We start from the raw sequence: 144179 nt of genomic DNA, 5'->3' as shown, positions 1-144179 counted from the left end.
ATCTTGACGCTTTCTCTGTAGCCTTTTCTCTCTCCTGTGATGCCAAGCCCAGTGTAGGCCTGGCAGAGCAACTGTCCCACGAAGCACCCAGAGAAGTACCTTGCCCTCCAGCCTTGCTTCTGGCACTCCTTGACCCTGCCACTCTCCTCCATATACTCGTCTCCTCTTGGTGCTTTTAGCTCCAACACAATAATATTCTTTTTCGCTCTTTCTCCACCCTTTCTACCTGAATTGGATAAAGAATTAATCAAATGCATGGATGGACCCAGTTGTGTTTTCTGGGCATCAGAAGAAGAACATTTTTTCTTTGCGTGCTAACTTTTAAATGTCCTTTTTGCGGTCCCCCTCTGCAGAATTGACCTTCTAAGCTTTTTACCTGTAGATTTGTTAAAAAGGTTTTAAAATAAATTCTTCTACTTTAATTATATATAATACATATTGTTAAATTTTGCATTTTAACGCCTTGCCTGGTTAAAATCACACTGCACTGTCCTGTGGTACAAATTGTTAGTAAAGGAAAGTACAACCTGGCACCATTTGGGCTTTGTTTGATTTTTGGATGTACAGTAACAGCAGCTGTTTCTGCAAGATTTTGTTGATTAGTTTAGTTCACTTTGGAATAGTTTAAACATTTTTCAAAAACGGGAAATTAAAACAAGTACCTTTAGAATGGGTTTCTTTAAAATACTGGCATATGAAAGTGGAACAAAGACACTGAATGTGATATGAAACGTGCAAGTTAACCATAAAACAACTCAGTGCTTTATACCGAACATTCCAATATCAAGCATTTGAGTAAAGATATTTTCTTTTGTGTGCCTCATATAGATTTATGACATTTGCATTAAAAAGACGATTACACATATTAAGTGCAGTTACCCTTACGTGCCGGGACACATCCTCACACACAGTATGCCCATAGTCTGTGCTGTTTGACCACTTTTTACTGCAAAGTGGTTTGGGCCTGAAATTAAAATGTTGATGGCTGGGTGACATTTTGGTTATTGCTGTCTGCGTTGCCACCGCGAGGAAAGCAGCGGACCAGTTTAAGGGCCAGTTTGGCCTGGCTATAAGCTAGAGATGAAGATTATACAGCATGGTGCAAGAAGTACTGCTCGGCATAATGGGGTTTATAGGCCTGTGGCAGAGTTTGCTTTACGCCCTGCCGGAGGAGGTGTTGACAGGAGCGAGAGACAGAAAGGCACGAGAGACATGTCTTATTATTCAGCCTCACCACGTAGTGCGAATGAGTTGCGGTGGTCATGTTTGAAGATGTGATGATGAGATTAGGGTGCATGTGGAGAGACGATGAGGAAAAGGATGCAGGTAAGAGCAGCGTATAACACCTACAATTGGATCTGTCTTCAGGAGCTTTGTGGTCGAGGTCCACTTGGCCTGGGTGTGGGAGGATCAATGTCTCCATTGAGCCCTAATGGATGCGGTTGCCAGATAGGGCTGTTAGTGATAAGGGAGGAGTATTAGCTTTAGTGTTGCAGATACAGGCTTGGTTAACTTTGTGTTTAAAGGAGCTTCTTGTTTTTCTGTGGGTGAAAGCCAAGTGTTTCAGGGTCTACACTGCCATAAGCGCCGGAGCATTCAACCCTTGCTTGCTTGTCACGACAGCCAGAATGTTCAATTTGGTATCAAACGGGTTAGGATCTCTGCAGCCTGTGGCGTGCTGTTTCGCCATCAGATACGGATCAGGGCTCTGTTAGGGCCTCGGAGGCTGCGAAGAGTTCAGTCTTGAGACAGCATGTGAGAAGGGAGCGGCAGGAGGAGAAAGGCAGGAGGCCTGTTCCCTACACCACCGGCATATCTGCCCCAGTTCCTCTCACCACGCCATTCCAGCGCAGTAAGGCGATGGCAGAGGTTTCACCCCGGCACAGCAACTACCGCCGAGGCCAAAGGACCTAAACATAACCCAGGGCAAAGAGAGCCCCTGCACATCTCTCAACCAATATGCCAGCACAGCATAACACAGAGCAATACAAGGCAGAGCACAGAAGGCGTGAGCAACCTCATCCACAGGGCAGAGGCAGAAATACTAGATGGCAAGCTTTTTGTCTTCATATGAGGCACATTAATCCTCACAGTGGCTCCCATCTTTATTCATTTATCGGCCTGTGGTGTCCACTCAATCAGTCAGTTAAAGTCTGGCCTGATAGAGCGAGCCCCGCACACCCACCACAGCGAGGGAGAGAGGGAGAGAGAGGGGAGGGGAGGGAAGGTTATACTCCATACCATATAGCCTGAGCAGACACTGCAGTACAGAGATACAAACAGGGTGGGATGGGGAGGAAGAGGAGGAAATGTGAGGGGGCTCTTTTAAATAATGAGGCAAGGAGGGAGGAGAAAGGGAGAGAGGGGGGGAGGTGAGACAACTGGAGGTGAAAAGAGAGCAGCCTTATATCAAGAGTGAGCGAGATTGAGAGGTTCAAAGTGAAGGAGGGGAGAGAACAGTCAATATCAAGAGCGAGCGTTAGGGAGAGATCCGGGACGACGACAACACCTCCACAGACTACTGAGGTATGTATGTGGGAGGGAGGAGGGAGAGGAGGGAGAGGAGGACAGGGAGTAGGGAGGGAAGGAGGGACGTGTTGGTGGAGAGTGTGTGAGAGTTAGAGAGAGGGAGGGATATCCACTGCACTGTTGTGTGACTGGAAATTTAATAGAGAGAGAGAGAGCGAGAGGGAGGGAGGCAGGAAGGCAGCAGGGGAGGAGGGAGGGTGGGGTGGAGAGAAGGGCGAAGGAGCGACGCAATGCAAAAAGCACTGAGCGAGAGCCGTTGTTGTTGGAATTACAGAGGACTGGGACAGAGCGTGGATGCTGCTAGACCCTCACTGCAGAGCGTGGGGCTGTTTGTGTGTGGGGGGGTGGGGAAGTGGGGGGTGGGGGTCAAGTGAGCGAGAACATATTGTGCATAAAGTGGAAGAGAGCAGCCAAGGCCACGTAGAGTGTGCACTGTGCAATGTTTAATAAGAGAGAGGAACAGGTTGGCCACCCTGTTGCTGCATCCAGACTAAATATGCAGGGGTCAGTCATAACCCTGATCCCCATCTAAATCATGCCTGTATGTGTGTATATGTGTGTGTGTGTGCGATAGCCGGGAGCAGTGCTGGAAGGAAGACACGTGTGTGAGGAGTGTGTGCATGAAAACACGTGCCTGTGATGAAGTGCTGGCGTTGAGGTGCAAGAATGTGAGAAGAGTGATCCACTGAGTCTCGATATAGAACATTATCAATCCAGCACTAATCACCCGTCTGAATCCCCCCACAGCACTCACACACTCATCCCCTCTTCCCTCTTACCCTCTGTTATCTGATGGACACACGCTCAACCACCCACCCGCCCTCTCGCGCACATCTCCCCGCTAATATCTTGCTGAAGTGATTGACAACTCAACCCCGAGCAGACCTCCAACCTTAACCTGACCTTAAACCTCACCTCACTCCCCCATTTAATAACCTATCCCCGGAGAGGCTTTGCCCAAACTGTCATCACCTGAAACCAATCACATTAGTGCTCACATTCTTTAAAAAGGAAAGTTAATTTCTGGGAAATAAACACGCTCAACCCCCCGCGCCCAACACAATACCCCTCCTTTCCTCCATCTTAGGATGCCAATCAATATACCCGCACGCATACTGTATATGCCACACGTACGACGGGATCCACAATGGCAGCAGGACTCAAATCCAACGAGGTAGCGCTGTACAGGTGGGGCTCAGCACTGCGTGTGCGTGAGTGTTGCCAAGGGAACCGACCAAGCAGCAGTGTTCCTTGTAACAAGCAGTAAACAGCACCATCACCGTCATTTTATAGAGATTATGCGAGCATATGGACACGTGCGTGACTGTCTCTGGGATCAAATGTAAGAAAACACCGCAGCTGAATAGTGAAATGCAACGAAAGTGTGGGTTCCTGTGACTAATTATAATCATAACACATAGGAAGGTGATAATTACTGTTACATTGGATGCATTTATTTATTATGTAATCCCATTTTTGCGTTATTAATAGGTTGTTTAATGCTACGAGCGCGTTTGCAACTGACTGTTTAGGTTTTATGTGCAACGCAGACTAACGCAAATCACTCATTTAACATTTTTTTTGCTTCAAAAGTAAGAATTTAAAATAACAATATATTTATTTATTTATTTATTTTTTTATTTTATTTTATTTATTTTTTAAAAGAAAAACTGTCCCGGCAGTGTAGCCCATCCCCTCTGAATCGACCAGTGGTTCCATCCACCTGAAGATGTCTGAGACAATTCTCATTACCAGCGGTAGAAGCGCAGCACTTGGAAAGGGTGAATCAATCAGAGAGGGAGAGAGAAAAAGAGAGAAAGGGAGAGAGAGAGAGAAGAAACAGTGAGGGAGACGGAGGAGAGAGAGAGAGAGGAGAGCGAGAGGAGGGAGAGAAGACAGCGTCGGCGGCTCTGCAGTGGAATACGCTGTTATTTGGGAAGGTGAGAGCTCTCGGAGTACCGACACGCGCGCTTTGAGCGAAGATGTGTTTCAGGACTTGATGGTAGCATAATAAAATAAAGGTAAGTGTCTCGATGACATTCAGAGTCCGGGTGCAGTTTCGTGACATTCTGGTGTTTGTCTGGTGTGTCCGCTTGTGTGTGTGTGCGCGCGAGAGAGAGTCTGGCGGACAGTTAAGTGCATTTCACGCGCTACAAACTACTAATATGTTGGAAATCCGCGTGTATCATGACCGGATGTGATTTGGGAACTGTCCTCGTTTGGAATCCGAGAGAGGCCTCTAAAGGTGGCTGATATCCAGGAATTACGCGTGACAACAAGACAGACGTGTGTCACAGGGAATCGATTCAATTCTATTGATTTGCATGATTGGATTTGGTCCGTATGCGCAGTTCAAACTTTGCACCAGCTCCTTGGGATGTGTTTCTTGTTTCTGTTTGTGTTCTGTGTGCTTTTTCAGCACAAGTTAATCTAACCTTGGCGATAAGAGGAGCATCCACTGTAGCACAAGCTGTTGACAGGGCTTAATATATGATCCGTTTAACGCGCAGCTTTCACTCAAATATACTCAATTAAACCCCCCCTAATCGGACCAGTTTACAATGTTAATGTGTGTGTGTTGGGCTTCAGTTACCCTCGCTGGCCCCTGTTGATGACCCCAGATTTGGAGGAAAATGCGCAGGCACCTTGCGGCTTACGCGCGGTGGGTTAAGCTCTGAGTCAGAGCCTGGGGCCCCTCCGGCTGAGAACAAGGAGCAGATAGATTAGGACTGATGAATGAAGATCTACTGCCTCTATCTGCAACACAATGATATGGTTATGAGGGGATTTAAATGCTAATGTGCAGTGTTTGAGAGAAATCCGAACCGACTGGGACTAGCGGGAGGAGATTGCTGGCAATGTGTGTGCTGTGGACCAGCTGGATGATCTCCTGAGTTTTATGACAGACAGAATAGGTTATTAATGGGGTGTAGGAAGGTGAACTGGGGCACTGGGGCAGGATTAGACAAGAAAAAGGTTGGAAGGATCTGCGTGTGTCTGTAGTTATGTGTGGGAAGGGGAAGGGGGTGTTGATGCACCGAGAAGCCCCTCCAACAGTGTACGTTTTAGCAGATTTGCATGCCTGGAAGGAAGAAAATGAAGCCGAATTTCAGGGAGGTTCAGAAGAAGTAGGTGTGTTTTTTTAACTGGAAGATGGCTTGTGTCAGTATGGATTTCCTCCCATCCTCTCATACTGCTAAAGCAGGACTGTTTGCTGCTTGCATTTTACACCCCACAATTCAAAGCTCTTTACAGTACCTATAAATTTCTACACCATTGTAGCTAAAACAGTCGAGCAAATGACCACGACATATACCATTTATGGGCCCTCATTCCACTGCACATCCTTTCTATTGGATCCAAAATAAGCCTAGAGACGTAAAACTTTAAGAGGATGGTAAGTTTTTATGTTGCTCATAAAAGCATGTATTTCATCCAATCATATTGGTTTATGGTCAATAGTGAGGTAGCGAGGCTTCTTTCTTAGCTGATCGTGAACTGTATTTACAACAGCACCAGTAACTGCAAGGTTCGGGCTTCATGAAAAGCTTGTCACATGATATCGCATTTAAAGCCAAGGTGCTCCAGCTCGGGGCAGCGCTTCAAAATATCAAGGCATCTCACTGCCGCAAAAGCCAGGCCGGAATGTCACCGGAATTTGTTCATCTTGAACTTTGCTGCTACCCTCCTCCCACCAACCCCACAAACCGAAGCGTTACCTCACTTACTGAAAGACAGCCACATATGAGAATGTGACCACTCAAACAAGACAGCAGTCTATTTAGCTTCTGTGATGTGGTTTTTATGGATGGGGGGACGTGATTTCTTGTGATCCTCATTATTGGGATTTTAATTTTAAATAAAATCAAGAAGACCCTGTACTGAATGAGTAAAGACCTTGAAATAGGGGGAATCTAATGCACAACTTACAGTAGGTCAGATCTCTATGAAGTCCTGAAGGTGCAAAGTCATGACACCTCTTGACCTAATATGCATGTTATTAAAATTGAACAATGTCACGATTCACAAGGAAAGGTTAACACAGATTAGTTAAATGGGATGCAGGTGGAATGTTTTATTCATCTGATTTCCTCTTCATGGACTCTGTTCATGTAACGGGAACATTTAGACACTGGTAGCTCCAAGGTCTAAATTGTCGGCAACCAAAAGGAAGGACATTTGGCAGATTTTCTTTTTAATTCTAAAATGTGCGAAAGGTGGAAAAATAAATAAAATAAAATATAGCAGTCAACACTTTCCTGAAGGATTTTCTGAACCTCTTCTACAGTCTGACCACTTAAAAAAAGAAATAGCATGTGGGTCATCTTGCAAATTTCAACTGTCACCTGATAAATTTAACACACAGACACACACATCCCACTGACTCCTTCCTGTGTCACAAATTAAGCACCGGCTGAGCAATTTCAGTCATTTGAGGAATCAGGCCAAGCTGCTCTTTAATTTCCTAGGCACACCACTTATGCATGGCCGATGAGCTTGATGAAAACAAGCAAGCAGGTTAACAGGGACATGGTAAATTACACCTGCACACCTGGCCTAGAGGGAAGGTGTGACTTTGAGATAATGCTCAGCCCCCCACTGCTCTAACGTTGTCGGAATAGTGGACCCATTGCGGATTATTTCCAGAGGAGATATAGAAAAGTCGAAGCAAATCCTTCAAAAACAAACACCCTAGGTGGCAAAGGGCATGAGAGGAGTCCAGCATATAAATGACTGCCCCCTAAAATGTTGTCCCAATGATTTGTGCATCTCCCAAATGAAGCCAGGGTGCTTTTAATCTGGTTAAAGTGTAGTTTGCCTTTCTTTGTCCCCTTACTGTAAAAGGACAATGGACTGCATTAATTCGCTGCTACATTAGAATGCAAAGGGAGTAACTGTTGCCCTAAATATGGTGTCTGCCTGAGTTTGTGCATACCTGTGTGTTTATGCACACGCACTCATTTCTGTGACAAAGAGCCAGAGCCAGATAGAGATTATAGATGACACTTAAACTGTTCTAATCAGGGCAAGCTGGCCGCTGATCTCTTCATAGAGCGGCGGTGTCACTGATTGATGGCTGCAAGACTTGCTGATGTACACGGGTTGAAGGGTGAAGGGAGAGTCGCCGATCAGCCAAGAGAGGCAGAGAATTGCGGGAGGAACCTCCGGCGTTCAGCTCAAAATGCAGCACGACGAGGGACCCATCTGAGACGCTGGGATCGTATCGCACACAGTCGCCACGTGCTCACGCCACGCCAGAACCTGGATATCCGAGATTCTGTTTTTGTGCATGATGTGGCACAATTTGAATCCCCGCAACCAGGGGGCAGGGAGTGCATGAGCACTGACCCGTGCAGAGCAGAAATGCTAAGCTCCCTATGATGGCGCGGTGGGTATAATTAGCCATGATTGGTTTGATTGAGTCTTCTGTCCAGGCCTGGGTGTTGGCCCTTTGGGGAACATGATGATTGTCCAGACATTAATTATTGAATAATAGTTGGAAGATTGGCAATGGTTAATGACACAAAATGAAAGCTATAATCCATTGAATTGACATAATTAGAAATGGTGAGATTTCCCCTGAGGAGTATATTCTCATCATGACCTAAAGTGAAGAGCGACGCCTGAAAAAATGAACTAAGGCGATTCCTTCCCCCTCCTACCTCATGAGTTCATGAAGGCACATTGGGAGAGCTGCCTGGAGGTGCTCGAAAATCCGATCATCTCCTAGTAAAGATGGCTGAAAGCGGCTGTTTCTTCCTCGTGTCACCGTGAGTGGCAGTCAGGATGCAGTTTCGGTTTGTGCTGTCTGAAATGAGCTCGCCAGAGAGAGCGGTCAGCTCTGAGTGTCTGATATTGAGTTTGGCAAATAGAAGAGATATTATCTTCTCCTGGTTAGATTAAGTATTAGTAAATGTGATTGGGTAATGAAGGCGGTCAAGCCTCAATGACCACCCTGCTTTACAGCTACTGCCGGCTTGGCTGCATCTATGCACAGAGTCTTGAGGGAGTTTGTTTCGGGTCAGTGGTGGCATAAGAGTTCAATACAGCATTGCAGAGTCGGGCTGAGGCCTTTCCTCCTCTGTCTGCCTCACTGGCTGGCTGTGCCGGCCGGAGGCACAACAGTTGTGGCATACTGATGCTGATGATGATGACAGTATAAATATTGATGATGGAGATGGCAAGAAACAGAAGCATGAAATTATAATCCTGATGACCAAAGTGTGATGCTAAATGTTTTTTCTCTCTCTCTCGCTCTTTTTTTTCTTCCTCCCGCTGTTGTTTTTACATGTGATTCAAGCCTGACACAGACAGGTTTGGTTTCCACGGCGCTCTGAGAGATCACAATGAGATGCCTGGAGAGAAGCGTGGGCATGCTGTCGCACAAGATGACACGTAATCCAAACGTCCTTTTTGTAGCTGGTTGGAGGTTGTCGTATTTTCAGGGGCAGCAATGGGGGCTGTGCTGATGTCACTGTGAGATGGCGGCTCCTGAGGTGGGGGTGGGCGATAAGACATGCCAGCAGCCGTCCCTGGAGGCCGTTAAGGGCCCCAGAGGAGGCAGTTAGCAAAGCTACGCGCCATCGCTGTGATAAATCGCAGATTCTGCTGTATGGTTAGGACGATTACTCTCGGTGCCATCACATGAACCTGTGCACGTCTTCACTGTTTGTTTTCCAAGTCCCCGGACTCCCCGCGATATATGTAGAGTGTTGACTCAGTTGTACTGGTTTATTTATATATTGTGCCCCTCTTGCATATTTCTCTTGTGGTAGCTTTCAGATTGGGTGGTGCAGTGGCGAGGTGTTCAGGCTCAAATTTCTCTATCAAACTCAAAACAGTTGATATGGTAAGGCACTTCCCATACTAAAGCCTCAGTGAGGCTTAGTTTGAACTTTTCTGTTAGAATAGAGACTTAAAGAGTTAGAACATCCCAGACCAATCTATCTAGATTGCTTTGGTGTGAGCTGCTATGTACTTTTGGAGATATTATGTCTGCCCTCTCATGAATACCAAAAAACTAGACCTTACTTGCCTTGTGGTGCTCAAAGTGCAAAAGTGGGGTGGTTGAGAAACGTGAAGAATCTTAGTTTTCCCGATGAGGCACAGAAACAACTTGTTGAACTTGATATAGTTATCTTTAAAGTGACCAAAGACCAAAATAACCAAGAGTTCTATCTAAAGAAATATACCGAAGGCGACCTAACTGATAGGAATAAACCAAAATACATAAACTTACCTGCCCAGCATGGGGAAAACATGTCAAAAGAAACAGCATCCCACCACTACAAACTCCTTCAGTCTATCAAGCAAACCGCATAGCAAAAGCTACAGGTGGAAACACGTGTGGCAGGTTGGAATAGGAGGAAGATGAATAAATCTCTGCCCACGATGGCACCAGACTGTCCTCAGCCTGGAGCCAATCATCTGCAAGCCGAAAGATGGCACATCAATCATGTCCAAGTACCTGCACATTTCAGTTATCATATATCGACACACTAAACCACCCGAACCAAACATCCCACAAGGAGAAGGAAAAACAGATCTGTTACACTCATGACAAAATACCATTGAAGTCGTAAAATTCTCTTTCCAGAAGTCATGATACATTTATCAAAAAAATACTAATTTTTTAAAAATCCACAAACCTTGCTGTGATCAGTTTCACCTTAGGAGCTATTTTCTTTCTACTGTCTACATCGGCCAATCCAGAAAACATCCAGTTAGCTAATATGATGAATACCCATGCTGCAGTCATGGGTATTCACCTGTCTTTGCAGGTAGATGAAGACCAAAAATTAGACTGTGCCAAATACTAAATCATTTGGATATCCATTTGTTGAGTATTTACTTCTGAATTTTCAGATTTGGTTATTTTTTTATAAAATGTTGACTGTATACTCAGAGCTTGTGTGACTGACCTCCCTCACACTCCCAGTAGTGAGCATCACACTTCAGATGACCTCACTGCTGCTAACTTAGCGACTTTGCTGGGAGATTAAGCGACTTTTCACACCCCTGTAGAGGATTTCTTTTAAAGGCATTGCAAAAAAAAAAAAAACTCTGGTCAGCATCACGACGACTTCTCCTGGCACAGGAACAGAGGTCTCCCTCTCTCTGCTGTGTTCACTGGATGAGTAGAGCTTCTAAGAGTGACAGAGCAGTGGTGCATAGTGCGAGAGAAAAAAAAAGTAAAAAAAATAGTTACTAAATGAAACTGCTCACATCAAAGTTTGTGGGCTTTTAGAGTACCCGGGTCATGAATTCTGGCATTGCTGTTGAGTTTGGATTTTTGAGTACCACAAGGCGAGTGCCGTTTAGTTCTAATACATCCAAGAGAAGGCAGGCATCTGAACAGCTGATAGCTTTAAAAGCAGGGCACTCATACTAGATTAATTTAGATGGATGAACAACACTACAGTCTAGAGGACGGGCATGTATCTTTGATTTTGGAGTGAACTGTTCCTTTAATGGTTGTATTTTTCCTCTCAGCTGTGGGTTTGCAGTGACCTGACCGATCAAACAAATCCGAAGATAAAATAGTTGTTGTTTTTTTCAGTTATCACGCAGTTATTTCTCCTCTTAGAGGCGTAGTCATTTAGAGTTTTTGTTTGGCCAAAATCAGATTCGATCCAGGGACTGTTCCACGGTTCCACACTGCAGGGTTTAGCGAACTCACACCCCGCTTTGGGAGCTGCAGAGCAGGGCCGCGGACGCCCCGAGCCCCCGCCGATGTGACGGAGAGACGCAAGATGGTGAGTGGTTACTATGGCAGGTTACTATGGCAACCTCAGGTCTCTGTGAGAGCTTCCATTTCGCACAGCGTGGGAGAGAGTAAGAGAGAGGGAGAGAGGGGGGAATGAGACAGAGAGGGAGAGAGATGGGCTGGAGAGAAGAACCTGCAGAGGAAGAAGGGTGGAGAAATCAGCAGAGGAGGTGAGGTGTGGAAATAAACATGCCTTAGGTGTAGAGAGAGGAAAGCGGGGCGAGGAGACGAGCACAAAGGAGGTAGAGAGAGAGAAGAGGAGTGTGAAGGGGGGAAAGTGATGGAGAGGTGTAAGTGATGGGGTGAGACTGAGGTGTGAGAGGAGCCGATCGGAGGGCAGCGAAGACGATCACGTGGCGCTTTAGAGCAGATCTGCACTGCATCCACACGCAGGCCGGAACATTTCAACGCTGTTTTGTAATCTTTCTGGTGCTGCACACTATTTATCGCGCCTTCTATCTCCATTTCTTCTCCCTCACCTCTCTGATTCAGTTGGCACGGCGCTCAGCGGCGAGAGACATTGTGTCAGTCTTGGTGACTAGTCTCCATGGAGACGTCCATCAGTCAGTCCGTGTCAGTGTTTTGTGGGCAAAGCCTTATCGTGTTTGTCAGTGTGAGTGTTTATCTGTCTGTGTATTAGTCAGTGTGTCACTCATAGAGAAGGCTGGGGCGAGGCCTGAATGGATGGGGGCCGAGAGCGTGTTGCTTATCACTCACTCATGAACGCACACGGCGTCGGTTTGTTTGGGAAAAAGACGAAGGTTTATGCGTAAAACCGCGAGGATTCGCCAGAGACATTCACACAGATGCACACAAAATAAAAGTGTACCCACCTCTGCTCCACATGTTGCACGACACTTAGTAAATACTTATTCTCCCTTTTTCCACCCGTGTTGTCCGAGTTAAACGCTGAGCCTTGTTCCAGTGTAAAATCTGGCATCATATGTTGCAGAGAACTCCTTTGGTTAAATAATTCACTTTGTTCTGTATGTTGTTAATGTGCAAAACACCAGCAATATGACAGCATCATCATTTTATAACTAATCTAATTTATTTTTCTTTATAGTGAGCAGACAGTTATGTGGTGTGTTGCAGTCATGTAACAGAAAATGTTTTTCGAATAGAACATGTGCAGTCATAGCATTCTCCTTTGCTTTAAAGAATAGCACTTCACTTGCACAGGCAGTTAATATCTTAATCGTTTTTATTTTAAACTGTTGCTGTTCTCATTATTTCTCAGGCATTTGCTCATTTTTACTCTACACTATGTAGCTGGAAGAGAGTCCACAACTCCATTTGTGAAATCATGTATTGATGACCTTCACTTTGACCTTGAGTAGTAAAGGAAGACTTGTAATGACATTACTTGTTCTAATTAGAAACAAACGTTTTTCTGATTAAAGGTGCTCAGTCGGAGCGGCTAGCTTGGAGTGTGTGTGTGTGTGTAAATGATGTAAGTGTGTGGGGGACTCGACTTATTGTTACATATAAAAAAACGCTCTTGTTAACTTCAAAGTGGGGCTGTTGCACAGCATTGTTGAATCGCAGTGACTCCTCACTCCAATTAGAGATGCAGCGAGCTTTGTCCTGATACATGGATGTGCATCAAACCAGGCTCCAGCCATTACATTTATACACAGCAAACAGTCCACACTCTGGGGCTTTGCCACTACCTAAATAGTGCAAACCATTAAGCTCCCTTAGCAGTGGAAATGCTGAAGTGTATTTTGTCCTTTAGCATATGGTTCTCAAAGTGCAGCCCTTGCTATCATAATTTTTTCATAAGAATGAAAAAAATAAATAAATAGAGGTCTTTGGCACAAATTCACCCACTTCCAAGATGCACTGAGGAGAGAATAAAGTCAGAAGAGAGAAAAACTCCAGCAACACTCACTTGACGGACATATTTTGGCTTGTGGCTTTTTGTCGGGGTCAAAATGGAAACATATCAACTTTTTAAATAAAATAAGTATAGGTACCAAAAATACAAAACTGTGTGCTCACTTGGTGTTGACGTCCAAAGACATTATGGAGCAAAATTTAAACATCATTCCACCCATGTTTCTTCTTGGACACTCCCCTTTGTCTGTGATTGGCCTGAAATCACTTGACCATATCAGCCCATCCTTGTAGATGTTTAACTTTCATATATCTTTGTGAATGTAGATGACTGTTTTTTTTTCCGACTTTGTACCCGTCCTATGTAAAATGTTGTCTATAACATCTTAAATAAGATTGGTTTTGATGATGTGCTCTGATAAGACAAAAAGTCAAATATGTTGGTCGAGTAATTGAAGTCTAGCTGGAGTTTTGACCTCTTAAGGCCTCTGCACACAGGCCTAGATACTGGTCGGTGATCACCTGGCAACCACAAGTCGCTAGGGAAAAATGTATAACAGCTGACTGGATGGCGACTGGTCGCTGTCAGTAGATGAAATAGATTTCAAAGAGAGTGCAGAACCAAAAACCTCCATGTGATGGCTTTGGTAGCCAGCAAGTCACTGTGGTTTGTATCAAAGATGCCAACTTATCTGCAAACGCTTGCCAACTACTCACCAGGCAGTAGTGAAAGGGCAACGCAAACGGGAAAGTGAAAAATGTCAAAGTAAAACTTGTGACTTACTGCTGCAACCAGTACATTTTAAAAAGTCCCATTTTCGCTTTGAAGGCAAACCAGCTTTATTTCTGATTTGCATTCCACTTTCCACAGTTTCACCACCATTTAACTGCTAATTCTCCAGAGGACTGGTAATGAACTAATCATTTGATTCAGGTGTGTTGACCCAGGGTGAGATCTAAAACCTGCAGGACGCCAGCACTCGAGGCCTGGAGTTGCCTACCCCTGCACTAGACTTTAGGCCTGCATGACCGAATCTTTAGCTACTCATTTCACCTACCAGCAACTTCCAACAACCACTGACTAACCAGTTTTCCCTGCAAACAGTGGTTGCCTCGGGGTTGTAAAGTAATCTCTACGCCTACTAGGACTGAGGCCTAAGATAACAATGCAATCATGTTATCACATAGTTCATGTCATACCATGATATTGCAGCCCAGCAGGAAACTAACAGAGTATGTCTGTAATTTCAGTTCCCCTGTTTTAGTCATCGAAGCAGGTTAAATCTTCCTAACATTGACAGATACTGTCAATATTAAAAAACAGCCACCTTGGATATGGTTGAAAAACTCTAAACCAGTATGAAAATGATTATTAACAACATAAAGCACTGTGCTGAGCAGACATGGTACACACTCTAACTGAAAGTGTTTTCACTGATGTGTCCATTTTCCCCATGCAGTCCTCAATCATACGCAGGCTCTAAACTGGCTATTTGAGAACCACTGCTTTAACATGCCCAGGGGAAACTGTATTTGAAATGACCACAAAAAACAAAAAAAAACAACACCCAAAACAAAACAAATTAATTAATTAACACCACTTTACCAGTATCACAGAAATAAGTTGCCTTCTGTGTAGTTTTAATAAGCAAAACAGTAGTGTGTGACCTTTTCTGTCATTGATGGGAATGGCAGCTGAGAACCATTTCCAAATTATCCCATCTATCGGAATTGAACGCCTCCAAGCTTATTACCCGCTATTATCAATTCTGGCATGTTTTTGTCGTTATACAACAATGACGTCAAACTAATAGTCGAGCTTTTACACACCTGAGTCATATACAGGCCTGGTTTTTTTTTCCTACACTGTGTTCAGACTCTAAATAATAAGCAGCTGCACTGATACTGGAAATCTGTGAAGGCAATATATTTTTCTAAAAGAAAATGATCAAGGATCAAACCTATCAGCAGAACTGTTATAGCTAATATCCCCAAAGATCTATATATATTTTAATCTACACATTCTGTTCAACAGAAGACTTTTACATATATAATGCCTGCAAGCATGTCCAGCTCCATTGTTTTTAAAGACTTCACTACTGTACTAAGAGTACTTTTGCATGATTCACAGTTCAGAATGATCATTATTTATCCTACATCCTCTCCCTTTAATTTGTCCTTCTTCTGATTGGCTGTGCCTCATAAACATCAGGTGGATGGGGGTTGTGTGCTCACAACCAGATGTGTGCCTGATGTGACTATTTTAGGGACCTTTGGCTCAATGAAATTAAAAACATCAACTAGCAGAAAAAAATGGTTTCAAACGAAATGTTTGGAGCAGTCTGAAATTTCAGCACCAACTGTTACTTATACATACGCTCACCTCATTATTTGCAAATTTGACCATGTTCATATGCAGAAAAAGGTCGATTTTTAGGGATAAAGGAGTGTTAACAGTTAAATATTAAGAGCGACAAAATTCTAACTCATCTGTAAAACTGCCAAACAAAAAATATCCCAAATATTAGAGTTTTATAGGAGTACTTATACTTGCCAAGCCTCATGCGGAAAGACATTATGCACATTAGTTTGACGCGACTTCAGTGTGATGTGAAAAATATATAAATGATATAATTTTCATGAGCAGTAATGCAGTACTAAATGTAGACTCCTATGAAACATAGATAAACTTGATGCCTTCAGGTTCTTGTTAAAACCTCAAAAAATGTCAGATATTACAATTTATTGCCAAACTGCAGCGTCTGTATTTAGTCCAAACTAAGAATCATAATGATAAAAGCATAATGTGACTGTGACAGCCAACTGCTGCACGTCACTATTATCACAAGTGATTGCAGAACACCCACTTTAATGCAATAAATTGAGAAGTGTCAATGAAGAAAAACAAATAGTCATCTCCATTTGTATCCAGATAAAAATATTTTTGTTCCCTAACAGATGCATCCTGTTACATAAACCAGCAAAGCAAATAGAGGGCTGCGAAAAATCAGTGGATTATTTTAGAAAATGACAATAATACAGAGCAAGAATTACACATGGTAATCTAAGTTATGACAGGCAGATTACACCCCTGTAACAACTGTAACAAACCAGCATCAATTCATCTTTAGCTGAACATGTAATTATGGAGGAGTGAAAGATAACTGCGCTAGCAACTCCGTGTGTAAGAGGATAGTGTTGTCACGATACTAGAATTTCAAACCCAATTTCAAAACCATTTTCAGTACCAAAAACAACAAAATATAAAATATGAAAAAGAGGCAAAATTTCAAACACTCAAACTGACGTCAGATGCTGCTCACATGGAGTTGTCAAGGTAGGCTGCCACTGTTTCTTTCTAGTTGTTGGTTGACTTCTCTCAGCATCTATCTGGGACTTTAGGAGGGAAGTTACACCTTTTAGACTCAAATAATTATGTTATCCTGTTAAATTAACATAATCTATGGGCTGGACTGATAATGTTTGCTTCCTGGCTCCCACATTAACATTATGGTTTTGTTATTAGCTGTAGCTGCTAACTGCTGCCTTAATGATAACGAATTATAACAGATGGCTAATGTTGCTCCTGCCAGCTTAACACTTATGAGTTTAACATTGTTGAAACTGGAGCTATGCTGACCTCTCACGTTGTCTCAAAAAGTGTCGGTCAGTGTGGTGACTGCTGCTCATGTGTTCAGCTGCTAGTGAGGGGAGGGGCTGTGTGCCTGCCTGTTGGTATTGATACTGTTGCAAATGAGCATCGAATCCAATAGTAATTTGTATCAATTGTATCCATTTATTTGACAATCCTATATTCAGTTGTCCATAAAGTGTATTTCCTTACATCTCAATGGTACCTCCACCTAAAATGGGATACAAACACATTTCTGTTAAAAAAAAAAATCACTGAATTGTTTCCTGTTATCCATTTTAAACTCTTAACCTCCACCTGGTCACCAGTGACCCCAGAGTTTGTGATGGTGACACGGTTAGGTTTACATCTACCCCTTTATTTCAGTTTTTAAAAATCTGTTTAGCATATTCAGTCATGTAGATGTAAAAAAAAAACTGTAAAAAATCTGTGTTAGAAATCTGATTTAAAAGGTAGAATTGTATAGTTTCTGAATCTTTTTTTGTTTAGCATGTGGCTAAAATGCAACTCTAACCCTCCCTTACTTTAGGGGTGGACAATTAATTTGCCCAAGGGGTCACATAAAAACTGGGACTGTTGTGGAAGGCTGCACCAATAAGATGGACTCAGTTCTGGTCAATAATAATTTTATATCTGTATAAAGTTGTTGGTGTGGACCTCCATAATGGTCACAGTTTCTCATGAGGCTTCTTGCAAAAATTAATTGTCCACCTTTGCCCTACATGGTTCACTGGTTATCCATCTGATGCCTGAGAGAAATAACGTGTTTTGCTCAGTTGTTTTATAGATTGTGGTCACAGTTTTATTCTGTATTGTCTGTCTTTACAAAACACTTATAATTATATTTATTCACATGTCCCAATTATAATACAGCATACACCTTCACACATATACATATTTAAAAAGAAATTTCCGATATAGTATGCTGGGACCAAATATGTTCACATGATGCATATAAAGACGTGAACCAGTATCAATTTGTGCATCATGGAAACATGTCTGCTTCAGTTGGAAATATTCCACCTCTATCGCACACAGACCTCATACTCATCCAAACACACCCATCCAATTTGGTGGTCAGTTCATGCTGACAAATTTCCAAACACTCTGTCAGATCTTTCAGTGCCTCCACCAGCTGACTGCTGGACTATAGTGCAAGCAACAAAAAGCAAAACTTCCCTTTGTGTTTGTTTGAACCTAACTTTTAATTGTAAATGACATAGTACCTTTTACTTTTTGAGGATTACTTTTTTTCATTGACTTCAATCCAGGGCATGCAGATGCAATGATTAATGTTTGTTTCAGCAAAATGGCACATTATTGTTTTTTGGATTGAGCTGATGATGGCAGTAACTCATGTATAAATAAAAATACAAAAAACAATATTTATTATAAGTGCCAGTATTCTGTTTATTATATTTGTTAAGAGTGAGCAACGGATACAGTGTTCCAGATGTACTACAACTTTGTTTCTTTTAAAGAAACCAGTTCAACTTTGCTCATGCACATTGTACACTGACCAAAAAAATATGATGATACACGCACTGAACACGGCATAGTCTGACCCCATCACAGAAATGTCACACACATAAACAGCCACATGGAGTCAGAGTTGACATGCTATAGTGTGACCTCCTGCAAGAAATTCTACACTGAGCTAAAAAAACTACAAAAAAAGGAAAGCGAGGGCAGCGTGAAACCCAGAAATGCTGAACCAAGTCCTCCTCTCCAAAACAGCTGGGAGCAACTAACGCTCAGCTCAGAAACACTGGGAAAAGGTTTTAGTGTAACCCCCCCACCTACCCCTCCAAAGGAAAAAAAAAAGTGCAGTTTGCATTGCTCTGTAAATCGCTGAGAGACATTTTGATTAGCTGCTGGCTTTGGCTTCTCCCCTCAGCGCGCAGGAATTCAGTGTATCAACACACTTAACAACCTTAAATACGGATTAATTGTTCACAAAATCGGCGTCCCGACTAGGCAGAGCCACAGAACGGACAGTAATAAGTGGATTTCATTTGAAGTAGGGAGGTGGCGTAGTGAATGTGACGATGTTAACATTAAAAAGACTTTTATCCCAGCATGTAATGACAAGTGGTATGAAGCCCCCAGTTAGAGATTTGAACATGTGGGGTAGGTAATGTAATGTCTGTTAATGGGAGTGCTTTAGCAGGGTGGTGAACACAGTGACTTTTAATCTGGAGCTCTATGCCCCCTCTGAAGGGGAGGAGGTCCCCGCTCTTGTAGGAGCAATTCTGAATAGATCAGGGCTCCTCTCTGCATTCAGCATCCTAATGAGAGTAACACCGTGTCTTTGGACATTTTGAGTAGGAGGGCGAGGTAGGAGACGGATGTGGTGCAGAGGGGGCTGCAGTATATCCTATTTGACAAGGATGAGTGGTGATTAAAATGTGGAACGCTGAATGCTCCAGTTTAAGAATAACCTAATCAGGCTTTTATGCTCTTTTCTAAAAATAAGCGCTTATTGTAATAATACTCCGATAACCAAACGGAATCATTTATTGCAGCAAACTACACCAAATTGCGAGAGCGTAACATCATCTCAGACTGCATGTCCTGTCATGAGATCACATTAAGGAGTTTATTGAATAGGGAGAAAATGGGTTTGGGGGGGTGGGGGGATTATTATTGTCTAATTAATAGTTTATCACACCACCATAAGCTCTATTGACCTTCTGTAGGTTACGCCAAAGAGCACAAAATTACAGTTTAGCTCAAGTGGAAACAAGACATTATAAGACATAAAAAGTGAATTCACTACCATTGATATTATAAAAATGTCATATTTATTACAACTCCTATCCTGATGCAGTCAGGCTCTGAAAAGCCTCTTCAGTGGCATCATTGTCACATCTTAAAAAAATACAGCCTACTTAGCTTTGAGAGTCTTATTCATTTGTGTGTGTGCGTCTTTAAAATTAGTCCTTAAATGTAACAACAGGCTGCCTGCAAGGCGTTTATCTTAGATATTGCTAAAGATAAGACAGTAACAGAGTGACTTGAAGCATGACAACTATAAAATATCACTCTACACACCTAAATTTAGACAATAAAAGGCAATCATATTAATTACAGATATGAGCTCTTTCCCTGTAAAGGTTAGGGGTTGTCGAAGAGCAAAGTAGGACTGTAGCTGTTTTATCTATTAATAAATTAAAGTATTACTTTTCAGAGATATATTTAAAACAGTGTACCCTGTTTTGTGTATTTATTGTAGTTTTTATATTTTGTGTGTTCTGTATTATATGAGAATGAAAACTGTATTTTTTTTTAACCCATTGCATGTTAAAAAGCTCAGCTAAGGACAAAGGTTAAATAAATGTAACTCAACTGGAACACAAATAACAGGAGTGAAAATGAAAACGGGTCAAAATTAATACTGCCTTGTGTATTTAGTTAAACCAGAAATCAGTTTTATTATTTGACGATGGAAATTGTTAGAGCCAATCCATAGAAGAATATTTTCGGTACTGTTTGGTTTATTGTGTTACATGTTTGATTTGTATAAGATGTTATGAGGAAAATATATACTGTGTGTTTAATTTGTGTTGGGTAAGATGAGCACTGTATGCCGTACGTGTGGTAGTGGAATAGAATGAGCCAGCACAGCATTGGAAATGTGCGCTGTTGCAGCAAACAGTTTTTTGACTATGACATTGTGATATGATAGCTTTGTTTGTATGTATGAGTCAGAAATAAACCTGGACAGCTCACATTAAGAAGGGGAAGAATTATTTTTTCAAAGCTTGGGACAGAAATTCGCCACTACAGAAATATTAATGAGCTTTTAATCTTTTTGTAATGTAATGTAATTTAATTTTTTTTTATATCTCAAATGATGTGTGAACAAAGTTTTTAAGTAAATATTGATTCTAGCAGAATAGAAACTTGCAGAGAGAGGCAAAGTTTTCTCGACGGAGGAATGGGATGTGGGTTTGGCTAAAGGAGTGCAACATCACATCCGTCTAGCTGACCATACCCCCTTCCGAGAGCGGTCCCGCCGTGTCGCCCCAGCTGATTTAGATGACTTACACAACCACCTTCAAGGACTTCTGGCAGCAGGAATAATAAAAAAAATCAAGGAGTCCTTATGCTTCCCCCATCGTCTTGGCACGAAAGAAAACGGGGCGGTTGCGCATGTGTGTGGACTATCGGACCCTGAATCGCAGAACTGTCCCTGTACTATTCAATACACAGTTCCTCGCATTGACGAGGCGTTGGACTGTTTGTCTGGCAGCAGGTGGTTCTCTGTCTTGGATTTGCGTAGTGGATACTACCAAATTCCCATGGCAGAAGAGGACAAGGAGAAGACTGCTTTCATATGTCCTTTGGGATTCTTTCAATTTGAGAGGATGCCCCAGGGGATAACAGGAGCTCCCGCGACCTTTCAAAGAGTAATGGAGAAAGCAGTGGGAGACATGCACATGATTGAGGTCATAGTGTACCTTGACGATTTGATCGTGTTCGGAAGAACTTTGGAAGAACATGAGCAGAGACTAATCAAAGTTCTTGACAGACTGGAAGAGACTGGCCTAAAATTGTCCATTGACAAATGTCAGTTCTGCAGGCCACAGGTGACATATGTTGGACACATAGTGTCAGAGAAGGGTACCGTGACAGACCCAAGCACGACCCAAATACATTCTCTTACAATCGTACCTGTTTTGGCATTCGCAGACCCAGCCAAGCCCTATGTGTTACACATAGATGCTAGCCTTCAGGGTTTGGGTCCTGCGCTTGCCTTTGCTAGCTGAAAGCTTAGCTCGTCAGAGAAAAACTACCCCGTGCACCAGCCTGAATTTTTGGCAACATACGATTTTGCTCTCCAGTATCAACGTAGAAGGAGCAATATTGATGCTGACATGTTATCACGCAATCCCTTAACAATGGAGAACACTGACTGGAAAACCGTGCCCTTGGACAGTGTCAAAGCTCTGTGTAAGCTCCTGTAGGAAGCTGGCAGGAGGAGGGATATTCAGCTTTGCCGAGTCTTTAGGGGTTTCCTCCGAGGCACTCCCAGAGTGTTTTGTTTTCCCCACTCATCTGGACTATGGGTGTTTGACCCAGATAAACCCAGCAAAGCCGAGCTTATCAAATCACAAGACAATGATTCAGTGATTGCTCCCGTAAAGAAATCCATTAATGGAGAGATTCCCTTTTCTTTCGACAAAGATGCTAATCCAGAAGCCACGTTGCTTCAATGATAGGCCAACAAGTTGGTAATCACTGATGGAGTACTCTACAGAAAAGTACAGAGACAACCTTGGAAGGAAATACAGCAGCTTGTACTACCCCGAGAGGATGTTGCCATGGTGCTTAGATCGCTTCATGATGAGCCAGGTCACCTGAGGGTTGACAAGACTGTGGAGCTCATACGATATCAATTCTTCTGGCCTAGGGTGAGTGGTACATCAGGAATTGTGGAAGATGTGTTGCGCGCAAAGCACCTACACCACGAGCTGCACCATTGAACCAGATCACCAGCAGTGGGCCTCTAGATCTTGTGTGTATCAATGTTCTATCCCTAGAGCCAGACTCCCAGGGATATGCTAACATTCTGGTGGAGACTGATCATTTTACCAGGTAGGCACAGACTTTTCCAGCTAAAGACCAAAAAGCCTTTACGGTAGCCAAGACCCTCTGTAAGCAGTGCATTATGGACTTCCGGCATGAATACATTTGGACCAGGGACGTGATTTCGAGAGTAAGCTGATTCAAGATCTTCTAAGAGTGTAAGGAATCTGAAATCCCGGACAACCCTTTATCATCCCCAAGGAGATCCACAGCCGGAGAGATTTAACCGGACGTTACTTTCCATTGTGGCAACCTTGGATCCCAAGAAGAAATACATGTGTAATCATTCCATCAGTCATGTAGTACACATGTACAATTGCACACAGAATGAAGCAACCGGGTACTCACCCTACTTGCGTATGTTTGGTAGAGAGGCCCTGTTGCCCATGGACATCTGTTTCACATTCAAGGATGAGACACAAAGATGCTTGACGGATCACAGATACATAATTAAACTGAATTGCAACAAGCTTACCGCCTAGCAGCACAGACTGGTGAAATCCAAGACTGCTTTCACAAAGGACATAGCCCAACGTATAGCACCTCCAGTTTTTTCATCATTGGAGACCTCCATGATGTGATGCAGATGGCAGAAAGCAGATAAAACCACAAATCTGTAGTAGACAGTTCAAGAAAGTAATTATTAATCTACACAATAACTCAACTATATAGCTTTTTGAAGAAACAGTAACAATAAGTTAAAAATAGTTTTATTTACCTGCATTGCTCAAGAACAGTTGCCAGCTTTTGGAGTATTACCAGCTCTGATGGAGTTTGTGCTTTTGTTTGTCTAAAGCAACAAAAACAGCCTCTTGATTCTTTAGTAGACGAGAAACCATATCCAGCGTTGAATTCCACTGTGTGGAAACATCCTGTATGATTGGTTCTTTCTGTTGCCCCAGTCTTGTTTGCTCCTGGTGTAGTTCCTCCATATTAGCAGGGCTGTCTGTAATGCATCTAATTTTGCTTGCTTCTATCTTCTACCACTGATAGTGGTCTACAGTCCAGAGCAATCCATTTTGTGAGAGAATTTGTAAGTTTGTCCAATGTTGACTTACTAATTTTGGTCCTGAAGCCAGTTATTTGGGCTGCCGAACTGGCACTGCTAGTGCTAACAGTTCCCACAGTTTCTGTGCTCGCTGCAACATGTTTTGCATTTAGATGGTGACGTAAGGTTGAAGTGCTTCGATGGTATGCCAACTCCTTTTTTGCACAGTTTGCACAAAATCACACTTTTATCAAGGCTTCTGTTGGGTAGTCTTTTGAAATTAAACTTGCCTCTGGTCAGTCCTAGCAATACGCTTTGTTCTGATTCTTTGTAGCTCTGATGGGTGCATCGGTAAAATCGGTATACCAGGAAGTCGTGCATTGACAAAAGTTCCCCTTTGCTTGGAATGCAAAGTGTGATTAAATGTGTTATTTTTTTAACGCACTATTTTTAATTGCAATTAACGCATAAATTTGAGAGGTGTATTGGATTTGCTTAAATAACTGTGGTATCATTTGTGTTAATAAGGGTGTGTTTTGTACATTATTTATCCTGCCCTTAGGTTCACTAAACTAAACTAAACTAAACTTTTTGTGCTAAAGAGTTGTCTAGGGTTGCTTCTTTTTTTAATAATAATAATAATAATGGATTGCATTTATATAGCGCTTTTCGAGAACCTCAAAGCGCTGTACAACTCCACTATTCATTCACTCTCACATTCACACACTGCCACATTTAAATGCCAAAAATTACTTTTTTCCCTGCACTTTGTTATTTTTACCAACTCATCCAAACCTGAGAAATCAGTGGAACTAAGCAAATTTCAAAAACAGCAAATATACCCCCTCCACACCCTTCGACTACAAATTTCCTAGACCTCTTAGTTTTTTGTTTTTTTTTTATTAATCAAAATCTGACAGTCTAAGTGAAACTAAGCAGAGGACATACATATAGTCAGGTTATATTTTATAGTTTTGGATCTTTCTTTGATTTCTATCTGTTTCTCTTACACAGTTAGCTACTATGATTCTATTTGATGATAATTAAAACATGAAATCCCAAATAAGATAAGCGACCCCTATATACTGCCCACTCCTCATTAAGGGGTTAATTAAACTGGAGTACATTATGATTAGCTAGCAAGCCGAAAAAATGATTTGATTTTGACTGTAAAGCATAAAGAAGTCCTTTGACATTAATTCCGTGTACCTCATAAGGACTGATAAGATTACATATCTCGGGATGCCGATGAATGTACTTCCATGTTTGTCTTTGCAGATGCATATCTCAGCTTCAGCGTGCTTTGGGCTTGTTTCATCTGTGATAATAGGAATTTGCTCTCGAAACCAAATTCTCCACCTTCTCTCCCACTCACAGTCTCCCTTCTCTCCTATTACAACATACCAGCCATTTAATGATATCTGCTATCAAACACGTATTGACTCAATCTAATTCGAATATGTTGCTCCATAAGCCGAAATCATTACATGCAATATCAGAGAGTAAAAACTCAATACAGTATAGAATGGTGGTGTTTTTGCTTGAATGTAGCATAGTGCTGTAATACACCCCTGTCCTTAAGTCCCTGTTGAGGGGATGGGGGATTTATTGACTGGTTTAATTGATTCACCTGTACTAACATCTAACGTCTCTGAATATTTCAATAACCCGGGGGCCTCCTTCCCCTGGGAGCCAGACATGAATCAGGTATAACAGAGACAACACAAAGGGCGTTAGTATGCTATTAGTCACACTCCTTACAGTGTGTGTTTGTGTGTGTGTGTGTGGGCAAGTGACGTCAGGGCTTCATTCACCAGCAAGGCCAGTGCTCGTCCGGCTTTCTTTCATTGCCAGAGGGTGGGAGGGTAAACACAGTGGATGAGGCCGACAGAAGGAAGGAAGTGGGAGAGCATGGGGCTTCCTCTCTCCCATCCAGCACAATGTAACACAGCAGCATCACCCCCTCAGCGCCCCCACCATTTAAAAACTATTCACAAGTACCTTCTGTCATAGCCCCATATTCCCATACCCAACCCCCCTGCTCCATCATTAAAAAGAGAAAGCCCTGTGCGTGACTCGGCTACTTCTGCGGAATAAAACTCTCTCTCTTAGCCCCGCTCCCCCTTCTTTTTTTTTGTTTTCCATTAAATCAGTGCTCCTGTGTCCTGATGCAGAATTCCCCCTTTCATTTTTTTAAAAGCCCCCTGGTCTTTCATCCCAAAGTCAATTTTGCCTGGCAGTTAGTCAAATGCTTTAAATGTGTATAAGTGCCTGTGAAGAGGGTAAGCTTTAAGTGTGATAGACTACCCTGGGACCAAAGCGGGGCTGGGAGTGAAGGAAAAATGAGGCTAGATGAACATGAACAGACTGGGCTAAAAATTAATGCTGGTTGGTAGCAGACTGTGGAAGGTCTGGATGGGATTATAATGGGCTGATTATGGTGAAACTGTCTCTGTGGCGGGATTACCATTTGACATTATGGCTGGCTGCTGAAACAAGTGAAATGTGTTTCCCCGCATTCAGATTTTTAATATTGCAACTCTTTTTTTGTTGTCGTTTTACTTTGGCGGTACGGTTTATATTTAGATTGACCTCTGTATACTCGGATGCTTTTCTGCACGAGTTGCTTTCCTCGGTCGGGATAAACGAGACAATGCAGGCTGAGTGAGAAGTGCCTGCTAAGTGAAAATTTAGTGGTTGTTTTATGTTAACCAGCAGACACTGGGGGTAATCATATTAGCGCTGATTTATCACATCCTAAATTTGTCTGCTTCTTATGAGCTGTGCAGCACAGAGATCACACTTGCGATAGACCAGCACGGCCTCGACCCGCCTAGGCCTGAAGAAACGATCGTCTAGGAAAGTGAAGACCTCGCTCCAGCCTCCTATTTGATTGTATTGCGATCTGTCATATTCCCTTCTAATAAGACGCAGTGAGATGAGACTGATTTGGTTTGGCGCTGTGTGTTCAAATGCAGTTCACTGGAGGGGCCGGCCTCTTTTGGATATCTGAGTCACTTTAAGAAATTATGATTGAGCTGATCTGGTATTTAGACATTTGTCTCCTGGTCAAATCACATTTATATGATGAGAAAACTGCCACGTCTCTCTGGTAGACAGCTGGATGCTGCATGCACTCACTTGTGAAAGACTGGATTTTGACTACTTTACACGCTAATTCACACATTTTTTATTCAAACAGCTTCAATAAGTGACTTTATATTAATTACAGACAGTAATTTGAAAGCAGTAACTGATTAATCTGCACAGTATGTATTATTTATTGAAAGACAGTTTCATTTAGCTCCTTTTGTTAGTCAGCAGAACCTGGCAGTTGCATTTTAAGACCTCCGAACCTTCCAAATAGTCATAGGCAGCTTGTATTAAATGTTTAGAAATAACAAGAAAGACACTGTGGCATAAGAAGCAGACAGCCCCACAGACTGGAAGGATTTACTGACTCTGCAGCAACAGCTATCTAAACTTTGATGACTACAGTATTGCAGTTTTCCAACATCAGAGTCGCCAACTCTGAACCAATCTGTCAAAAAAAGAAAGCCAAGCTAATATCAACCCTCCATATAATACTAGTTGGTGAGGCAATTCAGTTTAATTCAGTGCAATTGTATTTATGTAGCATCTCCAATAAGGAGCAAGAAAACACCTTCACACACGCCCCTTCTGGTTCTCTACGTATATATGACCCTGACCGGTTCTACTAGCTGTTCGTTCTCATTTTCGTGGCCTATCCACCCTCCCCTTTTCTATTCATTCACTTCTCTTTAGCAAATGGGGGCCTGCCTGGCCCGTGAGCCGCTGCTAGTCCCCTCTGAGGCCTTCCCCAAACCGCAGCCTCAATTCACATTCAAGCCATGCCATTATCTACTAGAAATGCTTTCAAACCTAAAACGAGGATGCAGTCCCAGCTAGTGAAATGTCAGTTTTATCCCTAAACAATATTAAACAAACACGAAAAGCAAACAAGATAAAAAAACAACAACCATCAAACATCCCCGTATGAGGAAGCACTTGGGGACAGTGGGAAGAAAAACCTCCTTTTTAACAGGAAAAAACCTCCATTAAGTTTATAGTATAAGATGGTGCCTTCATTGTGAAGCCTGGCGTGTGGCATTTTGGGCGGTGCCAAGCTAGCGGCTAACCCTAATTAGCATATGTAGCTTGAAAGGTACCTCACAAAGACACAGAAACCTTGTAATTAATGCAAATATGATATGATAGTATGGTTAGCACTGTTGCCTCACAGCATGAATGGCCTGAGACTTCACCATATGGCCGGGTCCTTTCTGTGAGGCGTTTGCATGTTCTCTCCGGGTGCTCTGGCTTCCTCAGTCCAAAGACATGCAGTTAGTGGGATTAGGTTAATTTATGGTTCAAAATTGCGCCTAAATGTGAATGGAAGTGTGAACGGTTGTCTGTCTGTCTGTGTAGCCCTGTGATAGACTGGCGATCCATCCAGGGTGTACCCCGCCTCTCAGATAAGAGGAAGAGAATGGATGAAAAAAATAAGACTTGAAAACATTCACACATTTTGGATAGACTGTTGCACAGCAAGCTGGATAATTTGTCAAATAGCAAAACAGCACTGACACCACGAATGCAGTGAGATAGTCGAGATTAGTGACAGAAATTAGCTAAATTCAAGCCTAGCAGACAGGTAGTAGCTGAAGCCCTTAATTAAACATACCTTAAAGCCTTAATACATTAAAAAATGATAAACCTACAGATAACAAGACATGGGAAATTGGAAATAGTGAACACAAATATTTTTTGGTACTACGCTCGCAACATGTTTGTTTCTGCTGTAAACAAACATGCTGAGAACATTTTAACATGAGAATCTGTGAGGACTGAGTCGCTTTTGGAGCCATTGTCAGCTTCTGCTTTGTCTTCATTTTTTAATCTCAAAGGTTGCAGCTTTGGAAACCTAGGAAACAAGCTGAAAAAATGCAATGTGTCGGAGTGCTATTTTGGAATAATAACTTCCACAACTTATTATACTTTAAAGAAAGGATGCGTGAGTTTAAAGAATATTTTAAACCAGATCTTAAGAACATCAAGTTCCAAGAAATATCTTAGTGATTCCCAAACTGTAATCCAGGCCACTGTACTGTTTAAGGTGTCAGCAGTGATGGCCTGCTTTATGATAAACCAATTTAATTATATTTGTTCCTAAATCTTAGCTCATTGTAATTTAAATATGTATTTATTACATTGCAAAAGTATTTAGTCTTGGGTGTTAAACAAAACACTGTTATCAGTCACATTCTCTTTGAAGCTGTATTGTCATGGGAGAAAAGAAGAAACCCAGTGAGTTGACCAGCATGTCTTAAAAACGGAGCTCAAAAGACTCTTCGAAAAGATGAGGGCGAGAGGGGATGATCCTCTGTTGCACAAAGACTTTGCTTTCCCCCCAGAGACTTCGCCCCCTAGCGATGCCTCGGGGTGCCAAGACTCGTGTCCTTTTGTGAGGGGACATCCACTCTGCCCTGTTGGCAGAAACTAAAAGTTAGAGGAGAAAGAAGGAGTAAATGAGACAAGAGGTGCATTTGGATGTCTACTCTTGCCCTCCTCATCACCCCAGATCACTAACTCAGAGCCAGTTGTTAGCAATTAGACTACAAGCATTTTTCCTGTTTGCAGACAGTCTTGTGTGCTGCAAAATCTACAAATTTTTACTGAAATCATTGTGTTCTGTTGTAGGTTACGAGGGGGGATATTGATGTAATTCAGATAGAAGAAGCCAATTTTTCTTACAGTTGTGTTTTTCTCAGGGTGATAAAGCCTCTGAACTGAGTTACAGGAGAGCCCTGGACACAAAATAACGACAAAAACGAAACTGCTTTCTGGGGAATCCGGTCAATGAATTCAGTTCGGATTAAAAGATTCAGGCAGTGTAGCTGATCAATATGTGCATTGATTAGAAAAGCTTTGTCATATTCATCATCTCAGACATCTTAGACGGCTAACTGAATTTTAATAAAAGGTAAATTGATTAGATTGATTCATTAAATTGACTGAATCGGCGGCAGCCATGAAGCATACCGTCCCTGAAATGATAACAGCATTGCAGGTTTAAGGTAAATAAATTTGCTCTCTGCAGCTTGGAATAAAATCAGATTCAGGTTATTATTTAAAATTTCTTCCTTGCCTCAGAAATTGGGGTGTGTGAGAGCAGATTTTCCACTGTCTTAAAGCCTCACAGGCACAACCCCGTTTGGCAAGATGTCACAGCGATCAGGAAAGGTCATAGCTCTATTCCCACAGCACACAACCAACATGATGAGCTTTCCTCTTTTCTTTTTTTTTCCTCGTGGCTGCATGAGCTGCCATCTTGGTGTGTGCCGAGTCATTATTGATGGGCCTCCATGCTGATGTGCAGACAGGGTTCTGCAGAGAAGGAGTGTGCTCCTGTCTGTCCGACTTGCTGCTTGTTCGACTGTCAGCGCATCTTTCTGGTTGTCTTTCATCCTGTCTCTTTCTTCTTATATCACTTAGAGCAACAGTCCATTATTGGTCAGTATACACTACTAAAGATCACACGTTTCTCGTGGTGAAAAAAGGGGAACGCTTCACTCCCTTTTCTGCTTCTTTCCTCGAGGATTCGATCTGATGGGGGAAAGAACCAGACGGAGATGAAGTGGAGAGTAAAATTATTCAAACTCAATTACCCAAAATTTAGAAGCTGTCACAAGTCTTTATGAAATAAGGTTCACAGGATACATGATTGCAGCGAGGATCAAAAGCATCAAGATGGGGGTCTTTTGACCTTTTCAACTCTACAGAGCCTCTAGCAAGTCGGGCATTAAAAATTCATAGTGGGCAAGCATAGAGTGTGCAGATGCACACAACTTTACTTTAAATTACTGAGAAATGAAATGTGGGATATCCTTTAAGTGTAGAATGGTGTCAGGGTTTATTTGATAGAATCAAAGTTTTGTGCGAACAGAATATACCAATAAAATCAAATATATCAGCTCTTTGTAGCTCGGGGGGAATTTAAAGAGAATACTGAAGGAATACCTGTGATGTATTATGACCCAAAAAAGTGAAATTATTTTACCTGACGTTCCAGTGATCCACTTCCATCCATTTCAATATTATGTGAAAATTGAAAATTAAACTGTTAGCTTCTGTCAAATACTCCCTTCATAATAACTGAAAAGCTAAAAAACTGAAACAGAAACTAAAACTTGGCATTTTTTAAATAATAAAAACTAGACTGAAATGGGCAAAACCATTCTGGAAGCTGAACTGGAATTTAAAGGAGTGAAAAACTAAATAAAAAGAAAAACCATACTGAAAACACAGAGCTATAACTTATGATCATTTTTTTAAACGTCCACCAGAACTATTTGGCAGTTTTGCTAGATTTCTTTCTCCCTTTGCCCGCGTGGGTTTCCTCTGGATTCTCCAGCTTCCTCCCACAGTCTAAAGACATGCATGTTAGATTAATTGGTGATTCAGACTTGGTCCGAGGATATAAATGTGAGCGTGAATGATCGTCTGTCTCTCTGCGTTAGCCCTGTGATGGACACGCATAATGTCCAGGGTGTGCCCGATGTCAGTTAGGATAGGCTCCAGCTGACTGTGACCTCAGCTGGATAAGCAGTTAAGGAAATGGATGGATGGTTAAAGTCCCTAAAACTAGGGTTCAAATCTTAAAACTGCATTAACTGACTGTGCTGAGCAGATGATTTACAGTGGGCATGTTAAAGTATTTTTTAATGTAAGCTGCCCTTTGTGGACAAATAACAAGCTATCAGAGGAGTGACAGCAAACCTAAATAAAGTAAATCTAAAATGTCTCTGAGCTCAGGGGGAGTGGGGAGCTGCATGATAGATTTCTGCAGGTTCTTCATTATGAACAAATAGATTCAAGTTGTCATGTGATCAGCAATGATTTAAAACATGTTAATTGTAGTAGCTTTATTTAGTATTATTCCAAGAACATTTAAAAAATCTTATAAGAAGAAACAAAAAAAGATCTGTGTAACTACAGTAATGTGTGCATGTGAGAAGCTGCTTGGGAAAACAGGCTGTATGTGCCTTAGAAATTCAAAAAAGTTGTTTTCTTTGCGTATGAATGCGATTTATGCACCTGTTAATGTGCCACTACGTCATCGCTCTCAGGGAAAAACGGCCCTGACCTTTGCTCTTGTGATTTGTGGTTGCTTGACATTTGTGGCGACTCGCTGGACGAAGGAAACTGTATCGACATCAGTGCGGCATCGCTGCTACAAACGGTAACCGCGGCCTGCCGTTACCCTACCTCGTGGTTTGCGCAGCGTTGATGTCATTTGCGCTCACGCTTGGTCCATGCCATTTGTATACGTGTGTATAGGGTGCTAATGAGGGAGGACGGGGAGGTGGAGCGGGGTGGATGTGGAATCGGTGGGATACAGCTGGACGGAGTGGGAGACTGTGGTGAATAGGTAACCATGGTAACTCTGTTGGCTAAGATTTGAATGCAGCGAGAGGAATGAGAGAGCAAAAGGAGTGGGGGAGTGGGGGGAGGAAGCTGCAGTGTGTTTGTGTTTGGAAAGAGAAAGAGTGGGGGTTAAGGGTTAATATGCATCATTGTAGCAGGTTAATCTTTCATCAAACTGTGGGGTCAGTGCAGCGTTTACCCCCGCCACTGGACACTACAGTGTGCCACACAGGGGGGAAGAGGGGGGAGAGGGGTGGAGGTCCAGGAAATATGTAGTAGTAGGGTAGAGGAGGAGAAGGAGAGGGTGGAGGGGAGGTGTGAGGCAGCTGGGAAGGGAGGGGGGATGAATGTGAAAGAGTTTGCAAAGAGGAAGAGAGTGTTCCCACTTTTAGAGAATGAGATGGGAGATAGGAGGAAGAAGATATCAGGGGAGATAGAGAGAGGAAGAGGAGAGTGAAGATAAGGAGGGAGGGTTACAGTTAGAGACTATTGTAACATGTGGAAAGTGACAGCAGTGAGGCAGAATACAATCAACCAGCCTCTAACCAGCTGTCAGCTTCAAGCAGCCTCATTCTCCTCGATGGACCCAACATCTGAGCTAGCATCTTAACCTCAGCCCCAGTCACCCACGACTCTCCCCCTCGCGCTCTTTCTTTCTCCCCCCCTTTTTGCACCTTTCCACCCTGCTCTGATGCCGTCTACCTGAAATAGCTCTGGCACTTAAATCTCGCCAAAAGGAGAGGGGAAAAAAAAGGTAGCTGGAAATTAAAATACGTAGAAAGGTGAGAGCTGGTCCAGAAATAGCACTGCGAGTTCCTCTTCATCCATCGGCTGATGACGAGCAGCTGCAGACGAGTGGGACTGTTGCTTTCGCTGCCACCGCTGGTGCCCTGTTCTTTCTGACCAGAGACACCGCCGCCACTGCTGCTGATATGATTTGTCATCGTGTCCTTGTGTGTGTTTTAATGTCATTGAACTTGAGCACACGCATTATTGATCAATCTTGGCCCAGCCAGTCCAAGCCTGCCTCTCCTCCCACTCCCCTGGCACTCAGGAGAAACCTCCCGCTCTGTCCCTCCATCTCTTCCTCTACATCCCCACCTGTTTCAAATTCATCCCTCTGTATTGTCTTTTGCCTCCATCTCTCCTTCACTCTGTTTTATATGCGTCTCTGTGTTGTCATTCCCCTCCCTCCATCTCTGTCTGCTTTATATTCATCTCTCTATTGAGCCTTCCTCCCTTCTCTCCTCTCTCTCTCCCTTTCTCCCTCTCTTGGTGAGTGAGAGATGATTAATATTAATGTCTCTTCTTTTCTTCCTCCCTATTTTCCCTCTTCCACTTTTTTATCTTCTCTTTTTTTTAACAACTCATCTCTTTTCTGCTCTTCCCACTATTTATACCTCTCTCTGGGTCTTTATCCCTCATCATCCCTTTCACTCACCCTTCCCTCCATCTGTCTCCGTCTCGATCTCTTTCTTCCTTTCTGTCTCTCTTTCTCCGGCCCTCTCTCTGCAGCTGTTCAGTATTCATCTATTACTGTAGTGTTGATAATTCCCTTCTCTGCCTGCAGCCATACAGTCATCTATCAGATTAATAATCCTCCTCTCCTTCTCATTCTCTGCTCCCCCCAACATCTCCTTTCTTACTGTGCCAAGTGAGGATGCTCAGCGTGTCAAATGAGTTTGCGTGTCAAAGTCCCATCATTACAACTATCATCATTAATATCTAAGATTGCTGGATGCCCTTATTTAAGGTTATTCAGGTTCTAAACAGCTTGCAGGGAGGGATACAGAGGCGCTCTGCATCTCTGACTTGAACGGCTGCATTTTAGTCCCACCTCTGTGTCTGTGCTACTGCAACAAAACAAAAAAAAGCGCTTACTGATTTCAGTTTGTTTTCAAGGTCTGGATAACTTTAATTAAAGGTGGTAAGTGTTCATGTTCAAACATCAATATATCATTGTCGTATTATTTGTTATACCTTGGAATAATTAGTGCTAACAAATGAGACCACAGCAGAGATGACTGGAAGGCTCTATCTCACACTAGTGGTGTTATTAATGCTTCTCAGAATTAAGACCAAATGTCCCAGAAACCCCACCGCTCCCTAGATCTTGTTTTTCATTCTTTCTGACGTCTACCTTTGCAAAATGTTGTGCTTTTTGTCTCTTTTGCTCCTACAAATCACACATTTCCTGTAAAACCCAACATTGTTATTCACTCTGTAGACAGCAGAAATATTGCAGTTGATGCAGAGAATGGTGTATTGTGTATGTTCCACAGCGTTTTAATAATTAGAAATTGTAGTTAATATCACAGCTTTGAGATTTTAAGTGGAAATTCTTCAATCTGACTAACCATGCATACATTCTTGCATATGTAATTCCTTTCTGATATGGAAACTATTTTGTTTACTTATTTGTTCCTTATGTTGGAAGTAGTGATATAACTGCAGGTTTAATTGGGTTTAATTTAGATGGATTTTAAATAACTTACTTTTAATAATTCAGGTAATTCCCTGAACAGTCAAAAAAGTCTACAAACCAAAGACTGTATATAAAAGATGGATGGAGATGAACATTTTAGAAAACATGCACCTGTTTTAACTAAAAAAAGAAAGAAATTGAGGCATCTGAACATGACTTTACAAACCATTTGTTAATGTCGCTGTGTTTATCTTTGACCTACCAAACTGACAATTTTCCTACCCACTGAAACTACCATTTCTGAAGCAATGTAAAAGCCATAATATACTTCTAAATATACTATCATGTAGTTTATGTTTTGTCCTGTAAATTGTTTAAGGGTCTTTTTCCACTCAACCCAAACTGGTCAGTGCATATGGGTGTCCTTCTCTGACCCACATACTGCTAGAGATTTCATCCTGTTAAAAGGGAGTTCTTCTTCACCACCGTTGCCACGTCTTTGAGGTTTTCTTTCTTTTTCCTTAAATAAAAATGATTTTGGTTCAACTACTCCTTTTCAGATGTCTAAATACAGGTGAGCTTAGTTTTACACAGTGAAGAGTTCTGACCCATCTCGAGCTGACAACATGTGTGCAGAATTCATATGCATTTCTTCACAAGTGTAACTTTAAGTTGCACAAAATGATCCATGTCATTGTCTTTCAAGGCTTTAATATTTTCAGCGCTGTATTGCATCAAATCAACAAAACTCATTTTCCTGAATTACATTTCAGGCAAGTGACATTTGTCACCCAAACACAGCATTCAACAGTTGTCGTGTTTATTTGGCGACAGATCTTATTCTTTTAAACATGAAACAAGTGTACAAAGATCACTTCTTCTCTGAGTGTTCTTCTAACTAAACTTTTGAGCAGTTGAAATCTGCACAGGAAAACCTCAAAAGCAAAACTGCACCGTTTCCATGCTGTTTCAGTACGATTTTGTGTGACACTGCTTATCTGTTTACAGCGGTTATGCCAATGTTTCAAGAACTAATTTCTTTCTGATTTATTGATTTACAAAATGCAATCCTTTAAAGACCAAAATACCTGATTGTCCCACTTCACATTGTTTGTTTCCGTATCTCCACACCTCCACCTCGTAACATTAATTACAGAATCAGCTTCCATCTGCCCTGTGTGTAAGGATTTGATTTCTGACAAAATGTCTGCTCAGGGATTATGTGGGATTTGATATGAGCAGTGACACAGAAGTTCTAATGCTTCTGAAAGATTTTTTGACAATCCCTCCCATGATAAGCTATATCGTAGCTGCCTACCCATTATTTGTTCCGCTCGTTGTCTATTGGTAAAAACACAAAGTGTAGTCTGTCTACTGTCTTTAATATCTGCTCTCTCTCTTCTTCTCTTTGTCTCTCTCTCTTTTGTTCTTCACAGTAACTCCTGGGTTCTTCTCACTTCACAAAAAGCCTCACTCGAATCCCCCGACAGCACCAGAAAAAAAGGGAATAACATCTGTTTATCTGCATATTTCTATGTTCAAAAAACAAGAGGGAAAAACACAGAGCTCGACAGAGGACACGAAACATCTCAGAGCATGCGGAATTAGAAAGAACAAATTGCCACTGGAGGACCAAAGGGAAAGGAAACCTTTTCTAACAGATCCACCAGTGTGGAGTCACCTCACCTGTACCTTCGGATTAAAGAGCAGGGTCATGTCCCAGTTGCCATGCGCATCGCCACGCTGACCTGCCTTCCCGGCCCCTCCCCCTTCCTCTTTCTATTGGCCCAGCTGCTGCTGCGGCTCCTCCTCCCTGGGCCGGAGTTAGTGGGAGCCGCCTCCACCTGCCCCTCCCTCTGCACCTGCTCCAACCAGGCCAGCCGAGTCATCTGCACCAGGCAAAACCTGGAGGAGGTGCCAGAAAGCATATCAGTCAACACGCGATACCTCAACCTGCAGGAGAACTCAATACAGGTAAATAATGGTGGACGGAGGTCAAATCATTTCAGTCTGCATTGCAGAGCTAAGCATGACTAATGTTTTTATTCACTGAGATGATGATGTTAGTGTTGTGAAGTTTTTTTTCCTTTATATTTGTCACACTTACATTTTTCAGATCATTAAACCAATTTTGAAATTAGACAAAGAGTAAATACAAGACGCATTTTTAAAATTAGGATTTCATTTACTAAGTGAAAAAACTATTCAACCCCAACTGGGCTTATATGAAAAAGCAATTTCTCCCTAAAATTAATAACTGGTTGTGTCCTTTTGGCAGCAAGAACTGCAGTCAAGTGTTTCTTTCATCATTGTAGAAGAATTTTGACTCGCTCTTCTTTGCAGAATTGTTTCATTTCTGCTACATTGGAGAGTTGTAGAGCATGAAAGGCCTGTTTAAGGTCAAGCCAAAGTATCTCAGTCAGATTTAAGTCCAGACTCTGACTAATCCACTCCAAAAACTACATTTTTATTTTGAGCTATTCAGAGATGCTTGTCAGTGTGTTTCGGTGCGTTTTATTGTCCTACATAACACAAGTGAATTTTCGGTAGAGGCTAGAATTCATGGTTCCATCAATTGCAACAAGTTTTTCAGGTCCTGAAGCAGCCAAGCAGCCTCAGACCATCACATTACCATCACCGTGTTTGAATGTTGCTATGACGCTCTTTTCATGTGATGCTGTGTTAGTTTAATCCCAGATGAAACAGGACTCAAACCTTCCAAAAAGTTTAACTTTTGTCTCATTTGTCTGCAGAATGAAGATGAGCCTTTGTGTTCTGTTTGGTCAGCAGTGGTTTTCAGCTTGGAACTCTCCTATCCGGTTGTTCAGTGATGACGCGACGAATCCTACTTCCGGGTCTAAAGTAGTCTGCGTTTAATATGGCTTTTGTGTTGTTAACATGTTTAATGTTATGTATTTTCTTCTATTTGATCTCAAAAAGCTCCTAAAACAGTCAGTGATCCCTGTTGACCTCCCTCGGCTTTTATTACCACTAATTATTTATTTAAGCTCAGTTTTTAAAACCTTAGGATGTAACTACAGCCCAGCCCATGCAGCAGTATATGAATGACTAACTTCGTATTGTGGATGGATTATCTCAGTTGTTCTCCTGGCTGAAGTTTGGTCCTTTTACAGCATCCTGCCATGCGATTACATTTGTTCCTGACCACCGAGAACACTCACGTTAACTTTTATCGAGTGGAAAAAAAGTTAGCTTGTTTATATTATGCTAACATAGCTGTGTCGCTAGCGGTCACATAGCACATCATTATATACCAGCTAGCCAAACTTCAGTAACCCTACAAACGTCACTGCTGTTTAGTTTTCTGTCTTCATTTATGTTGGAAGTGATAACAGAGCTGTACGTTTGAATTTGTTTCCAAAACCCCGCAGTCAGGACATGCTATATTGTATTTAGATAGAAGCTAGCGAGCTAACTCCCTGCTAACTTCTAACTCCGTTAAATGTCATAAATTCCGTTTTCATGGATGCCTGGATGTTAAACTCAATTGTTACACCTGGTAGAGCAGAACACTGATCATTTTATTAAAGATGAAAGACTTTAGACAGTTTTTCAACTCTCTGTAATGCCATAGTGATCGTTTGATATATGGACCTGCAGCGGAGTTTAGACCCAGACACGGCTAGTGACGTCAGACTGAACAATCGGATAGTCTCCTATTGATGTCATTTTTGCCCAGCCTCTTTCTTCTTGTTTAATAAATAACCTTAACTGAGACTAGTAAGGCCTGCATTTCTTTAGATGTTGCTCTGAGTTCTTCTGTCTCCTGAAGTAATTTTAGTAGGTCACTCACTCCTGAGAGGGTTCCCCACTGTTCCAGGTTTTCTCCATTTGTGGATAATGGCTCTCACTCTGGTTCACTGGAGTACCAAGGCCTAAGAAATAGTTTGCAACCCTTTCCAGGCTGATAGATGTCAATGGCTTTGTTTCTCACCTGTCCCTGAGTTTCTTTAGATCGTTGCTTTTTCAGATCTTTTAGCCTGCTTCATTTTGTCGGACAAGTCCTTTTTAAGTGTTTAAGAGCAGGTGTGGAAGTAATCAGGCCTGGATGTGTCTAAGGAAACTGAACTCCAGAAAAATGTGTTAACCTGAGCCAGCTAGGGTTGGGTAGCTTTTCTAGTCAAATGAAATAAATGAAATAATAATTAAAAACCTGCATTTTCTATATTGCTTTTGTCCAATAATAAAATTTGTTTGGTGACCTGAAACAGTAGCAAATATGGAAGGAAAATAAGAAATAAGAAAAGGGGCAAACACGTTTCCACAGCCCTGTACATGTGCACTCAAAAGCAGGCGTGTGAGCTAAACAACAGTTTATAAGTTGTTCCTTTGCAAATATTTTAATTGCTAAGTATGTTATGACGGATGAACAGTAGGATTTAACAATACTGGATATTTAGTAGTTTGTACCAGTGGCTTGTTTGTACTAGTTCCAAATTTCTTGCAAAATTGGAAGATTTCCTCCTTGGTCTGCAAAGCAGGATAGATAAGGATAAATCAGGATAAATCATCACTTTCTTATCAATGAGTTATGACAGAGCAATTGCAACCGCTACACTGGTCGCCCTCTCCCACATAGGGATTTTGAGGTGCCATGGGAATTCTTCTGTGTTTCACATGGTTTTTTAATGGGCCTCCTTCTTTAGCATATATGGGTAGACTAGAACACTTGTAGCTACATGCCTCCCCTTTCACTTCTCAAAAGAATTGCAGTACCTAGAAAAGTACCTGCTCATGGGAGCCACAGCAGATAGATTCAAATTTTTGATCTGGAACAGATTTTACTCCAGATTTTCCAAATTTTACTTGTCCTGGGAGGGCTGTGCCAGGGAATCGAGAAATGGTTGGGATTGGCATAAAAAGAGCACCAGCTTTTAATTCCCTGAGGCTGGGTTTCTGTCTCCGGCCAGTCTGGAACCCAGTATCCTTCAGATGTAAAGGGGAATGTGTTAACCACTACAACAAGGAACTAATATGCTACCTATAGTAGTTATAGTGCTATAAAAAATGACAACAATAAAAAAAGTCTTTCTTTTGTTGTTGTTATGAATCTCAGTTACCAAAAGGTATCATGTATTAGTAATCAGCTGCTTCTCAAAGGACTCTCACATCCCCCAACTGATACTGATTGTTCTGCTTCGGTTGCCTTTGGGTGGCAGCAGAGGAAGCGGTTCACTATCTGTTACAGGTTGTAGATTGAATACAGTTCAGCTCAAGAACAAGGACTACCACGGCAATCTGCAGTCCAAGAACGAGCCATTGGAGTCTACCAGAGTGAGAGAGGAAGGATTCACGCAGCTAAACTATATAGTAGATCTTCACAATAGTGATCCAGTCACCTAGCCATTAAGCTAATGGGGAAACACAAAAGGGGGAGGGCTGGAGCTAGCTGGCTAACAATGACTGGATTTTCCAAACAAGAGTGAAGGGATGTCCAATAACATATACCAATAATAATATACTGCAGATGATGTTGTTCTCTGAGATTAATAAAAAAAAAGATGCTAAAATGATTCACCAAAATATACTAACCGACTCGCCCAAGTAAAGTCTGTGTGTGGGAAACTCTGGAATATGACACAAATATTCACACATAAACTGCTAAAAAGAAAAGCATACAATACATGCAGTTTATTTCTGTAAGCATCATAAGCTGCATCATGATGCATGATGTAATTTCTGAAGGTGCTGACTGTCAGTCATTTTTCCTATAACACTAATTGATTGGAGGTCATGGTTCATTCTCTTTTTTACAATCAATGCACAGAGAAAACACTCATTCTGGCATTTGAAATACGCCACATTTTCAGCATTTCTTTTCAGCAAATAACCTATTGACACTTCTCTACAAACTCATTTATTTCTTTTATTATGAAAGGAGATATTTGCATAGTCAGTGATATAGCACAGTCGCATCTTGTATAGCAGATTGAGGATTTTCACATCATAATGCACACATCTAAAAATCAACACATGCACAGACACCAGCACACTTATGTGTCTTTAACACTTGTGTTTGCATTTTTTGCCCGCTATCAGAGCGAACATTTGCGTTTGCAGTTGTGGATGTTAGGATTAACTTGTTGATACAGGTTCTCTCTTGGAAACTTTATTTCTAAGAAAAGACAAGAAAGTAAGCGGCTATAATGGTAGAAAAATACACTTAAGCCTCTAGTGAACTGAGGGAATATTTTATGAATTGAAAGCAAGGCAGATTTCCATGACACTGAGCTGCCTTTTGTATGCATTACCAATTTATCTCGAGTCCCTAGACAGCATTTGTGGCTTTACAGCTGCAGGGGAAGATCATTTAACCACAGACCATCGATACAAAGCACATGAATCTCTAAATTTATAAACCGAGTGGGTTGATTTTAGTCTTTGCTGCAGCATTTGATGTAGCTGGATCCATCCTCATGTTCCTGACAGTGCCTTGTTCTTTTGTGGTTTTAAATTCATTTCCACAACATTTTATCTCCTCTAATGAAAAGCAACGAGTATCCTAAACGTTGTTAAAATTGTCCAGTGCATCTCTTATAATGTCAAATTGCTCTGTACATTGGACCGAGCAGCCTGATATTCTCTATTCCTCGGAGAAAACATCTTATTAAACTTTATGTGACGTTAACGGAGCAGAAATGGGACATCACGCCACTTGATTTGGTACGTGAGGCTTTAAGAGATGCTGTTAACATGAAAGGGGAGAAAAAAATAAGGAAATAAGAAGAGTATTTGTTGCGTTTTGTTTTTAGCCTACAAAATTTGGATTCGGCTTGTTGTATCCTGCAGCCCCACTTGAAATGATTAAAAATCTAAAAATGTTTTAACACCTGAAGGCATCCTAGATTCTCTGGCTTATTTTTTCCTTCACTGAGTACCCTCAGAGTAAAGCCTTGACAGCTCCCACCCCCTCTTAACATCCTCACCCCTCCCTTTTCGCCCCCTCCCTCCTTTTGCCTATCAACTCCCCTCTTCCTCTCCCCCCGCTCCTGCTCTACATACAGAAGAAGCAATGGCCTGACTCCAGGAGCCTCTGTGTGCCTCACTGAGGGCTTTGGCTGCACATATCTCAAACAGTCAGAGATTTAAGGGGCTTTTAGTCGCGCTCACTAAACTGTGTGTCTTTGACTTCACGCCAAATGAGCTCCAGTTGGACCACACCAATGCTACTGTGCTCTGTCCAGGGCCCGTGGCACCCATAGAGTTCAGATTCATGTCTTCCTGCAGACAAAATCATCTCTTTTTGTTTGTCACACCAAATTTAGTAAAAATGTATTAATTTAATTTCATAGTTCCTTTGTGGTTTGTCGTGACACTTTATGCGAATACTGTAGTCCAACACTGATAATCAGCTTATTAGCAAGGGATTATAATGTGTCAGTAGCAAGCCCCCTGAGTCTCACGGTAACAACGGTGTGAAAAGCACTTTTGTGTCTGCAGCAAGCGCTGAAATGTGGTCAGGGTTAAGACAGGGTTGAGTTTACAGTAAATTTACCACAGCGCTTTCAGATTTAATGAAAAGTCAAGAGTTTAACTGCTTTTTGTCATGTGATATATTGTCGAATGAAGCATGAAACTACTAATTAAAAGTGACCATTTTTTTTTTGCCATTTTTCATCAGTACAAGTTGAGCTGTGCTGTAGTCATAATGTGGGCTACTGATCAAATTCCTAAAACTTTATTTTGGTCACTGGGTGTATTTGACCCCAACTTAAATGGCAAAAACAGTCCTTTTAGAAGCAAGTCTTGCAATTCCATAGCCGTCCAATTGGCAATTATTTTCTAAATGAATGGGAAACAGAGCAATTGTGAAACTACATGTGCAGAATCCATCCATCCACCGTTCCATCAATCCATCTTTTCTACAGCTTAACCAGGTCCGGGTCCTGCGGGCAGCAGTCTAAGCTCCTGGACGCTTCCTAGTTGAGAGTTTGGGGGCATTTCCTAGTGGGAGAAGATCCTGGGGGAAACCCATGGCAAGCTGGGGAGATTATGTCTCTCAGCTGGTTTTGGAACGCCTCAGTATCTTCCTTAAATTGTTGGTGAATAGGGAGAGAAATTTCTTGGCTAATATAGAGTCACTAGTTAAATCAGATCTTTTGAAGCTTAAAAAGTCTGATATTTTTGCCCAGGATAAAGCTTTAAAAGCTTATACTGCCTCCATGCAATGTGACGTACCTCCAACTATCTCCATGGGAGTCCCTGCCTCCTTTTACTGACAATAGTCTGACATGGGAGGGTCGTCAGGTAATGCAGCTCACCTGGGCATTTCAGGCTTTAAAAGCTGGTTCGCTGGGCATGAAGTACATTTGATGTTTGTTGCTTTAGTTTCAATAAACTACCTCTTGTGCAGATTCACTCATTGTCACATACTTTGGGTGAGTCTACTGAATTATGGCTTCACAATGATACCTTTACAAAGACAGCAGGTGCAGCCTCACAGCTTACCCTATCAGGAACCTCTAGTATGTGAACACATTTGGCTCATATGTTCGTTGGTGTTGGCTGTTGATTGAGTTTTTGAGGACGTGGGTGGGACATCCACCATCTTTTCAGTCCAGAATTGTCCTAAAGATTTGTATTCTCAGTGGGTGTTAGCCAAAGTTGTTGACTTAAGCTTTATTGTATCCCTGCTATTTACAACCTCTGATTGTAAATCAGAGCACTCAGTGTAACTCCATTACTCAAATGCATATTGTTTTAAGAGAAAGTCTAACGTGGAGGCCAGGGAAACCCTTAATTTGATCATGTGTTTCTCCATAGTCAGAGGGAGTCAGTCTCAAATGCAGACAGCAGCAGGAATCACTGAGGGTCAGCAGTTATCAGTATTAGGAGAAAAATACATTTTTATTTAAATGTATGGCTTCTTTACTTAAACATACATTTAGCCTGTAAGTCATTCATTAGCAATGTTTTTTGTTTTTGTTTTGCTTTGCTTTGTGTGTTTGTTTTCGCACTGATTTATAACATTACAAAAACTAGACCATCTCCAAATTCCAAAGATTATTTGCTAAGAACAGATTAACATAATTTAATTACATGTTGGAAACAGATTAACACATAAGAATAACAGAATGCAGAATTAAAGAAGACATTTGTCTTTCAGGGAAGAAAATATTCTTTGGCCACTCAGCCGTCGCAATAGGATTTTCTCCGTTTTTGGAACATCCAGCAAAGGGGCCGATTACGCTTTTTATTGTTGTCTGGAAAATATATACTGTTACATACTGTTGGTGGATCCTCATGTTATACGGAGAAAAATTTCAAGTAATGAGGTCAAAATAAGTACTAAGTAATAAGTAATTCCTGTGAGCCCAAAACTCACGATTCAAGCTGCTCTGAATGTTCAGGCTCAGGCAGTTTTTTCTACTCTAGGCTCTGCATGATGTCACTGAGAGTGGATATCACTGATGGATACATACTTACCATCAACCACTCACTTTCCTCATGTGAAATCAAACACATTGTTCCAGTCTTGCCATCCATCCATCCATCCATCCATCCATCCTTTTCAGCTTATCCAATTCAGGATCGTGGGGTGACCAGAGACTATTCAAGCTACAATGGGGGACAGATCACCAATCTGTCACGGGAATTTATCTGTCTATTTAATCTGAAAAATTCTGCATCTCTCCCTCTGACTTGCCAGTGCCATTGCTCCCCATCAGTGCCATTGCTCCCCTGCATTGCTGCTGGCTCTTTTAACCCCTCCACCTTCTCTGATTCTACCTGTAGGCTCAGGGGGAGAGGTTTATTCACTGCTCACCTGATTCTGGGTGTATCATATTTGCAGGAACAAGCCTAGACATCCAACTTTAAATGTATTAATGCAACTATATAAACCAGTCACTTCCGATGTGTAATACAGCCATCTCGGACTCATCCCTCTGACCATGGGAACAGAGGTCCAGCCCACCTGTTTTTGAGAACAAGCAAATCGGAAGAGATTTAGCTTAAAGGGAGAGCGCTAAAATGAGCTTTTAACTTTTAACTATCAGTGCATTCTGACAAAATCCAAGGATAAAAATGTGCAGGTGGGAATGAGCATAACAGTCTGCAAGTAATCTTAGACCTTAAAATAACCACAAGAGAAGAAACCAGAGCTGCTATCACACTTAGTTGCTGCGTGCTTGCGTTTTGTTTTGGTTTTGTTTTTTTCTATTTTGTCTCACTGTGTCCTTTCTGCCATTGTCATGTGTAATATAATGAGACATTTTTGGTTAAATGGCTGTTTGGTATTGTTTGACAATCATTTAAAATCTTCTCTGTATAAGTTAAAATATTTTAAAAGATTAATTTAATAGTTGTAAAATGAAAACACTGACACATTACAGTAATCTTGATTAATGTGCATTGTCCCTAAAAGGAAAAAAACAAACAATAAACAATGTCAGTATTAGTGCTGCATGTCTGCTAAAGGTTTTATATCATTTGGTATTCTTTAATAAATAAAAAAGCAAATTAAACATTTAGGGAAGCTGTTATTGATCTTCATTCTTATTGAGAACTAATGCATGACAGCCAAATTAACATTTTATAAGTGTATTTGGTTTGTTATTATGAGAGGTGTAATCGAGTTTGTTTTAAATAGCTGCTGTAAAACACAGCTTCCTTTTTTTCATTTTGTTCAGATACCTTTCTTTCAGTAAGCTCCATTAATAATCCTACATGTTTTGCAGTAACTTTATCGTTACTTGTCCTTCCAGGTTATCAAGTCGGACACATTCAAGCACTTGAGGCACCTTGAAATCCTCCAGCTGTCCAAGAATCAGATACGTCAGATTGAAGTTGGAGCATTCAATGGCCTGCCCAACCTCAACACGCTGGAGCTTTTTGACAACCGCCTCACGCTGGTGCCATCACATGCCTTTGAGTACCTCAGCAAGCTGCGGGAGCTGTGGCTGCGCAACAACCCCATCGAGACTCTGCCAGGCTATGCCTTCCACCGTGTGCCCTCGCTACGTCGCCTGGACCTGGGTGAGCTCAAGAAGTTGGATTTCATCTCAGACGCAGCTTTTGTTGGCCTCATCAATCTGCGGTACCTAAACTTGGGCATGTGTGGGCTGAAAGACATTCCCAAACTAACAGCTCTTGTGCGCTTGGAAGAGCTGGAGCTGTCAGGAAATAGGCTGGAGATCATCCGTCCCGGCTCCTTCCAAGGCTTGGTCTCTCTTCGCAAGCTGTGGCTAATGCACTCACAGGTTTCCGTCATTGAGCGCAATGCCTTTGATGACCTGAAAAACCTGGAAGAGCTCAACTTATCCCATAATTCCCTCCACTCCTTGCCCCACGATCTCTTCACACCCCTTCACCAGCTAGAGAGGGTACACCTTAACCACAACCCCTGGGTGTGCAACTGCGATGTGCTTTGGCTTAGTTGGTGGTTAAAAGAGACGGTGCCGAGCAACACCACCTGCTGCGCTCGTTGCCATGCTCCACCATTCTTAAAAGGCAAATACATTGGAGAGCTTGACCAAAGCCACTTCACCTGCTATGCGCCCGTCATTGTGGAGCCACCTACAGACCTCAATGTCACCGAGGGTATGGCTGCCGAGCTGAAGTGTCGAACGAGCACATCCACAACATCCGTCAACTGGATCACCCCTAATGGCACTCTCATGACCCACGGCTCCTACCGCGTGCGGATATCGGTCCTGCACGATGGCACGCTCAACTTCACCAATGTAACCCTGCGAGACACGGGCCAGTACACCTGCATGGTGACTAACGCTGCTGGAAATACCACTGCAACCGCTGTCCTCAACGTTACTGCTGCTGATGTTAGTGTCAATTACACCTATTTTACAACAGTTACTGTGGAAACTGTGGATACTGTAGGAGGTAATGATTATGCGTTGGTTGCCATCAATGAGACCTTCATCCGTGTTCCACCTGGCCCCACTCCCTCTGATTTGTGGCCAGACGGTGTTGCTACCACAGACTCCTCTCTGCCTATCAGCTGGTCCTCCTCCTCTCCCCGCGCCACTCGACCCACCTTCACTGAGCCCATCACAGACGCTACCTTAATGGATGATGTGATGAAGACCACCAAGATCATCATTGGCTGCTTCGTAGCCATAACCTTCATGGCAGCCGTGATGCTGGTGGTGTTCTACAAGCTTAGGAAGCAGCACCAGCTGCACAAACATCACGGCCCTGCACGTGCCATCGAGATCATCAATGTGGAGGATGAGCTCGGCGCTGGGGCCAGTGGTCGGGGCAGCGGCATCTCAGGCGGAGCCACCGTGACACAGAGCGGAAGCAGTGGAATTGGGGGTACCCAGAGCCTCAGGCTGCACCACCCAGAGATAGTCAACCTGCCCAACTTGGCTCGATCGGAGCACCTCAACCACTACTACAAAACTCATCACTTCAACAACAACATGATGGGCCTGGGCCTGGGCACAGGATCTGTGGGCCTCAACAACAATAACAACCCCTCACCATGCTCTCAGTCACAGAACATATCCTGTTCCCAGATTCCAACCTCCACTGGTGGGGGAACACCGACAGGTGGCACTCTGCCCTCCCCAGTGCCCCTTCCTCAACTGGGTCTCCACAGTTCTCTGAAAGGCCTGATGGGGAAAGGCCAGAACGAGCCACTACTTTTTAAGAGTGGCTCCAAGGAAAATGTGCAAGAGACTCAAATCTGAGTGAAAGTGAGGGTAGAAGTATGAGGTAAGAGGAAAGGGATGCTGGAGAGTGACAGTGATATAGAAAGTACGCGAATATTTGAACTGACTGTAGCCTATACCGTCCTCGTGGACGGGTTTCAGAAAAAAAAGATGAAATTTCTCGTAGTTGCTGCTTTGTATTGTCAATCTTGGCAGGTAGAAGCAGATAGGCTGACTGAAGGAGACAGTACTGCATCTGATCAGTCCCACGAATAGCATCTGAACATAATTTTACACTAAGTCAGACACCAACAGATGGAACGATCACCACAAAAATCACAATCATGTGCGCAACCCGCTATAGTCTTTGCCAAAGTCCAAGATCAAGCCAACTCTTTTCACCCAGTGGACAGCTATGAACAACAGCCTGTATGTTTTTTACAGATAGCTTCGTATATTTCCAGACACACTCAGTGTATATATTTAGAGGGAGACATAATATTGGCTACTGAACATGTTTTCAGATTAGTGTTTGGCAGAGACTCCGAATAACAAACAATGATTTGGGTGAGCAGTGCTGTCCCAGGTTTCCAGGAAGCACTAAAATACAGAGCAGAGCAGCGATACTGTTCAGAACACAGACTAGTACTTTGCAGGGAGAGAAAACAACAGCAATTGTTTTTTCCGAGTGGTTTCACTTCTCTCTCACTTTCTCACTTTTTTCCCTTTCACACTTTACTGGCTACTGTCTTCTTTGAGGGAGGGAAGCAACAGAGTGGGCTATCATGGGAGGAGAGAAACCCCGTGGCATGAAGGACAAAGAGCGATGTATTAAAAAAAAGGACTAAAGTACATATTATATATACCGTAAATATATTTTCATTCAAAGAAGTAAATTATAAAGAATCTTTATCAAGCTTCTGACTAAAAACTACGACGTCTGAAGAATATATTAAAAAGAAAAACACACACAGTTGTTTTAGTGCCCCCCACCCCACTGCCCTCTCCCCCCCCTCCCCCTTACTACTTCCCTCAACTTGGAACAAAATGGCCACTCTGACTGTGCCGCATAAGGACACGTGGGAGAGTGGGGGAAAAAAAAACAACAAAAAAAAGCAAAACAGACAAAATGTTTGAGTGAATTTATTTTGGTCTTGACTTTTTTGTAGCCACAGAGCGTGTTTTCCCCTCTCCTGTCGCATTCACATAAACAGGGTCACCGGAGAAGGGACGTGTTTATGCTCTACTGCGAAAATACGAAATACGACAACGGCTCTCTATCGTTTGGTACAGCTACAGCCTAGCGGGAGTGTTAATAATAATAATCGGAACGGTAATAATGATAACAAGGTTTAGCTTTATTTGTCATAATGAACGTTTAATGATTAGCACATGAAATGACACAAAATGTTGCACATGCTGATTTAGCATGCTCTACAGACGTCTCCAGATTTGATTTCAGCCTATCATTTGAGATTTATCCAAGAGATTATGTTATCATTATTAGCATTCATGCGACTATTATTATTACTACTTGTGCCTACAAATAACTGAAAAGTACTTTTTTTCATTTGTATATGACGCTGAAGTTGTTTATGACTGATCCTGTTGGACTTCGGCTAATGAACAGCGGCGGGACGGCGTGCCACTACTCCACATGCATCAGCAGGAAATAACTTGGCCCCCTCTAAATGGCTTCCTCAGTCCAGTTCTCACCAACTCCTCCAACTGTCTCAAGCAGTCAGGAACCCTCATGTTTGTCACACGTTAAAGACAGGACACGAACCTTTGACGAAGACTGCATCTTTGCAGAGGATTATCTCGCAACTGTATCTCAGTGTTATCGTGTGTGAGTGGATTTCATGGCAGCAGGGAACTACTAAATGGACGACAGGCATTGCCAAGCATTTCTAAAGGTAAGCGATGCTCGTTCAGTGAAGAGGAAGGAAGTGACGTGCAGTACAGGAAAAAGAGATGGGGGGAACTTTTTTTCTAAAGAAAAAGTACAATTAAATGAAAAAAAATATAGAACCTTATAGATCTCTTTTGAAAAAAAGGAAACAAAACTATTATGATAAGTGTTTTTCATTTTGGGTTTTTATCTAGTTTGATTTTTTTTTTGTTTTATTTTTAAATCAAGTGTTATCTTTATTGTAATATTGTTATTGTTATTATAATTAGCTAATTACACTGGTTATAATTATGAGAGATGTTCTGTTAGCAGAGGTCACTTTTAAAATTAAAAAAAAAAACTGGCACATAAAATGGCAGTGGAAGTCTGTGAAATTTGGTGGCTATATATTTTTTTTCTCCTTTATGTTACAATCAACTTTAATTGTAGTATCACTGTTTGTGTCCCTTTGGCTCTTCTTGAGATGAGACATAGCGAATGTGAAATGGTCAGCACTGGGTCCTTTTATTTTCTGCACAGGGGGACAGGAAAGGCCCTGCTCCGGTTTACAAGCTCAATCACACTCGCTCTGTACTTTTCGTGAATGTCATCACCATCACAGTGCTCAGAGTGCGATTGCGCTATGTCAACACCTCGTTGCCATGACTACACCCTCAGACTAATGCGCCAAACGCCGTCAGCATCGGCTCCTCGTAAGGCAGCCGGTCGCCCTCCCCCTCTCCTGTCCGTCTCGTTCCTTTTGAGGTGCCATATCTCGACGAGCCGGCCAGTGTTCCTTCAGTGGTAGCAAATCAACCTGAGCATTGTGCCCATGTCCTCACATAAAACTCCCTCCACCCTCCAACCCTCAGCATCTTGCCATCAGGTTTCCCTGGCAACTGTTGCTGCTGCGACAGCCCTTATCACAGCGTCTTGATTTGGGTTTCGAATGCTAAACAGACGAGAGCAGAGGGTATAGAACTCCTCTTCTTTTTTTCCATGCCAAGTAATTCACCCCGGTAATGTTCCTCGTTAATGTGTTTGATTTGTTTACACCAGCAACTATACTTCTCACGCCGCTGACTTTCTCTTAGTGAATCATACGATTTACATGCCACTCTCCCCTATGTGTTTAATTTGCATAGGCCACCACACATTTATGCACCCAGCACTTGTGATTAACACTCACACCCTGCATCTCTCATTAACATATTCCTTCCCAAGCACAAGGGATCCATATTCTGCTCACAAGTTATTTACATATTCATCTGCCTCTGTGTGTGCAAATAACAGTGAAATTATCATGTGGGCATGCTGGTGGGTAAGAGTGTGGTGTGTGTGTGTGCGCGCGCCAGGTTTGTGGCTGAAAGCAAGGACTGTTACAAAAGCTATTTCCCCCCTAATTCTTCAAATACTGCGTGCCCTGCCTATCGCCTGTGGTAGCTCGCCACTTTGGAAAGCGCTGCGTAGCCCCTATAGCTCCTGTGAAGTGGCACAAACCAGAGGCCATGTTATTGAGGCTCGGTGTTAGAGAGAGAGCAGCGGTTGAGCTGGAGACACACAGTCACAGTGCTGCAGTGTCTGAGTCACAGAGCACTGAACACACTCCCAACAATCTAATGGAAATGCTGTGTTTACTGTGCAGGAAGGGACCCGCTCATTCACCCATTCGGGGAATAGGTGAAAATCACCAGAATATGTGCGCGTGTGAGTCCAAGCTTGAGTGCGTTTAGTGCATGTGCAGCTCTGGATTATAAAATGCCCGTTGTACTGTTGTGTAAGGCAAGGAAATCAGGACATTTGAAGCGGTACGCTGTTTATGGCAAGAGATGTTACACCATTGTTGATGCAGCGCTGCTCGGTGTGTGCGCTCCTGCACAGGTGCGTGCGTGCTCAGGTGGGCTTTTGCTAGCTCGGTTGTGTAAAGAGGGGAAGAGGGAGGAGGGGCGGTCAGACCTCCATTTTAAATCCCCAGTTTAAACCAGCTCTGTCTGTCTCCCTCTGCTTCAGGCAACTTTTGTGATCCTCTCACTGACACTTAAAGTAAAAATACATTTTTTTATTTATTTTTTGCGTAAGCAGCCCCCCCCCCCTTCTCTGTCTCTCTTTCTCTACATACTAGGAGTGATGAAACGTCTTCTCGATCGAGGCGACCTCCTCTTTCACCAAATCCTCATCGTCTTTTTAGCTCCCCGTCAAGTTCGGGGTCAAGGGTCAAGATGAGCAGCAATTTATGTTTACCTCACACTTTTAGCCAGCTAATGAAGGTTAGCGTTTTGGATTGTGCCATTTATTTTTATTGTTTCGCCCTGGCTCAGGGAAACGCCTGTTGGCGAAGCTTAAGTGATTTTTAATGTGCATTTTCAGTGGCTGTTTTGTGGTTAATCACCTTGACGGTGATGTGACTAGTCATAACAGTAATGCTGCACATGAAGTGATTTTTGGGCAGCTCGCTTGCGGTGGGTGAGGTTTGCGTAGTTGCAGATGGGAGGACACTGGTTCAATCTGCCGCTTGTTGCGACCAGCACTGTATGAAAAAAGGGCCTGTCCCCGAGGGCAGCCCCGCACACATGTTAACCTCAGCACTACAAGCCCCGTGTGAGCACCACGCTGCCTCATTTCTTTTTATCACCCCCCCCCCTTTAAAAATAGCAGAGAAGTGACAGCCGAACTCAATGCATTATTGATACACAGGGTGTCAATGATGCATGTGCAGTCACCAGTGCTAATTTTCTCCACATTGCAGAGGCCAGAAGCATCAAACGGGTTGTAATTTATATGCATCGTTATAGCTATTATTTTTCACACGGTCATCAAGACGGTCCACGGGAGCCAAATGTTGCAGCTTGTCTCCTCACATGATGAGTGCTGCGATTCTAATAAGTGCAGCAGTGTTTTGTGTGCCACTGTGTCACCGAGCCAGCCCCCCCACACCGTTCCACTCCACCATCCCAACAGCAGCAGCCCTGTCTCGCTATGCTGGCTTTATCGCCGTCACACTGGTCTAAGGCCGATTTGATGGCACCAGTTTTCAGATGCCCGGGTCACTGTGTTCAGTCACATTATGAGAGAACTGAGGAACTTTTTTTGTCACTGCGATGCTCTTTTTCCTGCCAGAGCTTGAGATGAGATGTGCAAAGACATTTTTTCTGTGTCATCACTGTGAAAACCCTGCTCTGCAGCCACTTTTCAAACCTGACCGTGCACTTGGGTACTTATACATTTAAGAACCACGTGCACACGCACACACACCAGGGCACGCGTGCCCTCTTGACACTGACTGAAGGAGTGATTTATTGATTGAGGTGCAGCTTTCTTAAACAATTTGCAGCTGAGTGCGGCGAAGGTTAATGCAAACCTCTGAACTGCTGCCATCATGCTTCAGTCCACACGTGTGTGTTTTACATCCTGTGAAGGTGTCCGTAATTTGAGAGCGACTGGGACATTAGCGCATGGCTTATTTCCTTGTTGCCTTGGAAACAATGGCGCCGGGCGCAAGATGTCCATTTTGGCCGTCTTGTGAGCTTTGAGCTGTGTGGAGTCAGAGAGGGCTGTCAGAGTGTGTGGGCCGTGACGTGAGAGTGATGAGTGGTGTTTCATCCCGGATGACTATCTCCTCTGTGTCACTCAGCTGTGGGTCAGAGGGCCGCTGAGCTGCAGCTCAGAGGAAAACTGAGAAAAATCCACAGAGTTGCTGTGAATAGCAAAATGGGACACGCTCACAGCCCATGTAATTGTAAAGTACCGATTAATGGGAATCATAAAGCTGGAGCACTGCTTAACACAGAGCTTCTCATGAATGCTTCATAAAGGAGAATATCAGTGTTGTCGTGTGAAAACCTTCCAACTGCAGTTTGGAACATCAGTGGAGTGATTATATTTTAGTATTTGTTCTTAGACGCTACAGGCCGTTTTGGAAGTGAAACCTTTTCAGAACTCCACAAAGGAGGCCCGTTCTTTCTTAGATCCTGAAAAGCTGACATTTGGGGCTGTGGACGGTTTTCATCTGACAGCGACCATATTGCACTTTCAAATGCAGATTTGTGTTTTGAGAACAATCTGGGATGTTGCGGCTCGTGTTGGGATTTGGAAACTTCTGGAGAGACTTCATGCCCTCGAGCGCTGTGGAAAACTCCCCTCCTGTTTTGTGATGAGCGCCGACTCGGGGACTTGTGTTGTGGCCTGAACAAGCTCGTAACTATTAAAGGATGTGCTGACCTAGCAGCTGTGCTCCTCTCAGCGGACATGCTTACAGTTAAGTTTCCAAACGCATATTCCCTGCTATCCACAGCAGTCTAGCTTCCAGATTTACTGTTTCTGGGAGCCTTGGCTCGGCATCATGTTCGCACTGGTGTGTGTGTGTGTGATGTTTGTTTGAAGCTGGGCAGGGGCCACGGAGTACATTTCAACGCTTTGAAGTGTAAATTCAGGTCTGGTTGGAGCACCTTATGGGGGGCAGGGAGGAGATAGCGACAGCCATATGTATGTAGGCTGGTGGTTTGATAATGGAGTTGTCTAACCGCTTATCTGTCTACTGAGGCAACAGAGCCCCCAGAGGACATGAGGTCAAACCCTCACTGGATGTCAACTCAGTGTCAAGTCAGACGGTGTCTGGTCTCGGAGAGGTGAAACTAGAGTAGAAATCAGCACTGACCCAGTTAAGGCTTCCCCGGCTGAGCTTTGAATCAGACCTGGTTCATCCTCTCAAGTTTAGAAAAAGCTGAAACGGTTGTAAACAGTCATCAATATGAAATAAACTTTTACTGGAGATATTGATTTTTCTTTACCCTTTTTTGTCTCCACCCCCTCATGTCAGCCAGTGAGGCATGCTGCTTCTCTCATTGGTGCTGATTTATTTATCCGATCTGGCCCTTAGTACCCTCATTTCATGTCTGCTCTCATTTCTGCTCGCAGTCTATGTGACACCAACCTTTCAAGTTATATTTTTAACCCTGATGCTCGAGAACGGCTACGAGCGACGTTCGACGGGCTCCGCGGTGGCCTCGATTGTGCTCAAGCTGCGGCGTTTTCTGTGCATCCCGTCATGCCAGTGCCACATTCGCTAGAGCCTGCTTACCACGCAACAGCTTCTGTCGCCTCTGGCTTCCCCACCCTCTGAGCCCAAAGGAAACAGAGTGACGAGGGAGGACAGAGTAGACAGAAATAGAGAAAGCGAAAGGAGAGATAGACTGCAAAGGGACGAGGATGACAGGAGGAATGAAAGCTGACAATGAGAGACATCCTGTCACTCCATATCTGTACAGTTTTTTTACTCTACATGTGCGAGTGTGTTTGCATGCGTGTGCACTAGTGTAAGGCTCCAGCTCAGTGTGCGCTTGTGTAATAGCCGCATGAGTGGCATAAGTATGCATATTTATGCATACGTCCGAGTGGGCTGCGTGCGTGCTTGTGTGCACTCGAGTGCGCACGGTATCCGTGTTTGTGTAATTGTGTGCGGCAGAGATAAAGACATGAAGGAGGAAGGGCCGCTGTGGTGCTTATATGTCACCCAGCGCCAGAGGGGAAATGACTCCTTTCTGTCCCCGACCCAAGGGAGGCAGAGGAGGAGCATGGCTGACTTCTCCTGCTTCTCTGCCTTTTCTCACCCTCTCCTTAAGAAATGTAGCTAAAGCCTCAGTCACAGCCTCTCCCCCCTCTCTCTCCCTCTGAGTCACACACACACACTCGTATGCTTGCTTGCTCACAGGAGTACGTCTTACATTATCCCCCCTTTCTTCCCCTCATGCTTCTCATCCCCTTAACCCTTCTGTTCTCCTCCTCCGCTCTTCTCTATCTACCTCATATTTGGTGTTTCACCCCACCCACCTTCTCCTACTGCCATTTTCCACCCCCCCTGCAGCTAGATGTTGTGATTCTGCATTAACCCCTTAATCCTCCCATACATAAACAAGTACACGTGCAGTCGTGCTCCAGGTTAGCCCCCTGCACCACTCCGATCCTCTCTCAGGAAAATGGAAAACAAACCCACAACAAACCAAGGCTTCTGATATTTCCTTCCCTCTGTTCAATTAAACATGGCCTCCATCTGCTTCTTTGTTTCTCTTCAGCTTTTCTTCTGCAATATTGACTATGGTTGTTCTTGTGATTGTTTTTAAGACTGTGTTTTAACCTGTTATAACCACAGATGTGCATATTAACACTGAAGGAACATGTCACAGGGGTGTGTGCGCGCGCGTGTGTGTGTGAGAGAGAGATGGTGTGTGTGGAGAACGGTGGATTTGTTCTGCTTCAAGGTTCCGTGCCAAATCTTTTTCAGAACATTCGATCTCTGTTCATGTGCCATACTGAGAAATTTATGAAATAAAAATAACGTTTTTTCACAAATTGCAATGTGAGATCGTGTTGCTTATTTATGACTGTAGGTCTATTAACGAAAATCAGTGAGACAGAAAAAAAAAAAGTGGAAGACCATGTGTGCCACATCATTAGAGTAACAAATGTTGTTTCCGCAGGTTATTTTGCCTCGCATATGTGTGAATGAATTCATGTGAATTCTTAATGTGTGTGTTCTTCCATGTCGCTGTTATTTTCCTTCAGTCAGCATCATTTTTTTTCCCTCAGCGTGCTGCAGCAGTGTGTTTCCAAGAGATTGTGTCACTGTGTTAAACCTGATTTGACACTGAGGCTGTGGACCGGCTGGCTGCAGGGTGTGTATTGTGACCCGAGCTGCTGACCTACGCCTGCGCCCTACGTCTGCTTGTATGCCTGTGTGTCTTTGTGTTCACGTGGGTGCATGTCTGCGTGTGTTGTTCTGTGGGATGTTGTTTAGCCTGCGGTGAACACTTAGCTCGTGCTGGCTGGGGGATTGCCAAGAGGTCAGCTTCTGAATAGTACTGACTCAGGGTTACAATTATTGGCTTACAATATTTGTGTGCGTTTATATGTGCGTTTGCGTGTATGGGTGCAGATTATGGGTGTAGGGGTGTGTTAGGTTTAATCCGCTTTACTGTGATACTGATTCTCCTGTCATGTTTGTGAAATAAAGTCTATCATAAACAATTTTAATATCATAATTCTTGTGGCTATCTGCCTGACAGTGGACAAGAAAAGCACCAGGGTCTGGTGCTATCCATCCATCCACAGTGGTGCAATGATGAAGCACCGCAAGAAGGTCCAAACTGGGGACTCAAAACTCCAAAGTACTCTGAGTTTGCATATGTCCCTCCTGCGTGGGTTCTCTCTAGATACTCCAGCTGCGTTCCAAGAATAATAATAATGGATTGCATTTATATAGCGCTTTTTGGGACCCCTCAAAGCGCTTTACAATACCACTATTCATTCACTCTCACATTCATACACTGGTGAAGGCAGCTACAATTGTAGCCACAGCTGCAGTGGGGCAGACTGACAGAGGCGAGGCTGCCATATCGCGCCAACGGCCCCTCTGGCCATCACCAGTAAGTGTCTTGCCCAAGGACACAATGACCGAGACTGTCCGAGCCAGGGCTCGAACCGGCAACCTTCCGATTACAAGACGAACACCCTTGAGCCACGATCGCCCCACGACACCGATGTTAGTTTAATTAGTGATTTTAAACTGGGTGAAGATGTGATTGTATGTGACAGACGGGCATACTGCCTCTTGTCCTATGACTGAAACAGCTTTGCAGCCCTGGACCAGATAATCATTTGAGAAAAACTATGGATGAAAGTTCTGAAAAGATATTTTTCACTAAATATTGCCGCAAATCTGTCGAGATCTGAGCACAATTAATCCGAGAAAACAGATAACATGCATACATGTCTCTTTCCTCAAAAAGAATGTTCAGTGTTCTAGCTGGGGCATTGAACAGTTCTCTAAATGTCCAGGTTTAAAACGTGTTCAATAATGTAATCAGGAATGAAACATAATCAATGATTCTCTGCTGGAGATGGCTAATAGATCAAAGACTTGATGGGTCTTGGGTCTTGCAAATTGCAGTGCTAAAATCGTGCTTGCACAGCAACATGTATATTTTAAAAAAGATGATAATTTTGAGCCAAGCTAGCAGATCTGTTAAGGTGCTTTCGGACAGGATCTAGCACCTGCCTGCGCTCTGATCTGACACTCATTATTTTCAGTGGTTTGCAGCAAGCAACGTGCAGGCAAAGTGCACAGTTGTGGTTAGCATTCGCCAAATTTAAACTAAAATTTGCACGTGCATTGAAGACTGCCTGCATAGCATAGCTGCAAAAATGAAATGTTATGCTGGCACTTTTTGTTTAAGACATTTTACCTTAAACTACGATGTGCACTTCATGGTGTTGCCAAGGGATAAAAAAAACATATTCATATCCATCACTGGGACCATAGAACCTTATAAAAAAACTTCGCAACAAGCCATCAAATAGTTTTTGGAATCAAAGTGGTGCACTGACCAGCAAAATCAAAAGACCAACATTCCTTAGAGTCAGTAAAGTAAATCCATTAACACAGCTTTGAAGGGAAAACCTTTAAATATTGTATCATTCGAACATGCAAGACAGCATCCAGTGTGAAAACTTGACTTGGTGTTTCCCTTGTGGAAAAATCAAGTCTAATAAATTGGCCTAAAATGCCTCATTTATTTTTTAGAAGCAGTCAAGGCCCAATGTATCATTCTTACTTTGTTTGCCTTTATATCTGCAGTGCACAACTTTTGTCTCCCCCTTCTGGCACTGTTGACGTGGGCTTATGACGTACATGAAAATAAAGAGAAATTTCCACAGTTCCAGGACAACAGTCTGTTATTTAGGTAGATGTAATGTAATAGCTGCCAAGCCTCCCCCAAATATTTTAGCGTCTCTAATAAATTTTATATATTAGTATTTGTCCTCGCCACTGATTGCTTTAGATGTTTTTAGACTTTAACTTTACCTCAAAGCAACAGTGCAGAAATACTAAAAATATTCAGCACTGTGTGAATTTGTTCGTCAAGGTGTTTTATATGTAGGTACTGCAATCTGGCTTTACTTGTTTCAGATTACTCCAATTGTTCAAATCTAATACATGAACTTTTTCATTTTCTTTCAAGCAGCTTTGACATGTAAACCAATACGTATTTATTCTTTTTTCAAAGCTGTAATCTAGCATGTAATCTTAGCTTTTCCTTCCCCCCCCTCCAAAATTCTGTAAATTCTGTAATCAGATTATTGTAATCCAGTTACACATTATGTATTACTCCTCCAGCCTTTGTGTGGGTGTGTGCATGAAGGGGGGGGGAAAGGAAATGCAAACAAGCACTGTCCTCTTTTGCATGAAGTCTGTGCACAATCAGTGTTAAATAAAACAGGTTTGAATTGCATGAACATCATGTAACTTGTATTACCATATGAAAAAAAAAAAATGACACGTCCTCTGCATGGGTGGATTAGTTTAAGTGCATGGTGGAAGGATATCAGTAAGGCGAATGCTAGCTCTTTCCAGAGGAGTCATGTGGTGGAACTTCAAAATGCTGATACAACGCCACCTCCTTTCGCATACATGCTATCAAGAGTGCAGTCCACGACCGCGCTGAATAGATTATGCAAAACCACCTAACAATTCTCATTTTCACCTCACTGACACGAGTATCTACATGACTCAAGGGTAGAGCAGCAGTATGTATAAGATTAGAACAGACTGCATGAAATCCAGGGCAATTTATATGTGACAAAACACTGAGGCAAAAGCATGCAACTCAATCACAAGGGTCTATTTCTCTCTCAGCTTTACTTATGTTAAAATAGTTGTGATTGAAGGCAGTGGGGAATAGTGATTTGAGAAAGAGGCGGAGAAGAAAAGGAAGAGGGAGGACCAAATAAGTTTTTGGGGTTTTTTTTGGGGGGGGGGGGTTGCCTCCCCTTCCCTTTTTAAAGGCCAATTCTTGCAGTTGGCTGGAATCTAAGTGATTTCTCCCTCCTGCCTCTTCCCTTCTGGGGCCCGTCGGATGTCACTCTGCTCCTCACTGCCATTTGTCTCTCTTTCTGCTCTGGTGCTTATGCTGCGTTGGCGTCGTCTGCATGGTTACTCTGGGAGGTGAGCTTCGTCTGGAGGTCAAGGCTGGAGTTAGTTCTGGATGTGAAGGTCACAGCCAGAAAGAGGTGTCTCTGTCTTCTTTAATTCATTCTGGTGTGATGAACGGTCCGTGTCACCCTTCCACTGCCCCACACTCGCTCTTCCTTCACATCACCACTGTCCCGCTCTGCAGTGATACAGTTGTAAAGTGTAACCTTGGAGACAGGGGCTAATCATCCATCCCATGGCTGCCCGTTTAATCCTTCTCCCTCCACCTCCCTCTGTAACTCTACTCCCCATCTTTCCCTCCCATGTCCTCTCCACCTTTCCCCTCCTCTTCACTGCAACAGGCTTTTTTGCCATTTCACTGGGTTTACAGTATTTTCTCAATTATCTACTTACCTCTTTACTTCACTGCCATCCCTCCTCACCCCCTGCCACCATCATCCTCCCCTCTCTTTGTTTGTCCTGTGGAAGGACATTTGTTTTCCTGTGGGGGTAGAGGGGAATCGACATCGAGAGATGAGTTATTGATTAGAAAGCAGGTTTCAAGAGAGCGGGAGAGAGATGGAGGGAGAGAGAATGAAGACAGGATGACACGTGCAACCTATGACACATCCTGCATACTGTATCGAGGCGCCGCATCCCGGTGTGACATATGTGCAGTGTGCTGTGTACCCGCTGTAACATGCAGACATGATTAATGGTGACACAAACTGTGTTTGTTGTGTAAAAATTAATGTTTATCAGATTATCAGACACGTGGGTGCCCGTGGGTGGATTCAGCAACCTGGCAGGTATTCGAATACAGATTTTACGTCACTGGAAGTGGTAATTCACTGTTAATCTCAATCCCATTATTGACATTCACTGGGACCTCAAAATTAGCCCTTTTTTGAGCCTCTGTGAACATAATGCTCATTCATTTTGAACTTTATTTATTGCTACTTTGTCAAAATGAAAATCAAGGTTCTCTCACAAATAACAGCTGTGCACCAAAGGTCTTCTCAAGAAGGCTATCCATCCATTTTCTTAACTGCTAATTGAAATCTGGGTCTCCCGGCTGGAACCTATCCCAGCTGTCACCGGACAAGAGGCAGAAAACATCCTGGACAGTTCACCTGTCCATCAGAGCTAACACAGAGAGACAAGAGACAACCATTCGTACTCACATTCACACCTAAGGCCAATTTAGAAGCACCAATTAACTTAACAAGCACGTGTTTTGACTGTGAGGAGGCCAGAGTACTAAAGAACCCACAGAAGGGTCCCAGCTGGCCCGCAAATTAATTCTCAGAACCTTCTTGCTGAAGGATAGAGTTGTAGTATTAAATAGTGTTTTATATTTTTTTACGTTTCTTACAAATGAGGAAGTGTCTGTTTTTGAACGTTAGCTAACCAAGCTAGCTAGCATTTTAGCATTGTCGTCACAAGCGTCCAAGACACTTAGTCTGTAACATACAGATATTAATTTGGCTTTAACAGATCCATGGTAGTAGCATGTTCAACTGCTCCAATGGAGCTGAGGTAGGTAATGAATACATCCAGTTCTGCTAACTGTCATCATGATTTCTGCAAGTTTAATGCGGAGCTGTATGCTCATTTCCAACTTCATATTTTTATCCTTGGACTCTAACCCTCTGGAGTCCATGCATGTGCCGGCATGTCCAAATCACATGACCGATTTAAGATGACAGCAAGATGCAGGCTCACTGAATCTCTGTTTCAACTCATGGACCCTACAGTTATGATGATTTTATCGACAATTTGATGCATACAAGTTTTATACCACAAAAAAGGACTGAAGCCAACAAAATAACCATGCGTACATTGACTATGTTGCACTATGCAGATATTTGCTTTAGACTGATATAGCAAAGCACCATTTGCTAGCAGTGGGGATTTACAATATTTGGTGCTTATTCAGGAGACAGACACACTCTCTACTTTTAAAATGAGGCTGGAAACTTTCCTTTGTGTTAAAAAATATAGTACATATAGTGTTATAGAGTGTTTCACTCACTATGTGTTTACACATCAATCTTTAATCTTAACGTTACTATATTAAACTCTGGCTCTCTTCCACAGCGTGTCTTTGTCCTGTGTTCCTCCCCCTCACACCCAGTCAGTGGCAGCAGATAGCCCCCCATCCCTAAGCCTGGTTCGGCCAGAAGTTTCTTGTTCTCTGTATTCTCATAGGGTCTTTACCTTATATTCGCCTTGAAGGGAATGTTGTAATTTGGCGCTTTATAAATAAAGTTGATTTGAATAATTGCTTCTTTCCCAAAGTGTGTTGTAGGATTAGGGTTAGAGTTATCATATATGATGACAGACCTCAAAGGGTAACTTTGCATGACTCATATTTCAAAATATATATTTTTTTGCAACCTTTACATTTATCAGCTGTTCAAAACATCCTGATTGGCTGAACCATGCAAACAGAAAGTTTGAAGAGTAGGTGGGTGTGGCTGCTGTGCTTATTGATGACCATGTCTGACCAGACATACCCAAATTGTTTTAAAAATGCCTGTACAGAATCCAGCATTTAGAGCAGTCTGGTGCCTGAGCCTGACCATTTGGGTAACGGGAATTACTTGTGCCTTTGTCTTTGTTTACTATGAGTCCCCACCATGGTAACATTGCACATATTGCAGAAAATAAGGAAGAAGGGAACAGGTGACCTTGAAATAATTTGCAGATTTATCTGGTCTTTTTATTTGCCAGACTCATCTGATTCGTACACAAACTGAAGTCTCAGTTTCAGGGGTGGCTCTGTGAGGTTGTAAATGCTGGTTAACCTGAAAATGAGGCTATTTATTTCCATTCTTGAAAGGCAGCACCCAGGCGATACCATTTTCCATCTTACTGTGACACATCCTAAATGGACTGTTAAACCTAGCGTAAGATAATGAAAAGCCTACACACTTTAAGAGCAGGTATGACAAAAGCAGATTGCAGTTAGACAGAGCAGAGAATATGTCATCCCAGGAGAAGGTCAAAAAAATCCCGCAAACAACACAAGATGTAATTTATAACAAGGATTTGCCAAGGGATAATATTTCATGCACAGTTATCCATGAAGAGATGTCTATTTTTTTTCCCGAGAGCAAGCATATGTTCTGTCAGACACCGGTGGAAGCGTCAACGTAACACCAATCCACCAGCCAACATGTGTGACTGAGTGTGCATTAAAAACAGCTCTTTAAGGAGGTGGTGGAGTCTGCTCTGTGGTGTGCAGCGTCTGCAGCATATTGATTTGCGATAGACACTATCAGAGTTCCAGTCTGGGCCCCAACAGTGGGCTCTTGTCCACACATCAGTTTCCATAGAGCTCCTCCAATCCTGACATCCAACAGGATTCCAACAAAAGAGACGAGAGTGTTTCAGCTGGCCGGAGTGCAGGCTTATATTGCAGATAATTATCTCCAATATTCAGCATTCCAGACTAGAGCAGAACAACTGGAAGACAATCTGTACAAACAAACATGATGCAATTATGAATGCATTACCACCCAGCAGACAGGCAATCAACACGCAATGACTTGTCGTGCAAACCTGCAGAATTAAGAGTCCTCTCAGGTTTCTTACACATTGGAGATGATTGACATGCAAACAGCAGTCTCTTGTAGAGAGAAGAGTCAGCCTCGCCTCACCCCTCCCACCCCCAGCCTCAACTTGCTCTTCCTCTTCGCTCTGAGCCTCCTGGTTACATAAAGGTGCCGTGTTTGTTTCCCCAAGGTGAATTGACTGGCTTAATGGTGCACAATGAGACGTGAGTGTGCACTTGTTGTACGTTTTAAAAATCCATGTACTGTGCGGTGTGCAACCTTAGCTGGAGCATGCGGGCACTTCTGTCACCACTCCCTTCCATCCCTTTGCTGCAGCGCTAAGCGATTCAAGTAGTTTGGTAATGATTTGAGGCAAGAAGGCAACGGCTGAGGTGAATGTCTCTCTCTCGCGCTTTCTCTCCCGGTCTCATCAGTGTCTTCAATCCATCGATTAGCCACAGAGGAGTACTGACGGGCAGCAGCCACTGCGGTCCTGCAGGATTGCCTGTGTGTGTCTGTGTGTGTGCGCGTTGGCCAGAGAGTGTGAACAACAGACAGGGATACAGACAGCAGACACGGGGGCAGAGCCTGCAGTCGTGCACACCTACATAACGGAGTGCACAAGCCTTATTTACTCCACTACCTGGCTTATTGAGTCAACCCCCTCAGTGTGCTGCAGCTGCCTGCCTGCCCCCTCGCCTTGGCTGCCTTCGCCACAGCTGCGCGCTAACTCGCTGTACTTTACCAGCATCCTGCAGCTTAACGCAACCGCAAAAGCACACATGTCTGCAGCGTAAGGATTGTTGACCATGCAGGGGCACGCCACCTCTGCTCCTCCACCGGACCTGTTTCTGTATGGACTGGTGGCGGAGGCAGTGGTGCCTAATGAGACAACATTATTTATAGTCTGGTGTGACAGCAGTGGCCTCACCATTAGACTGATAATGAGTCACTGGGATATTGATGGATGCTTGTCTATATTGGTATTCACCAAGGAACCAGTGCCACTTCTCCGGGTTGCCGTGGATACCAACGTTGCCTGCTAAATGACCCAATAATAATAATGATAACAATGACAGCGCTATGTGGAGGTTGAGTTTTAAAACTCTGGGGACAGTGTGGAAGGATAGCGTTACAAAAAATAGAGGATGAGAGGGAGGAGTGCATTTTTGTTTTTGCTATTTTTGTTTGTTTGTTTGTTTTTTGTTGGGGGGGGGGGGGCAATTGATGATCACTGGGGTAACATTCACATTGTTCACACATCTCCAGCCTCATCCCCCTTACCACCTTCTCATCCAAACCCCCCCAACTCCCTGAGTCCCCCCCCCACCACCACCACAACCCATCCCCCCCCTTCCTCTTGCGGCCTCTCTTTCTTCCTTGCTGCAGCGTTGCCATGGCGACCAAGAAATGTGGGAATACCTCTGTCCTTCAGAGAAAGAGAGTAAAAGAGAGTGAAGGAGGAGACTCAGGGTGTGAGGAGGAAGAGAAGGATGGAAGAAAGGAAAGGAAGGGGGGTGGGCAGAAGATCAGTGGCTGAACGCACATTTAAGGCTTGTTTAGCCCTTGAAGGAGCAGCCAAAGTATGAAACACGGTGCTCTTACACACTCGTGTACACACATATACAAATGTGCGTCAGAGTCGGCGCCCTGCAAAAGCATTCAGCTCACTCTGTTGATTCCAAGAAGGAAGTTAGAGAAAAGTGTTTTCAGAGAGTTTGTGTACACTAACACAAAAGCACACCTTCTCCTGCATGTGCTCTGTTCCAAATCATATTTTTTAATCACTTCATAGAAAAGACAGAGGGAGCCACTCTGAAGCCACCGAATAATTTAGGAAGTTGTGTTTTTTCCTCGACTCCAGCATTTTGGGTGCCTCCAACTTGACATTTTTAGAGTGAAAATGAGATATGAAAGGTGGCTCATCCTGATGACCAGTCTCATCGCGTTGCTCATACTCGAGACAAGGTGATTTCTTAGCCCCCGACCCCCACCGAACTCCAGCTCAGGCTTAAAAGACCTCTCATCTCCCACACACCTCAGCACTTTTATTTGTTCATAGGACAGATATGCAGTCATTCCCAACTTTCACGCTTTGAGGTTGCCTACCTGCTGCTCTGACTCGGGGGCATGTGCAGCATCTCCATCCCTCTCCCTGGTGCATCTAGCTTATCTCATTCAGCTTTATGCTATTTCAATTTGTCTCTTCTCTCCTCCTTACAACTTTTTGTTTCTCTCTGTCATTATGTCTGACTTAATGTTAAAGTCGACCTTACAATACCAAGACAAGCAAAATCAACAGATAACATAAAGACAGCAAGTTTTCATGCATCTCAAATGCTACATGGTTTTCACAAATATCTCTGTTTCACCGATTTATATTATATTTAAAGGTCACAGGGGCCAACTCTTGAGCGAGGGACCTGGATAGCTGATCCTGACATTTTGGTGGGATTTGGTCAGAGAAAACGTACAACACTCATAGCATCGGGCCTTTTCAATCAGAAGATAGTCACACCACAAAGCGCAATCTGAGTCACCTATTTTGTGTCTATCAGAGCCATAATTTATGAAATGAACACCACACAGTATTAAAAAAGATTGGGACCTAGCCATGTTGGTGACTGTGGCTCAGGAGGAAGATTGAATCATTTACCAATTGGAAGGTTGGTTTGCTCCTCTGGTTCTCCAGTCTGCATGTTGAAGGACCTTTGGGCAAACACACTGGAGTGTGTAAAAGTGTGTCTGCAAAGGTTATACAAGCTGCTTAGGTACAGAAAAAAGTGCTTATATCAATGTGTGTGATTGGGTGGATGAGTGCAATTAGAGTAGAAAAGCACTATATGAGTATTTAAGTACCAATACTTTTTCATTTACAATGAAAGTAAATGATTATTTACTGAGCTTACAGTTAAAGTGAGCTTTTTTCCCATAGTCCTCTGTACAATCTGACCTTTTTTTGGAGTTTCCCCCTGCGGAACATTTTGGATTCTTACGTGTTTCTTAGACCCAGAGCCTATGTTCATCTTATATATACCAAATTTTGTAAACTAAAACTGTTCCAAACTTTTTTTTCCCAAGTTTTTATCACTAAAGTGGATCATAATTTGCAAAATCAGTTGTATAAAAAACTAAAACAAGTGAGTGAAACCATGAGGTCCTTGATCAGGTGAAAAATATGTTCTTTTTGTTACAGACATTTATACAATTAGATCTTCTTTTGCATCCGCAGGAGGTGCCACCTGCTGGACATTTGAAAGAATGCATGTTTAAGACTTTTTAAGACCATCTTTTATTTACTGTCTATATCTCCAACACACACTGAAACACACAGACACACACAAACACACTCTTGCAGTTGCACACATGTTAATCAGTGACCAGCCAGACTGCTGGGTATTTACCTGCACTCTGCTTTGTGAGGCTATGGTTACTATGACAACCCGTCCAGCCTGAAATAGTCTCACTGCCATTCACTTTTCATTGCGCAGCATGTTTCCATCACTTTGTTTACCCCAAATTCTTCCCGGTTGTCCACCCATGCATGTTACTGTCGCATTAGAAAAGCTGGCGAAGTGGCCTCTGTGTTCCCGTTCCTCTCCTTTCTTCCACCCCCACTCTGCTGCCTCTCCTGTCGTCCCCTTCTCCCACATCGTTCTCACCTTCCTGCCAACCTGCTGCAAAGATCCTCCTCAAATTCATTTTATTGGCAGCTAGCATTTCCATGGAAACATCTCGAAACCATGGCAACTATTTGAACGGAGCCAAACGCTTTCAAAACTGCTGCACTCATCCCCTTGCTATGCCTTTTCTCTCCCTCATGCTATCTTTACTCTCTTTTCTCTTCACTACACTATACCTGTGGAAATTTACAGGTCCTATATATACATACATATGTGTATATATATATATATATATATATATATATAGAGAGAGAGAGAGAGAGAGAGAGAGAGAGAGAGAGAGAGATAGTTATATATATATATAGATATATAGATATATATACAGATATAGATATATAAGTAGCAGGCCCTTCTTGTGTCATAGTGTACTTCATGCATGGATTTCAGACTTCAGCTTTTGGCTGTGTGGCTAAGCAGAGTGTCTCCAATGCATGGATGTTTGTGTGTCTGTGCATTAGTGTATCCTGTCCCCCATGCACTCCCCTAACATGATTATGTATGTGTGCCTATTGCCTAAGCCTCTTCTCCGCCTTCTTCGCTACTTACCTTGAGCTTGTCCTCTCAAGTGTTTAGCAGCATGGCTGTCTGTCAAACTTCTGACTCCTCCTCTGGGATACAGCCTGATGATGTGAACTGGAGTAAGACTGAGTTGACTGGAGTCCAGTCACAGAATCAGCCCACTCCTGACTGGCCCTGGCACTGCTGCAAGCTTCTGTGACAGACTCCACAAACATTCAGCCAAGCATGGACTGAAAATTTAAATTTTAGTTTGATTTTAAAGCAGCAGTGGGTAAAGCCAGAGCCTAAATCAAAGAAGCACTGAAAGGTTTTTCCTTTCAACACCAATTTTAAAGTACAACAAATAGGAAAATCTTTTTTTTTAAGTATTTAGAAGTGACATAATACAATATATGTATTTATGTATAGCTATAAATATAACAAAGAATATATTACGTGTGATACACCAAAGGGAAGCACCAAAAATGTGGCCTGTGACCCAGGAGAAATTACGTCTAAATCTCAATGATGTGTTTGGTTCTAAAATCATCTCTATGTGAAGCCTTCATGCTCTTAAAGATCCACTTGATATGTAAATAGTAACACACGTGTAATGATTGCAGACTGACTTGCAAAAAAGCACACTCTCTAAAAAAATACATATTTTTCCTAAGAGCGCTCCTGCTGTAAATCAGCTGTTTTTGGACATGAATTGTTGAGTACAATAGCATGTTTGAGGTTGTGTTTATAATTTGCTTAAAAGAAAGATAACATTTTGAGCTGTGTAAAAATATACACATACACTGGGCTTTTGGGGTTATTTAGATGAAATTGTGGTCAGGAGCTAAAACGAGTTTATCACTCTTGATTCAAATAAGAGACACGTGTAAATGCGCAATTGTAGAAAATATGTTCAATGGCAGGAGCTTTTCAGCATTGAATTACTGTACTTTTTATGCTGACTATTCATTTAAGTGCCATGTTTTGTTTTTAGCTGTTTTTCCTGCACAGCTGCACAGCACTTTGGCCAACATCTGTTTTCCTTGACTTGACTGAAGAAAGAAAAATAATCACTGAATATCAATGTCCCAGAGGTTTTCATTTACATGTACAGCAATCATTCTCAGCTGAATACTATAATCATATTCAGGGGGGGCATTTTTTTCCTCAAAACTGCCCTTTAAACTTGTAAATGTGTAATTTGAAGCTAAATACATTATTCCAGTGATATTCACTTAACTGCATTCTGGGACTTCCTCAGCTCATAAGTTGATTTCTAGGGATATCAGCAAATATTTAAACCTTCCAGAGTAGCCAGTGAATATTCAGCACTTCCTGTTCTGTACTCTGGTCGTTCTTAATGAATGCAAATAAATTTTTCAGAAGTTAAAAAAAAATAACCAGAAGATTGCCAATAGTTTTGAGATGTACACAAAGTGTTTACATGCAAACACGCTGGATCACGAGGTTTTGTTGGTAGAAGTGGAAGTACAGATGCTTTGGTTTAAAAAAAAATACTCTAATAAAAACTGAAAAGCTGAGTTAGGCTGTACTTTTTCAGTGTAAAAGTAAAAAATGTACAAAGTGAAGCCAGCTATTTCTGTGCAATGCTAAAGGAACCTTTTGTTATATTAATACAATAATAAATAATGTTACTCTAAGGGAACATCAACTTCTTTTTTTAAATTTATTTAAAAAAAAAAACCTAAACAGAAATGAGTACAGTCAGGGGTTAAGAGTAAAGAGTATGTTCTTCCAGTCATGCTATCACTGGGTGACTGTGGCAATTGGCTCACAACCAAAGCAATCCCATAGAGCAGGGGTGTCGAACTCCAGGCCTCGAGGGCCGGTGTCCTGCAGGTTTTAGATCTCACCCTGGGTCAACACACCTGAATCAAGTGATCAGTTCATTACCAGGCCTCTGGAGAACTTCAAGACATTTTGAGGAGGTAATTTAGCCATTTAAATCAGCTGTGTTGGATCAAGGACACATCTAAAACCTGCAGGACACCGGCCCTCGAGGCCTGGAGTTCGACACCTGTGCCATAGAGGCTTTTAGTGCAGCACTTTCTTTGCTTATGATCCAGGAACTCGACTGACAGTCAGGGAATTCATATTTTTCCCAGTGGTTCCCAGAGGGTCGTCGACCAGTCTCTGGGTGACTAAAGCCTTAGCTGAAACGCCTTCCCACTGCTGGCTATTGTATGTGTCACTCTGCACCAGACATCCATGGACATTGTTTCTAGGCTAAATGATTAGCCATTCATGGCCTTTTAAAAGTGTCCCTTTTAATGTCTACCCCCGAAACGGGGGTAGACAACGGGGGTAGAAACGGCTCATGTTTCAGCCCTGCTTCCGGAACAATATGACTGTGTGTGCATCAGAGGTTAGTGAGGGTGATCTCTGCCTATACAGTTTACTAGGGCCACCTTTGGAAAAACACAGAGCCTATTCTAATTATCATTGAACCACATATTTATTGTCGGTTTTATAACTAGTCCTTAACGTTGCAGGGGAGGTCATAATAGGTCGTCTTCATGGAGGAAAAGTAAAGGCTAAATTTGGTGCAAGGTAAAAGAAGTGAATACTAAAAAGACTTTAATTAAACTTAACATGTGAGACAACTAAAAGATTTCTCACATGAGAGAAGAGCCGAGACTATAGACACCACAAAGCTTCAAAAATCACGGTCTCGAGTGTCATTGTGCCGCTTTGATCCAAAAATGTTAAAGTTTGCCTTTATTTACCAAAAGCACAGCTTGACTGGACCCCATGACTACAACGAGCAGCATCTGACTTATCATCTAAGAGCTATTAAAAGTTGTTTATTTTTACTTTTTCAGGTACATCTCAGAGTCAGTTCTTTAACACTGGGGCTTTGGATGTGACAGTGCTGAGTGAGACGAGAAGATGTGAAGAAAACATTTATACACAAATGCAACCAACAACGCTTTTGTGTGCATGACTTCTGTCATGTGCCAAAAAGGAACGAGGGAGGAAAAAGTGCCATAACTGTGAAATTTAATCTGTCCTATTTTAGATCGGTTGGTAATAATTTATATCGTACCACAGCTCTGATGCATCAGTGGGCTTTGATTTTTATCTGAAGGATCTAATTGTAAGGCTGTGGTCATACAAGCACAAAGAAACTAATAACATCACTCTCAACATGAAAACTGCGCAGATAAAATAATTCCCAACCTTAATGATGAGGGAAGATGTGCAGATGAGTGGGGGAGACATGTCTTCATCTTTTAATGTTGAGCTGCTCTTATTGTTTTCACCAGAGAAAGCCATAAAACATAACACGCATTAATTATTATCCCGCTTTAATCATGACAGTCTCAGTCTTGTGCTCATCCTGTCTTGTATCCCTCTTCCATGTTTCAGCTTGTGCGCACTTTCCCATTGCTTGCAGTTTTTTTTTTTTTTTTTACCAGCCCTGGATTTCTTAAAATAAAGCATTTCCTTTTTTTTCTTTAACAAGTAAAGTAAAATTAGCGTAATTGTTTTAATGAAAAGACCTGAAGGCATTTTCTTTTTTCTTCACCCTGTGATAGCAGATGAGTCCTTTTCACCTAAAGCACAAGGCTGTCCTCAAAATCATTGAGGGAGCAAAGAAAAGAAAGCTCGTAGCAGCAGAAAAATATAATAAATAGTGCAATGTTTAAAAAAAGAGGAAAAAAAACAATACCCTAAAATAATAATACTATTACTAAACACAATGCAGATGAAAGAACAGTCATATACACAAATCTATTCCCCAAAGACCTGCTCAGGATTTGCTCAGTGGTTAAAAAAAAAAACAATTACAGTGCCATGAAATGAATAAAAGGTATATTCAGTTATCTGAGTCCTTTGAAGATGGGTGAGGACGAGTAAGCAAATCTAATTCAACAGCGAGGGTTTTCCTTTGCAGAAGAGCCTATGAGAAAAAAACTCCCAAAGTGCAGAGATTAGTAAGCAGTACTGCCAGTTTCTTCTTCACTGGGGGAGTGTGTGTTGTTGCTCTCTCGCACGCTCTCATTTCTGGTTGTGTGTGTTTGTGCATGCGTGTGCGTGTGTGTGGTGGCACTGTAATAGTCCAATCTGGTCGGTGACAGTCTGAAGAGACAAACTTCCACTGTTGCAGGATTCCTGGGAGCTAATGATGAGGAGCCAGCAGAGGTGAGGACATTATGATCAAATGCACACAGAGAGAACTAAATGAACCCGTTCGAGGGGGGGCGGGCAAAATAACAGGCGCACCCTAACAATATGTGAATATCAAGCAGCTAATAAGGAGGACCACCACCCTTCGCTCTCTTCATAACGGCTGCAGGCCTCCCCGTGACGCTTTCATGCTGCTTCGTGGACTGCATGTGGTCGGATCTTGGAACTTCTTTCAAGTGGGAAGCTGTGAGTTATGAGAGACAACAGAAGCGAAACACCCAGCGTTGTTTAGATCGGCTGGCAGAAACAACACTGCTGTTTTTTTCAGAATGTTAAAAAAGTGCTCGATTTGCCTTGAAAAATTTTATTTTTCTTCAAATGTGTGTGTCCTGCATAGGGAATTATGTGGCATTTGTTAATTATGCTTCATACCTTTTAGTTTGATCCGCTCTCACTTTGTCAGATGGTATACCTTAATCAACACCAGCAGTTTTACTCTGAATGTATTAATCTGAAGTGATTTTTTTTTAAAAACTGGATGTTATTTAACCCTGTTGTGATGCAGTCACACTAGGAGAAGCAGTGCCTGGAGACTGTGCCATCAATTTTCCACTTTTCCAATTCAGGGTCACGGATCTTGATCCCATCACAGCTGTCGCAGGAATAACGCATAAAAACAGGCAGCCTTTCAAACCTACAGGCAATTTAGAATAACCCGTAAACCTAACCTGCACGTCTTTGGACTGTGGGAGGAAGCCCGAGAACCCGGAAAGAACCCAAAAAGACACGGGACAACATGTAAACTCCACACAAACTTAAGACCTTCTTTCTGTGAGTCGGCAGTGTTAACAACCGCATCACTATGCTGCCTGAGACTGCGCCACAGCCAAGACTACTGTGATCATGTGCAATCAACTTGCAGCTTTCTTGCCTTTGAAACGGTTGCTTCAAAGATGGAGAGCAAGTCTGCAACCACTTCCAGTCGTCTTCGAAGGAACTTTGGTATATCAAGACAGCAATAACATGCCAATAAGACAGAGACGATCTGCTATCAGTCTGCTAGTCTGCAGCTGAGTGGGGTCAAGTTGGCAATTAAAATTGTTTGTGATAATATGGCAATTAACTGTGATAATTGGGGACAATTCCAAATCTGTTGCTATCTACATACACAGAACTTCATATTAACAGTTTATATTCAGAGTGCAGCTAGAACCTCATAGATTTAAGCAGAAATTCCCTGAGTGATGTAGTTTCTGTGGGAAGCTGATTTCACTGCAAAATTCGACTGATGCTCTACAAACGTTCTTTTATAAAGGAAAAATAACCAGTCGGCAAACAGTTGAGCCATGTCCCTTACAGCAAAAAGATGCATCGGAGATAAATTGTGCTTATCAGCACAGACTGTTACAGACTGATTGCAATATAAAATAAAAAAAAATACTCCAGTAAAAACTGAAGTACTGATTCAACTGCTTTACTCAAGTAAAAGTGAAAAAGTATAGGTTCTGAAACGTAAAATCAATAACTATTCAAGTAAAACACAGATACCTGAAAATTCTACTTAAGTACTGTAATGAAGTATTTATACTTCGTTGCTTCCCACCTCTGAGTCAGACCACAATTGTGTGGAGACAGGTTACTTCCCAGCATGCAACCCATGCTCGTCAAACGTGGTCACCGTGGGGCTGAAGGCGTGACCAGCTAGTCGCCATGTACTAGCAGTAAGTTTCTGAACTTGCCATCCTATTTTTCCTCTAGTGTGACTGAGCTGTGACTGTGGTTATAAATGTTAATACAAAGCAATAAAACCCAAAGCTGACAAAATGAGGAAGTGTCAAAAGCTGCAGTTCCTTGAATGGCCACTCGAGGCTGACACCTGAAGTAAGCCAATCAGCATTGACTCCCATGTCAAAATGAACTTTACAAATAAAAAAAAACAATAACTTTAATGAAAGCAAACCAAACCCAGTAACAACAATTCAAGCAAAGAAATCCAGAAGAAGCAGGTGTGAGGAGCACGAGAACATCAGACATTATCACAAGGAGACCACAAGCTGACAAACAGACTGATTAAACAACATAGTTAGAAACAAGACTACATACATACACAAGACTGACTGAACACAGGTGAAATCAACAAGGAAATTACACAAAAGAAAGCAAAAAAAACGAAACTAAAACAAACACAGGAACACAGACAGAGAAGCGTAGGTAAAAACAATGAGAAACAAAAGTACAAGAAAAACTATAAATATGGTGGAACATAACACATACAGTCTATAGATACATCTATCTAAGAAAGCTAGAACTTAGCACAGCACACTGTCTTCCTTGTATGGTCACTTCTGGCTCAAAAAAACTTAACTTGAGCTTTCAAAATGGGACCGTTATAATTACAATAATTTTCTACATTGAACTGTCAATGTAAGTTTGGCCTGTCATACTTTTTCCACTTACAGTGGAGGAAGCTGGGCATTTTACCCCATTTAAGCATTACTTATAGCCATCTATTTCAGCCGGTTATTGCTTACAACACTTACAACAATTTAGCTATCACTTTAAGCAAACTCTTACAACTAATTTAGTGATTAAAGAAAGACTTGGCATTCTGCTCACTTGCTAACTAGCGCATTTTTTACTCTCTCAGTGCCAACACTGGTAAGGTACTAAAACTGATTCTGGAAAAGCGCCAGGATTACTAGTCTGTGAGCAGTTACCTTACATCAGTGCATCGAATGCAGACCACAAAGACTCAACTATGATACATGTCAAAAATAAATAAATAATATCGAGCATGTCTTGTGTAGTGTAGACATGACGATGGAGCAGCGTTTGCACCCCTGGGTGCCTCTGCCATTTCAAATGGCCTCAGACTCCTTGTCTGTTGCATGACCATGCAGATCTATGATCAGACCTAAAGCCTGTGCATGACTGACAGCAGCTACTGTTAGAGATCCACCATCGCGTCTCAGAGCTGCCAACCCATACTGGGCTGAAGGCTTTCCTAGGTTTGCTCCAAAAAAGAAAAGAAAGGGAAATGTCAACCACCTGAAATATTTTTCTTCACTCCATGATGCAGTCTGTACCGTTTTAAGCTTTTTGACCGATATTTGTCTGCATATGTTACCACGATTTTGCAGACTGTTATTTTTCTCACACTATGGAGGTGGATTTACGTGCACAGCATGTGATTCACCTGTGTGTGGCAACATATTAAACACCTACACACATAAACATGTATGTGTGTACCCACACACTTTTATTTACGAGAACCTTTTGCTGACTGTATTTATCACCTAAGCACATATTGTAACAGCCACATTTCAACCTAACATTCAAGCATTTAAATCCTAAACCCTTTAACCTACTCTATTCTATGATATTAATGAATTCTGCACACAATTTATAATTCAGCAGACATGTCCATTACAGTGAGAGCAATCAGTGTACCGCTGAAGACAGAGCAGCATGTTAGGACTGTACTGGGAACCGTACATGAGGAATAAGAAGCTCAATGACAAATCAGGAGGTAAAACTTTGATAGGAATAGTCAGGCCTATTAGCAGTAGGTGTTGGACACAAAAAGCTTTGTTACAATTTGAATTTTTAGTTGGCTTATCTCAGGGTATTTGTTAGCCCTTCTTTTGTTTTTTATTTTGAGCAATGGTCTACAGCAGAGTCTTCTTCCAGGCCAAAGGTGCTTCCAAAGGTAAAGATTATATACAACCATAGCAGCAGAAGTTAAAAGTCAGGCAGTGCTATTTCAAAGCTACAATATTTTAAATTTAGAGGTAATTCTGTGTTGCTGTGGATACTGTTTTCTGGTTGAGCTGCAGCAAGACCATTTTAAAGACTCTTTTTTGGAAAGTTGTCTGCCTGATTTTTTATAACTAAGACTTGTGAATCCTCAAATCACTTTCAATTCCACTCAGTCTGAAATTGGTGCTGAGAAGGCCAGTACACCAAAGGTGAAATATTTAAATCTCAACAACCCTTTCAGCTTATACACAGGCATGTGAATTATTTTTTAAAGCAGACTTAAAATCTTTAAAGCCATTTTTTTTAAGATGTATCGCTGCATCTAAGATGGCCAGCTTCCTTCTGGCTGGGAGTAGATTTGTGCAAGTAAAGGCGCTCTCATGGTTTTGCTGATTAGTGAGCGTACATAAGATGCAGAATTAGATATTAGCCAGGGTTAAGAAGAGAGTCAACTAAGCCAGAAGCTAAAGCTGTAGATATAAAGTCTACTCTTAATTTGTGTTCATTAACTTTAAAGTAATAAGATTATTACTACGGCTGACCTGAACTATTAGCCTTCTTTATGACAGTCTGGGCTCAACCGTATTCGAACTGGATAAGGACTTCTGTATCCAGAAAAACCCCAGTTAAGGCCATCTGCTTCTTTTTTTTCTTTTTTTTTTCAAAGACACCAACTGTGGTTTTGGCATCTCATCCGGAGCCCTCGCTGTGTATGGAGGTTTTCTGGGCATTAAGGAGGAGACGCAGAGCACAATGCAGGGATTATATAGACATCCCTTTGGACCCGAGATTGCTGAAAGAACACCAGGAAGAGTTGGAGGATGAGTTGTGGTTGAGGAAATGTGTGTCAGGGCTAGTTTGTGTCCCCTGGACCATGTAGTGTAGGAAAAACGGGAGGGGGTATGATGTTTTAAAATGAAGTATATTGCCAAACTCTGTTACATTAAATCAGGGGTCAGCAAACTTTAACACCCAGAGAGCCATTTGGAGCCGGTTTCCATGCAAAAGAAAACACTGGGAGCCGCAAATACTTTTTGACATCTAAAATGCAGATAACTCTGTATATATTGTTTTTTACTTTTATGCTTTGTGTGACCAACTAAGGTGTGTTTCTTATGCAATCCATGAAGTTCTACAGAGAAAATTACATTTTATTTATGTAATTAACACGTTTTGAACTCTTAAAGAAATATAACAAAAGGAAAGACACCCAGCTGAACTAAAATGATCCATGTAGCAAACAAAAACTGTTGTGAGCCGCCACCCTTATATCGCCTTTGGGCTTTTGGAGCCTTGACCTGACTTTTAAAAAATAATTGAAAAAAAAAAGCACTATGCTGCTAAAAAAAAAAAAGAAAAATAGATATTTGCAAAATTCTGCCTAAATATGTATTTTACCTGGTTAATGTGTGTGGCGGGGCGTGGTCTGCAGCGCCGCTGCAGGAGAGGCGGACGCACCTGAGCGGCGCACGCAATCACGCCTCGCGGCCTTAACGTCTGTTCCGTCTATGCTGTGAGCTGAAAAGCTACAGGCGGCTGTATGCGTACAGCAACCGTGTGTGAAAAGTGGTCAATAAAGAGATGCTTAAAGCATGTTCATGGAAACATCGTCAGGTCTGCCGTGGTATGTTTACAGTGGGACTTCTGCTCCCGAACTTCTGCGTACAGTGTCTGCAAATCGGAGCTGTACGAAGTCACTTTCATCTTTACGCAGGACTGTAAGCTGTCATCTGTGAGGCGTGAGCGGTGTTTGTTTTTAACATGGTTCACGGTGGAGAATAGCTGCTGACATAATGTGAATCCGAAGATCCATAATTGGCCTACCTGGGGTTGAAAGTCTCGATAAATGCATGGCGTTCCGGCGGGTACACTGGCTTCCGCGAGTGTGACGCTTATTTTGAGCGATGAAAAAATGAAAGAATAATTGTATTTTTATATTTCAATAAAACAATAATCTTCCAATTTAGAACAACAAGTTAAAAAAGAACTAACATAAATAAAATACACTTTAGCTAAATACTTCTAATTTATTTTCCCAAACCACGGGGATCCGCACTATAAGGACTAAAGAGCCGCATGTTGCCGACCCCTGCATTAAACTATTGAAAGTTCCGTTTAAAATTACAATATTTAATTAATTACACAGTATAGAGTACATCATAGGGGCTAACGAAAAACTCTGTTTCTGCTGTTTCATCAGCCTATACTGAACCAAAACACAAAGGCACATTTCTAATAGTATAAACTATTTAAAGATGCTAACAATACCACAGCAACCTTGTGATAAGAGGGCGTACCTGTTTCTGTTGGCTGCATGGAGCCATAGACTGTATATAAAAGATGGACATAGTGGTTCAAATAGTGATGTTGGTTTTTAAACACTATGTCATAAGTGTAAGAAATCACAAGTGTAAGCTATTTAAAGATGGCTGCTCCTTTTTTCTGCTGGAGATTTCTTCCTGTTAAAAGGGAGTTTTTCCTTCCCACTTTTGCCACCTCCTTGCTCTAAGGGGGTTGGGATTTTCTGTTATTATAAGGTCTTTACCTTACAATGGAAAGCTCCTTCAGGCAGCTGCTGTTGTGATTCTGCATTAAATAATAACAGTTTATCACATGCCTCTTCCTTTCCACATTGTACATAAGGTGTCTTTGGGCACTGGTGTCTTGATGCAAAGGCTGCATATTCTCAGAAAAATAATGTTTTGCAGATATGCAAAGACCACATGAGAGTTATAACAGTTCGTGTCATTTATACCTTTCTGTTTAGCATTTGGTTTCCCTTTTTCCAATTTATTTTATTTTCACTCACTTTCACCCACTACTTAGGTTTTGGCAATAAAAACTACTTGGTTAGGATTAGAAAGAAACTGCAGGAGTTAGATTCCCATGGCTCTTATGTCATAACCTGGTGAGGCATGCAGCTACCAAATGGCACCTTTTGAGGAATGAGGCATGCCAGAGGATTTCACAAAATTGTAATATTATAGAGACATAGACTTCTATCCAATTTGAATTACCCATTCAACCAGAGACGTCCCTGCTCTGCATTAAAAAGACAGCAGGTTTAAAGTGCAAAAGACTTTTCTGCCATAGACTGTGTATAAAAGATAGATATAGCCCCAGAAAAGTTTGAGAAATGAAGTGGCTCTTTCTAATAGCCAGCAGGGGGCAAAATCTGCAGTTTCAGAAATCTTCCTGGTTGTATGGAAGCTTTGTCTCTGTGACCGCAGTAAACCCTTTCGTAATGTGACAGTCCATTTTCCACAGGCAAAGACACTAAAGGCAAAAATGCTTAGTTTAAAGAACTTATTATGCTTTCAACATCTATGAGTCTGCTAGGATCTCCTCACGTCTGAGTGGCGTGAACTTCATCATCAGATGGCATGCACGCGGGTCAGTGCAAACACCCCAATGTCTGCTTGTTTTTTGTGGATAATTTACAACACAGTGTGCAAACTATGGACACTGAGTCTCCAGTTGTCTGTGTCCATGCCTATAAGAGACCATAATGAAGTTAACATCTTTAACCGCTACCCATCTTTTATATACAGTCTATAGCTTCTGCACTGGCTTCACTTTTCAGCCCAGAAAGCTGTATCTCTCATTTACTCATGTATAACTTGTGTATGCAAACATTTCCAAGCTTTACGTTTGTTTGCTTTTTAGTGCATAAGCGAGTCGAACCTGAAGTTGATCCGGCTGGCAAAATGCCAACGTTGCAAACTCTAAGCGCTCACCTGAGCTCTAAAAATGGGAATCTTCCTTTGCAGAGGTATGACAGCGCTGTGCCACCGTTAGCAGAAACAGAGCTGTTTCTGTCAGCCGCATGCAGTCATGAAGTTGTCATTATTGTGAAATGTGAGGGCAGCTCTCTACTTTATGCCCCCCACCCCCCTGCAGATACAGTGTGCTCATTATTTGGATCATGAGCTGCGGGAGGGTTCGGGCTCTTTAATCAATGAACAGAATGACACAGGGTATAAGTCACAGTGATCTTCATTAAAGCACACCACAGTAACCAGAAGATGAAGACATAAAGTCCATGTGGTGAAATGTACAGAATTACTGTGCAATAGCCTGGATGTAGATTAAAAGTAGCTGGCTGGACCTGGTGTGACGTTGAGAGAAAACAGGTGGATGGTCCAATGTAATGTGTGTGTTCCCCTTCTGTTTCATTTAGTTCCTATACTGCAATTACACGGATGAGACTCACTGCAAGGCTTTTTCCCTCCAGTGCTCTTTCTCTCTCCCTCTCTCAATCCAAGTCTGTGATTTCATGTATAATTACTTGCATAATTATAGTTCCCTCCGTTCTACTGTTTCAGGAGGTCTGTTTCTGTCTCTCTGGTATCGCTTGTCTTTCTCGAGCACTCACACATCCCGCGCACACAGACACAACAGTGCTTGCACCCTACTGATTCTCCCACCCTTTCCCTTTGCCTGGTGGTAAGACTTGTCTTGTCACTTTTCTTTGTTTAGTCGTCGTCTGAGGCAGGCCTGTTCTAATATTGGAAAGACAGCAGAGCAGATACAGTGTGCATGAAGAAGCTGGTGCTTTACTCCTGAGCTGCCATGCTTCCTCATTAATTATTCATCCAGACATCGCAAACTTAAAGAGCCTTAAGGTGTGTCACAGGGAATGAGGGGAAACAAAATGCTCTATAATTTTTTTTGTTCTTGCTTACAACTTAAAGCTTCCCGAACTGTGTGAGAAGACAAGAGGCGCACACGCGCGCACACACATAAACACTGATCGTGGCATTGTAAACCAGCACCTTCTAATGTTTTTAAAGTTTCCTACGGCTTGTGGATGATGCCAGTAGATACAATTAGTTTGATTGCTTAGCAACAGAACATCACTTTTGAGACAGGGTAAGATTCAGGTGGAGTATCGAGGTTACATGCTGTTTTTTTTCCCAAAGAATCTGTTTTTCCCAAAACTTCCATGCAAAGTAGCACGCGGTGTATCTTCAGTGCCGCTTTAATGTGTCAATCAGCAGAGTAACACACCACGCTGTGTCTCGGGTTAACTGACAATACGATTATATCAACACCACACATAATCCACACACACACACACACACACACATACTCGCAGAGTCATTTACTGCTCGGCAGGGTTCAAAATATAAGCTTTGTACCACACTGCAGGTCTACTGTGTAACCAATCATGGCCTACTTTCAGGTATCTGGAGGATTTCCCCACTTTATCTGGCCACATATGGCCTCATCCTATTTCAACTCATCTTTATGCTGCGATGTAAAGGAGGAAATTCAATTTCTTGTACTTGGAAGTGTTTCAGGATGAGTGCCAAGAGTTACGGGAAGATTGGCACAGTTTGGGAGCCAGGTTCGGCGTTTCGATAAGCGGTGCATCAGTAATGTAATGATGCTTAATAACCTGCCACTCACAATTACAGCACAGACCTTAATGGTGGTCAGTTGTGTTCTTTGTCACTGTGCTCTTACCCCCTCTGCTGGAGAGACAAGAGACCGGGACCTGATGTACTCAGCGGTGGGGCAGGTCTCGAGAGTAAAAAGTACCTTCACATCTCCAAGATGATGTATTTGCCCTAGTTCACAAATGTCACACCTCACACTTTCACTCTCCAACTTGAGCTTTTCCTTCAGTCAGGTGAAGTTAGGGTGTGTGTGTGTGTGTGTGTGCGTGTGAGGGACGGCAGGCACACTTGGGTCGGAGTTGCAGCACATCGGTGAGGCTTTAATTTGGTGTGCGAGGCGAGCCGCCGCGGACTCTCCCAGCAGAGACGGTGCTGTGTTTGTTTTGCGGGTGTGTAAATTAGCGGTAATTCGTTTGCTCAGTAATGACGTGGGAGAGCTAATTAGGGCAGTGTTGATGGGTGCATTAATTAGTCTCTAGTGTGTGATGCTAATGAGACCCTGATTTGGAGTGTGTATGTTTGTGTTCGCATGTGCATGAGTGTAAACCATGTTTCTGTAAAGGCCCACCAGTATAGGTCATGCCATGAGGAATGTAGTATGAGAGCATGAGGGAATGGGTAAATACTGCAAGAGAGTGCGTTGTGAGTCAACACTGGTACTTTGTGTGTGCGTGTGGTGGAGCAGCAGGGCTATATCTGTGTATGAGAACCTCTTTAATCCTGGTTACGCCATGATGTCGGCTATGCCTGACTGAATATTGATCCCTCCATTGAACCATTACAGGCCCCTGCTCACACACCACAGCGAGGAAACAGGGGCGTGCGTACAGCCGGTCAGTCACACTGCGGTGCTTTCAGTGCTGCAGCTGCATCCCAATCATAAATTCATACCAACCTATAAAAACGTCCAGGACACAAAACAGACAACACAGGGAGCCGTAATGGATGAAAGGCTGTTTTATAAGTGTGTTCAGTGACAGGTCCACTTCACAGATAAGAAGGATCCATCTGTGTGTGTGGTCACAGCAGGGCAGCTCTACTACTCTACACTGTGGGTTCTCTCAGTCAGGGAGTGACAAGGTGGCAGCGTGCTGAAAGAATTTATGGCATATTACTGATATGGCATTCATCATAGCAGCGGTGAAAGGCAAGCATATGCGTTTAGGGGGGTGGGGGGTGCACGGGGTGGCTTTAGAGCCTCACAAGTGATCTATTTTAATCATATTTATTCATGACTATCCCGTTATACATAATCCATTACTATTCCTGTTCAACTGTATCCTCTGCTGTTTCGCAGTGCCGCTCATTTCTTCGCCTCCTCCCCTTTCTCTTGTAAAACTGTGGAGAAAAAGAGAAATTTAAATCAGCACGAGGGGCCAGCAGATCATCCTGTTTAAAGTCATCTGTGGCTCTGAAACTTTCTCTGACAAATACAATAAGGTGATTTATATTTAGCACAGGAAAAGGAATTCTGCTTTCGCCTGAACAACAGCTCAGGCAAAAGGGGTTGAGGGGATGGAGATTTGTCATGGTGAGCTTTATTGAAGCCTGCCAGGGAGAGACTTGCCCTGACTTCAGGTCATGCTTTAGCTTTGAAACTACATTGTTGTGGGAAGTGAAAACTACATCGACATACCTCGAACCTCCAGAGTGCACTCCACCTCGTCTTCCCCGAGGTCATTGATGGCCCTGCAGGAGTATCTGCCCCCATCAAACAGGCTTGGCTTGCGGATATTCAGAGTCAACACTCCCTGGTTGTTTTGCATCAGAAACTTGGGGTCTTCACCGATGATCATTCTGTTCTTCATCCAAACGATCTTTGGCTAAGGCACAGTAGGATGTTGGAGGAGCAAGCAAAATTGGTGGGATGCAGGAAAGGAGAGGAGAAGGGTGTGTGAGTGTGCGCGTGGGGGGGGGGGGATAACACAGCGAGGGACGTCAGGAGGGTAGGAGAGAGCAGAGGGAGGAGGGTAGGAGGTGAAATTAGGTCAACGTTTCGCCTTGACAAATCTTTGCCGATTTTGTGTGATTAAAAAAAATACATGCGCTAAAAGATCTAGCTGCTCCACCTCTTGTTCTAGCTTCCTACATAAAAATACATTCCTGCAGCAAAGGCATCAAAATCCTTTCTGACTGTTCACACACTCACTGCTTGACACTCAAAACCTGTAAAAAACACAAAGCAGGAAATCTGTGGCAAACCCTTGCAGTGCAGCTATCACAGGCCAATCCAGGTAAAGTCCACACACGATGGTGCTGTAGTGTGTAGTATAGTCATTTGCAACAAACAGCTGGGGGTTACCTTTTGTGCATTCAGCACTGCTTTATTGACAGCCATGACTTTTTTTTTTTTGTCTTAACACAACCACACTAGGACACATTGTGCTCACTTTATTTCACATTTATTTTACTCTTCATGCATAAACTAGGAAGCACACTTCTCTATATTTTATCTTTAGGTTTTCTAGATATGTTTGAATCTGTGAGCCGCACACAAACTACCATCAAAATCCACATGCTGATTGGTGTCTAAATACCTAACAGTCTAAATACCTTGGTGCTTGGTTTTACAGACCAATTTTTAAACCGATTTTTAAAAATTATTTTATATCTTAAAAATATAAAAAGACAAATAATTAAGAGCAGAAGGATAAATAGCTTGGGTTGTAAATGAACTCCAATCAAATGCCCAAAAAACGACATCACTGACACACACCTGTAAAAAGTAAAGTTCAGATACCTTGGGGTTGCCACGAACGGCACAGGAGATGGCGGCACTGTATCCTGCAATGACACTTCTGTCCACCAGGGGAGCTGTGAATTTAGGACTGCTGCTCACGTCTATCTCTTTGTAGGGTGAAGTGTTGTAGAGCAAACCTGGACATGGGGTGAAGACGTTGAGACACACATACACTCACACTGCTTGATGTGTAATAATAACAGTGGCTGCTATGAAGCCAACACAGATATAATGAAACATAATCAAAGTCAACATAGATGAAAATAAAGTACATATATCCATAAATAAATCCAAAGGCAGGGTAAAGAGGTAAGCTTCAAGTTTATGATTAAAGATTTCAACACGTCCTCCAGCAGACTGGAGCATAAAAGCTAACGCTGACTCCCCAAAGGTTTTTGTCCTGTGCTTTCCAGCTCTTTCTATGATGAATGTGAGACTGAAATAATACCGAATTTGCTTCCTTGTATCAATAATGGATATTCAACAAATTTACCCATTGATGGGTTAAGAGGAAATTCAAATAATTCTGAGAATTTTCTGAAGAATATGATGAAAAGACAGATGAAGGCCATGTAGCTGAAAAGGCTTACATAGTGTAGTGGGTGAAAGATGTTTTCATTTCGGTGGGGCATGTCTCAGTTTAAAAGACGCCAAGCTAGTTTGTACCACGCTGTAAAAGTCGATTCTGTCCAGGAAATGTGTAACACATAGACTGAAATGCATAATTATTAACCTTCAGTTGTCACTGTCCACTATTTTGGGAATGTTTTGTCTGTAATATCCACGCCGCATCCTCTCACACAAGCAACTGTTCTCAACTGGCTTTTGAGTTATCGAGGCAGGAAGCTGACTTTTTGTTTTATGCTCAGGTCAGGTGGGCACCGCGATCAACAACCCTCCAAATTTTATAGGCCAGACTGATGCTTGGAACACAAAAGAGATTGGCTGGTGGGCTGCCAAGTCTTCTGGGAGAGTAAGCAAATGCAACAACACAAAAACAGTAGCAGCATTTGGCTGGTGGCAGGTGTTAATTTCCCAGCCTGGTTGCTTTCATAATATGCGGCCAATATTAAATGGTATTTAACACTCTGTCAAAGAATATTTCTGTTAAGCGTAATCAGTGTGAATTAATTTAGCTTTAAACCATGTTCAAGCAATTAATCACAGCCGATAATTAATTATAGGTAGTTCTAATGTCGTTACTGTGTTCTACAGCGAAAATAATACAAAGCTGTGTTTTATTTAGTGTAGCTTCTGTTTTTCACTACTGTACCCTTTACAAACCACAATGCTCACTTTATCTTTCAATTGAATACAATGTGGTCTACCGCTCAGCATGCGTTAGATGTTGCTCAGCATCAAAAGCAATACTATCATGTTACAGAGAGCAGAGCTCCGCGGGGATTTCATTACCTGTTTTGGTAATGACAGCGGTGTTCTTGCTGATGCCAGGCTCATCGCTGAGGCCACAGATGTTTTCGCTGAGCACTCGAAAGGAATACTCGTTCCCCATGACCAGGTCAGACACAGTGCAGCTGGGCCTGCGGTTGTGCTCATAGACCGTGAACCACTCCTGATGTATGAGAGAGAAGGAGAGGTTCAAAGAGGCTTATAGCTGAGGTGGAGCTCTATATGCTGAAGAATCTCCAGTGCCCAACATCTATGTTCTTCTAGGCCGCCTTCCTGTCAATTCATTCAACATAACGACCATGGTAGCGTACGACGGCTTTGCGTACGACGTACGACGTTGGGTTTTTTGCACATTCGCTGAGCATTGCACATTCTGACTTTGGAGTAAATTTTCTAGGAAGCCAGAGTGGGAATGCCGTGTGGAGATGACATGTTTTTCACTTGTGAAAAATCTTTCTCACTTGGAATAATGGACTTCAAAGCCTCAAAACACCTTCCCAGATTGATGGGCAGCAAATATTGTTTCTTTAACATGATAGCTGATGTCTTTGCATCTTGGCAATGTATCTACACACCTGAACGCTCCAGACTAGCTTTTACAGGAGTGCTCTCACTTATCAACTATCAGTTAATTAAATGCATTTGATTATATGCACTTGTCTTTTGCTTTCCCTTATATTTCCTGTCGACACAGTAAGGGTGTACTTACTTTTTCTGCACACTGCTTCTGCATTTTGACTTAGTTTTTATTAATATAAATAATGGCAGGGTGTAATATTTCATATGTAATTTTACCCAATTTTAACACCTTCCAAGGATCTTTATTATGTGCTGATTGACAAACTGATTGTAAAACTTAGAACTGACAGTTGATTTCTTTTTTACCATGACTGTAGTGTAAAGTGGGCTTTTAGAGGTTTACTGCTTTCAAGAAATTGTTCATAAAATTGTAGGGGGGAGAGTAACAACAATGAGCAGAAAATGCTATAATTTTATATATATATATATATATATATATATAAAACATTAAATTGATGCTTTTTTTTAACATGAAACTTGGGTTAGTTCAACATAGAAGTTGAAAAGTGAGCTCTGGAAGTGATCCATAGGTGCACAAGGAGGCGACCCTGATGGGCAAAATGGGACAAATCAGGTGCAGTTTTTGTTTCTGTAGTTACAGAAAGTTTAAGCTTGCATTTTCTGGGGTTTTTTTTACATTCTGTTTCTTTTCTGATGATCAGACACAGTGTGATCGTTCCAAATTTATTCTGCAGCAGCTAATGTCAGCAAAAGATCCCAAAGCAGGACTGATCTTCATGGAGCGTGCCTGGCTGTTTAACATTTAGCAAACCACAATATAGAAAATGTCAGGCAAAAACAATTAAATCTAATCCCAGTGACATTAAAAACAAAACACAGAAGAATTTGGTTCAACTTGTACTTGGATGCATAATTTAAAAGACACTGTTGCTCCAGAGTTGCATGCCTCCAGCACTATTATTAGCGAATTACCTTGCTTGACAAACCCTCTCAGTACCACCTGTACACTCTGTCATGCATACCTTAGTCTTCTTGTCAGCTTTCTGAATGGTGTAGCCAATAATCTCACAGTTGCCGTCATCTTTAGGCGGCTTCCACTCCAGCGCAGCATTGAAGCCCCAGATATCTGTGACATGCACGGCGATGGGAGGACCAGGCTTTTCTGGTGGGATTGTGAGAAGTGGCAGAGTCGAGATACAGGTGGAGGATTTTGTGTGAAACTATGAACAAGACAGGTTCATTAAACTGCACAGCTCAAGGGTGGTGAAAAAATGTTCCACACATGCATAGCTGGCTGAGATAACTCTCTTCTTTGCCTAGACATAGATGTTGGCAAGGCTTTTAGAGGCTGAGAGAGGGAGAAATGTACAAATAGATATGGAGCAGGGAAGTCCCAGTGAGACAAAGAAATCAACACTTGCAGCCGTAGAGATTTGACAGATTAGACAGATTAGAAAGATTGACAGATTAGCAGAGCAAAAGACAATAGGATCAAGGGAAGGCGGTGATAGCTGCGTACATTACTAGAAAAACTGTTGGCATAGACGTAACAAAGAAGAAGTATGCCTCGATAACAAAGCAGAGAAATGCAGTGTATTTATCACTGATCCTTCTCTGTGGCCTTCACCAAACACAGTGCAGTAAAGAAAACAGTGCAACATAGTAGTGTGTGTCTCATTAATCTTGCTGTGAACACTCTTTTCTTTTGGAGTACAGTACAAACTGTGAGCACTGCTTCTGTTTTTCCCCTTTAATCCCTCCCGTACTGTCTCCTGCTAAACGAGTACAGTGACAGATCAACTGAGGAGGGGGGGATCAGAGCCTCTCATTATTAGCTCAACCTTCTCAGCAGAGGAAGTGACAGAATAGCCCTCAAAATCCAAACCTAATCCAAGTCTATAAGCAAATAATCTCAGCAGAGCCCCACCAAATAATCCACCCAGAACCCTGACCCGCGGAGACGAGCAGTAAGCTGGGGAATGAGCTGGCGGCCACAGAGGCAGGAGCCAGGATTATAACAGAGTGAGAGAGAGGACTGAGCACTTTGATGATTTGCTACTTTGAGTCACAGATCCTTCAGAGTATGAAATAAGGAATTATCATCAAATTTGACAAAAAAAGACTCTTGACATGTCACAGATTCAAGCTCGAACCATCATCCCATTTCAAAAAGGTTATTAATCATGCACTCTGTGAATTACGTGCTATGTTCTAATCTTAATGAGAGAACATGAGGTGCGAGTTTACATTCTTTAGGTGAAGCTTAGAAGGTGTTGCCATGGTGAAGGGACTGACCTACAACCTGGATGTGTATGTCAGCGCTGTCTGACATGTTTTCAATCTGAACAGACAGTGTGTACTTTCCAGAGTGGACCCTCTCGGCAGAGCGAATAAAGAGGATGGTGTCAACTTCACTGGTACGAGTTCCCACTGTGCGGTCCTCCATGAGAACACCATCTTTATACCAGGTCACAACAGGACGAGGCTTTCCCTGTAATTAAAGGAAAGGAAAGGAAATGATTCCAAATATTTCAAGGAATACAGTCTTTCCAAAAATCGGACACAACCCTTATAGCAAAAGAAGATCATAATTTCCATCATGTCAGACAGTATGTCTCTATTGTCCCATGAGACCATTCTGCCCCGCTAAGCATTTATTTTAAAATACTGAGGCAGCAAAAGACGCAGGAAGACTTCAGCACAGAACAGAGGAATCATCACTGTCAACAAACCTGATGTTACCCACATAGCAAAATTGGTATGGCCCAGATCTGGCCCACACAATGTGCTTACACATGGCCCACATACCGCAAAGAATGACAGCCCTTTGGTGGCCTAGATCAGGTTTGCCAGATGTGGCCCACGCATGGCCAGCGATGTGTCCACAAGTGGCCTTTTGCTGGCCCTGTGCTGGCCCAGAACAGTTTCAGCTCTGGCCCCAGATGTCAGCCTAATGTGTACCTTAAGCAAGCCATGTAATAACAACATGCATAATAGTGCAAAGTAACATGACAAAACTCTGTTCAGACAGTGAATGGACTGATTCTTATATAGCACTTGTCTACTCTGCCAGATTACTCAAACACACCACACTCACTTTCTCTAAACTGAGTGCTTCCGAACTACATTCATACATATTCACACTTGACATACAGCCTGGAAGAGCCAGTGATCGAACCACTAACCTTGTGATCAATAGGTGAACTGCTCTACCTCCTAAACCAAACCACAATCGAGCCAGATATGGCATGCCATCACATAGTGCCATCTATGCCAGGCCTGGCCCATATCTTGATGTCATATGTTTTACCATGCCAGAAGTCAGCCAGCAGTACCGGCTTGATACCAGATCTGGGCCAGATCTGCTTGCTATGTGGGTAGCTGGGGTAGAGGTGGGTTACAAAGCAGCTTGCAGATACAGAGATACACAGCCTGCCCAAAGATAGAGATATGCCACTGAAGTAAATCTGAATAAAGATTTGTTGGCAAAGAATTGCAACAATATCAGATGGACTGCAGAGTGAAGGCAAAAGGGCCAACAAGTGCTCAGCATCTCTGTAATATAAATATTCTGATCCTGATTTGAACCTGCTCTTTGCTCCTGCCGTACATCTGATATCTCATCCCAAACCATCTCGACTGGGTTTAGGTGACCAAGGAGTCCAGGCCATCTGGCGCAGCACTCCATCACTCTCCTTCTTGGTCAAATAGCCCTTACACAGCCTGGAGGTGTGTTTGGAGTCATAGTTCTGCTGAAAAATAAATGATGGTCCAACGAAACGCAAACCGGATGGGATGGCATGTCGCTGCAGGATGCTGTGGTAACCACGCTGGTTCAGTGTGGCTTCAATTTTGAATAATTCCCCAACAGTGTCACCAGCAAAGCACCCCCACACCATCACACCTCCTCCCAGCACAGATTTCCACTGGTCTAACGGCAATTCCTTGTGTTTCTTGGTCCAAACAAATCTCTTTGGGTTGTTGCTTTTCCTTAGTAGTGTTTCTTAGCAGCTATTTGACCATAAAGGCTTGATTCGCAGTCTCCACTGAACAGTTGACGTAGAGATGTGTCTGCTACTGGAACTCTGTGTAGCATTTATCTGGTCTGTAATCTGAGGTGCTGTTAACTTGCGATTTCTGAGGCTGATGACTCGGATGAATTTATCCTCAGCAGCAGAGGTGACTTTTGGTCTTCCTTTCTCGGGGTTGTCCTCATGTACGCCAGTTTCGTCGTAGCTCTTGATGGTTTCTGTGACTGCACTTGGGGACACATTCAAAGTCAAATTTTCCAGACAGACTGACCTTCAGTTCTTAAAGTAATGATGGACTGTCATTTCTCTTTACTTAGCTGATTGGTTCTTGCCATAATATGAATTCTAGCACTTGTCAAATAGAGCTGTCAGCTGTGTACCAACCTGACTTATGCACAACACAACTGATGATCTCAACCCCATTAAGAAAACAACAAATTCCACAAATAAACCCTGACAAGGCCCATCTGTGAAGTGAAAACCATTTCAGGTGACTGCATCATGAAGGTCACTGAGAGAAAGCCAAGGGTTTGCAGCGCTGTCAACAAAGCAAAGGGGGGCTACTTTCAGGAATCGAAAATATAAAACATATTTAGAGTTATTTATCAAAATTTTTTTGGTGCATAATTCCATATATCTTGCTTCACACATTTGATGTTTTCTTTTTATACCTACAATGTAAAAAGTAGTAAAAGAAAAAAACATTAAATGAGAAGGTGTCCAAGCGTTTGACTGGCAGCTAATCAGAATAACTAACTCAGTAGCTGAGTCTTCAGCTGATATGCCATTATTTCATCTGACCTCGATCTGGGGGCCCACCTAAACTAATGCTTTGGTTAATCTGTTGAAAATGAAACAACTGACTTGATTACTCACTAATAATGTCCTTACTAGTAAATTGATCTTTTGATTAACAATAAATTGATCTTATAGAATATTTAAAAAAACAAAATTTAAACTTTTGCACATAAAATATTTTATTAAACATGTCACCGATAACTTTAGTTATGGCCTGATATTACATCAGTGTAAAAACAGCCGCGGGAACACACTCAGTCCAGCTCGTGGATGAGATGACAGAACAGTCGGTGCTCTTTTTTCCCAGGAGAACACTATGTAGCCATGTTCTCTGTCTCAGAGAAGGCTTTTCATCTGCTTCTTCAAAAGGAGACCGAGCTATGGCTCGCTTTCTTCTTGTCTATTTTTATTTAGAACAATGGTTTACCCTTTACAGCTTATGGTTAGATTCTTTTTTACCACTGCCATAATTTGCAAGTTGCTGTCAAAAGCTGTAACGCTCCCTGTGCCTTTAGAACTCTTGTTCCCCTTGTTACTACCAACATTAGCACATTAGATTCCAGAAGAGGACGATATGTTTTCAAGTAGCAGCCATGGGGAAATAAGGGCTTGGCTGTTTTTTCTTCAAATGACCACTCAAGGATTCACTTAAAATATCTACAATGTGCAGTGGGATTGAGCTTGGGTAGGCTTTGATACAAATGTTACCCCATTTTTAGATTTTTAGATTCCCCGGTGCATGATATAGCCATTTGTTAAAGATAACTGAAAAAAGCAAGTTTAAAGTTAAGATAATGTGGTATTTACAGATGGCCCCAAACACCAGAAATGTGAACCAATAACTTTTGGCTGGGGATTGCTTGACTAGCTAATCATGTTTTTCTGCCATCTTTAGGTGAAATTGCATTTTCTAGTGGAAATAAATTTAGAATAGCAACTAGTAAAGATTTGAATGTATGTCTTTTTAAATCATTTTCAACAGTTAGTCATTATGTTTTCTGTCCAACCTCACGGTTTTGCTCACACCTCATATTTCAAAGCTCATGACTGATTTTGACTCCTTCTGTATTTTTAGATTCTATAAATATTCCATAGGCAGTCGATCTAGTGGAGGTATGTGTGATGTGAAAGCCTGATTTACAATGGGTGCAAAAATATTTTTAGGTGTCATGTGGATATTCTGCCTTTACTCTCCTTTAATTAAATATTAGACATGGGGTACTGACACTTTGTTCAAAGTTAAAGTGTATAAAATATCACCACTAGGCTTCAGTAGAGTTTTTACCCCTCAAAAAATGTTAGTGTTTGAGGGGTAAAAACAGTAAGCTGTTTACCTCAGCTGTCTATGTGTGTCCGTGTCTATTTATTCTGGAGGCTTTAAAACTCCTCCAGAAGTGAAGCTCACTTCTGTGTGATGACAGCGATACTGGGGAGAGTTGTTGAGGAAATCCTGAACTTTTCTTTTGGTAAGTGCTGCTGTTTTTGCCACTGTTAGCTGCTGTTAGTGTGTTAGTAAAAATTTCTTTAAAGTGGATCTACAATTGCTGGACTTAGTGGGGACTAAGACTGATTATAAGAGGGAAAGTGTGAATTCTAGAACACTTGCATGATGTTAGCTTATTTTAACACACGGTCGTTGTTGTTGTTGTTGTTGTTGTTGATTAGACAGGTCATTATCAGCCGTCCGGAAACAGGAGGGTCACATTTAATGACAATAAGTAATTGCAAACATATTTGGAATAAATAAGATGGTTTTGCACAAACCCTGACTTCAGTTTGGGAGATGAGGTCTGAGGTAAAGAGAAAAAGCATGATATTTTAACCAGATGCTGATTGTGTTGTCTCTTTCCTTCACGTTTTGCGTATCTTTGGTGATGAGAACCCCGTCTTATGTGATAAAACATACTGTAGGTACGATCCTTCATATCTTGAGTCTGGCGTGAATAAAAGTTGCCCTGACAGCAAAAGAACACCTATGAGTTCTCTTCTCCACCGCCTTTGATGTACCACATATGCAGCTGGTCTCAAGCCACACATATAAAACACAATTAAGCAGAACAGCAGTGTCCATCTCGGGTGCTATAGTCAAGATGGCAGGGCAACGTGATAGCTTTCACAAAGCAGTGCCTGCTCCTATGTATTTTTAATGGATTATTTAAATTTATTATATACAAGTTTATTAGATTGCGTCAATTTGTTGAAAGGCATAATTATACATCACATTAATTAATGTATATTTATGAGTACAATATCCTTTTTTTCTATTAAATGAACTCAAAAAATACCTCAAAACCAGAATTTTAGCCTTGAGACATAAGAGCTGTATTTTGGCTGTTATTCCTTTAACATAATCTCATTCTCCTCAACCCTCACTGTCTACTCATATATCCCCCCACTTACTCTGATTCAAAACCAAAAATCAATCATTAAACTTTATGAGAAAACAAGCCGTATTTGCTTTCACTCCATATTTTTTCATGGTCATCTGTCCCTCACCTTTGGTGACTCTGAGCACATGCCAAATGTAGGACTCCAATAAGCAGGCAGAAGGTAACAAAAGCAAACCTTTTATTTATATTAATGTATTTAACAAAGAAATCCAAAAGCACAGCAAATTGCACACATAAAACTTAAATGAATCCATAAACTTTAAGGGAAAGAACAAAGAGAGCACAAGGGAAGATAAACAAAGACTGAGGCGAAGGACACGACTACTTCTACACAAGAGGGGAAAGTGGAAACAGGAGGGTAACAAGACACAACTGAACCAAATCTATACAATGAGACAGAAGGTTCTTAGTAAAACTAAATGTAAAACCAAAGAGATGAAAAAATTCCAAATGAGTAACAATAATTGCAACAAAGAAAACACAGAGACATGAGTGAAGGTAACAGATGGGAGAAGACGCAGAATGAGACAGAGGAAGCACTGAGGGGACCATAAAAACAAACTAGAACTAGAATCAAAACCTAAATAATAAACAGAAATAAAAACATACAAAAAAATTCATATTTCCAAAAACTCAAAATGCTGGAACCACCCAGAGAACCCACTCCACATTTCGAGAACCACTGTTCTAATATTTGTATATTTCTTAATATTTGCTAGGATTGTTTACATTTCTGTTTTTTGTTTGTTTTTGTATTTTGAAGAGGAAATATGTGCCGTTTGCATGAGGAGTGAGACTGGTGTTCTGTTTACAGTTGTTTACTGCCCGTGACTGCACCTTGTTCATTTACATTTTATTCAGTTAAACAATAAACAAACAAACAAAAACCACATATGAGCACCTTGTATTGTCCACTCTTTTTTTTCCCGATATTGCAAATGAAGTGTAAAAGCTAAAACTCTAAAACCAGACTCACCTGGAAGGGGATGACCAAGTTCACCTTCTCGCCCACCTGTGTGATGAATTTGGTTCTCAGACGCCGAGGCAGGCGTATCTTTGGATTTTCTGGTTGGTGGACACAGAGAAGCAAAAGTAAACTTTGTGAAAGAGTGGGTGATGTGGGGGCGTATAGATATGTAAAATGTAAAACATGTAGAGCTTTTAGGTTTTCTGTATGTTCCTTTGCGTGGTTACAGTAGAAATTAATGACTCTTATTGGTTAAAAATCTCCGATATTTGCAGTAAATTTATAGTAGCTAAATTATTTTTTCCCCTCTGATTGATCCTAAATGGTTGCTGAACATGATGTCTATCCCTGAATACACTAAATATTTCTAGTGCTGTTAAACAAATGTGTTCATTAAATGCTGTGTTTGATTAAAGCTTGTTTCTGACCCACGATCTCTCGGATAGTGACGGCTTGGGAGAGAACGGCAGGAGGACTGTGGCCGGCAATGTTGACTGCGATCACTCTGAATAGCATTTTCTCCCCCACTGGGAGTCCCTTCACCCTGTAATGGATATTTCCCACCGGTTCCTCATTAACCCGCACCCACTGGTCACCTAAAAGCAATAGTAGGAATAGTGAAGAAACAGATCAGAAAACCAGGATTAGTGTGTAACTTTGAGATTAATGCTGAGAAATTAATCACGTATAAATATTGCTTACCAGTGAACAGGCAGATATACAAATAACACTAAAACACACACACAGGTACATTGGCAAATACGTCTTCACTCAAACTTTTTTCTTTTACCTACTAATCTTAAAAACTCACATACAGTTTGTAAATAGCTGAATGATGATTGCTATTACAGTAGGCAGAAAGTTGGGACAGTTTTCTACAGCGCACATTAATCCAGCCTCAGGTGGCCTTTTCTCAGGGGATCACAAGCTAGTGTACTCCTACAGCCTGGATAAATGAGAAGGTTGCATTAGGAAGGGCATCTGGTGCAAAATCTGAGCCAAATCAAACATGCGGATGTGTGTGCTGTGGCAGTGCTTTGGGAAATAAGGGAGCATCTATAAGTACCTCTCACATTACACCAAACACATGATTTCTTTTGCCTTTGCTCATGTTTTTTTGTTTGTTTGTTTGTTTTAAGAAGGATTTGTCATATCACTCATTTATTACTTTAACCGAAGGAATAACCATGACCATTACAGTTCCTATAATAAAATAACTTTTAGGCAGAGAGGTTTAGCAAATGATCAATCGTTCTCTTTGTATGAATAATTTTTTGGGTTGCCAGGATTTGAAGAATCTCATTTGCATGACTGATTTCTAATGTGTCTAAATTCCAGTGTTCAGTGTTACTGTAATCACATTACATTTTTCAGTAATGCAGTGCGAACTGAAGAAGCTTCTCAGATGAGAGGATCTACTCAAACAGCATGCTAACATAAAGCTAGCCAAGAGTGACGATAAAGCTCAGCAGACAGGTAACAAAAGCAGCAAGTAGTCAGGCTTGTAGCCTCCATGTCTCTCTGTTTGTGTTTCTACAGCAGAATCCCAGTGCCATGTAGTACATTATGAGTTGACTTGTAAAGGAAATGAATTTCAACGGGGTAATGTTGTGTTAAATCCAACATGTTAAACCTTCCAGTTTCAGGAAATAACATTTCTAATGTTTGACTGTGATCATCCCACTATCTTCTGCCTGTCATGCCTCTGGCTATACATAATTCATGTATATACACAAAACACAACAGATGCAAATATCACTGTTAGCATTTATATTGTAATGATTATCTAACCTGCTTAAAATTGTTTAGTGGCCCCTTCCTTTCTGCTGCATAGCCAAGATGGCAACCACTGAGGGTGACAAGTGTTTCACACGTGTAGAGCATTTCATGCAGCCTTGATTGAGAGCCGGAAAACAATCATACGCTCAGAATAGCAGGTGTAAGTATGAATTCCTCTTGCTAGCTAACTCAAAGGTGCATAAATATATATTAGCCCACAATTTACTGTTAATATCCCCAATTTGTAAAGTTCTGACATTTATCTAATGTCGTTAGTTATAGCTTACAAATCCAAAATAAATCCTTAGTATAAAGTGATATCCATTTTGGTTATTCTTACTTCCTTCTTTGCAGTATTCAATGATGTAGCCATCGATGCCACCTGCTCCGATTTTCTCTGGAGGACGCCACTTGAGTGCACAGGTAGAATCTGTCACATCATCTACTGTGAGACGAGTGGGCTCACTGGTGGGGGCTGAGAGAGACAAGAGCTAATTAATACGTTAATACGGGGTATAATGGGATGGGAAGGTAGGTTAAGCTGCTTCAAAATGAGCATTGTGTGAAAAGCCTCTGTTAATTAACCATTCTGCTAATGACAAATGGCAACGCACCAATGGGCATGAAGGGCTTTGAGCTTGCACTGGGCTGAGAGATGCCAATGTCGTTGACTGCAAACACCCTCATCTCGTAGAGTACACCTTCAATCATCTTCTTAGCCTCGTATGTGGTGGACTCGTAAACATCAAAGTTGAGCTTCGTCCATCTGGGCGAGCCTATCTTCTTCCTCTCCATCAGGTACCCTCGAGGAAGCAGGATCAACATACGGTGAAGTCGTTAAAAACAGCTCCACGTCAGTTAGAAAAAAATATTGCAATGTAATAAACAAAATGGAATTTAAACTCCTCTTTTCTCCTGGGAGGAAGACATCAGATGTGAATATTACACGCTGCATGTTTCAGGGGTACCTTTAACGGCAACTCCACCGTCAAAGGCGGGAGGGTCCCATGTGATGATGGCAGAGTCCTCGCCAACTGATGCGCACTTGACGTTCTCAGGAGAGTTTGGCACATCTGGAGAGGCAGGTTACAGTTGGAAATTGAAAGCATGGAGAGATGAAACACAGAGAGAAATGGGAGCGTTTGAGGTTTTTGATGTAGTACAGTACGTAAGACAACATGTGATTTGGGGAGTCAACACCAAATGCACTGGTAAAGCCATCATATGTTTCACTGATCACAAATGAAAAACGTTACATTTTTTATTACCTCTATATAGACACTGCCACTTTGTAGAATAAATTACATCAGTGGTGATTACAAATCATGTTAGAGCAAGCTATTCTGTGTGTTTTATGACTCTTAAAAACTATTAATCAAATGTTTCTATGTCCCTTATTTAAGTAATTTCATCCACTGCTCTCTATTCATTGCTTACCCTAAAATCCATCTTGGACTAGAGACTAGATAATTATTATTTATTATATAAATTATGTCTTGGTCATTCTTAACTCTATTAAGAGACAGACAAATTCCTTACAGTATGTATTTTAATGAAAAACAATACCTGAGGTGAAAGTCTAAAAACATATGTTTTTTTTAATATGTTAATTGTTCTGGGTAGAAGCTGCAAAGACACTGGACCTAAAATTCAGATGATGTGAGTTTTTAAAAGATGGCACCACTATTGAAAATTATGGATTTCCTTTTTTTTTTTTTTACCATGACCCAGTCTCAAACTCTGAGGAACTATTGCCCTCAGTCAGACAGAAGTAATAGAAAGGGATCAAGGAAAGAAAAAGGCAAAAGTAAGAAACAGCCACTGACCCACAACTCTAACAAAGAGATCCGCCTTGTCCTCGCCGACAGGGTTAGTCACCGTGATGGAGTATTGGCCCTCGTCCGCTTTCTCCGCCCCCTCTATTACAAAGCTGCACACGTTCTGCTCTGACTCCACGTGGACCCGTCCCTCAGCCTCGGACAACACCTACCACACAGGGCAGCACAGAGTGAGAGACAGAACAAAAGGAGATTGCTGAAGAGGACTGTGTCGCATGACGACAGCCACCACAAAGACAGGTGATTCAACCGTCCCACTCTAGTGTTGTTTCATTCTTCTTTTGTGCTGTTTAATGACTAACGGCGAGGTACTCCGATTGACGCAGAACATATAAAATATCTGACGCGTTTGTGATGCGAGGTGAAGGATAAGAGCCATTTCTTTCTCACTTGGTCTCCTTTCATCCAGCACACAGTGGGGGCCGGCTCTCCTGTGAAATGAACGTCCAGGCGAAGTTTGTTTCCAGCCACCACCGTAATGTTGTTCTTGCCGCCGGAGCTACCGGTGTCCAGGAAGATCTTGGGAGGATCTTTCATTGTGACCAGATGAAGACAGGAAGAAAGAGACCATTTAGTTTAGAACAATGATGTTGGTTCTTTTTTTGTTTTTTATATTTGAGATTCAAGGTGTCTCAAAGGTGGCACAAAGACTAAATTTACTGTTTTTTTTATTCTATATATGGTCTTTTTGGACTCTGGCAAAAAAAAAAAACACTAGAGGGATTTGGGGGTTTTACATTTGGAGCAGCATCATACTATACTGCCTAAAGCCAAACAAGCAAGTTGGAGCTTTTGTCTGCTCGATGGCTTTCCAGAGCTGTGAGCATTTTCAACTTTCACATTCTTCAGTTCATTATATATTTTTAAATTGTTTCATAGAAGAGCCTTTTGTGTTGCATTTTATGAAAAGATCACACAATTTTGAGAACAAAACAGAGAGCAAAGAGCAACTTAACAGCAGCTAAAAAGCAGTTTGTTGTGATTTAACTTCACACCTTTCTGCAGGGATGTATAAATGAACTCCAGGGTACGTCTGTAAACTCTAGGGTGTTGTTGCAGGTGGAACAAAGTGCACTACAGACATACCTAAGCATCAGTCTGAGTGTGGTTAAATAAAAAAGGAAGTGCAATTTCACCAGTATTGTTCAGTTTTATGATTAAGAAATGTAAGTAAATCTGCCAATAAGACATCTGTCACTATGTCTAAAATTACAGAAAATGCTCCACCTCATGGACCCATTATAAAAAAAATATAAGTTGCTATAGTAAAATGCTTCTGTGTTTTAATTGTTTTTGTTTACCTATTACTTTATTATTTTGGCATAGTATGAGTAACAATAGCAGAGTTCCCTTATCAGTAGGAAAAACTGTAAATACAGTTAAGTTCAGTGACAGGTTTTCAGTCCCTACAATCCTCTTATGGCTCAGGGACATTATAAGTGCAGCAACCAGAGCTAAGCTCCAAACAAAACCTGCACATATGGATGCTCGCCAGTATCTTCAGCCTTTGTTGCATTTTTCATTTGTCCATTCACTGACAAAATCAAGAATTTGACGTAAGGTTCAGACTCATTCGTCATCATATATGACCTTTGTTCTCCAAAACAAGGAGAGAAAGTTACTTCTTTCTCTTCTTGTTTTGAAATTAGAGCAAAGTGAACACAGCATAGACTCACTGTCCTGTTTTGAGGTACAAATGTGGCCTTGTGCAATGGGACACCACTATTTTGGTATCACGTGAGCTTGCTTGGTATCTCTGGAAACAACATGCAGACACACTGTAATGATTGTTTATCAGCTAATTTATTTTTCTGATGGTTTGTTTAGCAGTCTTACATATTGCACCTTTAAGGATATTTAATGCAAGTAATTATGTATGAAGTAACTTTATTTTAGGCCAGATACTGACTTCTGTGCCTAACTGTAGCTCTCATATAATCATAACCTCTATAGCTAACTGTTGATGAGTTTGTATAACACGAAAAACACAACATGTACACAAACATTACATTTTTTGATGACTATATGAAGATTAGAGATAGCCCAGATAACTGTCACCCAGTCTATTTGTATTTCCAAAGCATATAATAATGTCTGCGCTAAAAAACTGAAATGAAATGCTTGATGTGCTTCTGGGATAGAGGAAAACCTGACATAGACAGAATCTGTCCCACTAACTATAACGTACGGTTAGGCATCAATCAATAAGAGTGTTACACTAACAATAAATGATCAACTATTTGATTTTTTTAAAAGGGCACAAGGACATTTTAACCATTTCTCTGTTCAGAGGGTCACTCAGTGGCATCTTATATGATATTTGCTATATTTTCTCAACAGCTGATTAGCTCAATAATTTAAGAGTTCACTTGTCAATTTTTATTTTATTTAATTTAATAAATAATTTTTCTTGAATATAAGGGGTGTTGACACAACATTTTGATGTCTACTTTCACTTTTAAACCAAATTTCATGTTAGGTATATTTTAGACCTCTAATTGACAGAAGATTCACAGCTGAAGGAAACCTAATGGCATCCAGTTTTACACAAAAATTACAATGATGTCAGCACATTCACATATCTCTAACATTTACTGTCATACACGACAGTATAAAGTATGAATTTTGTCTTTTAAAAAAGCACCAACCTTGTCGTGGAACATATTCAATTTTTATCTCTGTGGGGAAAAATGAAACAGATCAGGAAGATTCAAATTTGCAACTTATAGGTTGAATTCAGAAGAACCGCTTGGTATTTTGATTTTTACGTCGCTCTCACCCAGGAAGTTCAGTTTTGCTGAGAGAGAAAGTGCGTAGCCATCAGGGACGAAGGTATAATCTCCAGCGTCTGAAGCGTTCACATCATTGATCGTCAGCTTGTGGATCCTGGGGACATGTCGCCAGATGTTACCAAGGAGACAGCAGTTGTTATGACCCGCATTTATGCAAAGGACAGTTGCCCTAGCAACATACTTCAAGAGACAATATCGCAGAGTGAGAAAGCTACTAAATGGCTTTCACCTTGTGTGACCGCTGTCACCTTGGCATATCTCCTTCCATAGGCCGCTCTGATGGAGGGCTTACTGAGAGAAAACCCAGACCCTTGGGGTCTGTTTGTTGTTTGTGTGTGACCATGTGTGAGTGTTTGAGGGAGCGTGTCTATGTGTTTAGAGGTTAGAGCTTTACAGATTGCAGCCTATCCCCAAAAAATGGGTCAAACAACTAAGAAAGCCCTCTGGTAATAGTTTTCCAAGCCATGTAGCAAACTGTTTATTGTCATAGCTATATGATTTTGTGAGCCTGGGTGTGTGTGTTTGCTGTTGTCATAATGCGTGCAGCTGTACATGATAGGTAGCCGAGCTGGAAACAACAGTTTTATCACAACAGAACATTAACCCACTGGAGTCTGATAGCGATACCTTCCAATGTGTGAAATTTTGATGCGATCGCTGGCCTCGACTTCGACACCATCCTTGAACCATTTTCCGGTCACGTTTTCATCAGACACCTCACACTTGAATACAGCTTGCTCAGATGCCTTCACTGTCAGGTCGGCTATGCTCTGTAGAACCTCCAGCTCCTTATCTGCACCACAAAGATCAATCAAAAGTTTAATTAATAAAAAAAAAAAGCCTAATTAATTAAGTGTATCCATGCAAAATTAGTGCAAATACAATGTTACAGTTTTGCGCTTGAGTATTACAACTTCCTGGATTTTATTTGTGTGTTCCCATTTCCAATCTTAGTGTTGAGTTACATTAACTACCCATTAGAAACCTAATTATTACCAAGTATTTATAAAGTAACGTTGGATTTGGAGGAATTGCTTCCTCCCCCTTTTTTTCTTTAAAAGAAAAAAACTCTACTATATACCTATGCTGGCATTGCTACAAACTAACAGCGACCTCCACAACCAAATGAAACCATTGCACAAATGTCAAAGCTGCAGTTCTGTGAATGAGCACTTGAGGCTAAAACTGAGTCAGTCTCCACAGACTCCTATGTTAAGCTGCCTCTTGCACCACAGGAATAAACATGATCGCAAAAACGTGTCTTTAGCCATTTTCCCCCTTTTATGCATTCGTTTTAGTACAACTAATCCATACATACATTTTGTAAACCATTTCAGAGACACCCCAAACCCGCTTTTCTGGTCATCTTTTATCTGAAAGAACCCATCCTACTCGGATTCCCTAACCACCACTATGGAGTAGCAGTTCTGAGTTCTGGATGACCTAGAAGATCCCAGAATCAGTACAGAAGAAACTAATTTTCTTATATCTGCAATTTGCTTGCAGCCACAAGTGAACGGTAGGAATGTAGATCAGCTGGTAAATCAACACCTTTGCTTTCACGCTCATCTCTTTCTTCACAATAGATCTGAGCAGTAGTCACATTACTGGACGGTGACACAGGCAACACTATGGCTATGCCCATCTGGTATGTGCAGTCTCTGAGAGGAAAACTATTATCCAGCGTTCCTTCATTACCTCATGGGCTTTAGCCATGCTGGTTTTAGCCACTTTGACTGTAGTACTTTGTTTATATCAGCTACCTAATTCACAGTTACTATAACTATGCTATCTTTTCTCTGTATTTCTATCCTTCATCTGAGGGGGAAGGACAGAGATTTTCTCACACTATAATCAATTTATGGGACTCGTTTGACTCACAGCGTGTAAGTGCCTGATATCTGAAGCCTGATATCAATTTTGGAGGTGTAAAACCAAATTAGTATGACGAATAGTGTGATACAACTGATACAAGAGATTAATGAAATAAAATTAATGATGACATGAGTAATGACTAATTTGTTGCTTTTCATGCTTGTCAGGATGGAAAACATCAACATGTGCTGAAGTTTGTTTCTAACTGAGGAGTCATACTGGAAATACATGTCTGTAAACTTTAAACAGCACCACAGATTTCATGGCCTTTGCAATTTAAGAACATTAATGTTTTAATTATTAATTTTTATTTTAATTAATAATTATGTAATGTTTAATTTTTAATTGCTCCAATAATATATGATCATGTTGTTATTTGCTTTTAATGCTCCCCGTTTGTTGTCAATAAGCCCGGTTAGCCTGGATAGCAAGTTTTCAAGCACTGGTGGACTGGAGGACAAATACCTTCAACCTCCAGCTCTGCCTTTGACTCCCCACCGTTGGTATAGACGTAGTACGTTCCAATATCCTCTTTAGTGGCTTCATTTATGATCAAAATATGCCTCTTCCCATCTTTCTTTAACCTGTACTTTGAACCTGCAGTGTCTCTATTCAACTCCACTCCATCTTTCATCCTGTGAAGAAAACACACACACACATATATACATCTGAGATACTTTAGCACAGGAACGCGAGAAAAGGGACTGATACTTGAGATGTTGGCAGTGTTGTAGATAGTGAGATCCTTCAGGAGTCAAAAGGCTTTGGGACAAAGTTGTGCAGTAGGTGAGGATTTTTTGTGTACAATATCTGTACCAAAAAAAGCTGTGTATAGCAAAGGAAAAAAAATGCATGCATTCATACTCATATCTTTTAGTTTGGCTCTCTAAAAATCTCTGAGTGGAATAACCACGTCCAAAAAAGTGCAGACAAGAAGGAAGCAAGGAAGACAGTGTCCCAGTTAACAGCCCATCTAGGCTTCCCCTAATTGCCTCAGACAGCTTTGATTGCTGTGTATTATTTCAACAAAAAAACAAAAACCCAAAAGACATCTTTGTAGATTTTGCCTAGAAACTGTCTGGCTTTGTACAACAAAGAAACTTAAAATAAAATAAAATAAAATAAAAGCCACAAAGATTCTTCTTTTGTGGAGAAGATTATTAGACAATGATATTAGAGTCAATTGCAAAATGTTTAGCTAATAGCAGTGTTTCATATAACAATTTGGTTGAGCTTATTGATAGATGCTTACTAATAAAGGTTTTGGTTTTGGGGGTTTTTTTTTATTCATTACACCTTTTGCACCGATAAATCTTTATTTTAAAGCTTTTCATCACACCATCTTGGAATAATAAACCATTACAGTACTGAAGTGACAGAACAGATAAATCTCCACCATTGCTTTTGGTAAATAGTGTCTTATTTGCTGATGGCAGTGAGCCAAAGTATAGTCACAGTAGAAAGAAAGTACACCTATTACTTAGTAGGTTGTAAAATTAGATAAATACACATCAGACTGGTTCGTACTGCCAATCTTTTTAAATCTTATCTTAAAACACGTTTGTATTTACTGGCTTTTAATACAATATGAGAGTTATTTGGCAATTCATATTTGATGTTTGCTATCAATATTATAAGTTATTTTACTAAGTATTTTGTATTCTTGTACAGCACTTTGGTCAACATTCCTGTTGTAATTAAATGTGCTATATAAATAAATAAACTATATAAATGATATAACTATATAAATACAACCTCAGTACAACAGCAAAACATGACATATTACACTTTGTCATCATTTATTTAATCAAACTTAAGCAGACCTGCAGAAACAACACTTGAACAACTAAGACAGGACAGAAGACAGAAAACCTGATTGAAACGCTGTGCCGTCAATAACCTCAATGAACCTCAATGAACCTCAATGAGCTCAAGTAACATTGAAAAGTGAGCCAAAACTCTGTGATGTGAAAGCCTGATAAAGTCATATAGAAAACAGCTACTTCAAGTTACTGCTGCAAACATTCGCCCTAAGAGGAATTGAATCACTGGGTACTTTGCTTTTCACACAATGCATTTTGGATTTTGCATTTTAGTTTTTAAGAAATAGATCATAATATGTTGTAATATGTCATGTGCTGTTGTTCATGTCACGCTGTATTTACAGTATTTAATTTTAAAATGTAAAGCCTTAGGAACTGACATCTGTCCTTTTGCCATGACTCTGTTGGAGTGTCCTTATGCAGAAACCTCAGTTACACACTATTAGCCAGTATCTTTTATGTTAGCTTGTAAAGATTTAAAAAATTCACTATGTGAGCTGCGTCAGCATTGCTTTATGAGGCCTGAAACGTATTGTCTCATTGGACTGTTTATTCCGTTAGACAGAGAGTTTTATTAGCTGAGTAGCACATTGATGAATTTCAAACTCAAAATGAACCGAAGGGTAAATTAGCTCACCATATGACGTTAGCGCCTTCCTCAGACACTTCCACTTCAAACTCCACCCTCTCACCCACCACTGTATGAACATCATCCAGCAGCTTGGTGATGGTGACTGGAGGTTCTGAAAACAAATAGCTTTGAGTCAAACAACAGATGGGAAGTGAGTCATTAAAGAGATACGCTATTTTATGTAAATCACCAACTGGAAACTGGACATATCTAAATCACCGGAGAACACAAATACGAATGGAGAGTAAAATAAGTGTGGCGAATAAACACATCTGCAAGGAAGCAGGACTTGAGGAGAGTGACTAATGCTTTTCTACGATATTAACAGCAATAAGAATCTATCATTAAAAGATATTAATTATGTCATAATACAGTATACATGTACCTGTAGGTCAGGTTTTTTAGCATTATTTTATCTTTTTGAATGGTAGATACCCTACTTTAGTACCTGTTAGCAGAAAAATAGGATAGCACACAAAACATGTAAACGCTCCTTCGTATTTGAATAACAGCATAGTATATTCCTGAATTTCTTATCCAAACCCACCAAACACACCCGTCTTGTGGAGGTGGAAGGCACCTCAAGTCTCCTGAGGTGGTGGGAGTCACATTGTGTAACCACATGGTGTGATGCTTGATGCTCTGCTAGCCTCAGCTATTTGTCACAGTCGGCCTCCAGTCCCCCTCCGGACGTTTCAATTCTTTCTCCCCTTAGCTGGTGTGCCCGCGAACTCTCTGAACTACACTCACAACACCACAGAAATATGTAAAAATCTGACTGGCATCACAAAAGTTTTGTGAAATGAATTTGATGTTGTCCACATAAAAGCTGAGGAATATATTCTCTCTGGAATACACAGACACAGCTAGAAGAGTATGACACTGAAATAGCCCAGTAGGTTTGTAATAGCGGCCGTACCTTCAAGTCTGGAAAAAGCAATATGTGATTTGTACTCTGATATGGAATAACCGTGACATGTTTGGAGGCTCCCAGAAACTCTAAAAGTGAGACACTGAATGCAATAGAAATGTAGATGTAGATACAAAGTCATGTAATCAATAGTTTATCATGAATTTGCCCCTTCAATGAAGTAGCTGAAAAGGCAACTGAGTGAGTGAGCTATACAGGTTTCAGTTAGGACAAGAAAAGCAATATTTAATCTAGCTTTAAGGGTTTCTTCAGTTACATAATCTGTTTAGTGTTTAATAAATAATCACAAGCTTCATTTCCAACTGTTTTTTTATGTCTGTTTATCTCGTATCCCTTTATATTATCATTTTGTTAGTCTATGTATTTATGTAAGCCTGTATTATTATTATTTATTATCATTATTATGCTATAACAAACAAATATGGGATAAATAAAGTATAAACTAAAAGATATTTATTAACTTAATCTAATAACTTGTTTTATCTAAACTGTTCCAGCTGGTCCCTGATTGGCTACTTTTCTTTGATTGGGTGATATCTGAAAAGTTTATTTTTGCTTGTATATTCTGTTCTTAGAAGGAAAGAGAGAAAAGAGAAATATTGGAAAAACTGGAAATTGGAATCGTCCAAGACAATCTAAATTGATGCATCTTTACAATAATGGTACTATAAAGGCCAAGCAAATCTACTTTAAAATTGTATATTGTAGTGCAGTATAGTATTCAGAATATGAATTTGAAGATGGAAATAAGCATGAGATTTCGCTTTAAGAATCTAGTGTTATTTCATAAAGAGCTCAGAGGAAAAATATATGAAACTAAAGCAAATCAACAGAAAAAAAAAATGGGTTTCTGAGCACATCTCAAACTGATGTCTGCTAGCCAGCTTACAGAAATCACCTCTACAGTCAGATTTTGACCTGGTTTGCTGGAGCTGAAAATGCTTCCTGTCTGAGCACACCTTTATGAGTCATTTTCGATCAAGACACATAGACACATTGTAGCTGCCTGTGAGTGGTTACAGAGCTTATTTTTATGGCTCTGATGATGTAAGAGAGTAAAGTATGGGATTAATATAAAAGCAGTAGACTGAGTTACATCCATTAAAATGTACAGTAAAGTGGCATGCATTTAGTCGATCAAATAGGCCCAATTAATACCGAAAATGACATGTGTTACAAGAATACGCAAAATACAAGTGCTTCTTTCAAAAACCCTGAATACAGAGCTATCATACACCAAATCTGCCTAGCAATTTTACTATTACCATTGATCCGTATTCAAATTGTCCTTCAAAAACACACATATCAGTCAAACTCGGATAAATATGTCAGCACATTAATACAAACAGCACGGCGACAATGATACATGACAATAAACAAAGCATGAAAATTTCACTCGCCACGTACCCATTAAAAATGAGTGAGCAGACAACAGAGCGCAGCATGTTACTGCGTGGCATAAAAGCATTGAAATACACAGATGACATGAAGGGAACAGAGCTGTCAGGCCTCTCAACACTCAAATGACAGCATTTGCTAAACCAAGCAGAAAAACCGCTCCCTCCTGAAAGGATTCCTCCAAAGACAGTGACTCATATACCTTTGACAAAAAGCTCCGTGAAGCACTTCTCCTCCCCGACCACGCACTCGTATGCTGCGTCATCCGACAGGTTGCACTTATTGATAGTGAGTGTCCGCTTGTTGCCCACGCTCTCAAACACATACCTGGACGCAGAGGGATGGCGGGGGAAGATTATACGAGTCGGATAAAGAAGAAATGAAGTGAGAGACAAAGAAAGGGAGCGAGAGCGAGAGAGAATAATGATTAAGTGCTTTCAGCAAATCCAACCACAGTCAGGCGAACGGGGCCTAAAGACAACAGAGTGACTCAAAGTTACAGATCGAGACAAAGAATGCACACATTTAATATATGCTCCCACACACATGCGTTGAGCTTGCTGTGAAAATATGGTGCCAAACATCAGAGAGCTACAGTAATGCCACAGTGTCATCACACGCAGTGATGAGGCAGTGATGAGAAAGATTCCCATGGTTACAAGCTGCAAGCATTCACATCATCAGACCACTCAAGGTCCATTAACAGTAGGTGTAATTTGAATACTGAATAAGTACATATTGTAAGGCTAACAGTTAAGCAGAAATGTTAGAAACAGAGTGTTCAGGATTAAAATGTATTACATTTTGATTTCATTGATGTAAACATGTCATGGTCCCTGGATTTCTTTATTATTCTCGTATACTGCTCGAGACAAATAAAGGAACACTTAGGAACACTCAGTGACGTGTTAGGAATAAAATGATGCCACATCATTTGATGGAAATAAAAATGATCACACGGCAGAGGGCTGAATTGAAAAGTACCCCAAAAATCAAAGTGAAAAATACTGTCGGCTGCGATTTCTGCCCCTCACAGCAGTTTCAGAAAACCTGACCTCTGACCTTGACCTTGAGGTGGAGGTCACTGAGACCCAAACTCATCTGATTTAGTAGCTACACTGCAGTATTCATTTCAAACCACTACGTCACTTCATTCTTGAATTCTCGCATTCACAAGCTTGCATGTCTGCACCGCCAGCCCGCCACTCGGCAAGGTGACGACAATATCCCATCAGACTTTTATGAAGCAATACCAAATGTAACTCAGTAGTCTGTATGCCCCCCTTGCTTGTATGCATGCCTGACAATGTTGGGGAATGCTCCTAATGAGACAACAGATGGTGTCCTGGGGGATCTCCTCCCAAATCTGGACCAGGGCATCACCGAGCTCCTGGACAGTCTGAGGCGCAACCTGGTGTTGTCTGATGGATTAAAACACAATGTCCCAGGGGTGTTTTGTGAGGGGGGCAATCAGTGGTATAAAATCCTTCATCCTCCAGGATCCTCCATGGATATGCCTCCCTACACCATCACTGATCCACCACCAAACTTGTCATGCCGAGGAATAGTACTACCACTAGCAGTGACGCTGACCCTAGTCAAATGCAAAAATAGTGAAAAAGCAGTGAGGAAAAAATGTCAGTGGCCTCCACATGTAAAACATTGCCTGTTTTGAGGGTTGTCTCATTGTTGCCCCTCTACTACAACTGTTGTTAATTTCATTATTGCCAAAGTAGCTGAAACTGATTAATAAGCCCCTCTGCTTGTTTTTTGAGCAGCGTATAATGTGATTATTATAATCAGTAGTAGAGGTTGTAATAAACTCCCCATTGCTTCTTTTTGTACCTTCTAATGCTGTTGCACTCATTGGCAAAACTAACAGGCAACCACGCGACCTAAAAACTTAAGCAAATGTGACCATGCCAAAAACTTGAGTAAATTCTACAGCCCAAGAAGTCTGTGTTTTAGTTATTTTGAGTAAAATTCTAGTATTTGTATGTTATTCTAATAACTAGCAGGTATATACGACTGTACAATGCATCCATACATACAATAGATGCACTTTGCACCGATGCACTGTCCAGATATTGTCCTCAACTGATGACAGATGAAACTTTAAATTGCAAGTACACAATCTAACAAGCCACATAATTGTAGGTACAGCCATCTTTAAAATACAGTCTGTTTGCAGAACTTCCTATGCCCATGTTACCCACAATGCACCTAACTCTGTTTAACTCTGCAGCTCCAGCTGACTCAACTAGCATCACGGGTGGTCTTTCATTGCCCATATGGAAAAGAAACAGAAAAAACTTATAAAAGACTCGCATCAGATTTGGCTTGCTTCATATAATGAATCATATAAGGCTTATATGATTTACTCATGAAAGTGGCCACTTTCTCAATACTTTCATATATTGTTTTAGGAAGTATCCAAAACATACAAGTTTCATTTATATAATTTTTCAAGGAATCTTTTATCTGTTTTCACTCTTGTATGCTTTTCATACAAGTTTCACACAAGACAGATACAAACTTTATAAGATTTATATATATCTTTTCCATATGGGTGATGTGTTATTTATCCATACTTCACAACACTCCCTCTGTAGCTACAGACGTCTTTTCATACTTTTTTCCCCAATGAAGGTATCATTATGTCATGTACAGCGTCCTGCAATCTTAAATTATGGTATTTTTAATAGAAGAGTAAATTAAAGAAGTGCAGATAGACTAAATTGAATCAGTATGGCATTTTTTCCTCATCTCTGAGGCTTTGGTAAATTAAATGAAACAAAAAGACAACTCAGCCTTCAAGAAAAATCACTTTACCTAATAAACAATGTTTTAAGCTGCTATCAGTGAAGGAAAACACAAAACAAAATTAAATTTATTTTCTATGGTGTAACACTGAGCGGTAAAATAGTGAATCTCAGCTGGCCATAATAAGATAATCTCTTTTTATATGTATTATGTCAAATGAGTTTTTGGCTTGGTTTTGGTTTTATGCTTTATCCACAGCAGTAGTAGGAGTGAAATAAAGCAACAACAAAAAAGAGCAGGGCTGTAATACCCTGATCCCAATGGCTTTTAGTCACTAACCTAAAACATTTGATTTGTTAGAGCTGAATGGTCACAGCCCACAGCCTGGAGAGACCTCCAGGGAGACTCTGCTCAGGCCAAAATAAAAGTCGCTTCTCCCGATGTAACTGTCTTAATCATAACAGGAAGAGGGCCGCCTTACTTTCCAATAACAGCATGAAGATTCATGAAATAGCAGATGGTGGAGCTATTGAAAACATAGCACTTGAAACAGCTGTAGCCTCTTCAATGAAAGACCACAAGTAGCCTTTGAAGAAGGAGGGAAAAGAGCACAGAGGAGAGCGACGCAGACACTGGATAAAGCTCAGCAGGCTAAAGAGGCTCAAAAAGTAACATATGTATTCTGTCAGACATCCCAGTCAGAGCTAAAGGATTTTGAATTAACCGTTTACACTCCCTGCACCGTGTTTTGCTTGAGGAAGGATGTGCTTGCTGAACTGCTTGAAATGTACTCTGCAACTCTTGCAGTTGCTCCAGTTGGTCAAGTTGTTCTTGCTATAATGTTAGTGACATAATGAGAGCAATCAAGCTAAGCTAAACTATTTAAAGGACAATTATGTTTTATTTATAGATGTTGTATCTCCCCTTAAAGTGACTATTGTGGCTGCAATGCAAACTTTGCACTCTTAACCTCTGTTGAGATGCAGGGAAATAAGAACTCTGACAAATCTGGGACATCCTGCCAGCTGATCTAATCACTAGCATATTCATCTGCCCACGAGTTTGTTTATGTGCATGGGGCTGACCTTAACTGGCGTCATACTGTCAAAAGTTTGTCTTCTTGGGAAAGTCATCACCAAAATGGTGGATTGCCCTAAAACCAGTTATCCTGCTACGGGAGCAGTAAGTCATTCTAGATGCTCAGCCATATTAGTGAAACCAGCGTCAAGAGACAAGGAGCTACATCAGATACAACACAAATCCTGTAGGATGAAGACAGAACGATAACAGGTCTATCCAAAAACATGGTGTTGAATCGCACACAGCACTTTTCTGAGTTAGATGTGAGTTAGAGTTAGACTTACAGTTGCCACAGTTATGTTTTCACAGGACTCTGTGTAGTCTGTAAAAAAAAAATACTAAGTACACCCCTTAATTAGCTTGTAGACATGTATTAAACAGCAAAAACCTGAAGTATGCATGTTCTATATCACTTCATCTTCCTCTCACATCATTATTTTGGTCCACTGTTCTTTACAGTGTTGCTTCAGTTTGGTGCAGTCCTTGTCCTGCTGAATGACCCAGCTTTAGCTGTCAGACAGATGGCTTCACACTCGATTCTGAAATGCTTTGGTATACGGAAAACTTCATGGTTGACTCAAAAACTAAAAGGTGCTCAGGTCCTGTGGCTGCAAAACAAGCCCAAATCATCACCATGTTGACAGTTGATATGAGGGGTTTGTCCTGATATGCTGCAGAAAGGGTGTACTTAGTTTTTCATTACATAGACTCCTATGAAAACTTTCTTCTTCACATAATCATAGATGACAGAAATGTGAATCTAAATACAAAAACTGGCACAAATGCAGGATAGTTGCTCACTTAGCTGATGGTTTGATTTCCTGTCCATTTTTGAACCATTTGACTGGAACGTTGGGGTCAGCCACTTCCACTGTGAGATGGATCTTCTCGCCCTTGTCCACTGTGTACGCTGGATCCAGCTTCTTCAGGAAAGCTGTAAAGACAAAGGCTTTAAGGGCCAAATAATACCTGTGCCAACCAACAGCAGGCATATGCTAACACATATTCCACCTGTCGTCCCAGTAGCAAAACTGCTCCTCCTTAAAACGCTGGCCTTTATATGCTGCTGGTATTTACAGCCTGCTGCCTGTTATCTCATTCAAAGCACAAACTCTGCTTTTGCCTCATAACTCCGTCCCGTACCATCACTCTTTTTGGACTCAGCCTTCATCTTCTTCAGCCTCGTCAGCATACCCCTCAGGTCTGTGATGCCGTATTGAAAGGCAATCTTCTCATAGTCGCAGGGCTTAGCTTTCTTTAGGATTTCCCATACATCCACTTCTGGTTCCTCCTTCCTCTCCTTCTTCTGCCTGGTGGTGTTTAAGATTGATTGCGAATGAGTTAATGAGTGCAAACCAAGTTTAAGACACATATAGATGGAAGATGCTTCTCTGAAAATGTAAATTATCTTGCCTTTTCTTGAGCAGTGCACTGAAGTCTAGCTCTCCAGCATCCTCATCTGCATCTCCACTGGAATTAAAAGAAATTCAATTCTGGGATTATTATTTATTTCTTTTTATCCTGTGCTTTTTACTTTATTTGTAAATTAGGTGGCAAAAATACATTAATAATGTATTTACATTCAATAATATACCCTTTTTTATTCCATATTACACATAGGAAATTCTAATACGCAATAATACTGAAGATGGTCGAACAGTAAACTTCTAACAAATTTGTGCCTGTGGTTAACACTTACCCTTTTACCATCCTGCATTCAGAATGATGCAAAAAAGAAAATGGGGGCAGTGAGAACATAGAGTGAATCATAAGCTCTGATCATGCCCTAAACTTGACTGACAGAAGAATCATAACAGACAAGCAGCATGTAATAAAATAAAAGTCTGTTTATATAAGACTCTTGATCTGTTAGGTCTCTGAAGTACACAAAAGCCACAAACAGAGGACCATGTGACATATCACAGATGTCCAGCAGATTTGGACCAACATTAACATTACTTATTGCAAATTCTGTGTTTCAAAATTCCACATTTTAAAAAGTTATTTAGCTATCAATACAATTTGAGCATGGAAAAAAGAGCTATAACTGTGCAACCCACCTAAGTGTTTTTTTAAAGCACAATCTTTATAGTATGACTAGGCTGTACTTTTGTGTAGTACCAATTTGTACCACAAGACAGTGGAGTGAATCAGTCAGACATGTCATTAAAATTGTTATTTACAGAAGCAGCTTGACTAAATGCAAAGCCTCCGGAGGGAATCGGAAATGTAAAGTGAAACGAGTCTGTTAAATCTGCATTCTTTCACATGGCCAGCAGGGGGCAACATCTCTGGTTGTAAAAGGAAGGCAGATTGTACAGAACTCCATGTAGCTCTTGGCTCCCTTATTCTATGTATGATGACTTTACATGTAAACCTGACTATTTGGTCGCTTCTATCGCGATCGGTGTGTAGTAAGTCTATTTTCATCTGTTTAGCAGGTCATGTCAGTGGGCGGATCCGGGGGTTTCTCTGTGAATTTCACATTCCTGTGGCAGCGTGCTAGGAGCCACATTTAATTTTTCCCTGTAGAAAGAAGTTTTCTTCCCACACAGAGTGGACAGTGGACGCTAATGTCAGTACTTTACTCGTTACTTGACAAAAGTAATCAGATTATCTTTGGTCATGATGTGATTAAAGGAACTTTATGTAAGAATGAGACATAAGCATAGTGAAAGGAAGAAGATACTCAAAAAGCGACAGTCACATGCAAAATATTTTGTTGATACAAGTAGGGGGAATTAAGCATCTGTAACCATGCATAAAACCCTTTATTACCCTTCAGATGCACATTTGCAAGTATAAAGTGATGGTGAATATGTCATGTGCTGTGGCATAATCAGTCGCTGTCTCGTGCTCAACAAGGTGACAAGCACTGTGTGTGGCACACACCAATAAATGTCTACAGGATCGAGTGCTGCTTGTTTTCCACCGTGAATGGTTTTGGCAGCTCCTTTACAGCGTGGAGTGTGTTTTCCTGGCATTGTTGAGGCTCATTGAACCCCTCAGAGATAAATGCCAGTAAATTCAGAGCCATTCTGAGTGATAATGCTCGTCCTATGGATGAACAGTTCATCCAAGGATAACATCCATCCGTGTTATCCTTGCCATCCTAATGGAGGTAAATTCTCGCTGGGTGGTATTGTCGTCGATCACCAGGCACACATGACCACCAAATGATAAAAACGATGAGAGTGAAAGCGATGTCTGCGGTGCTGTGGTCACAGCAAATGCAGAATCTCAATCTGCTTGAGCACTTCAGAGAGCTTCTCTCTACACAAAAGTCAAGTTATGTGAAAAACTAGACTGAAAGTTTAGATGAAAACAGAGGTGAAGAGCTCTGCTTCAGTATTTGAGCATGTGGAATGAGAGCAAAGAACGATTAATGATACCTGTTAATGTATAATAATATTATTGTGTGGTACGGCAAACAGTGATTCACACTATAAATTCAAATTATGAATGAAAAGAAGGCTAACACTAATGACGGTATAGAAATCGTCATTAGATGCATCCTTTTTGATGGCAGCTGAAGGGAACTTCTCTGGTTTCATAACTTGTAATGTAGAAAAACCTATGAGAAAATGAACCTATTCAGATGTAGTTCAGGGAACATTTTCCTGTTCAGTTCATCTCAATTGCTGGTTTAAGTATGTTCTATTAAAGGGTGAAGCTCATTTTGTAAAAAGGACATAATTTATAGTCAAAAAGATATAGTGGTGCTATTCTATGCATTTAGTGTGTTTGGTTTTAAATGGACCATTAGCTTGTTTGGTTAATTTGTATTAAAATATATTCTTGCTCAGTTTTTCTGGTAAGTAGATTTTGTTTTAAACTTGTTGTAAAATAAAGAAAGATAACAGATGCACTGTAACAACCAACGTGGCTACATGCTACCGCTAAGCTCTAAAACTGTAGTCCACAAACCAGAGCGATGGTCGCTAGAACCATCTTTTATTTACAGTATATTTATAAAAAACACATTATGTGTATTTGACCTCCACAGCTAGTAACAACAGTATTTTATTTTTCCTTGATTTAGCGTGCAGTAATGAGATTCGTTATCACCACCTATCGCGGCCCACTAAGAAATAAATCAAAATAAAATCCGGTGTCAGAGGAATTCTTTGAATTTAGATGTGTGGTGCATCTGAATCTGTTATTTTGACCTTCATCTCTGTGCAGTAGTGCCATGGCATACTATCTAACAAATGCAGATATGCCCGTACGCATTTCACTGATAAGAATAAACATAGTGGTATAATGAGAATTCTACCTAGAAATGCTTTTAAATGCTGGTGAAACACTGCTGTGTAAACATACAGTGTGTATTTTCTGTTTCCCTTTGAAGCCCTCTCAGCTGGCCGACCAGTCAGTGAAGACGCAACACAAAGAAGAAAATAGCCTGATATGCCTGAGGCACACAATGAGGAGCTTGTGCTAATTCAGGCAGACACGAAAATCTGGTGTTAATAAAACTCCAGAAATTAAGAGAAGAGGATTGTGTATCTTAATGCATGCAGACCTTGTGTTAATGAGAGAAGCACAAATGATCCTCCTATGGGAAACAGGATCCTCTATTCTTATTTTACAGAAGCTAAGCTGCAAGACTTCCACATAACAAGTTGTTTAACGCACTCATACGCTGTTTTCTTCCAGCAACATATTTGAGTTTTAACCAACTTTTCACTTTTCATTTATCTCACTAACCTTCTCTCTCCTTCACCCTCTTGTTCCCTCCTATCAGCACTCTGCAAATAAACGCACCGACATCCTGTCTAAACCACAATATGATGCTGTCTTTTTGCATGTTGCCTTTTTCATCTTACCTGCCCGTTTTTACTCATGCTCTAATGAGGGAGGGAAATTATATTTTTGATCACAGATTACAAAAAAGGGGCGACTTAAGGTATCGGTGCAAAGGTGTCAGCTGATTTACCAGCACAAGGCACGTGTACATATGTACAATTTAGCATAGTGGTCATGTTTTGTGTATTTCGGAAAACAAGAAAGGAGCACTGTGGTAGGGGAGAAAGGCAAAATCTCGACAAATGTAGGCATATGAAGCTAACGATATGTACAATTTACAGGCTGAGAACAGCTGAAATCTCATTTTTCAAAAAATAAAGAAGACTACACATTCGCAGGATACATTAGCATAGACCAACTTCACACAGGCCAGAAGCAGAGACGGAAATAGACAGTGAGAGAAACAGTTACACATACACACAAAAAGAAATACTCCCTTCGGAGACTGTTACTGAGACATGTGACGAAATACATAAGATCCTAAACCACGAGGGAGTCCAGGTGAAGCAAAACACCAAGGCAGCAGATGCACTGAGACGTGACAGAAAGAGATAGATGGCAGACTGAGTGACTCGTACAAAGTCGACTACAACCGAGGGATAGACAGGCACACGGGCAGAGACGCTGGTTGAGACTGACAGATGCCCAGAGGCAGCGATCTACAGAGGAGCATATGCGAGACAGTGTGATGGGTGACATGTAGAGTAGACTCACGCCGACACTGACACTCACGATCGCTTAAATGCCTCCAAGATGTTGTCCTGCTGGTCCTCTTGTGCAGCTGAAACCAGACAGAAGGAGAAAGGCTGGTGAGAGCTCAGCTAGGTTAATTCATTACTCAGCAGGCTTGAGCAGCAAAGGAATAATGGACTGATGACCTCGCTAGGCCACTAAATGATAGGACCTAATGTATATCGCACTCACTGAGTTATTGCCTGACAAAGCTAGTTACATAGTAATGGTGGATACGCCGAATGGAAGATGACAATAATGTGATTAAGTGTCTGTCTCCAGACCTACCCTGCACAGAGACTTCGAATGTGCAGCTGTCGCACTTGTCTTTGGAGGTGACCTCGCAGCGGTAGCCACCTGCGTCTCCATCCACTACTTTGATGATGCTCATCTCGTAAGTGTAGATCTGACAGAGAGAGAGAGGGGGGGATGATATGCTAGGAACACACACAATTCAATGAACACCCAAACGCAAAAGCTCAAACGTACACGCACGTACGTGCTGACCAACACATGCTCGAAGTATGGATAAAGCGAGCAGGGTGACACTGATGACTTGAAATGTTGCTCGGTTAGCTAGTCACTCACTAGACTTTGATTACGTGTTCATCTTGTCCTCCGTTTTCTACACAAAGATGTCGGGGAAGAAATGTCATTGAATGGTAAGAAAACAGATTATTTCTACCAGCTTTTATGCTGTTGATTTTTGTGAGTTTTACAAATATTGACTGAAATAAACAAAACTTTGTGGGTGTGATCTGGAAAGCATAAAATCTATTAATTGCAAGTTTTATTTTCAGTTGTTCATTACTGCAATTTGCTATTAATGTTGGCAGGATTTTGCACAGGCATGCCTTCGTGCCTTTGTTTGCAGTAGTATAATCCAAAAGATTCAATATGTTTTACACGAGAAGCTTTTTGTGCCGTGGTGGAATAAATGTGATTTCACAGGATTCAAAAAGTGAATAAATATTGAAGCACATTACTATTTGCTACCACTTGGTTGATCAGTATAAACAGCTGAGCTGAGTTCAGTTACAAAGTTTGGATCTTTCGTTAAAACCGTCAGTTTTACACAAAGTTTTATCCCATTTTTTTAAAAACCACCAAGAGTCTGAGACAAAGCAATGAGCATGCTGACTTGCATGCAGTCAGGATATTTAAAAACTGATATTTAGCCATTAGCACTTTCACATTTTATGCCTGAAACTTACAATGCAGGTCACTAAGGAAAAACATGTATTCACCAACCTGTTGCCAACTGGTTGCTGAAGGTTTGTTGGCTGTAATTTCACCAAAAACCTCCTTGTGATTGTTTTGGTTTGTAGCAGATTTCACAGAACAGTGACTGCTCTGTAAACAACTGCAAACTAACCACTGAGTGATAGTGAATTTTGCAAAAATACAACACATACTGTAAAAGGAAACATTTGACTGTCAAAGTAAAAGTTGCGCCAACTGAAACCAACATGTTTCAAAAAGTGCAACTTTGACGTCTCTGTTTCCATTTTCCATCTGACGCTTCAGTTTCACAACCACTTAGTGAATAGTTGGTAGGTGCAGCAGTTGGAGATACATTCTGCATTTCTATTTGTAGTCTATCATTTTATCCCCCCCCCCCTCCCCGACCTCCTCGTAATAATTTTTTTAATATACATGTTTTCAATCCCACTTGTGCATGAAATGAAACACACAGCCATGCAGTATGTCATTATAAACATTTGTGAAAGTATCTGTCTTCTGTATAGCTTACTGAACTGCAACCATTGCAAGAAGTTGGGTCCAGACATTTCTTCCCTCCTACATATTCCCTGAGAGCTGTAAGTGGTATTATTGCAAAGTGGAAGCATTTAGGAACCACAGCAACTCAGCCATTAAATGGCAGACTGTGTAAAGTTACTGAGCAGGGTCACCAAATGATGAGTCACATCGTACGTAACAGTCAACACGGCTCTGCTGACTCAATAATAGCCAAGTTCCAGATCTCCTCTGGCATTAATATCAGTACCAAAACTGTGCGATGGAAGTCTCATGCCATGAGTTTTCATGGTGTAACGTTTATGTAGCCCAATATTTCTGTCCATAGTGCTGTACGAAATACCATAACATACTCAGATATTTTGGTCTACAATAAAGTGGTCAGCCAACCAACTGAAAGATTTGCTATAATATTCATGAGGCTATGGTCCCGTTGATGTTACTGTCTCTTTATTAATACATTCACAAAAGTTATATTTAAAACAGAGAGTATAAATGTGTACCTTGGTGTTTCTGTCATAGGACTCTTTAAACTGAAGGTGCTTTCCAGCTTTGCTACCCAGGTCAAGCCACTTCCCCTTCAGCCATTTCATCACCGGTTTCTTTATCAGGTTTGAGGAGTCCACTTTAGCCACAAACGTGATGTCCTTGCCTGCCAAGCACGAAGATTAAATGCAGTAATTAATTAAACTGTGTGTGTAACAACTGGAATTTAGCACTAAGTGGCCATTCCTCTCATTTCAGATATAACTCAGTTTTTATGGCCAATGATTTTTGCCAGACCTTTTGTTGCTGTAACACTCTCCGGCTTCAGCACAAACAGGCCGGTCGGCTCAGACAGCTGAGGACCCTCCCCTGGAAGATGATCTGTGACGGGAGTGGAATGAAGAGAGTAACTAAAGTATGAATTTAAACAAGAAAATGTTATCTGGGCACAGCATATAGATTTTAGATAAATAAAGGCAACCAGGCGACCAAGCAAACCCCCAAATCATCTTCTAAGTGCCTATTTGAAAGTCATTTGGGAAAATTCAGAAATTTAGTTCAAGGACACAAAGCCTCAACCTACTAAATTCTGTCTTTGCACGGTTATTTAGTGCTGAAACTGAGCAACAGTCTCTCCACAAGGCAGCTTGTTTGCATTATGCCTTTGTTGTTACACTGCATAAGCCATTTGGGACCCTCTGACAAATGACAAGCGACCAAGGAGCAGGCTGGCCCACGGGGAATATAGAAACTCCTCAGATCACCCCTGAAGACATCATATTACTATTGACTCTCTGCAATCATCTGCCACCCCGACAGAACATAAGCTGAAACCGTACAGTCTTATCGTGGCAATAAAAAATGAGCTGCTCTTTTATCTACTCGCTTGTTTCTTTTGCAAGTAAATTGATGTAACCTTTGTAAGGTGTTTGCTTGTCAGTTGATATGCTTTATAGAAATGCTAACATATTCACTTCTCTTACCATCAGGAGGCAACTCTGCATCGGAAGGGGAAAAAAGAGAAAGTGAGGAACACGTCAGTCTGTACAGTATTTGTGTTGTCCCATTAAACACAAGCGTTAATTGGCCCAGTGATCACCTTGACTTCAGGTGATGAACACTCACACATTAAATCATTGTGCTCTCACACTTCAAAAGAACACAGATTTCTTTCTCAGAGTCTAATTAACATTTTTTCCTCTTTTTTTTTTAAGAAAAGTACAACTGTTAATGAGTTATTTCTTCAACAACTGTCCTAAAATCACTTCAACTGTTCTGAGGTACAGTACACAATCTACATAAACTGTCTGAGTCAGACATCCTGCAGATTTAACAAGAAAAAAGGTTCATACACAAGCAATAAGCCAATCGAATCAAATCACCAATCAGATAGAGTGAGTAGGACCCTGACTGGACATCCATTGGACGAGACCAGTTGCTGAGAGAATGGATCCAGGGTCACAAGTCAGATAAGGTCATGCGCTTCCATAAATTCAGAGAGCCATATTGTTGGCGCCTTTTCCTCTCTCTGCTTTTATGGGCTCAGTTAATTTGATCTTTTAATCAAAAAGTACCCCTGAGGACAGATCCAAGTTCAGATGTTCAGCGTGATTTAAAAGGTTTCCATTGGAATGCTAAATGGGTAAAACTGATTCTGGGATAGGGCTCAGGGGACACTTTTGAATGTTTACACTCTTACGCTGTTGCACTGGATGCTGGCTGTGTTTGGGATGGGGCTTCTAAATGAAATTGACTCTAGACACTGTGGTACTTTGGCACTGGGAGCTTTAAATTATGCCAAGCAACACTATTTAACCATGCATTACTTTTAGACTCTAAAATACAACTTATAGATTTTTTTAACTGTTTGCAAAGGATTGCACAGTATAAATAATATGGATTGTATGGGGTTCTTATTTCCTCATAATTTCCTAATCTTTTCTATAGAGTTTAATAAACTACAACTGCAGCATTCTCCTGTTAAAACCTTGGTCTTAGCATTCGTGGATATTATTTTAACATTAATTGTCTTAAGTTTGCCAGTGAACATTTACAGTAAATGATTCAGAGAAGGTATGAGAGGAAGCGCTGCGATTAGAACACCAACCCCATAGTCAAGCACAGAGGTGGAAACATTATGCTTTGGGGGGGTGTTTTTGCTGAGGCTAAAAGACAACTAGATGGATGAATTTTGGATGAGAACTTTCTTTCCCCCCAGAACACTGAAAATGCATCATGTATGGTTTTTATAGCATGGCAGTGAAACAAAACCAAGGTAACAAAGGAGTGGCTAAAGACAAAGCACATTAGCTCTCCAGCCCACAGTCCTTTAGAAAATCTGCAGAGGGAGCTGAGGTTTTTAGTTTCCAAGTGGCAGTCAGGAAACCTAAAGGAAGCAGTTACTGTAAAGAGGAGTACGTCCAAATCCCTCCTGAGATGAAACCCTGTGACAAGACAAGACAAAGTACTAAGTGATGTTTTTGGGGGGGATCAAAATACTTATTTCACTTTAATTTCTTTGGAAGTGAGCAAATTTAAAAATTCAGCAGGAAATAATTATTCCCTCCCAGTGTCTTATACTGGGCCTTGGTCTTTCCCCACAGTTCATTTACTGTATGCCCTTAAGCTATCTTATTTCTGATTGGCCTCATAAATTAGAGGTATATACGGCAGGTGGGTGGGGCTTCTTTTGACATAGTGAGCACCATGTGTCTGAGATACCCACATTAGGTATATCTAATGTGCATGTTAAACTTATGTTAAACTAAGCATTATTGTAACAATATTGTTATTGTAACAATATATACATATATTAAAGAGTGTAAAAAAATATAGTACTAGATTCCGTTTAATAATAGTTTTGTGTCAGATCATAAAAGATGATTTAGTGAAACCCATTAAAATGAATATTCTGACCAACTTAATTCACTGGTTATTGAAAACTTCATTCACTGTGTTAATTTAATTACTGAAATGCCTAGTATATAGTTTGTAGTGTATTTTCAGGTGAGCACTGACACTGACTAAAGAATCAACAGATACTTGGTTTCCACATTTCACACTTGGAGGAAAAGATAAGAGAGTAGTCGGGATTTCTCTAGTTCTATAAAGTCAAGTACTACACATGGTATACTACTATAATCCTAATTGTACAGTACATATTATTATTATTACTTATTAAATGTATGAAAACATAATGAAACTAGAGGAGCTCATTGTGTAAAGACATGAACAACAGAAAAATCATTATGGCTGTAAACAGTAATCAGTGCAGTGTAACACTCTTCAGCACTAGTAATAATTAGGCCATGTCACACACACAGATGGCATATATCCAGCAGAAACACAGGCGGGATATATCGCTTTTTACCAATCAGATCTCATCATTTCACTTTTAAAACAGACGTTTGCTTGGATGCTTTGGTGGAAGCAATCTAACCACTGTTCTCTGAATCCTTTTGAAAGACTTTTTTTCACAAGACATTGTCAGAAGCTTTTTTGTTATCTGCTATATTTGTATTTATTTACTCATTTTACCATCAACGTGTTTCATCTGACAGTCTATCAGTTGAATTTGCCGTGCCTTGAATTGCTTTTAAGCTGCGCCTTTGCATTGATTTCTTCCTTTTGATTTAGGTTCCTTTATCTGTCTGCTGTGGGGCACTTTGTCACTTTTGTTTACTCCATAAATAAAGTTATTCTCGTCATGATTAGTGTCGTTGTTATGTTCAATGTCCAGAAATCACCGCGGCTATATGTCTGCAAAAAAACTGCATCTTCATAATGTCTCCGTCTGCTGAGTGAAAATACTGAAGCTTTAAGCAACACCAGAGCAATCCCAGGCTTCAGTGAGGAAGCGTTTTTCATCTGATACCCATGTCCACTAACGCAAAAAGTGACTGACACAAAGCAAGCACAAACACGGAAAGCACAAGCAAGCTGGCATGTATTGTGTCGAGTCTTTTGCTTACCATCCCTAGGCTCATTGTTGGCTAAATGAAAAGAAACAGTTGGTACATGGAAATTAGTCTTCACAGCACAGCACAGGTCTCATCAGACTGCAGAGGGCTGTCTGAGTGTGTGTGTGTGTGTGTGTGTGTGTGTGTGTATAAAGAATGAAAATGCTTCAACAAAGATCGGATTAAAGACAATGCATAAGCCTATTCACTCAGACAACCACAGTATCTTCAGACAAACACACAAACACACAGATATAACAACAAAGCAAAGCACTTACCTAAATCTGTTAATGAAGAATAAGCACAGGTTTTGTAAATAAACAGGACTAAATAAGTGGTAATGCAGATATAATGTACTGTAAGCTTTCCACGCAAATGCATGCTGTAAATAAACACAGTATGACAGAAAAGTGCTTGGCGTCATAAACTGCCCGTGCCTCTGTGAGTTACAGTGATAATTGTAGAGATAAATCAATGTGTTTAATTTTACAGATGAGTAAGGACAAAATGAGCGCACACATATGTCAGCACACCTATAACGCTATTTAGCTGCAGGACAGTGCTTACCGTCTACAGCCGGCTGCATTTCTGCCACAGAAAGTGACATAACAGTGTAAAAGGAAACAATCTGAAAATTTTAATTATCAGGCCCCAAAACATAATAATCCCTGCACTGACTCAAGCTGTGATGCTGCAGGCCATGAGGCATGCAGGTTGTTGGTGGCAAGATCCAGATGTTGTACAGATGTCGACTGAGACTTCCAGATGTAAACAGTGTGCCAGATTACAGATATAAGTTAAAAACAAACAAAAGGCAGCAATCCAAGGATGGCTCAGAGGTTTTTGATAGATAAATTAGGAAGTTTCTGTTATGGTGGATCTGTGAGACCCAAGTCAGGCTGGACACAAAATTGAGTTGAAAAGTTGGGGCTGCCGTTTCAGATGCCCCTGGGCCGAGAAGGAAAGGCAATTTTTCCTGTAGTAGTAGAAAATATGATTTAAATTTGCAATACCTCAACAGACTGACTGGCGTCTTCTCATTGGATGATGGGTACTGCCATATTTAAACTTCTCTGCCATGTTAAAATAATGGGGGAAAAAACGTGAGTTCTCACAAACAAATACAAGCTGTTGGTGCCAGCTGTCTTGGGTGGCTTTTACCACCCAAGAGGGTACCATATTTCTGAATTTGGTAACCTTAGATTGTCTGAAGGACTTCTCGATTCTGTTTTGCTATTGTACTCTGGACTGGATGTCGGTCTGGGTGTTAGTTTGTCGTTGTGCATCTTAGACTCTTTAGATGCTATGATCATGTTGTCCATTGTAATCACAGATTGGTAAAAATTGTGTTTCCCAGTTTAGTTGTGGTGTCTAATTCCCCCAGAAATGCAAAATATCTCCATACATGACATGTAAGGGTGAAGTTGTTAACATGCACTATGCATATGTTGTTAAAATCACAGAAATAACATCAAGCTTACAGTCACAAGGTCTGGTGAACTTTCTGCAGCACTTTTGTGTTTTATGTTTTTTAGAATAGCAAAAAAAAAAAACACAGAAAAACCAACAACAGAGGCTTATCAGATTTGTTTTGTTTTTTCACATATAAATTCATACGGTCCTACACCTGGAGCGAGATCAGATCAGTAGAGTTTCCCTTTAGATTGCAAAACATCACGCCTCCCTCAGTGTTTATGTTCTCCCCCAAAGCGGGACTCTCAAATCACAGCCAACGTTTTAGCTCTGCCAACTGCAGCCAACGCTAACATGGTGGGCACAACAGAAAGGATTTGAGAAACAAATTAGCTAAGTTCACTGGCATATGGCATATTAAGCAAAAGGTCATGGAGTTAAGAACAGACTAAAGCCGTGCCAGCCATTTGCTTTGAGTGTTGCTTTGGCTTTTTCAATCATGTTTGCTTGGAATTGTCTGATTTGGGTTCTAACTGTATATTGGCCAATGTACCCCTTCAAAGACTGTGACTAAGCATAAATGAGCTGGAGTATGAGTAGAAATCGCTGCTCTACCTCATCATTGCACCTGCGCGCACACACATTTAATCACTCCCGGTGAGCTGCAGAAGGTTTATGTAATAATTCATCTTGACTGCACACACTCACACATACACGGGCAGAGAACCACGTGTCCAACTTTCTTGCTCATGCCCTCTATTACGGTTGGCCCATAATAAGAACTGACATTCAATCCAGAGAGGTGAACTCAAAGGGTGAACATATTACACAAATAGACTGTTCACATAAATGTGCAACAAAGTGTACTTCACTCTCTGGGAACCTGTTATTTAAGACTTTTTATGAGCTGCAATTAAAGGAAATTCACATAAACATAAATAAAGACCATCTTGCAACAGAATCAAAAACATAGACTGTATAAAAGATTGCTTTTTATACTTTCTGGGTCTGAAAAGAGCAGAGCTTTGTATTCTGTGACTTCAGTAAACCCTTTCCTGATAACTTTACGGTCTTAAAGCTGCTTTCACATCTTCGTGAATACAACACAGTGCCTGTTTTGTACATTATATTTAATTCTATCAAAAAGGCAGATAAAGCCTTGTTTTTCAGTCACACACATCTCTCATCACTTTTGATTGAGGCTTGAGGTTTCATAACAGTAGTTCATAAATCAATGAGTGGCTATGTCTTTTATTTACAGGTAACACACCAGCCACAATCTATGAACATATTATATATGTAAACAACAGTTAATTATAGTTTACTATATGTTAAGTGCCTCCCAGGCCCCCCGACTTCCAGTGAAATTGCTCTAACTCTCAGTTTGAGCTGATTACATATGCACATAGAAGGGTGGGGAGGTCCCAGAACAAAGCTATATATTGCTGAACATCCTTTTTTTTTTGCAGAGAGAAATAATTATGTTTCTTACAGATGTCCCTGATGGAAATAAGAGGAAAAATCAGCAAAAGAAGAAAATAAAACTCAGTTTTCTTTCTCACAAATACAAAGTAGCATCTTATATTATAGAGAAGGCTGGAAAACACTACAGGGTGATGACACGACCAGAACAATAACAACAACAATAATTAGTAATAATAATTTATATTATTGATTTGAACCCATCATCGGGCATTTCAGAAAGCGCTAGAGGTGCTGGGTATATCCCAGGTTTACTACTCCTGAATTAAAAATAAATATTAACTATTTCAGTTTGTAGTTTCGAAAAAGGAAAATTCACAGGAAAATGAGCTTTAGCCGATTTTCAGAATGATTCATTATTACATGTAATAATTAACTGTTAACTGACACTTACACAGTTTACGGTTCAATATTCCAGTTAAAAGTCATATTGAACAATAAAATGTTAAAATGTAAATATAAAAGCTTCCATCCACGTAAAAGATGGAGGTTAACAGGTTGAGAATCTCCATTCTGTTTTCTAACATTCTTAACCATTAGTAAAACATGTATTATGTCTATTTTATAGTGGTTATTTTAGTGAACCTTTATCTTCACGAAAACAGTAAAACCTCAACAGGTTATCTGACATTTGGATTAACAACTGATGTTAATGTGGAAGTTGATTAAAATCATTTCTATTTTCATGACACCAGTGTAAATTGTTTAGTCCTACTCACTGCCATAGTTTTATTTAGCAGCACAGATAGCATCAGTTCAGACTTCTGCAGTGGCTCTGCCGAACACATTTACTTTCTAAATTATTCATATCTTTATTATCGGCATTGGTAGTACAGTAGTAGTACTGATGCTATTTAAAACATGAGGAAATAGGCAAGAATTTCTGTAGCCATGGCAACCTAGAGATTTTAATTTCAACGCCTTTAATTGTATTACAATTTACCTGCAGCAATTAATACTAAATTTAATGTTTTCCTCTCTGGATATGTCCCCTCTGGAAAAACCAAAAGGGGCGATTTGTCTTCCATGTTGGATTTTGTCTAATCACAAACACTTTTTTGTATATCAGCTAAACATAGATACACATGTAGAAGCTGCAAACAAAAAATCAGACACAAAACCTTCTTTTTAATTAAATAAATAAACTAATATCAGGATAAATATTGTGCTGATAAGGTGCCAGCTTATCTTTTTCTAACTGATTTAAAATTGGTTGAAGTCCTCAGCTGTTCCCTTTAATTTAGGAACGCTATATTGCTCCAGTAAATTATATAAATGTAGCTAAAAGGCAAATATTCATCTGTATCCATTGCATGTAATCACAGATTTAAATAAAGCCAAAAATATCATATAGACGGGCTCGTGTATACACGGTGTGACACTTACCCGTGAATTAAACACCTTCTTCACCTTCTTCACTGCTCGAGATTTTAACAAGTGATTACCGAGGAATTCTGAACTGCTCAAGTGCATGTGTGTAAGTGTGTGATCATGCATCTCCACACTCAACCCCATCACCACAGAAGTTCACTGCTTCTGTGTTTGTTCGGGTTCATCTTTAAACCTTACCCTCCTCCTCTCCTGACATCTCTGAATCAGTGGAAGGAAAGACATTATTTTGATGATGAGGATGAAGGCGATGAAGCTGACAGCGATGATGAAAAGGATGAGAAAGATGAGGATGAGGATGATCTACAGACAGTCTGCGTGACACAGAGACTAACCAACACTGAACGCCGGTTTCTTACCCTTGTTATCTGTAAATGAGAGAAAAAAAATTATATTAGAAGCATTTCTTTAAATATTTGTTTCCAGTGCATGTTCTGCTTAGAGTGGGTGGCCACTGTATGCATTACTCAAAAAATAAATTGGATATCTGGAGCACAGCTAGTGGGCCCAGTTTAGATGTCATGAAGGCTCTTACCAGCAGGGGCTGCTGCATCCTTAACACCCTCGGCTGCTGCAATTAAACAACAATTATGTAAATTAATTTGCATGTCCTCATTATTTCATATCATACAACACTAGGAGCACAGCGTTTGGATAGTCTTTCAGAGCTGAGACTCGGTAAAATGTTTAAAGAGCCACATCCTGTAATCTGAATCCTCACGAGACAATAACTAATATAACCGAGGGCTGCTTGTTTATCGCTATATTTATCTAAAATGCAAAACATCATTCTGTTTCTTACATTCAGCTGTACACCGTCAACACAGATGCTTTCAGATAGGTTTTGGGAACCACTCTGCAGGGACACACTCTTTTTTTTACTAGCAGTGATCAGACACCTTCATAAATACACCACACTGCACATGAAATACACTTTAAAATAAACAGTTTCATTTTAACAACATAAACACACATTCACATGTACCCGCACAGGGAAACGGCAACCCTGCTTTGTGAACCTCTTCTTGGTTTCTGTAGGGTTTGCCGCTGGCAAAAGACAGAATATTGGATTTCAGCGAGGGAATACTGCATGATTCAAATGAGCCACAGTTTACAGAAACAGTGAGCTTGAGATAAATATAAGCAATTTTGTCAGCGATCATGAGGAATAATTGGGCTTAAAAAAAGTCTGAAAGGGGCAGCCGCAAGACAAAAATGCTTTTGATAGGATAAGTACATCAAAGTTCCAGGATCGCAGATCTAGGTTACTTTAGAAGCTCTAGGGTGTTTAATGAGATGGCAGATTAGGTATGAATTTCTGTCTGCCAGACAAACTAAAGCACACAGTAGCACAGTAATAATTCAGCTCTGGCAGCATTCGCATCTTAACCATCCATTTAAATAATTCTGCAGGTCTGCGCCCTCATTAGGGCCCCTGTTTAAATGTTAAGAAGGTTTCACTGTGGCAGGGAGGTACAGTTGAGACGGCAAAGTTTATTAAAGGGCTGAGCCACAGAAATGAATAAGGACATCATCTTGACAGCTATCATCTCTCCGAACGACCAACGAGAAGCCACAACTGGAACGGCAGAGCGTCCCATGAGCCTACTTAACAGTGGGTCTAAGATATCAAGGCTCAGCCTTGGCACTCTGGTTGTGATCAAGGCTGGCATACCATGTGTGGCAAACTGAAGGGGAGGCAACACTTCTATTTTGGATAAGGTTTGTTTTTCATGTAGCAATCTATTAATGCCTCTCTCAGCACTTCAATCCTTGAGAGGATCTGTGGCACAGCAGGCAGTTAAAACTTTCTTTAGGCTCCTGCTGAACCATCTTTCCCACCTCTCTCCCCCTTGAAATCAGAGGGAAAGTCGGTCACTGAATTTTGCTTTATTAAGTGCTCGTCTGGTCCTCTGTTTTTCAGGGATGTTACCTTGATGTCAGTGTGTTTGCTGGCAGGATTTAATCTTTGACTCAACATGATGTAACCGAAGACGGGAGGAGGTTTTGTTTTTGAGAAACAATTCTCACCCTGAGAGACAACTGGGGCGTTAAATAAATGTCACAAAATCACCATGGAAACAGCCCCGTGCTGATTTCAGATATGTGTGATTAATAATATAACCGTTTTGCCAAAGACGGCTGGAACTCAGAAAGTGTGCGCTATGCACAGGAGTCCCGCTGGTGTCTCACTTTACTGAAGGAAATATCACAGCCTCTCAGAGGAAAATTTCATATGAAAGACTGTTCATAAATGGTTTTAAACCCCACAGAATAGCATGAAAGTAAAGTGAGAGAAATTTCCCTGTTAAATTATAGTGAAATACCAGCAGCTGATTTGCCAGCAGTAAACTGTTATTTTACAATCGGACTACTGTAATCTACAATAACATTCTTTATTGTCAAGAAATCTGCATTGAATATAATCTTTACACCGTTCAGCTGTTCTTTTACTGTTTCCATTATCACCTCGGTAAACAATTTATTACACTGTTTACTCGATTAGGACACGTTACCATCTATGCATATTCGTTGTAACTCCATCATAACTTGCACAGCAGTTGTGCAACTATTGCCATCAGAGAATTTTAAAAGAAATAATCAATAAAGGGGAACTCTCAGTCGCCAACTTCCAGTTTCATAGGCAGCGTTAACAAGAATGAACTGGACCCCAAATTTGCAACAGAAAATGAAGCGGAGTGAAGCATTTTTATGATTATTTTATTGTCTTTTTGATAGAAAGGACTGAGCAATGATGTAGCTTCATTTTGATATGTTTTACAGGGTTTTGATTGTAGCAAACGCGCGAGGCAGGCGTTACTGAAGCAATCATAACCCAACAGTCTATAGAAAATGTAAAACTAAATGAATAGACAGCAAATTTTTATAGCAGTTTATTGCAAGGTACAACAAACAGAACCTGCTCAAAGGTCATGTCTGGGGTCTTAAATGTGCAACTACCTCTTACTAAGCCTTTCAAAAAAGAATTTCTACAGTTCTCCCACAGTTTTCTACAATAGTGTCATGGTTAACACTTCCTTCTCACAGTAAGAATGTCCTGGGTTTGACTCCACAGGCCAGCTGGTGCCTTTCTGTGTGGTGTTTGCACATTTTCATCGTGTTCCCTGTGGGTACTTTGCCTTTCTCCAGCAGTCCAATGGCATGCGTGTTAGATGAATTGATGTTTCCAAACTAGCAGTAGGTGTAAGTGTGAGCATGCATGGTGTGTCCAGGTTGTACCCTGCCTCTCCAGCCCCCATGCAACCCTGAGTTGGATGAATAGAATTGTAATAAAAAACTATATTGTACACCTGCAATTGCACATTAATAAAACTCAGGAAGGAAAGCCGAGTGTGAGTACATTTTCCTCACATTGTTTGATGGTGAAAGAGCGTTTCCTGACTAAAAGCAGTTCTATAGCTTTCTATTTTTTCTGTACAGCTTTCTTAGATGTAAAAGTTTCAGCTGTCATCGTATGAAATCTCAGTCGGAGCTTCATTCAGTGTCAGCGGAGCAGCAGCACAGCAATATGAGAGTGAATGAGAGTTTTGGTTCACTGGTGTCAAGATATGAGAGAAAGATATTGACGCTCAGAGACTCTGGTTTGACTGTCTTGAAATGTTATATGTGGTGTGACATCTTAGAACTGTCACTGCGGTTAAAGCTAAATCTGCAGTTGCAGGCATTAATGGGAGGCGTCCTAAACAACAGATGAATAAAACAAACATTTTGGTCATGTGATAAACTGGAGACAGATTAGAGAGGAGATTAGACTTGCTAATTTGCATCCCAACTGACAACCTTTTCTTCCCCCCTTACATCATAACTTGAAAATACGATGACAAAACAGCACAGGCTTTTTAAAACAAACGTACGGTATAAGATCTCTTTACCCTGTAGCTGCGTGCTGTCTCACCGCAAACAAGCAAGATAGTGACACACTCACCAGTCTCTGCGCAGTTTCCTCCACTGCACCCAGCACCGTTCATTGTGCAGTAAATTAGGTTTCACAAAAGAATTTTTAGCCTTCAAGGTCACTGCCACCTCCTCTCTGCATGATTACGCAGGGATTTTATACATTATCAGGATCACCCTTTCACATCTAATTTATAAGCTTTTCACTGCTCTGGATTGGTTATTTTTTTCCCATTTAGGTAGTTTGCATCATGAGGGTAGTATCAGCAAGCGCTTTAGATTTTTTCTGTGTATCCCAGGTGAAACATTTTATGCAGATGATGATAAAGGGGTGAAAAAATGCAAATTATTACCCAGCATCCAAAATGCAGCACGGAGAAAATATTTAAAGATGTACAAGGGACGTTTTACACTCGCAGCTGCAAGTGGCAATAAAGGTGAAAAAACAGACAGCACGTGAAGTGTAAAAGACACACAGATTGCTTCTGTTTCCAAGAAGTGAAATGTCAAACAGCGGCGAGACAATCTTTCTCTCAACACAATACTCCTTCTCTGCTGTTTATGAGGCCGGCCGCATTTGTGCTCATTTGTTAATATGTTGAAAATGAGAAGCTTTGAGTGCTAAGAGGCCAGTAGGATATCTTTCTTGTCGCGCTACCAGACGGGTCTCCCACTCGACAAGCCGATCTATTCATTCAGAGAGCCAAGTAATTCGCGTGCGTACCTCGGCAATCCTTTGGATAAGTAAGTGAATTATTTTTGGCACACCCCCTGAGGCATAAAATACTCACACTGATGCCAAAGAGCTGATACTGAGCAGGTTTGCAATGTACACCATCTTACTTTAATGTGTTGGAAAACCAAGATAGAGCATTAGCTAACATTAAATCACCTTAGAGCTTTTTTTTCTTGTCTTGTATCTTCTTTTCTTTTCTGCCATAAGTCAAAATAAAAGACAAAATACTTTTTTATATAATGATTAAAAAGTGGGAAATTCAGCAGATTCTTTCATGGTTATCTGACATTTCTTGACATGTTTCAAAGAGTGAAAGATAACTAAATCCATTTACATACACAGCATAATAAAATGCAACCCTGAGCAGGTAAATATTATCTCTCCAGTAGATTTTTATGAAAGTTAACTAATTTTCACTTTGCTGGGTTTTTATATATGAAACATTATAACATACTGTGGAAATGATTTGATGCCCCGAGTCAAGTGAATTTATTTATGAGCAGCTTTAAAAGAAAAACAGATGACCAAAGTGCTGTACAGCTTAAAAAATAAGAAAAAATTATATTAAAACAATACAAATAAAAACAAATATAAGAACTTAGTCTGGCTTTGAATGTCAGAAGCTAAAAATAGAATGTAAAAATACCTTTTAAAATAACTCTCAAGCAAATAAAACATTTCCAGTCTGGAAGAGATGATGCTCACTTTCTAGAAAACTACCCAGCATCCATTTACTGTTTTTATTTCATTTTATTTTTGTTTTTTGGGGGATTTTTTCTGATGCCAAGCTCAAAAAGAAATCAGGCCTGCTGACAACAGGGAATAGCGAACGCGACATCCAAAATCAAGCTGGGAAACACATGAAAGCTCTGGTGTTTAAGGCTTTGCTGTAATGACCTTTCAGATGACATATTATTAGGCCTACAGATTAAGCTACCCATAACTGTGTAACTCAGTTGAAATTGGCACCACATTTACCAGCTGCAACATTATTTGATTACCCGTTAAAGCTGAGCTAGGCAACATATTTTTGGCATCACTGGACACAAATATCTATAATAACCTCTGAGTATGTTTTATTTTTCAGGCCTTAGAAAATCTAGCCCACAATGGAGAACTCTGGCCATTGGCAAGACTTTTCAGACCATATCAGTTGTTAACATTGCTCATATAGATCCAGGACATTCAAGGCGTATCAGTGATAATCTAGATGTTTTTCATTAGGTTCAAGAGGTCCAAGAGGTAGATCCTATGACACACCTACAATCTGTCCCTGAAACTAAATTTTATGTGAAATGTACTCTTAAAAAAAGCTTTACTTTCCCACAAAACACTCATATTTGAAATGTGCAGAAAGAGGAAATCTACGGCATCTCAGTTAGTCAAGGTTAGTGACGTAGTTCTCTTTTGTAGCTCCACTTTGTGATCAAAGCTGATAAGATGGGTATATTTTATTTAAAAAAAAAAATCTTGCCTAGTGCAGCTTTTAAAGAACGATTTTATCCTTTTCTAATTATCCATAAGTGACCCGTTTCTCCTTCAGCCCACGCCTGTAGCACTTCCTCTACTGCAGGTCTCTCTGTCCAGCTCTGAGAAAGCTGTGAGCAAGCCGCAAAGTCACAACCAGGATCACTGTAACCCTTGAACCCTCCCTGCTAATGCTGAAGGTAATGCACAGCTGATGAAGGCTCTGTCTGCGAGGATCCATCTGCGCTCTCATTACCATCCACGCTTCATCGACAGTCCTCTCTGGCCTAGATAATTTCACTCAACAGCCGTCTGCTTCCCTGTCTTCCAGGTATCTGTTAAATGGATAATGTCTCTTGCGGTCTCCATTCCATCTTACTTTTCACTTAATGCAAATCGTCACTCTCAGCACTTTTCGGTCCACCCAATTCTTTGTCCTACTTTAATCTGATTCCACTCTCCTCTGAAGTAAATGGCTGAGCAGAGAGGCAGAAACTAGAACTGGGAGAGAGAAGAACAATGAGCCAGACCAACTGGGGTCAAGCAGCTCAAGGATTGGGTTCTTCGGTGGAGGAGATGAGATATAGGCTACATGGTTTATATTTAACAAATACCATGTGAGATGCGTGTTGAAAGAGGATTTACTCAGTTTTCGCTGACCCTGCCACTGCCAATACTTTCTTTAAATACACTCATCGCTTGATGCATAGTGCATCCATAATTATAGACCAAAAGCTTATCACTTATATCATTTTAACGTCTCGAGGACTTTAGCACCTCATGACTGTGGCTAAAAACTGATTAAGTCATAAAACTGAAGTCAAGACATAGGGGGGATTTTTAAGCTAAGTGCCTGGGTAGGGGATTTTCTATCTGACCACAGATACTAAAAGACGTATGCATACCTGAGTTTTCCATGTGCTTAGAATATAATCTTTCACCACATAGTGCATAATAATCCATATAAGTTATGCTTTAGATATTTTACTCATCTTCGTGCACTTTAGAGCAGTTTAATGTTCTAATTTGGTTTTTGAACCAGTTATAAATTAGATTTAGCTCTTGTACATTTTCTTCAACCAGCCTGCAAATATTGCTGTTTGGTAAGATCAATGTGTCCTTTGGCACAGCTGCCTTGATGTCCTGACATATTAACACTGAGAAAAACCGTTTTTGCCTCACATTTGAACACAACTGGTTGAGCGTCATTCTTCAGCTTTCACAGCTAATGCGATGAAGGGGAGCGTTTTAATCCAAACCACGATATTTTCCTAAACCTATTCAAGTCGGTACTGGTGCTTAACTCTTAGCCAAAAGTAAAAAGCATGTGAAAAAGAAGAAACGGAGTGAGAGAAAACAAACCAAATTAAGGTGCAACACACAAACTAAAGGTAACTTGTGACTTACTCCATCGCCACCCCTCCAGCCTCCTTCCTCAGGCTCTGTAGTTCTTCGAAAATCTTTCTTTTGTCATGCAGTGTTGCTGTGGCCAATGCCTAAGACATCAATGCCAAAGGACATTGTGTGTATGTGTCTGTGATGGCTGCAAAATCTGACATCAGCATTTTTACATCCTGAAAACAAGTTCCCTAAACCAGAGGTAATAACATTTTTTGCCAGCAAATAAAAGCCCAGCATCACTTTGTTAGCTCTACTTTTTTTTACATGCTGGTACAAGTCCCTGAAAGAACAATGAGATTGATCCAAATCAGCACCATTTGAGCTGGCAAACCAAATCTATGCTCTAATGACCCAATTCAAGAAGAATTAGTCAATGCCCATTTGTGTATCCAATTGGCTTTCCCATGGCTGCTGTATACTTGCAAGCAGCGCTGGAGTTCACCTCTAGCTCATCTCTTTTTGTCATGTTGTATCTAACTTTGTCATATTTGTGGTCTTTGATGCCTGCTCTGTTCTGTATGGGGATCTAGCTGCTGCTTTCCCTGTCTCGACCTTTCCATTTAAGGCCAGAGAAGTTCCCCCAGAGCAGAGACACGCCATCAAATATAAATTGCTACAAGGAAATATCAATCTTATTTCGACTACAGTGATCCTATTCAGCCACGGAGGTGTGTGTTTTTGATCCTACACGAAGTAAAACCAAGATGAAATAATTACAAAAATAATAAATCTGCTACTTCTTTTACCCAATGAGGTGAGGCCCTTGCACGTGCCTCAGAAAAGCATTTATACAGAATACATTTATACAGAATAAAGCTACTGCAAGCTAGAGCTTCTTTTTTTGTTTAATCAATCCTATTGACACTGACCTCAAGACAAGACTTTGTCATGATCGAGTTCAAACTTTAGGTATTGATCTGCTCGGCACTAAAGAAAACACTCAGCTTAGTGCTTGTGTTCTCTGAAGCGCAAGTGAAACACGCAGCACTGGAGACAGTTTAAAAAACATTTATATTCCAGAGATCACTTATATTACTATTTCCCCTGTAATGTTATAATCATTACAAATCATACGCATTAGAAAATACAATAAGAACCAGCAACTTATACGTTTTCTGGGCCGTATCGCAATTAGCCTTAAAAAAATATTAGTTTCTCTTCATAAATCTGAAAACAATAAGTAGATTAATTCTGCGCTGATCCTCGACAGTCTCTCTCGCTCTTGCGCGCTCTCTCTCCCTCGCTCCGTCCGCCTCTCGCGCTCTCTCCTCCCATTTTGCTTTTGAAGGGTAACCTCTGTGGAATGCGCTTCGTTAATCTCTCTTGACATTTCCCTGCCTTCCTTTGCTGCGTGCGCCTCCTGCTTATTCAGGCAGTTAAGCCAAAGGAGTCAGGCCAAGACAAACATTTGAATCTTGAAATCTTTCTCATCACTGAACAAAGCCAAAAAGGGCATAGATTCCTCATAAGAATGTGTGTTTTGATGCTAGATACTGAACAGCTGTCTCCTTTAAACTCAGTGACTGACATATCCGATGCTGCTGCAGCTCAAAAAAGGCACCCATTACACGGTTTTGTTTCTGCTGAAGCTTCATGTTGGAGTACCGCTGAATACATTAAGCGTGTCTATAACCGTAAGCTATTGCACCAGCAGACATGTTAACCAGAAACTGGGGCTAGTGTGGCCTCCTCTCCAGCTGAGTATAATGCCAAATTGGTGGTAACACAGTCCTGCTTCTCATACTTTGTTAATGCATCCTGGCACCATTCTGCACAGCATCCCTGTCATAGCCCTGCAGTCTGGATGAGTGTGTCAGGTGAAACTATAAGCTCCTGTTGCTGTGCTTTTACTTTTTGGAGTCAGACTTGCTCCAGAGGCAAAATAGCACGAAGACCAGGACTTAAAAACAGGATCTTTCTCCTGTTACACATTTGTAGTACTTGTGTCATTCATGAGATATAATATTTCTTTAAGATGGCAAAAGTTCATTTGTCAGCAGATGGTGATTCAAGAAATCAGACCGAAGAGAAAACCCCAAAGAGTGCAGATCTTAATCATGCAAAAAAATAACATCTGTGCCTCCTAACGGGCTGCACAACATCAAACTGTCTCATATGTGTGTCTGTGCTTATATTGAATAAAATAATTCTATCTAAGATAACTTATTGATTAAGATTACTTCCCACAAAGACACAGAATCAACAGCTTAAGGTAAACAGAGGAAAAGGTGTGATGGGACTTTGGTACATGTCCACAAGGGAACTTTTGAATGATACAGGTCAGTCCACTTACTAGCATTGTGTGCTTAATGGGCATGCCACTACACAGTACTGTGACGGACTTTTGACAATTGCTCTGCTACTCTGACTGTGCAAACTCTCGGCTGGACAAATGCCTCTCATATAACCTGTCTGATGTCAGATTTTAACAAACCAATGATTGCTTTTCTGAAAATATGGATTACATTCATATCACACTGAAACAACAACATTAAAACATTTGTTTTGGTGTTTCCAGTCATATCAAGGCAATTTGGAAACCCCTAATTTGAACAGCATAGACTTCAAATGTATGTAAATAAAGACCGAGCAACTCAGTGCATCTCAAATACAGTCAAGTGAAAAAAGGACGTTTTTTTCAGGACTTTATGCTTTCTTGTAAAAAAAAAAAAAAACTAATTACGCCTTTACTGCTTCCACACGATTAAGCAAGTAAGTAGGAGTAAGCAGCAGCCAGGTGCTGCTAGTCAGAGACAGATGATCAACAGATTAGAAGCTAGTGTGAGCACCTCCAGAAGGAGAAGTTTTGGTGTTTTGTTGGTCTGGAGACACATGAAGTGCGTGTTAATACGCTACCACAATCATCCTAGGAGTGAATGTCCCATCAAACTGACCCCAAAATAAGACCATTCAAGCGTCAGAGAAACTTCAATAAGCCTAAGAGCTACACCTGAGACATTACAGGTCTGAACAAGTATGGGTCGTTTAAAAGGGGAGCCAATAGAAATGTCCTCTCCCCTAAAAAAAAGAAAAAGAAAAAGACAATAATAGCACAGCTTAAGTTTGCAAAGTTGCATCTGAACACACCAGAATACTTCTGGAAAAATCTGCTTTGGACAGATGAGAGCAAAGTTTAGATGTACAGCCCCAACACAGCATATCAGTGCAAACACTTCATACCAGCTGTCAAGCACAGTGGTGGGAGGCTTGTTTTGCAGCCACAGGACCTGGGCACCTTGCAGTCATTCGTCAAACACAAAGTCATTAAGGTGGGGGAACGTTAAGAGAGCTGTGCATAAATGAAAGCCCGCAAACTTCTGTGAACTAAAGCAATGTTTTAAAGAAGAATAGGCCAAAATTCCTCCACATGAAAGACCGATAAAGTCATACCGAAAATGCTTCTTTCAAGTTATTGATGCTAAAGTTGGTTTTACAAGCTACTGAATCAAGGGGTGTACTGAATCAACGTAACGCCAGTGGGCTACGTTTCCTTAAAGAGAGATGTGAGTATGTGAGGTTTGACTTGGCAATGGATGGAAAAAGAGAAGTGCAGGACCCCTCATTTCATAACACTTTACATTTCTTTATAAGTTGACCCCAAAAAGTGGAATTTAGCCATACATTTTTAACAGTTTTAATAAATAAATGTGATTCAGGAAGTAATTAAATCATGAACCTCGGAGCAGAGACTGTTCTTTTTGAATTAGTCAGATTTAACTCAACCAGTCAGGCTGCTTCTGCTCTGGGAGCAGCTCTGCTTCTTACTGAGTGATGTTTTCAGTAACTGAAAGTCCAATCCTCTCCAATTCTTACGCATTTTTCGAACGCTATTCAACAGGGAATCCCTCAATGCCTGTAAAGCACCTTAATCCCAATATAAAAGCAACTCACTCTTTTATTAATATATGCAGTAATCACATGTGGCCAAGCTGCTGCTGTTGCTACACTTTCCTTAAATCGCATGACGGTGTGACCGAAAGTATTTTTGTATTTTTTGTATTTTCCACAATATTCAGATACACACATATATATATATATATATAAATGCAGTGTATTAGCAGGGGAGAAATAAAAAGAAGATTAATATTAAAGCAGTCTATTTATAAACAGACTCTGTGTATGAGTATCAATGGTATTATTGGCACTTGGCTGGCATCCACACTGGGAGCAGAGCATGACTGATGTAGTTTCACCATTTTATGATGAGGATGGAGAGCGAAGCTGTCAACAGAATCTGGGTACGCTTAAGCCTCTGCCCTCCCGATCACTCAATCATTTGCCAAGTTAATTTGACAGTCTTGATGATCTTTACAGCTGCATCACGTACTGAATAGACTGTCTCTCCATGTAGGAGGAGAAGGTAAATGGATAAATCTCGAGTAGCAATTAAATAGTTGCTTGACATGCAGGTAGTAATGGATGGTGTAAAACATCAAAGAGCAGATGTTCCCGTAATTCGAGTGATTGTCAGAATCAAAAATAATAACTGCACATCACAGAGCAGCTTTCCATGAAATCAATTTTTGACACAGTTTTAAAATAAAAAACATGCAGTTATGAAGATTTTATTGATCTTTTTCTTCTTTTTTTCTGAACTGTTGATCAAAATAACTGCAAATATAAGAAAAAATATTATTTTGAAACTCAAAAAATCTGTATTGATCAAATGTCCACTCATCTGTAAAATGAAAGCCTCGGGAAGGGAGTTAATCTGCCTGGTAAATAGGAACTCGCAGTTTTAACTGCACTGATACAACCAGGAAATAAACAGGAGCGGTCTTTGCAAATCTAGATGACCTACTTTTTGTTTTCAGCTGCTTAGTTTTAGCTTGTTGGAGGGGAAAAAAAAAAAACAATATTTAATATTTTAAGGGATTTTTTTTTCATATGAACCTTTAAAAGTTGTGAAAGGTGCTTTGAAGAAGATTTAGAAGAAAATGGTTGAACGTATGCTCCTCCAGACTGTGTCTAGGTTTGAACCATTTTAATCATTATTGCCCTCCTTTTTTAAAAAGGTCACAGTTTACATAAAATCTACAATCTGAACAAAGCTTGGCTGAGCAATCTGAAAATATATGCAATAATCTCTGCATTAACTTTAACATTTGCTGCTACTAGCCTCTCAAATGTTCTTCTTCAGCAAACTGAGTGCAAGTGGGACAAAACAAGCAATTTGAAGGCGTCACCTTAGACAGCTAATCAATGGATCGAGGAAAGCGGTGGTATTAGTTGTAGCCTTACACTGTGTACAACAGCAAACCTTCCTCAATCTGTGCTTTGATGAGAGATTTGGTCCCGAGATTGTTGTGCTGTCATCCCTTTAGAGAACCTGTGTGTGATTTATGTGTTGATTTATTACAGCAGAAAGGATGAAATGATATACTTTCTTCCCATTCTTTTCAGTATTTCATCTTGATCTCAAAAGCAAGCTCTGTGCTCTATAGAGACTTTACTATAAAGAAAAAGGTCACTAATAATGTTTCTCCCACTGAGAGAAGTTGATAAAGCTCCGACGGTGCTGACATTACCGTGTTATTCCGTTTGTACGCGTTCTGCAACGATCCTGCATTAAGCCTGATCGTGGCCACGGACCGAGGGATTAGACGCACAAGCTTGTGGAGGGAACACAAGAGACTGGATGGTTGTATATAATACTGACTTTTAATGATGATGATAAGAATTATGGCTTGTTTGAATTGGACCAGTCATGTCTCTTTCCCCCTGCTTCCTCTTCGCTCCTTGCCACACAAAAGGATGAAGATTTATGGAAGAACAAGAGCGCAGAAAGGGAAGGATTTGGTAATCGGTTTGAAAAATGGGTGTGAAACTGAAGATTAGATTTTATAGCAGTGCTGTAAACTTTCCTGACAATTTCAATGAATTGACATTGTGTGAACAAAGCGCTCTCAACATAAGAAAACAATTACTAAATGCAATTCTAATTTAGACATGAGGAATCTGTAAACAAAGGCAGCTTTAAATACCATATTAAGCTGTCATCCACTTCAGCTTTCCATTTATTTCCTTTTGTCTTGCAGCTCAAATCAACACCAGCCTGTGCTCCAAATAGGCTAAGGCCTCTCTCTGATCAAAGAGGAAGCTTTTAGAAAAAGGGATACATTTCTGGGTGTGTATCCACTGCGCATCGCGCTGCTTGGGCTGCGCTCTGAGAGGCTTTGTTAATGATATTTCAGGGGATCAGTTAACTTTTCACACTCTTTTTGTAGGACCTCGTGGCACAGTTGCTTGACTCTGCATCTGTCTGTAATCCATCAAGCAGCAGGCGCATACCTGTGGGAACTTGATGATAGCCTTGGTATGAAGTAATGCTACACTCGACCCGTTGTGAGACGCGTGGTTCGGGGAACTGAAGAGCGGAGATGTGACATAATAGACATGGGAATACAGGAAGTTTAACCTTCTGCTAAACAACTGTGAAAAAAAGAAGACAGGCTCTGGCACCAGTTTTACACACAGATACATGATTGGTCCAGCTGTAACTATCACTAAGACAGAACCTTGTTTAGATCAAAAGAATTCAGTTGCACATCTTAATTCATCCTTTAGAGAAAGCAGTTTTATTCTTGGACTGTGCTGGAGTAGCATGATTCAGAGCTCAAATTGATCCTTATTTATCTTATACCTGGCCTTGGTGTAGCCTCTCACTTCATCCACCTGTGTGAAAAAAGCCATTTTATTTCCTTTATCCTGGTCTTTAAGCCACCTTTTTTCTGAGTGGATACTACTTGTTAATGTAAGATTTGAACAGCTGGTAGTTTGGGCTTCTGTCCTCACAGCCAGAACCATGTGACCATAATAAGGACATTCCCTCTCTCTGAAATCAGATAAAATTTCTTAACTTTAAAACAAAATAAAAACTGAAAAATAATTTAATGGTTCAAAAAAGTGACATAGTCTCAATGGAGAACAGGCCTGCAGCAGTGCCGTGGCTCGATACTCAAATAAAAAGAAAAAAATGAAACAAACTAAAATTTATTAATGATTTTGGAGTTTTTTTGTCATCTATTTACGCTCTTTAGTCACAGAAACAAACAGGTTTTAGGCTGGTCCCATGAGATATACTAAAAATAAAGAATTGACCCTAAAAAAACACAGCCAGCCCACTCTCAGGATAACTAAGCAGCAACCTCCTGGCTGATAAATGAAGCCAGAAGTTGCAGAAACTGTGGCTCCATGACCACTTGATGCTGGCCTCAAAAGTGAGTCTGTCTCACCTGATTTCTGTATGCATAACTTCACAGCAGAAATAAACATTTTTTACAGGTTGGTACAAAAACATCTTGATCTCTAATTCAGAGGCAAATTTCCATCTAGATCTTTAGTTTAAAATGTATTAAGTTATTGTGGCATGGCTGTTTTGACTGGAACGGGTTGATGCTGACATCGATTTCTTTAGCCACTAGCTTTCCGCTACTTTTCACCTGTTTTCAGTCACTAAACTGCACAGCTCAACAGCATTTGCAGTGTCTCTGCCTCTTGGTCTGTATTTAATTCAATTCAATTCATTATTTGACAAAAACTTGGCTTGATGTGCAGGTTTTTATTAGTGGCATTCTAATGCTCAACTTATCAAGTATCTATGTCTTTGCAAAGCACTCACTGAAACACTAGCAAGAATTAAATGTGAAAATAGAGTTTACTCTCTCTTTTTAGCTACTGCTGGCTCCAAAAGACTAGGATGGCAAAGACCATTCTTCAAAACAAAAGTCCTCAAACTGACAGTTGGTCTTCTTAGCTGTTATATCCAGTCTACGAGACTAAAAAAAGCTGGCATCAGCAGACGATTTACACTCACTCATAAGTAGCCGTTGAAAATGCGCAGTAGTGATAGCTGTTTTCATTTGTCTGAGCAGCATCATACTGTCTAACAGACAAGTCTGCAGAAGTTCTGCTAAAACAACTGGAGTAGGAGCCGAGCAGTTCGATGTGCTCACTCAAAAAAAGTATGGTTACTCCTACTTAAGATATTCAAGAACTTGATGCAGTGGATGAATGCAGATATCAGTCTACGTCTGCCCTTCATCTGAATCTAAGCCAGATTCAGAGTCTTTTTTGTTAAGCTGAACCGCGCTCCTTTGTATGCTAACAGGGGAGGGAGTGTTTGGGTAGAGATGGCGGCCTCTGGCAGCGTTACTGGTAATTAAAAATTGTGTTGTTATGTCTACGCGTGCTCAGCAGTGGAGCAGCGCCAGCGAACTGTCACCCTGCACCCTGCAACTATTACCATCAACTCTGGTGCGCAAGGTCTAATTATTCTGTGACTGGCTCATTCCAAAGCGCCCACTGGTTCATGAGACATAACAATCCATGATTAACATGAAAACTATGATCCTACTGCGCTTCTTCCACGTGTCTTATATGGGTCAGCTAAGGTCCATCCAAGTGTGTTTCCCCTCCCTCTCTAGAGGCGCCTTTCCTTTTGTGGATCCACAAGACCACGGCCATCGCTTTTACACTTGAGAACTATTCTTGTGGCTGTTTATTGGGATGCGTGCTTCTTCCCGATCACCAAGTCTTCTGAAGCCCCAACAGCCTTAACACTGGATGAGTCACATGAGCTGTAACCAGCTGATCGACAGGGGCAGAGGGGCTCCAAAGCTGAGGATGTGTGAGGAAGTTCATGAGCGGGGCAATAATTTGGGATGGGTGGAAACACAAGAACAAGAGGAGACTGGGTGACGGCTGTAATGTGGTGTTAGGAACATAATATGTGTGATGTCAGGACGCTGGCCTGGAGACACATTGGATGCAGGGATGGAATTACTGCTTGATGGGAGAATAAAAAGGGAAAGGGTATAAGGTACACTAAAGGGGACAGATTTCAGTGCATCAAATGCATTTTATGATGCATCAACGCTGACGTGCATTTCTAAATACGGACTTTTGCAGACGCATGTCGCTTTCAGCAAAACGCCTTTTTTGGTCTGATCCACATGACTTTGAAAGAGCTCAATGAGTAAAACAGATATCGGAATTATATATCTGAGAAAATGGGAGTTGTGACTTTTACATAACAGCAGTGATATGGTGAACTTCATGCAGATTGGCGAATGGGGAGATTGATGCCAGCAGAGGAGACAGTGTAATAGAATGAGGGAGGCAATCAGGGTCAGATAGATAAGGTGTCTGAGGTGCAGAGATACGACGGCAAGGTAGTTACACCTGACTTGACAGAGGTCCCTCTAACAAATCATTCCCCTCATCTCTCCGCTTTTATCTGTTACCTCTTTCTTCCCTCGTGCCCTCCTTCACTCCTTCCCTCATGCATGCTCTCCTTTCTCCCGCTTAGAGCTGCAAGATGATTTACAGTTTGAGGTTGTTGCTGACAAAGGCGGCGGAGCATATTTCAGACCCAGTGACTGATAGAAACATTACAGCATACACTACATCACAGTGCTGTGGTGATGTTTCAGCGCTGAGATTACCAAATGTTATGCCACATCCATGGGAAGATTATCCGCTGGAACCACATACTTCCAGTTTATGGTGCAATGAAAGGGCTTAATATCAGTAATAAAAGAAGGCATTTACTGCCATTTACAGCCTCTGTTTTTCTTTTAATTAAATAACTTCAGTGTATATAAAATGTATGGAGTTTTGCATAATTATATGACACTGGATTTAGTGTAAAAACAAAGCGTATGCACTCTGTCTCTGTAATAAAACATAGTCACTTAAGATAATTGCATATGACTTGCATTTTCATCAGTTATAACTATGAAACTCACATCAGACGTCACTATAAGTTTGCCAACTTTTACCATCTTGCTTTTTTCAGCTAAATTAAACGTCATGTATACAAGACACTTTTCCTGTAAGAAAATACAAGTTCAAGCAGCTAAAAAGAATATATTTTTCTTTATCCATAACTTTGGATCGTTTTATTTTTGATTACCAACATTTAGGCAAAAAAAACCTAAGTGCATTTAAATCTGAAAGTATTTTAAATATTTGTTAATGTAATGCTTTATTTATTAAAACAGCTTGTTTAGCTTTCATTGAACTCAGTTGCAGTTTCGCACTATACCTCAGAACAGTTGTTTGGGAAAGAGAAAGCAGCACAGTGATACCAAATGAAGGCATGCACCTATAAACCTAACACTCATGCCACAGATTATTAAACAGCTTTAATTTGCATGCCCACTAATAAATTGTAGTCTATATTAGGTCATTCATTACCAACGACTTTATAAAACTCCTGATTTATTGTGATTGAAAAGATAATTTTATCAAGAATAAACACTAAGGGTTAAAATTAGTTAGAAGTGCCTTGATTTTTGTCTGTTTTTTTCTGTTCTAATCTCACAGGATGGACCAGCTTACCTGGGTTCTGGGGCTCAGGCATGACTGTGTCTGTTTACAGCGATTCCTCTGAAAGCGTCTTCGTCCCTGCTTGGCAGTGGCTCTGCCTGCATTTCCAACTCTTCCATCCCTTTTTATGACCTCCGCCACCCCCACCCATACCACCACTACCACCGCCTTATCCCCCTCATGCCCACCCAACACTTTTACTTTGTACCACTGCCATGCCCCCCCTTAACAAGCAGAACAAGGAAGGAGGAAGAGAGTGACAGAGATGTTGTCACTTGAAACCTTAGTGGTAGCTGCAGAGCCCTGAGGAGGCACTGAGACACCATGAGGGGTAAAAGTGGTTCAGAGCCATAAAGAATTCCAACCCATGGGAAAACCTGCCAGCTGATTAACTCATTAGGCCCTGTAGGCAGAACATTAATAAACTTACTGATGCTAATGAGCTCTGACTGACAATTTGACTGAGGGATGCCGCAGTGGTAAAACTCCACAGATGTTTTGTGTTATTAGAGGGGAGGATAATATGTTTTGCCACTTTAATGAGGGTTAGGAGGTTTAAAAAATGAAGAGTGAATCTTTTCCTTTTTTCCATGCCCTAAATCTATAATTAAGCATAGCTTAAGCTTGGGAAGGCCACAAAGTCAAGCTCAGCTGCAGTGCCAGCAGATCAGACGATCTCAGTCCCTGGCCACATCAGCTGATGGCTCAAAGGAAACCCCTCTACACTTCC

At 41.1% G+C, this 144179-nt stretch overlaps 2 protein-coding genes across 6 annotated transcripts; one reads left to right on the top strand and one right to left on the bottom strand.

Annotated features, from left to right (window-relative positions):
• Window positions 1–2371: 2371 nt before the first annotated feature.
• Window positions 2372–48923, top strand: lrrc4ba (leucine rich repeat containing 4Ba). 3 transcript variants are annotated; one of them, XM_040043532.1, is made up of 3 exons: window positions 2372–2526; window positions 35677–36214; window positions 44968–48923. In XM_040043532.1, exons 2-3 carry the CDS (start codon window positions 35969–35971, stop codon window positions 46912–46914), a joined length of 2193 nt encoding a protein of 730 aa, XP_039899466.1. In that variant the 5' UTR covers window positions 2372–2526; window positions 35677–35968; the 3' UTR covers window positions 46915–48923. The 3 variants fall into 3 exon arrangements, with proteins under 3 accessions (XP_039899466.1, XP_039899460.1, XP_039899473.1); XM_040043526.1 differs by lacking the exon at window positions 2372–2526 and adding an exon at window positions 4218–4550; XM_040043539.1 differs by lacking the exon at window positions 2372–2526 and adding an exon at window positions 11406–11466.
• A 31803-nt stretch (window positions 48924–80726) lies between these two features.
• On the bottom strand, window positions 80727–143601 carry mybpc2a (myosin binding protein Ca). Of its 3 annotated transcripts, none has more exons than XM_040043498.1 (30): window positions 143462–143601; window positions 126134–126169; window positions 125958–125966; window positions 125779–125799; window positions 117653–117736; window positions 117373–117521; window positions 115400–115517; window positions 115112–115160; window positions 110984–111040; window positions 110714–110880; window positions 110372–110504; window positions 105930–106054; window positions 103405–103510; window positions 101410–101579; window positions 99697–99862; window positions 99057–99163; window positions 98926–98955; window positions 96668–96807; window positions 96266–96425; window positions 95408–95512; window positions 95054–95242; window positions 94780–94914; window positions 93089–93256; window positions 92670–92758; window positions 86770–86965; window positions 85497–85636; window positions 83938–84097; window positions 82525–82661; window positions 81421–81607; window positions 80727–81122 (listed from the first exon to the last, which is right to left on the bottom strand). In XM_040043498.1, the coding sequence occupies exons 1-30, from the start codon at window positions 143481–143483 to the stop codon at window positions 81088–81090; spliced, it is 3390 nt and encodes a 1129-aa protein (XP_039899432.1). In that variant the 5' UTR covers window positions 143484–143601; the 3' UTR covers window positions 80727–81087. The 3 variants fall into 3 exon arrangements, with proteins under 3 accessions (XP_039899432.1, XP_039899439.1, XP_039899448.1); XM_040043505.1 differs by lacking the exon at window positions 125779–125799 and adding an exon at window positions 118339–118353; XM_040043514.1 differs by lacking the exon at window positions 125779–125799.
• Window positions 143602–144179: the final 578 nt, after the last annotated feature.

Source organism: Simochromis diagramma, unplaced genomic scaffold (genome assembly GCF_900408965.1).
Source record: "Simochromis diagramma unplaced genomic scaffold, fSimDia1.1 OVJJ01000321.1, whole genome shotgun sequence".
In the NCBI taxonomy this organism is placed as follows: Eukaryota; Metazoa; Chordata; class Actinopteri; order Cichliformes; family Cichlidae; genus Simochromis; species Simochromis diagramma.
The sequence above is the reverse complement of the archived record's forward strand: the minus strand, read 5'-3'. Positions and strand labels throughout refer to the sequence as shown.

Excerpts from the sequence above, each read along its gene's own strand:
- mybpc2a (XM_040043498.1), bottom strand. The coding sequence starts at position 143,483 with ATGCCTGAGCCCCAGAACCCAG. Across the intron at positions 85,637-86,769 it reads CATACACATCCAGGTTGTAG|AAAAGCCTGGTCCTCCCATC; the intron begins GTCAGTCCCTTC and ends CAATCCCACCAG. Across the intron at positions 81,123-81,420 it reads GTGCACTCTGGAGGTTCGAG|TTTTACAAGAGAAAGGGGAG; the intron begins GTATGTCGATGT and ends TTTTCTCCACAG.
- lrrc4ba (XM_040043532.1), top strand. The coding sequence starts at position 35,969 with ATGCGCATCGCCACGCTGACCTGCCTTCCCGGCCCCTCCCCCTTCCTC. Across the intron at positions 36,215-44,967 it reads TGCAGGAGAACTCAATACAG|GTTATCAAGTCGGACACATT; the intron begins GTAAATAATGGT and ends TTGTCCTTCCAG.